The sequence below is a fragment of the Mytilus edulis genome, chromosome 7 (genome assembly GCF_963676685.1).
Source record: "Mytilus edulis chromosome 7, xbMytEdul2.2, whole genome shotgun sequence".
Lineage (NCBI taxonomy): Eukaryota > Metazoa > Mollusca > Bivalvia > Mytilida > Mytilidae > Mytilus > Mytilus edulis.
The window spans coordinates 80,873,808-81,017,986 of record NC_092350.1 but is presented as its reverse complement, the minus strand read 5'-3'; the positions used below and the strand labels follow the sequence as shown (position 1 = coordinate 81,017,986).

Sequence of the window (144,179 nt, the reverse complement as noted above, 5' to 3'; positions counted from 1 at the left end):
TTGACTGCTCCATAGGCTTACATGCTAAACACCTGATCTTTGAAAATAAAAAAATAACAAATGCTACATAGAAAAAATATTTCATGTTCATATCATGTATGTACTAATGTGAAATTGTGATTTAATCGAAAGAAAAGGGGTCTTGCCACGAAGAATAAAAAGTTACGCAATCCTGAAGTCAAAACATTTTTTTTCTACTTTCTGTTTGCTATTTTTACTAGGCCGCACCACTTCCAGTAAACATGATATCCTTCCACTTTCCTGGATTGATATCCCCAAAAGATGCAAGATTTTTTTTAAAGTCTATATATATGTTTCAATTCAGCATAAACCTATAATCAATCATAAAAAATTGAGTTCAGAAAAAAATTCAGAAAAAAATGCACTATTTTGTTTCCCTCCATGTTTTGACATGCACCGGAAATTGGAATTGTAATACAAGACTGGTACCTATAACATTAATGAAATGTCTTAAAAAAAATAATTCATTTACTTAGTTTCATTAAGTAGCATATTTGAACATAAAAAATGCCATTATTAGAACTGTTTGGCTGAATTAATAAAAATAACCCCACTATTAAAGCAGTACCCCTTTCTGAAAACAGGCAAAATTTGGAAATCAATCATGTCTACTAAAAGAGGGACGAAAGATACCAAAGGGACAGTCAAACTCATAAATCTAAAACAAATTGACAACGCCATGGCTAAAAATTAAAAAGACAAACAGAAAAACAATAGTACACATGACACAACATAGAAAACTAAAGAAAAAACAACACGAACATAAATGATCTGTGAATCTCATTCTAGTCTATCTTCATGAATGTTTTTCTATTATTTGGATACTGTGGAGCTAGAAGAGTATTCTGATCTTTTATTTTAATTTTTTTCCTCCTGTTTAAATGAACCACATTCAAAAGTTTACCCCTCCCCCTTTTTTCAATGAAATCTACACAAGTGGGCCTCTTGTTTAAGTCAATATTGAAAAACTACCCAAAACTTTTTCATATTGAAGAATTTGCTACAATACAACTATCTGGACACAAGAAAGATCATACCTTTCTCTTGTTTGACTATACTGGTCGTTATACATGCCTACTATATCATGGTTTTTAGACTGTACTTGACCCACCAATGCATATAAAATTTGAAATAAAATTCAAGAAAAAACAAAATGAATACTCAAGTTCGTGTTTTTGGTAAGAATATTGATTACTTGTCACACCTAATCACAAAAATCCATGTCATGATGGATAGTTTTAGAAAAATTCTACTTTTTTAACAAATTTTTAACCCAAATATGGTAATTTCAAATAACCATGCAGTGTCGCAGACAGGAAAAGAAGTATAGACTCATGAAAAATGAACATTTTGTAAAAAAAATTTCACCAAAAGTTCATTTTATACATATTATACCTAAATGTCAACAATTGAGCCATGAAAATAATAACCCTAAAGAAAAAACAGTACTTTTGTATGTAGCTGTCTCTTCAACTTTGCTCTTATTTTCAATAAAACTGTGCAACTAAAAATTGCATCATAAGAAGAAGATTTCATTGAGAATAAAATCTTTCTATGTTCTTTTTTATTGAAAATCATGTATGTAATACCATCAAAATCTCAATTTCCCTCAAACTATTACATAATTTCAGTTTTTTCAGTGTAGCTTGATAGCCCATGATTTTTTTCTCTTAAAAAGTTCTTAAATCATGATGTTTTATCATTCTGGGCACACATAAGTCCACATGAGCTACTTCCTTGCAGTGTACATATGAAAAAATTACCCTATGTAGGTTGCAGTCTTGTAATTGACTGCTCCATAGGCTTACATGCTAAACACCTGATCTTTGAAAATAAAAAAATAACAAATGCTACATAGAAAAAATATTTCATGTTCATATCATGTATGTACTAATGTGAAATTGTGATTTAATCGAAAGAAAAGGGGTCTTGCCACGAAGAATAAAAAGTTACGCAATCCTGAAGTCAAAACATTTTTTTCTACTTTCTGTTTGCTATTTTTACTAGGCCGCACCACTTCCAGTAAACATGATATCCTTCCACTTTCCTGGATTGATATCCTAAAAAGATGCAAGATTTTTTTTAAAGTCTATATATATGTTTCAATTCAGCATAAACCTATAATCAAAGAAAAAAAATTGAGTTCAGAAAAAAATTCAGAAAAAATGCACTATTTTGTTTCCCTCCATGTTTTGACATGCACCGGAAATTGCAATTGTAATACAAGACTGGTACCTACATAACATTAAAACTATTAATTTTTGTCATATGCCAATATCTGTTTGTTTTCTGAAGTGTTGAGAAATTATGCACTTGACAAGGGATGCATAAAACATTTGTTAAAATATCATTAATTAACATACTAGTCAGTATAATGTGATGTATCACTTTCCAGTCTTTTTAAACCAGTAAGATCGAAACAATACACGAAAAAAGAGGCAATTCCTTTCAGTTCAGTTTCTTGATTAAGACAAAGATACCAATAGGAAATTCAAACTCATATGTCAAATATAAACTGACAACGTCATGACTAAAAAGGAAATAGACATACTGGCAAAAAACAGTATACAAAACACTACATTGAAAAGTAAAGACTATGCAACAATAATCCCATCAAAACATGGGAGATAGCAGGTGCTCCTGAAGATCAGTTTGCTAAGCAGAAAACATGCAACACCTGTGGCACTCGTCGTACTGCTTATGATGGTAAAAACCCGGTGATAAGTCTAAACCGGTAGGTCACGTTCGAGGAAAAGGGGACGGGATTGTTTTATTTTTGAAAGTTTAAACATATCCGTTGTCATCTTTTAAACAGATATTTTAATATCAATTTTACTGCATTTCGGTTTGTCGTGAAGTTTTGTTTTCAAGTGACTCAAACGCATCAAACGAAAGGAAAATAGCTGTCACAAATGTTTTTTACTTTCTTATGCAGAAAAATGTAGAATTAATCCTGATATTTTAGCTATATTTCATGCTTTAATGATAGTCTTTAAAAAATCCATTTTATCGGAAAACAAACATGTAATAGGTAAAAATATCTATCGGAGAACAGCAGTCAACTTCAACCTAAAGAGTGGAACGAATCAAAACTTTTTTTTATTTTTAAAACTGTTTGAAAATCGTATTTTACTTGCTATTGTTTTTTTTGTTAAAAACCTATAAATCATTATGTTTTATGAATATTGTCGAAATTTGAGGCCATTCTTAAATAAATTTGTTCACCATCGATTGGTTTTAACAGGTTATGTTCATAACACATGTTACATCGTTGTGTATATTTCCCTGCCAGATGTGAGGCCGTTGTACAGGGTGACTTGTTCAAATATTAAAATCTAATAAATACAATTAATAACACAATAAACAACGATTCAAAATACTTTTTTTTTCTAGATTATAGTATAAAGACACCAATAGTGTATTGACTTGACATATCAACGATATAAGGATTCGGTCCGAAGCGGGAAAAAGCTCACCAGAGCCTCGCATTTCCCTGTTTCTAACCCTCATTCTTTATATCGGTGATATGTCAAGACAGTACACTTTTATTGTCTATATAACTTTTTCAACAAAGATAATAATTCCATCAAAATCTTTGAATTTTTAACACTTTACCACCATTCCCAATATGAAACTGAAAAATCGCCCTAAAGAAAAAAATCACATGATAATTAGTTATCAAAGGTACCAGGATTATAATTTAGTACGCCAGACGCGCGTTTCGTCTACATAAGACTCACCAATGACGCTCATATCAAAATATTTATAAAGCCAAACAAGTACAAAGTTGAAGAGCATTGATGATCCAAAATTCCAAAAAGTTTTGCCAAATACGGCGAAAATAACCGATGCCTGGGATAAAAAAATCCTTTTTTTTTTTTTTAAATTCAAAGTTTTGTTAACTGGAAATTTATACAAATGACCACATAATTCTATTTGAGAAAATTTTTTTTTTTCATGTATTTCAGTGAAAATCTACTTTTCCCGTAAATTAGCAAACCCCGAACATCCTTTTGTGATGCGGTTCCTTGTGGTTAAATATCCCCTTTTTAACACAATAAGTTCATTGAAAATTCAATACTTTGAACACATTCAATAGCTCCATAGTTTTTACACATTTATTCTATGTTCCTCTACTTTCCTTATCATCACAAATAATTAAGTTCAGTCATTTGTTAAAAATAGAAACATGTCCAATATCACTACACAGAGCTTTACACGTGACTTTTAAGTTCCTCATTTCGAGGCGCATTAGGGATGGTGTCCCATGTGCGTGCATCTGTTCGTTGTTCGTCCGTTCGTCCGTTGGTTCGTCCATCCGCTCGTCTGTCCCGCTTCAGGTTAAAGTTTTAGGTAGTTCTTGATGAAGTTGGAGTCAAAACAAATCAAAACTTAGTACACAGCTTCCCTATAATATGATCTTTCTAATTTTAATTCCAAATTAGAGATTTTCACGGTCCACTGAACATAGAAAATGATAGTGCGGATGGGGTATCCGTGTACTGGGGACACACTCTTGTTTCACTTAAACTGTTTCAGATTCTTGAGAATTTGTTTATTAAATCTTATATTGACCACATACAATGTTTAAAAAGGAAAAAATGTTTAAAAGCTATGTTTTCACAGATGGCTGTATTTTGGGCAGCTATATGAGTTGTTATGATTTGCTGATTGGTAAAAAGTAAGCATAATTATAGGAAATAGTTGATGTCAAAAACTTCTTTGATAGCTATTACTGGGTGATTATATATTCATACTCTTTTGAAAATAAGACGACTCCGAATTTTGAACAACCTTCATTTCTTTTAAATAACATTAACTGTCCTATGAAATATTTTGCAACCGTGTGAAGGATTTGTTTTAATTATTAGTATGATATAAAGAGGCTTTTTATAACTTGCGTTGTAAATGGAAATTTCCAAATATTTCTGTATCCATTATAATTTTAAAATCTTTTAAAAAAATCACTGATATTCTGAAGTGTTATCCCCATTTCTTGTATTTACTGAATATTTCAAAGATTCAATGACAATTTATTTCTTTTCCAATCCGTTTAAAATTAAGTTTTGTCTTGAGAGTTTAAAAACATAATTGTAGACCCACAAAAGTCATCGTAATTGTATACCCTGAGACCTGATAATCATTAGTAATGTATAAGGACTTTCCGAAATTTCCGTAGAACTAGATGTGTCTACAATCGCCGATCAGTAGACAAAACAGAAATTATGATTTTGTAGAGACATATGAGAATGTAGAATTTGTCCATTAATTAAACAACACAATTGTGTGTCCACACTTACACTTGTTATCAACTATATTAACTAAAACGTACTTACAATTGATTATTTTGTTTTTTTAATCAAGACATTTGTAAGTTGAAACAGGTTGGAAAAAAACTACATAAAATCACTTAACCAAGGTATGTATTTATAGACAGCAATTCCTTTTTTTTAATGTGTTCACCGAATTTGTGTGATACAGACGTACTGAAGGAAGCAAGCAATATGCACACACAAATGATTGTATATTTTATGTTCTTCATTTTTGAAATTTCTGCAGGTAAGACATTCAGTATATCTTAAGTATATCTAAAATGTACCACGTGCACTGATGTAATGTTATATTTTACTAAAAAGATGCTTAACATGACAAGTTTAATATCGAGCATTTGGTTTATTGATAATCCAAGTAAGATTGTGAAATTAAGGTGGTATGGGTGTTTTCTTCCGTCTCGGATTGTAAAACAACGGGAAACAAAGGTACAGATTTTCTATCAAGTTAGAAAAATTTGATGCAGGAATGCAGATATTTAAAGTGAATTTTCATTTAAAAGAACCAATTTATAAGAATATAACTTATAAATATAAATATTTTTGCAAACTATCGTTAGTTTTGGTTGTTTATAAAAAAACCTATTGGCATTTTAAGGGGAGGTAACTCTAAAACAGTGCATTTTCTTAAAGATTCTACATGGAATTTTCCAATTATGTATTTTAGCCGGAAAAACGTAAGGTGACCCTATATTTTCTTTTGATATTCTCAAAGAATTGTCTGAAAGCTTTCTTTTGCTTAAGCATTTAACGATTCTATCATTTTGTTTAGTTTCTAATCACAAAATGGTGTTTTTCCTGTATAAACCATACAAAATGTGTCATTTTGTCACGTCCTGGAGCTTGAGAAAATGCGCGGTGACCTATCATTTTTATTCTCTTTTTCAACGTATATCAATAAATACTACGTTTTGGCAAAGTATGAACAAATTCTATCATTTTTATTTTAGACTCCCATTCCATCTTAAAGGCGATAGATATAGTTCAAAATCCATTTAACCTATCCCAGTACTACCTTATGAAAGGATGGTATGAATATTACAATGTACGTTTGAATGAAATATCTAAGCCATTTGTTGAATGGAAATTTAAATCAAATAATGTGTATTAAAGTTTTGTTGTTGGGTATTTCAGTTATAGCATAGGTTCTTGCATTGACAGGCTTATTTATGTCAGATGATGCTCTTATTCATACTTTAAAAAACAATTATGGTTCAAGCTTTTAGGCAAATTTGACCGTAGAAAAAATTGACTATTATTTCAAGATTTAGTGTTGTCAAAACCATTCCGACGTACATTTACATCTGTCAAATGTATACTGGCCTCTGTCAGTCTTGTACTATTTTTAGTTTTAGTTTCTTGTGTACAATTTGGAGTTTAGTATAACGGGGAGATTTAGTAACTACATTAGATTTTTTTATGTTGAGTGTTATACATTTAACATTTATCAGTCGTTGATCACATTTTATATTGAAAGTCTAATATAGTATTCTTATGGGATGTGCTAGCATATTTGAGGTTGAAAGCTTTTCCTATGTTCATTTATCTCATTATTTTTGATTTATTTACTTTATATTTCAGGTGTGACAGAATTTCCCTGCAAATTTCCGTGTCCATGGCGAAACAAAACATTTAAGATATACGACAAGGACGGAAACAGTGACTTTGAATTCAGTTTTAGTGGTGATGGTCAAACAAATAATTACAGTCTGTCTGCATTTAGTCTCGTACTTCACCAGAATCGGTGTTATCAAATAACAGAACGCTTTATTATTACCAGGTAAGTAAATTATTCATGGTATGCGTTCCTTGCATTTGACGCTTGGGTTAAATTTAGTCATCTAGACTCTGAATTTGAATGAGAGTCTGTAATGCGAGTTGCCCAATTGGAAATCAAAACTTATGTCCTATTTTCTTATTGTTTTTAAACTGAATTGAGAACGTAATTGAATAGGAGTTATTTATTTGTAACTTGGATTATTGTCTTTATATTTTTTCAAATAATATTTGACCGTAGGCATAGTTGTAAACAAAGTCCGAAACAAAACAAATCCTTCCATTTAGTTTTTACCCAAATTGATAATTTTGTTGTACACATCCTGCTTACACCTACTGTGTATGCCAAAGGCTCATATTTCAATTTAAAAGCAAAAATAAAACAATGAACTATTGAGGCAGATGTATATTAAATGAAGAACATTTGATATCCAGAAGCTAATTGTGAAGACTTCATTTAAATTTCGATGAATTATAATTAATGAGAGTATAGTCATTTGGGGAGCTGATAGTTTTCAATTGATGTATAATTTTTTTTATCCCTAACTTCATTATCGAATATTTCTGTTGACAAAACACAAAAGATACAAGATTAAAAGACAAAAGTAGACAGTTCATAAAATATTTCGAAGAATATGTCATTATGTTTGCAATTTTTTAATAGATTAAAATAATTTATTGCCTCTAGGTGTACATGTATTTTCTAATGCTATGCTTGTACATGTTCACACTATACGGACTTCAGGTACAGGAGTTTATCTCATGTTAGCAGTTGTTCTTAATTTTATTTACATCTATACTTTTCATATAAGCGGTGTAAATGATAACAATTTATTATGTTAGTTGATATACATGAATTCAAGACAAAAAATGAAGAATATTGATTATCTGTCGTTTTAAAATTGATGAAAATATAACAAATCTGTAATAGAATCTATTTAATATATTATTAACATTAAGACCAAGAAAAATAAAGATATTTTACAATTTTCAGAGTTAAGGATACTGACGATTTTCAATGTTTTGGGATCTTTTATGATATTGATAGTCCTCTGAAGTTTCAATATCAAACCGCAAGTATGTTGATATATTATAAGATTCTAATAGACTTGGATTACATGTAACATAGGGGTTCTATATATTCAAAACAACAGTGATATGATAATAATGTTTGTGTTTGTTTTCTGTCATATCAACATAATCATTACGAAGATATTTCGGTACAGTCATTACCCTATGTAGACAATGTTGGATTAAACCTAGTTTTAAAGCTAGCGACATCTCTCACTTGTATGTCACATATATTGGATATTATGAGCATTACAAAACAAAACAACATACATCTCATTAAATAAGTCTTTATTCTGGTTCTTGCTAGAACAAACCAAATGTCCAATACACGTTTTATTTGAATGTGATAATTCTGTTTTCTCTCTTATAAAACAGACATACATATATAATTTTTCTGTGTTTTATGTTCAATAGCACCCCGAATTAAAACACTAAGCTGAAATAACCCAAGGGGAACCAATACACTTTTTTTGTATAAGATGTATGAAGCACAAAATTACAAATTCATAAAATGATAATTTCAAGTGAGGACCAATGTCAACACATAATGTATCAGGGACGTCCGAAAATGATACCTTACCTACTTATCTAACATATTTATGATTACATATATATCCTTTTTTATTTTCTCCTCTGAAACTACTGGGCCAAAATTACCCCAACCTTTTCCAAAATAATCATAGGGGTATCTAGTTTAAATGGTGTGCCCGATGACCCGTCCAACCAACCAAGATGGCCGGCATGGCAAAAAGTAGAACATAAGGTTAAAATGTAGATTTTGGCTAACATCTATGAAACAAAAGCATTTAGAGCATAACTGTTATGTGGCAAAATTGTTCATCAGGTCAAGATATATCTGTCATTTTCAGACGAATCAGACAACCAGTGTTTTGGTTTCTGCCCCTGAATTAATGATTTTAAGGACATTTTGTTGTTTTTAAATTATTCTTAGATAGAGATAAACTGTAAAAAGCAATAATGTTCAGTAAATTAAGATTTACAAATAAGTGAAATGCTAAAAATGGTCAATTTACCTCATAAAGAGTTATTACCCTTTAAAGGAAAAATTCACAATTTTTCGTCAATTTTGTCAAATTAAAGTGTGAGGTTTGGCATGCCACAAAACCAGGTTCAACCCACCATTTTTATTCCCCTTTAAAAATGTCCTGTACCAAGTCAGGAAGATGGCCATTGTTATATTATTGTTCGTTTCTGTGTGTGTTGCATTTTAATGTTGTGTCGTTTGTTTTCTCTTATTTTTGAGATATTAAGATAAGACGTGGCACGGTACTTGTTTATCCCAAATACATATAAATATTTGGTTTAGATGTTATCTGTATTATTCTCGTGGGATTTTGTCTGATGCTTGGTCCGTTTCTGTGTGTGTTGCGTTTCGGTGCTGTGTCATTGTTCTCCTCTTACATTTAATGCGTTTCCCTTGGTTTTAGTTTGTTACCCCGATTTTGTTTTTTGTCCATGGATTTATGAGTTTTGAACAGCGGTATAGTACTGTTGCCTTTATTTGGTTATCTTTTAAAAAAGTCTTCTCCTGAATCCTCGGAGACAAAAATAAGTAACCTTGGCGACAAATAGATGTTAGGGCATTTAGTTTTAAAAAATGTGTCTGATGACCCTGCTTGCCAACCAACATGGCCTACATGGACTTCATGGCTTAATATAGAACATACGGGTAAAACGAAGTGTTTGACTTGTGTCTTTACAATTAAAGCAAAAGTATAACGGTTGCATTATTTCATGCATCAATTGTAAATAAAAATATCATGGAAGCAACACAGGCTAATTGGAGCCTCTATTTTTGAATTGTTAAGATTTTTTTACTTAACTGGTGTCATTCCTATTTGAACCATAACCCTTTACCAATTACAGATTCAGTATACGTCAGATACCTGCGGCGTGATCTATTGGTGATGAAACTGTAATGTTAAATGTCCTGACATCTCTATTTGGTGAATGATACCCTTTAAGAACTGACAATACATAATGTTAGTTATAGGGGGGAAAAAACGAAAAAAACTCTTATAATACATGATTTCGTTGATTCAATGTGTATTTAGTGTTCATTTACACAAAGATAGTTTGTTTTAAATGGTGTTTACAAAGTATTTATACTCTTCCAGAATTAAATTCATTCGACAACTCGACAGAAGAATTGACAGATATACAACTATGTGATATTTGTCCCGGCAAACTTGGTGAGATATACGAAGCTGTAGGTATGAACAAACATTGTTTAATTTCTTAAAAGTTTAATCGAATAAGATTAAAGAGACGAAGAAAGAAGATACAAGGTAATAACAGGCCGACCGAAAGCATTTTTGTTTTATATAAAGACTGACACAGATATGACCAATTATAGTATTTTTGTAGCATAAATTAAGGCAACAGTAGTAAACCGCCGTTCGAAAGTCAAAAATCGATTGAGAGAAAACAAATTCGGGTTACAAACTAAAACTGAGGTAAACACATCAACATGTCTTCTTATTTTTAAATGATATGATTGAGCCCTTCATGAAACAAGATTAGATTATATTTGCTAGCTATGTTTTTTTTTAAAGAAACAAAATTGTACTTATTCTTTCAATGTTTCATTCATTTAATAACAAGGAAAGGTAGAAATAAAGGCTAGATGATTCTAATGCTTTAGTTATTGAATCACATAGAGTCGTCTACGTCTGTTCACCAAAGAAATGTTCATGTATTGCGTCTTTTGAAAAATAAGAGTTCTGTAAGGTAAAGTAAGTGACTGTCGATTTTTAACAGTCAGCATAAACCTTATGGTTTTCATTAAAATGACACGCCATTTTATGTATGTGCGACGGCAATGTTCAAAACTGTTAATGGTTATTTGTCCCGGTTATGAACGTTTTACAACCAAAGCAATATATCGAAGCTCATACCTACCCGTGTACTGCCCATTTAATATTGTTTATATAAATTTTGTTTTCATATTTACTTAATCATGACAAACAGCCAATGACGGATCTGTTATTTGTAATGATTCACTCTAGTGTCACTGCTTGTTATTCTTATTGTTGTTCCTTTGAAACGAATTTTGTTAGGTGTATGCTTCTAAGTTTTCTGTAAGACGTTTTGTAGAATTATTTTTCTTTTTTTGAATGCCATGAACATATACCTACCTTTTTGTTGAGTATAACCTGTTTACGTGAATCAAGAAGGCACTGCCGTTCTATAACATTATTGTTTGTTAATCCTAAAAACTGAACACACACGGACATATCTTTTTATTTTTAATGACGTCACAAAAAGAATTTAGAAAATTAAATGTATCCTTTTTGCCTTAAAGGGAAACTTCGCAAAAAAATCAAAAATTGATATATATGTTTATTCTGTATAAAAATGCTCAAATTCATAGATATTAAAGTTTTATTCTGCTAGATAAGAGATCACCATCGATTTTAAATTAAGAGTATCAATTCTCTCCGGTCAGACATTTTGTCACCTTCTCCGATCTGCAGTCAAGATATGTCTAAGGACCAAAACTACAGTAACCCGATGTAGTCGTAATTGCGTGTCGATATCTCGTCAATCGTACGGTTGTTTTATCCGACTAGTTAACTAGTTAACTAACTTGATACGGAAAATTTTCTTCTTTTTTTTTTAAAAATAACCATGATCTGTTATTTTTAGACTGAGAATAGAGGAATTAGTGAAAAAGTCAAATCATAAATAAGTCTTCCGTGAAACTTGAATTGTTTTCGGAAATCTAATAAGTATGTAATAAACTTTATTCAAATAAATTAGGATCTTCGCTCCACTGATCACCTGCATGGCTAAAGGTATTACTCCTAAAGGTATTGTAGGGGGTGTGAGGTGACGCGTCCAGGTATTCAAGCGATTTCCTGTCGAGTTTGCAAGTTCATGCATCGTTTCACTTCTTAGTGTACACGGCCAATAACTTATAACTTTCCATTTTGAACTATTAGGTGTATAATATACATCTCTATCTTGCGTGTCCGAAAGTGATATTACTAAACTCATACGCTTGTTTATGAATAACATTTCTGGTGAAAAGAAAATTATTTATAAAAATATAAATAATACCAAAAAAAAACCAAACAGATTTGATGAAATAAAAATCTATTTACGTATTTTTCCCCAGGGTAAATTTGGTAAAATGAAATATATACTCGATGTCAATGGTGAAGGCCAGAAATATTGATTTAAAAAAATGTACGCACTTGTCGACCATTTGTATATAAGTTACGGAACTATAGCGCAAATTAAAATATATACATGTATACATAATACATAAGAAAGAAACATACATTTTGCGTAAATTGGGGTAAAAGTTTTGTAAAATGACAAGTCCACGTATGCCAACAGTATGTAATCATCAAATGTCGATAGACTATTGTATACCAAAAGAAGAAGAAGAAGAGATTTAAATACAGGTCGATATATAACTTTATTTGGCTCATCGAAGTTATGGATATTTATATATCAATTAGATTGTTCTCGAAAAAAGGAAGAAATTCGCCATCATCACAATTGTTCCGACATGCATGTAATATATACGCAACTGGACGTACACTAATACCGAGGGATGTGAATATTTTCCAGGAAAACTATAGAGTATCAAAGTTTCAAATCAATTTCTGGATTTATTTTCTCTCTTGATATTCAATGACAGCAATTTAAAGAATAAACTACTTGTCCGCTTTAGTGGTATTCTTGCCAGTTGAAACAGACTTATAATTACATTAAAAAATAGGGAAAGATGACATTTAATTCGTTCATTTTTTTAATACATCGTTGGTCAAATAGCTAAAGTATTATATATAGTTACGGTGTGAGACGAAGAGTATTTTAAGAAGGACATTCCCGATTATGTATAAATTTTGTTGATGTTTTTCACACTTGAAAAGCATATTTGTTCGTAATTTGTTGATTCCATTCCAATTAGATCCTTTAATATCCTGTCAATTTTTTAAAACATCTTTTTCGAATTTCTGAAGTATTCATGTGTTGTGAGATTTGAAATATTTTGATGAGCACATTAATTCCTAAATAGGTAATTAAAGATCACTTTGGATGGACTAAAATATATAATTGCAATTGTTAATGATCTGTTTGAAATATTTAAGGCTGCCGATCCTAATTTGATATAGTACAATTTTTAGTTCATAAACTCGTGTTAAGAAGGCTATTTTTATTTGTAAATACTTCAATTAAAATAATTCAGTATTTTATCGTTACTTAAGTTATCAAAAGTCATAATTCATTAAAAGTGATCTTATGCAAATTATAAAAATATACAACAGTTATCCAGTTATTTTGCGATCTTATTATTCCCGTTAATTAATTTTAATTTATTTTTTTACATTCATGTGTCTGAAACTTTGTCTGACTCCCGTTTACAATTGATACGAAATATTTTTCACATCTAAAATGCCAGTGAACCGTGACGCCTAGATTTCACTGAATGAAGATCAAAAGATTAGAATTACATAATACTAATCTTTTAATTACCTTGAGTTAAACTACGCATTCCACATTCTTTAGGTGTCACAAAATAATACACATTTTATTGTTTCCACCGTACAAGCAAGTGAAAATGATTGCTAGAATGACCCTTACCGAAAAAATCAGCCTCCTGCAAATAGTTGCTGCAGGTCTGCTGCGAACCTGCTGCAGACTTGCAGCGAACACAGAGTCTGTGTTTGCAGCGTGTTTGCTGCAAATACGCTGCAGGTCTGCTGCAAACAATTTACCATGTAAATGAGTGTTTGCTGCAGACCTGCTGCAAACATTTATATGCAAATGAGTGTTTGCGGCAGACCTGCTGCAAACATTTTTATGCTAATTAATCTTTCTACTGCGTGTTTGCAGCAGACCTGCTGCAAACATTTTTATGCAAATTAATCTTTCTCCTGCGTGTTTGCAGCAGACCTGCTGCGTGTTTGCTGCAGACCTGCTGCAAACATTTATATTCAAATTAATTTTTCTCCTGCGTGTTTGCTGCAAACTTGCAGGAACTACATAAATGATTATACAATATTAACCAATTATATATATATAAGTCATGTTGTGTATACACATCACATTATCTTTATTACACAGTAAATTCTGAAAAGTATGGTTACATACATACATACAATAATTCGAATAATTTATCATTTGCATAATTATCATAGAAAGGTTTATTCCTTTAAAAAATAATTTAAAGATTTCTTGTTGTTCAAGTAAGTGCTAAAATGAATTGCATGCGCGCATATCTAAAATACGAAAAAAGGTTTATTTGAAATTTATTTTGTGCATATATACTGCTTTTTAATTTTTATTTTTGCATACATACTGCTTTTTAATTAATATTTTCACATAATTCAACTTGAATTATAACAACACAATATTTTAAAATAAGTTATAATCTCCAAACATTCTTGAGTGTACTGTATAGTTGTTACATGTTTGAAAATGTTTTTCAAAACTTCATGCAGGTATTTATTGAGGGGACGAATTTCATATATTTACACGTCTATGAAGAATCAATACTTACAACAAATGTCTTTGAAAACTTTTCTTTTAATTTCCAACCTAAAATACTCCCTGAATACTAATACATTGTATGATAACATGACTCAAACACCTTCAACATTTTCAAATTTCAAATCTGTATTTTCCAGGAAGTTACCAATGGGCATGCTCGTTCTTTTTATGTAATTCTTGCAATGCTCTTGCAAACATATAGAATTGTCAAAGATTCCTGCAATCTAGCTGCGAACATCCCTTAAATTCTAGAGTTTCCTGCAATCTTACTGCAAACATGAAAGTTTCTGCAAACTTGCCGCAAGCTTGCAGCAAAAAGCTGCAATGTTTGCAGGAGGTTCGCAGCTAGCTGCAAACTTCTGCAAACATTATTCAAAGCTTTCCTGCAAGCTTTTTGTTTGCAGCAGACCTGCAGCAAGTATGCTGCAGACCTGCTGCAAACATTTCAGTTCTGTAAGGGGAAGCAAAAAGGTCAGAATACAAACATGTATTTATAATACACTATCGATCATGTCTGTTTCATATGTTTGTTTAAAGTATTTTTTAGAAAAAAAAATCATAAAAATGTTCTAATGTATGATTTACTTTTATTATTAGAATTCGTTTAAAAAAATCCACACGATCTAATTTTAAAAGTTCATGGCAATCACTTATTTTTCGTTGGTTAATAGCTACACCAAAAGTCGTCGATGCGCTTTAAACCGCGTTATTAGATGGTTAACGAACAAGACTTAAATGAGATATTTTCACTCCCGGTATGCATCAAAGACTTAAACTACGTCACATAAGTCAGGAAGATTCAAAAAATAAAATTAATAATTCCCAATTTTCTTCTTTATTAGATTTCATATCAAAATAAAACTTGGTGAATATGTTTTTTATGGTATTATGAACAAAATAAGATGAAAAGTGAAAAATCGCGAATTATCCCTTTAAGATAATTGATCTGATTTCGTTTGCAGCATTAGGAGCAGAACCAACAAGTAAGTGGATTGGTCGTTTAAATAGAAAAACATATTAATTTTATTTTCATCATCCATCTCATAATTGTTCTTAATCAACAGGTTAAATACATTTGATATTTATACATTCATAATTTATGTATTTATTATGCTTTCATAGAAATTTTTTTCTGGAAAGCTGTTGTGGCTTCTATTCCCTACTGGGTCAATCCTACGATTTTTAATTTTGTTGTTGCTACATTTGGGTTGTAAGAAACGTAAATACCCAAAGCGATCGGTCTCAGATACATTTAAACTGCTGAATAGAAGCAAAAAGATACATAGAAATGTACATGTATAATACATATCTTTTTCTTTTTCGTTTATAAATCACTGATCAAGTTATTAATACAACTTTTTATTGAATAATGTCACTGTAGAATCTCGTATGATTATACACATGCATGTTCCAATACAAAATTATTACCTGTTTTATTTGTCTATTTATCATCCTTTCAGCACCTCCCGTAACATCTGTTGCTTGTAATCTACCATCAACATGTACCTCTGGAACTAGTACACTTTGTAATATGAATGATATCATACCACGAGGCTGCGCAGAGGCAACGACTGAAAGCCCGACTACCACAACAGAACAAACAACAACCGTAACTGAGACAACAACTATTAAATTACCAACGAAACCTACTACTAAAAGTCACTGTAGAAGGAAAAAACACCCACATACCAAATGAGCCGTGCAACATTATAATATTGAGACCAATTAACTTTCTTATAAATTTTTAAGGGTATTTTGAAATTGTTTCACTTGTTTCGTTTTTTATTGCGTTTGATATTGTTTTATGGACCTCCATTTTTGAATTTGCCTTAGGGTTTGGTATTTTTGTTTTACTTTCGTCAATGATGTGAATATTTATAATAAATAGTGATCGTTATCTATATGTTATTCTATTTCTTTACCTAAAAATATGTGTAATTTGATGCTGATGATAGTGTAAAAGCACGTGTATTTCTTAAATGCACTTGACGAAATTATATGTGGATGGTTTAATATTCAAGATAAATCTAGTTGTTTTGTGCAACCACACATGAGGATTGTTTAATGTATATAGTAAATATATATGGATGAGTGTGCCAAAGTGAGGTTTGCTATGTATATTTAACAAAAGTTAACCAGTGAATGTATACACTCTTTGTGATGAAGAATGTTGCTGAATGATGCTTATATAGATAGAATCGATTACCAGGTTTAAAAATTATTTTAAACGGACTTTTCTTTTTTCACGGCGTCATTGTACTCCTTTTACTAGTTGAAAAAGTAAAAAATAAAATAAAATGGATGTAATCGATAAGAGGCCACCGTATGGTCTTCAATGATGAGAAAAACAATACTGCAAGGTCGACTACGAAAATATGAAACCACTTAATTGAGAAAACTAACGTCCTAATGTATAACAAAACGGTGTATGACTTATACTTTGGATAGGCACATAAATAATAAATATGACTATCGGGGATAACGTGTTTGTGAGAGCTCAACCCTTCCCTAACCTGGGACAGAGGTGTAACAGCAGGGGTCGAAATTGGCGCTGGTCCAGTGGTCCGGGACCAGTAGAATTTGAGTCGGACCAGTATATTTTCTCACCTGAAAGTCCGGCGGACCAGTATATTTTCTCACCTGAAAGTCCGGCGGACCAGTAGAAATTTGTCGATAAAAATCCCTGATTGAATCGCAATTTCGTTTTTTATACTAAACAATTTACCTGCGAACTCAATAAGACAGTACTGGAGGTACTAAGTATTACAATTGATTGAGTTTTTATCAATATCGATGTTGAGCGTCCTTCACAACAAATGCAATTGTTTCACTTATTTCGTTTTTGATTGCGTTTGATTTTGTTTTATGGACCGCCTTTTTTAAACTTGCCTTAGAGTTGGTATTTTTGTTTTACTTTCTTCAATGATTATGATGTGGTTATTTATAATAAATAGTGATCGTTATCCATATGTTATTCTATTTCTTTACCAAAATAATATACGTACATTTGATGCCGATGATAGTGTAAATGCACGTGGTTTTGTTAAATGCACTTGACGAAATTATATGTGAATGTTTTAGTATTCAAGATAAATCTAGTTGTTTTGTGCAACCAAACATGATGTTTGAGCAATGTATATAGTAAATATATATTGATGAGTGCCGAAGTGAGGTTTGCTATGTATATTTAACAAAAGTTAACCAGTTATAGTACTGCAACCAGAGTTCATTTTTTAAAACTTTAATGGTCCGGAAGAACACACACCTAAATTATATATCGATGGAAAGACGAAAACGTGTACAATAAGAAAAAGTTGGGTCGTAAAAATCCAGAGTGGTCACAATTTTGTGAAATTGAGGTCAAAGGTTAGACCTAAAAATATCAATATTTCAACCACAAGAACAAACAAGAAATATTCTGATATTTATTCAATAGAATGCTACAAAAACGATTAAATCATAAGCATATGCTATACACGATGTTAAAACGACAAATTTGACTACTTATATGAAATCTGCCATTACAAAATGGCGTTGATTTGGAACGTTCTGATTTTTTCCATTTAAGACATAGCAAAAGAAGAAGTGGCCTTGACCTTTTCACATCCATAAATTTTTATATTTTGTAAAGTGTCTCACTATAGTACATGTAGTATATTACAGAATTATTTTCTAAACTATAAAACACCAGTTTATCAAATTATTTCAATATTTTTTCTATCTGTGACAAAAAAAAAAATTCAAGCGCTGAAACTGTTTTAAATTTTGCATCTTAAAGGTTGTTAATTTTGTGAAAATTAATATCTAGTTATAGATATATATTTATATTGTGTATTTGCAAAGTCTGGACGGAGCAGTTATAACACAAAATAAACTATAGTCACCCGAGGCGAATGCGAGGTTTAAAAAAAGTGTAAAACAAAGTCAGTTTGGTGCATGGACATTTTTTAAGTGGGATAATCCTGGTAAAAACGTTAACTCATTATTTTTTTTAAGGGAAGGATGAAAAATTAAACAATGCAATGCCAATTTTCTAATGCTGTAATTCAAAATCAGTCATGATCCTTATATTACTTTTAAAAGCGACACACAATAGCTCAAATAATCATTATATAGGGACATGAATCAATCTCTTAGTCATCATATATGCGGATTCAGTACGCGTATTAGCATTACAAGACACCTTTTTTTGATAAGAACAAGTTCGGCGCATGACAGAGTTTGTTCACAGCAAACACAGTTTTTTGAGTACACATGCTATCTGGAGCGAAAATACCGTCATAATTCGGTCAAACTCGTCAGATAAAGTCTTAATACCCTTTGCATAGGAAACACAAAAGCAATATGAGTACAAAGTTTCGATCAATGTTCGTGACCCATATTTCCATATGCATATGCATGATATATCTGCACTGCCAATCCCAAATATAACGGGGCGAATGTTGCTTCAGAAACGATTGATTTTGTAAAAGCCATACATTTCCGAATGCTTGTTATCTTTAGGGATAATATACGGTTCAGAAGCGCTTTTGTGTTATTTTTCATCAAATAACTAACAAATAAACTTTTGAGCCTAGGCTCCGTGTTGAAAACCGGACCGTGACCTATAATGGTTTACTTTTATAAATTGTGACTTGAATGGTGTGTTATATCATTGGGCACTCATACCACATCTTCCTACATATATTAAGAAGCTATGCGGGCATCATTTCCATAGAAATACAAAAACGAGGACATAGGTCATAAGAGCACTGGTGGCAGGGTTGAGTAATTGTTCTTCTTTTAATGTATCCTTGATATTTTCAGTCACAACTTGGTGTTATTCTGAAAGTCTTAACATATACTTCAATTTTCCTGCAGCAGATATAGCATCCCATATATTGAGTTCCGAGCTAAACTATATATTAACATATTCCTTGGCCCCACTGTGTCTGAATTGTAAGGTGTCACAATATCTAGTTAGTTCTGGAGTTTGGCAGTTTGGTAAGCATCAGAGACAATATTGGGTAAAAGGGATCGGCATATGTATAGAATGTGCTACATGAGAAAGGCTTTTTCTTATGGAAGAACAAATCACATCACTAACAATCGTTATAAATGAACTGACAGCAAGTTCAAATTCGATTTTACTTAATTGCAGAGGTGTTGACTTCAATAAGTACTTGGTTATACATGAATAAATGATTACTCACATTAATAAGCGCAACTTATAAGACTGTCAACACGTATAGAGGAGTCAGTTTTGTGTAGTTTTCTGGGGTTTTTTTTAAAGCTTTTCTTTTATACAAAAACCCTGTTTTCATATCCAAACTACAAGGAAGAAAATCGAGACGCGAGATAATATAAAAGTGTCAGGTTGTGAGGATACATGTCGATCAGTTTGGTCAAATATATGAATTTTTGTAGTTTCTAATTTAAAGTTCGCCAAGGGTGACTGGGGAAACGAAATATGGTCACTTGGTCTTCTCCCGACCGGCAGTAAAACGTAGTGAGGCGTCCGTTTGGCTGTGCGGGATGTATCAAGTTCGCAGTCACGTCCAGTCAGAATGGGGACGTTAATTCGATGCCTCGCGTAAAGGGAGTGCCACGTTCTTTGCACGTCAAAACCCTTGCAACAACTCTTTGAGGGGTCCGTAGGTGGCCTGTATCAATGGAAAATTTCTGTCTTAATCCAATATACCATCATTTTCCAGTGGCAGTCTAAATTTTCCCGACCATCATCCCGAATGGCCCCTATTATGACAAAACCTACCTATTGTTTTTATTGTTAACTTGTTCTCGTCCTGAACATGCATGAAATATTTGCCACTTGACGTTAAGCAATCAACAATCAATCAATCAATCTAATTTAAAGACGCACTAGTTTTGCCTTCTGGTGCAAGTCTCATAACATCACTGATGATTCGCCCAAGGAAAGCAGAATATAAAGAGAAGTTGGTTTTAGCATCACCATGCCACACACCAAATATCTGCGAAACTTCAATAGTAATTTCCCCCGACCACTTGAATGCATATCAATTGCTCTGAGGTTTAACATTGACATACAATGTATTTTCACACAATACCAACTATAGTCATTATCCGGAAAAAAATCTTATCCGAAGGATTTGGTTAACTTTTATAAAAATCAAAATTTTATTAACAAAAATATAACTTATTTACAGAAAATACACGAAAGAACTACTTTATATATATTCAAATCACTCAAAAATAAATTAATTCTCCCACAAAATCTACATAATCACAACGAAACTATCAAATTGATTGTGAAGGAAAAAATAAATGGTGGAGCTGATTGACGGATAGGAAATTTCCGTAATTAAAAAAAGGTACAAATGATGTTTTTGTTTTTGAGTTTTTGACAAAAAAGCTTGGAATTTGCCCAACAAAATTTGCATGCAGTTTCGCAATAATATGTTTTGTCCTCTCAAATGTTAAATACTGTTTTTGAATCATATGTTTTCTCGTTTTCAACGAAAAATGCGTTAAATTTTTATCTAAAACAACAGCCTTTTTAAGTTTGAAAGTTTTACTTGGAAATGGTATTATATTTATGTCTTCATCATTCCAATGATCCTTGATGATATGTGCATAGAAAATATTTACGAAAATAGCGGGAAATTCAACCAAAAAAAATATTTTTGCATTTTAAGATAACTACCCAAAACCCCCATTAAAGGGATAAAATACAAAAATGTGACCATAGAAAATTTTTACGACCCGACGGAAATTAAAATATAGATATTATTCTATCATTTAAAACAATTTTCAGCCGTGTTTTATTCCGGACCATTAAACTCGTTAACTAAGCTTCTTTTTCGATGTCAGTTGCAGTACTATTAACGTATAAATTCTTTGTGATGAAGAATGTTGCTGAGTGGCGCTTATGTAGATAAAATCGATTACCAGGTTTAAAAACTATTCTTAACGGACTTTTCTGTTTTCATGGCGTCATTGTACCCCTTTTACTAGTTTAAAAAGAAGACCAATTGCTACATCAAATTAAAAAAAAACAGTCTGCACATTGGAAAAAATGCATCTATATAAAAAAAAGATATATGTTTTGATCACCAATAAGAGAACTATCCACCAAGGTTCAAATAAAATGTATGTAATCGAGAAGAGACAACCGTAAGGCCTTCAATGATGAGAAAAAAACAATACTGTATGGTCGTCTACGAAAATATGACACTATTCAATTGAGAGAACTAACGGCCTAATGTATAACAAAACAGTTTATGACTTATACTTTGGATATGCACATAAATAATTAATGTGACTATCGGGATTCAACGTGATTGCGAGAGCTCAACCCTTCCCTAACATGGGACAGTGGTGTAACAGTAGAACATAAGAACAAACTATAAAAATCAGTTGAAATGGCTTAATTCATCAGATTTATACAAATAGAAAAAAATCTTACAAAACCACAAAGTAGACGTGGCCTTGTACTTATACACCCGCCTAAAAAAGTCATTATATATATATAAGTACGTCTGAGTCAGTGACAACCCTACAACAGATGTATCCATCGGATCGCCATCAATGATGGTGATACATGGCTGTGTACATAATGTATATACAACTCGTCTAAACATCAACCCAACAATGTTAGATCTGTAAATTTGCTTTCGCAAATTTTTAGTTCTTCCCTCGCCGGGATTCGAACCCATGCTACTGTGATATCGTGACACCAAATCGCCTGCACTGCAGCCGTCCCGCTAGACCACACGACCACCTGGGCTCTCATATGTTACCTTTCCACGTCTAGATTAAAATTGACGTGGAAAGGTAACATATGGCCACCGAAAGCTCTTTTTAATGAGAGCCCAGGTGGTCGTGTGGTCTAGCGGGACGGCTGCAGTGCAGGCGATTTGGTGTCACGATATCACAGTAGCATGGGTTCGAATCCCGGCGAGGGAAGAACCAAAAATTTGCGAAAGCAAATTTACAGATCTAACATTGTTTGGTTGATGTTTAGACGAGTTGTATATGTATAAATATATATATATATATATAAGTACAGGTATGAGAGTTCTCATAGCTACTGCCACCTAATAACAAAATTAAGTATCTAAGACTAAAATGTCAATCAGTACTAATTAAACATCCAATGAATTTAGTATTAAGACGTCATTAACAGTCAAAGAAAAAAAAACTCGTGCAATGCCAAACTATAGGTATCGACATATTATAGTACTGTTAATGGGAATATGTGTAATATTTAGAATAATTTTGTTTATTGTTGCATCAATAAATACAATATTCAAAGATTTAATTACAGTGTAAAAAGGTAACCTTTTAGAATAAGTTGATTTTAGAGTATAGATAAGTTCACCCGGATTATATCTAATTCCTCCACCAATAAAAAAAACATGACTGCCACGAAAAAGCCTAAATGCGGTGCTTAAAAGTTGCGTTAAAACACGAAAAATCAAAATCAAATAAACATCAAGATAAGGTGTTGTTGAATTGATCAATTAGACGGAATTTAGACTGTTCTTTACTTCGTTTGGCAATAAACCGTGATTCATAATAGTAAAGTGACAAGTCTGCTATTATAATCCTTTTTCAAGCGGATAATCTCTTAAAGTCATTATGTGTGTATACATAATTCAGCTTTACTTTCAAATCCTATTTCAATTGTCTACTACAGTAACATCAGAACCATTCAAATGAAAAAATACTTTGAAGAACTCCATCTTGTTAGTTTATACAAACTTTATATAAAGGCCTTGACATCACGAAAAATAGTGACGACATCTATGAAGTCAGTCACATCGTGGTTTGTCAGAAACCTATACTCAAGAATATTGAAAGGATCAGTTGTCATCTGCAATAAAGGGAAATGGCTTCCACATTCAGACAATAATTTTTATAATGCAGATTTATAAATTTTAATTGTCATCAGATGATCATTTACATTTTGTATTTTTGTATAAATGGACATGTAAACTTGACCAAATAATCATAATACATATATACATGATATTGTTGCAAATCCAAATGGTATTTAACCTCTATATTTATAATATATACATAGCATCTGTTACTAGTATTGATTGTAATATACAGCATCTTTCAATGACAGAATCCTTCTAGGAAACATTCAATTTCTTTACTTTTACTTAATCACAATTTAACATATTCAATCATATATAGTTTTAACTTAATTCAGAAAAATGACCAATAGCAGATGCAGTCCTCCGACAAGCGGAACCAATTCACATTTTATCCATATTATACCAAACCTCTGTATTTTTACATTTGTAGATTAATTTTTTTTTCAGATAAGACGTTACATAACGAAAGCCCAATAACGCGTATTCATACATGTACAATTCCCGTGGTTCTTAAACATGTTTTGAATTACAGCTTACAAGTAAATAAAAAGGTTTATCTTCACCTGTGCAACGCTTCAATCCAAATCTATTCGTTGTAATTAAACAGATATAACATGTTATGGAGGATTATTTGCAAAAAATACCAGTCTTTGGACCGAATTTCCCTCGCCTTGCGGCCCGGGAAATTTCACAGTCCCTTGACTGGTATTTTTTGCAAATACCCCTCCATAACATGATATATCTGTTCAATATTCTATGTTTATTTTATGTCTAAAAAATGATTAAGTCATGCATTGTTTATTCACATGGTACTACATTTGCAAATGTTTTTGCTGGATAAAAACACTACGCTCTGCATTTATCCATTAAAATAGTGTATTAAATAATATATGCTATACATGCACATAAAAGAATCTTTACCTCATATTTTTAGTGATCCGAAACAGCAAAATTTCTGCCGTTATCCTGCAGCAATATCAAATTTAAGCCCCTCTTCAGGATGTAGACAGCATGATACTTAAAACATTAATTCAGCTTAGAATTATTATAAGGGGTTAGGATCTGAAACTACCATTTGTAACTGATTTTGAAAATTCATTCAAAAAGAGGTGGATGATAAGTCAGTGAGACATCACTTTAATAATACCATAAATACAACAATATCTAAAATACCTAGAGGTTAAGATATGGTAATGGTGGTTTCAAATATTTACATCATATGTCAGCAAAAGCTTTATATAGAAGATGTGGTGTGAGTGCCAATCTCCATCCAAGTAACAATTTGTGAAATTTAACTATAATAGGTTAAAGTATAGTCTTCATTATCACTGAACTAGTAAACATATTTGTTTAGGGGTCAGCTGAAGGGTGCGTGAGTTTCTCGCTACATTAAAGACCCATTGGTGGCCTTCGGCTGTTGTCTGCTCTATTGTCGGATTGTTGTCGCTTTGACACATTCCCCATTTCCATCTCAATTTTATTCAACATAGAGCCTTTGCTCACACTGAATACGAAGCTACGAAGGGGCCCCAAAAAGACTTGTGTAAGATCATTTAAACAGGAAAATCAACAATCTTTATATCTATATAAAAATGAGAAACACGTATGAACCAGTCCTAATAATCCAAAGACAACCACTGAACATCAGGTTCCTGATTTAGAACAGATGGAAACAAATGCAGTAAATTTAAACGTTTTAATATGTACTTGCTATACTGATAGTATTATTAATTAGACTTTTTCTAAGATTCGCCAAAACTGGGGATATTTTTCAGTGCTCCGGAAGGATAAACATATCATGCTCTACAATTATTTAAATCTCTTAAAGCAAACCATCAGACTAATTTGACCATATACAGTTAATCTTATACATGTAGTAGTAATTTATTTTTATTGAACTACACTTGTGTTAAACTTTAATTTATAAGAATTGCAAATGTTTATGGTTCATTAGGATAATTTACACTATACATCTCAAGTATTTGTTCTAGAAATATAATATGTATAAAATGGAAAATGAAGAAAGGGAAAAATTATGTATAAACATCTGGTCGATCTAAACCATCTATATTTAACCGTGTCATCAGATCGAGTGTACATCTGCGTACTTTCAAACAGAAAGAACGCATTTATTGAAGGAAATAGAGCAAATGAAAAAAATATCTGTCACGTGTTTGTACCTGCTGTTTACAAACATTGCTACATCATACAATATTGATCCGATTCAAATGAATAGTGAAGGAACATTTACTAAATCAACTTAAAGAAAGGTTAAGCGGCTGTTGTGTTAAAACAAAAACATATTTGTTCTTCATTTTTTAGGTATGATATACAGTGATCCCGAATTGTACAACCGTATGTCTCTTAAACATATGTTGTGAAAGAAATGCTTTTAAGGTGAAAGATTTTAAAGATATCTTTCTGTAACGAGTCTTACCTTTGTTATTGATATTGTTCAGTTTATAATAATCAGACATTTAGTAAAGTAAACCCTCGAAATTTATTTTTTGCTGCAAACTAGTTTAGAAACGGAATTACGGATATACATCTATCATGTCAATATCTTGCATTTGCCTTGTCTAGTTGATCAACTATGTAAATTGGATAGGCAAAGGCGATCATCCTTTAAAAAACTTAATAATTTAACATGATAGTACTTCAGATTGAGTGCCTTTATATTCAATCGTAGTCCAAATGACATGATGAAATTTCTTAAAGTTCAACATCACATTTCTTTGTCAATTCATTGAACTATTATTAGCCTAGGATCAAAGAGATATGAAACGCAGTTGATATTAAAACCCTTGTAATTGACACAAAAACATATTAATGTACATATTTGTTGATAACTGATTGTTTGATCATTTCATAATAATTTGTTTTCATTGTTTCGTGGAATGGTATTCTTTTTTTCTTTCAATTTTTGGTTGATGAAACCGAAGTCTCCGGAGAAAAACCCAGATCATTAAGAAAACTGTCAATTAAGAATAGAGTCGAGTGCACCCACGGGGTTCGAACTCACTTAGTAACCACTTAGACCACGGGGTCATCGAGGCCCTCAATGGTATTTGACAGCTGAAAAAACTTATCTTATTTCACGTTTCAGCGTGCACATGCGGTCCTTGTCAAAATCATGAACCGTCTTAAATTGAAAGGCATCAAGTTAATAACCTGATATATTTAAAATATTTGATGAATTAAAAAACATAGTTAAAACAACATTATATTATAAACTTCCTTAATCAATCTTTTAACCTACTAAGGAAATAAAGAATACCACCGTACAAGCAGTCAACTCATTGTAAATGGCCAATACTCCATAAGTATTAACAAAAACTTCTAACACAATATGCCGAATGGTATCCAAAGGCAATATATTTATTACGTGTGCTACCATGTTATACTAAAATGCATTGTCAATTTTTCAATTTCACATGGGGAATGTGGAAAAGTGTTGAAAATTCAAAGATTTTATGGAATTAATATCTTTGTTGAAAAAATTAAATAGACAATAATGGTGTATTCACTTGACATATCACCGATATAAGGATGAGGTTTAAAAAACGGGAAAAATTCGAGCTTCTGCTGATTTTTTTCCGGTTTCGGATCGAATCCTTGTATCATTGATATGTGAAGTCAATATTTACTTTAATCTGCATTTTGCATCGTTGTTTATTGTTTTATTGTTTGTATTTATTAGATTAAAATATAGGGAAAAAATCCCCCTGTACAAAGGACCTCACAACTGGTGGAGAAATTTACAACACAATGTAACATGTTTTCTGAATATAACCTGTTAAAACGAATCGATGGTGAACGAATTTGTTTGACGTGGACCAAAAAATCGACAATCAGCATAAAACATGATTTATAGGTTTTACACAAAATACATTAAAAAAGAGAAAAAAAAGTTTGAGTCGTTCCACGCTATAGGTTGAAGTTGACTGCTGTTCTCCGATAGACATTTCCCCCTTATACATGTTTGTTTTCCGATAAAATGTTTTTTTACGACTATGATATATGCGAGAAATTAAGCTAAAATAATATCAGTCGTAATCCTCAATTTTTTATCATAAGAAAATGCATGTACCAAGTTAAAAATATGACAGCTGTTTCCCTTTCGGTTGATGCGTTTGAGTCAGTTTAAAACAGAACTTTACGACAAAAACAGATACAATAAAATTGATATTGAAACATCTGTTTAACAGATGACAACGGATATGTTAACGATTTCCTAAAAACAATCCCGTCCCCTTTTCTCAGAACGTGGCCTAACGTGATCTACCGGTTTAGACTGATCGCCAGGTTTTTACCAAAATGGGCAGTACGACGAGTACCACATGAAGCTCAGGGTATGCTTAACCTACTAAACACCTGATATTGTCCCATGTTGAACTGGGGTTATTTTTGCATAGTCTTTACTTTTCTATGTACTGTTTTGTAAACTGTTGTTTACCTGTTTGTCTGTTTACTTTTTAGCCAAGAAGTTGACAGTTTATGTTTGACATATGAGTTGGAAAGCTCTTTGATGTCTTTTCTCTCATTTTAGAAACTGAACTTGCAGAAATTTCCTGTTATTTTCATATAATTGTTCCGATCTTACTGGTTTAAAAAGACGGGGAAGTGATAAATTTACAAATTATACTGCCTAGTATGTTAATTCATGATATTTGAACAAATGTATTTATCCATCCCTTGCCAAGTGCATCATTTCTCAACACTTAAGAAAGCAAGCAAACATTGGCAACAGACAAAAATGAATAGTTTTAATGTTATGTAACCATAGTAGATGTTGAAGATGTGAGATGCCTGAAAGGGTCACCAAAGCTCCCGGAGGCTGACCAAGGTCTGGAAAAAATGGCATTAATGGTTGTCTAATGACTACGCTCGGGTCATGAACAAATGTTAAATAAACTTAAACGTGTAATTGACAAAAAAACATAATATCATCTTAATGTACATAGTTATCAAGGGTACCTGGATTCGATTTCACAAAAAAACTTACGATTAAGATTTATCGTAAGTATACTGATTTGTTCATGACCAATCTTAGTCGTAAGGTTTTTTGTGAAATCGACTCCAGGATTATAATTTTATACGCCAAACGCACGTTTCGTCTAAATAAGACTCATCAGTGACGCTCAGATCAAAACAGGTGTAAATCCAAACAAAGATAAAGTTGAAGAGCAATGAGGACTCAAAATTACAAAAAAGTTTTGTCAAATACAACTAAGGTCATCTATTCCTGTGATAAGAAAATCCTCGTTTTTATTTGTTACATTTGTTAATAGCTGATTGTTTTTTCATTGTTTCGTGGAATGGTATTTTTTTTCAATTTTGGGGGAGGAAACCGGATTGCCCGTAGAAAAACCCCGACCTTTGATAGGAAAGGGACAATCCTAGTCAATGAAGATTGATGTCGGGTGCACCTGCACAAGCGGGTTTCGAACTCACAACATCAGTGTTAACAAGCTAGTGATTACAGTAGTAACTACTGAGACCACTCGTGATAAGCTTATCTTATTTCATGTATCAGCTAGCACCTCCGGTCCTTGTCAAAATCATGAACCGTCTTATCTTTAAAGGCAAAGAACATTGATTGGTTAAATATTTCTCAGTGTTTTTGAATTTGTTTGTTAGCCTTTTGGTCATGAATGTTTGTCTCTAATATTTAATTAACTGTGCATTTGTATTCAGATATCGCAGATCAAATTTATTCGTTCATTGTGTAATCATACGTTTTTTGATTGAGTTAAGTCTGCCAATTGATGTTTTATCGTATGTTTTTCTATGTTGTGATGTTATGCTATTGTTTCAGAAAAAGGGAGAAGGTTTGGGCCCATTAAAACGTTTAATCCCGCTGCAAATGTTTGCACCTGTCCTAAGTCAGGAATCTGATGTACAGTAGTTGTCGTTTGTTTATGTAATATATACGTGTTTCTCGTTTCTCGTTTTGTTTATATAGATTAGACCGTTGGTTTTCCCGTTTGAATGGTTTTACACTAGTAATTTTGGGGCCCTTTATAGCTTGTTGTTCGGTGTGAGCCAATGCTCCGTGTTGAAGGCCGTACTTTAACCTATAATGGTTTAATTTTTAAATTGTTATTTGGATGGAGAGTTGTCTCATTGGCACTCACACCACATCTTCCTATTCTATATAAAGTTAATAACCTGATATATTTAAAATATTTCATGAATTAAACAAAATATAGTTATAAACAACATTTAAAATATTTGATGAATTAAACAAAATATAGTTAAAAACAACATTATATATTAAACTTTCTTAATCAATCTTTTGACCTACTTGGAAGTTACGATATACCATCGTACAAGCAGTCAACTCATTGTTTATACCTAATATTCAATGAATACTAACAAAAAATTCTAACACAATATGCCGTATGGTATCCAAAGGCAATATATTTATTACGTGTGCTACCATGTTATATTAAAATGTATTTCTGATTCTTTCTTTAGGGCGATTTTCAATTTCACAGGGGGAATGGTGGTAAAGTGTTGAAAAATCAAAGATTTTGATGGAATTAATATCTTTGTTGAAAAAGTTATATAGACAATAATAGTGTAGTGACCTGACATATCAACGATATAAGGAATGAAGCTTAGATAAGAGGAAAAACAAGGCTCTGCTCAATTGTTTTCCCGTTTCGGATCGAATCTTTGTATCGTTGATATGTCAAGTTAATACACTAGTGATGTCTTTATACTGTAATCGAGAAAAAACGAATTTTCCATCGTTGTTTATTATGTGATTGTTTGTATTTATAAGTTTTAAATATTGGAAAACATCCCCCTATACAAAGGCCTCACATCTGGCGGGGAAATTAACAACACAATGTAACATGTGTTATGTACATAACCTGTTGAATCAATCGATGGTGATCGAATTTATTTAAGTATGGACTAAAATATCGACAATAAGCATCAAAAATAATGATTTATAGGTTTTAAACAAAAAAATAATAGCAAGTGAAATATGTTTTTCAGACAATTGTAAAAGAAAGAGTATGAGTCGTTCCACGCTTTAAGTTGAAGTGGTCGTCATGCATATTTAAATTAGGTACTGAATGTACCATTTATATATTTACTGGGAAGAGTGTATCGTGCCAGTGACTGTATATGACATAGAAATATAGAGTAACGTATTTTGACTGTTTCGAATAGAACGATTTCAGTATAAGATATGATTATAACACAAGTTGACAGCTGTTCTCCGATATACTTTTTTTTACCTATTACATGTTTGTTTTTCGATAAAATGAATTGTTTTGCGATTATAATATAAGTGAAAAATTTAGCTAAAATATCAGCCTTAATCCACTTTCTACATAAGAAAATACATGTTCCAAGTTAAAAATATTACAGCGGTTTTCTTTTCGTTTGATGCGTTTGAGTGGGTTGAAAACAAAACTTTACGACAAAAACAGACGATTTCAGTTTCTTACTTGTGTTTCAGTTTCTATGAAGCAGCTCTCCAGCAGCCCGTGCATACAGAGTTTTTATCTCTTAGTTGGTGCAATATTTTAGTGCTTGTAATTTCACTCATGATTTCCTTGGTGAAGGCTGCTTTTAAACTAAGAGTTCTAAATAGTTACCAGGATTAAAATATAGTAAACTTCGTAAATTTTAGAGGCGTAGTCACGCGTTGGTTAATAATATCTGTATAACAAATGACAACAGGTATGTTTAAGGTGGCACGGTAGTATTTCCTGGCCCATAAGGGATAATGATAGCCTTTTTAGAATTTTCACCACTTTCTAACACTGCAAAAAATTCTACATTCACAGTTAACTGAAGTACTTTCATTTTACTATTCAGAAAAGAATTTGAATATGTATCATGACCGTTTACTTTTTTTGCTATTTTTAAAAACCTAAGGCCACTAGTACTTTTAGGTCTTTTATGGTGCAGTGAATACAAAATTTAAAAAAATTCTCAAAAATTCATTTTCATCTGTATGTAAAATTATTTCATATTTTTCGACACCTGATTCATCACTCAGTTTTAGAAAGTATGTTCAGTTGATACTGTAATTTTTGTCCAATCACACTGTTTAGATACATTTACCTAAGTAGGGTACACAAAAGAGCAACCTAAATTCTGGAAAGCAAATACTACCGTGCCACCTTAACCAAGACATAACAAACTTGAAACTAGTCATGACACCTATGATGCATAGACTTCTTACTTTGGAACATATTACAATAAAGAATACTAGTCTGCACTCATTTCTTACCCCAAAAAAATGAAACATTACATCCCTACCCCATCTGGCAGATTTTCACTTTTTTTTCATCCTACCATTTTTACTTAAGGAGTGAACAAAACCCAAATATATGATGTTTCCAATCAACACAGAAGTCAAACATGGTGATTCAGGAGGAAATCTTGGATTGCCAACTCTGTTTATGGTTAATCTGACTGAAAGAAACAGTTTAAGCACCAAATCATGAAAACTGATATTAAAGTCCATTCCACATTTTACAGCATACCTTATATTACTTTAAACATTTCCAGATTATGAGGGTAATACAACAAGAGTCTTTAGATTGCAGTTAACTATTATTCCAAAATCTGTTTGACAATACATGTACTAGAATACATCTCTAAGTTGACTGTTTGTCTATTTCTCATGTATGCATTAAGTTAAATTATGTCCCCTTACATAATCAATTTGCCTTTATTGTGCTTTTCATTGTCAGAAAATCTTAACAAATAATGGTATTTTCATGGAAAATGAATAAACCATTTAATCTTGCTGATATAACATCATAAATACATTCTTTGTCAAAAATAATGTCTAGTCAATGTAAAGAAACCCCTATTTCTATCTCTATTTCAGACCAATATGAGAGCTAAATGAATAAGTAAGGACCCCTTAACCACTTACTGTTTCCCCAAAAGCTCCTACTGGTGTCATGTTACATCAGAACTACAAATTAAACCTCAAGAAAACTAGTATAGCTGTACTTGTGTTGAAAAAAATAAGAAATTATGCAATTTATTTATTACGGTGAAAATAATAGGATGTACATGCAACCGAAGAATGTCGCGTCTCAAATTTCAGTGGTTGCACATGTGTCAGACACTGCGAAAAGTCAAAGCGAGCATTTATAATTAAAAATGTATTGCAAGTTACATAAAAATAATGAAGTTCTACTTTCTAGGTAAATTTTTACATTATCACCTACAGATCAGGCAAAATTTGCTGAATCAGCAATTTTTACTCTCAGGGGTGGAATTTAAGGCTTGTTTTTATCATAGTTGCCCTTAATCAACTTTATATTGATAAACTTACAAATTGCATAGGTAAAAAAGTTCCTTAATTGATTTAGTGTTAAAATATATATCCCCCTTAAGGTGGCACGGTAGTATTTCCTGGCCCATAAGGGATAATGATAGCCTTTTTAGAATTTTCACCACTTTCTAACACTGCAAAAAATTCTACATTCACAGTTAACTGAAGTACTTTCATTTTACTATTCAGAAAAGAATTTGAATATGTATCATGACCGTTTACTTTTTTTGCTATTTTTAAAAACCTAAGGCCACTAGTACTTTTAGGTCTTTTATGGTGCAGTGAATACAAAATTTAAAAAAATTCTCAAAAATTCATTTTCATCTGTATGTAAAATTATTTCATATTTTTCTACACCTGATTCATCACTCAGTTTTAGAAAGTATGTTCAGTTGATACTGTAATTTTTGTCCAATCACACTGTTTAGATACATTTACCTAAGTAGGGTACACAAAAGAGCAACCTAAATTCTGGAAAGCAAATACTACCGTGCCACCTTAAGGTAGATTCATGGTATACCACCATCTTGGATTGTACAATGACAGTAAAAAAACGATCAAGTTATTTACCCGAATCTGCAAATTTGGAGACAGATTTACAATTTAATGGTTAGACTGTTTATTCAAGATATTTAAACAAATATCACTTTTTTTTTTTTTTTTTTAGAATTTTTTTTCTTCAAATGAGCCATTTAAGGGGAGATAACCCTTTTAGTAAAATAAAATACACAGGACTAAGAGGGATTTTTTTTAACCTGTAGCAAGAAAACAAGTTCGGTGACACCATTTTTTATTTTCATTTCCTAAAACATAATTAAACATCTCTTCTAACAATTTATTTCAAAATTCTATCTCTATTTTTTGCACACAAATGTGTTCTTTCACATTTTCATTTACAATCTAACCAAATTTAGGCAATTTTCAACTACTCATAGCTTGAAAAATAGCACGGTGACCCATAATTGTTATGATATCTTACAAAAAAACATAGAAAAATATTCATTCTGGCAAATTATAAGAAAATTCTGTTTCAAAAAGTCTTTACTTATTATCTACCTTATAATTTCATACAAATAAATTCCGTCCCCTTTTCCTTGAACTTGACCTATCAGTTTAGACTTTTCACGGGTTTTTACCAGCATGAGCAGTACGACGAGTGCCACATTTGGCTCATGATCTGCTTATCCTACTGATCTTCAAGAACACCTGCTATCACCACATGTTTGGTGGGGTTTTTGTTGCATAGTCTTCACTTTTCAATGTAGTGTTTTTTATACTTCTGTTTTCCTGTTTGTATGTTTCCTTTTTAGCCATGAAGTTGTCAGTTTATGTTCGATATATGAGTTTGAAAGCCCATTTGGTATAGTTTATCTCATTATAGAAACTGAACTGGAAGGAATTTCCTAATTTCCTTATATAATTGTTCCAATCTTACTGGTTTAAAAAGACGGGAAAGTGGTACATCACAATTATTTCAAATAAATTCCTCATGTGAGCTATTCTGAAAAATTCGGACCTTTATAGTTGACAATACGGTTCACGTTTTGAACACTTTTGAAGGCCCTGCAGTGACCTATAAGTGTTAGCTTCTATATCATTTTAATCTCTAATCGAGAGTTTTCGCGTGGCCATCATACCACAACGCTTTTTTTTAGATATTATATTATGCAAATCCATGAAAAAATACACAATAAGTTGACAAACACAAAACACGCAAACAAACACTATAAAACTAGAGGTTGAACACAAACCAAACTCAAAGTAACTGCAATGTTATCAGTTTAAGCAGGTTTTGCTACGCTTATGAGAGAGACTCATCTTGTTAAATAACGTTTACTTAGACCTCTTTATCAACTATAAAATATGGTAACGATATTGATTTAATCTTTAGCCATATAAATATATGTATAAGACAAAGTAAATGGCTGTTCGACATGTTTTTTTTCCAAATACGCATTAATACGTTTTATGAAATTTTACCATGATAAATAAATTGAGATGGACTGATTTGTTTATTTTGCTGTAGAATAGAGATAAATATAGTGTATATTATAATAAGCCTACGTAATCCGGTTGTTTGATGTCGAATATTGAGAATAAATGGTAGAGTATAAATAAATTGGTCGTAATGCGGAACAGCCGTTGATGTGTTTACTGCGTTTGCGCTAAAGGTAGATATATTGTGATTATACTGGTTGACGATAATAGGTCGTCTTATTATAATTGTTCATAAGATTATAGATAAAACATAAGAATAAATATATTAAACCCAACAAAACAAGCTACAAATCAAACTTGACATTTTAAAGTCGTAGTCTTATCATGTATTTGAAATTATAGGAATGGTGCAATACAACATCATAAATGGGATTTTAAAATGAAAAAAGTACGCATAGTACACAAATTATATTTGGAAATACGATTTGAATAAATGAGATTTAACCTAGAAGGAATTTGAATTTACACAAACTACAATAGAAACACAATATATGAGTTTGGTCAATTGATTCTCAAAATGTTGAATGGATGCACCAAAACAATAAACCATGCTGATTGAGACGACAATAGTTTATCTATTGCAAACTGTCAATATCATGATTTAAGAGAATCGAAACACTTTTAATCAACTTTTGTTTATAAATCTAAAGCTAAAACATGTATGTGTTCGTACCGGCAGACAAGGCAGCAAATAATGTAGTGGTGGTGTGACGCATATACTACTCGAAAGTTCTTCAAAACGACATTATCAATTCCTCTACATTCAGGTCAGTGCACACCACAGAGAGTTAAATCGTTAACAAGCATACCACTACTACTACCCAGCTTAAAGCATCTTCCGAACATTTGAAAGTCCCTACCATGTACTGGTTACCGAAATTACACAAAAACATATTTAAATTCCGTTTCATCTCAACTTCGAGTAAGTGTTTTACTACTAATCTATCAGTGCTTCTAACTACCTCCCTTACTACTATCAAAGAACTGGTTATTAACTTTTGTAATAAAGCTTATGAAAATAATGGTATTAATTATTTTTGGAGTGTTAAAAATTCTTTGGAGGTTTTAGATAAAATACATGCTTTCAATGGTCCTTACAATTCTGTTGACAGTTATGATTTTTCTACTCTGTACACTACACTTCCACACAATCTTATAAAGAAAAAGTTTTTGTATTTGATAAAATGGTCTTTCGAAAAATCTCATTGTAATTTTTTTTGCTGTAACTCGTTTAAGGCCTTTTCTGTAACGAAAAAGGAAAGTATGCTAGATACACTTACTGGAAATGTGAGGATATGATTGAAGCTTTAAACTTTCTGCTATATAACATTTATGTACGTTTCGGCGATAAAGTGTATCGTCAGGTAGTAGGTATTCCTATGGACACCAACTGTGCGCCTTTAATAGCAGATTTATTTCTATATTGCTATGAATCTCAGTTTATGACCAAACTCAGTAAAGACCCATCATTGTTATATTTGGTTGATACATTCAAAAATACCTACCGTTATCTGGATAATATTTTTTCGTTGAATAATCTAAAGTTCTCTAAATATACTTCAGAAATTTACCCAAACGAACTTACTTTATCTAAATCTAACATAAACAGCAGCAGTCGTCCTTTTCTAGATTTAGACATTTCAATTTCAAACGGGAAACTTCACACTAAAATTTACGACAAAAGAGACGATTTTTCATTTCCTATTGTTAATTTTCCTTTTTTAGACGGCGATGTGCCTTTGGCTCCATCATACGGTGTTTATATATCGCAACTCGTTAGGTTTGCCCGTGTGTGTTCAAATTTCATAGATTTTAACGAACGTAATCAATGCATCACTGGTAAATTGTTGTGTCAGGGTTTTCGATACCATAAATTACTTAAAACTTTTACTAAATTCTTTCATAGATACAAAGATTTGATTAGAAAATTTGGCTATACCTGTAGAAAGCTTATTAAAAATGGTTTTTCACATCCTAAATTTTATGGTAATATTGTACTTAAAGCGAGGAAATCACTATGTGATCCTTGTAAAATCATCGAACCTTTAAACAAACTTATAAGTAAGGGTTACCATACCAAAATTGTAATTAGATCTCTGAATATAGTTCACATTGGCACTAATATTGATTTTGTCATTAGCAAATTAAAACATAACTAAATTTCATTATCTTTTGAGGAGAGATGAAAAGAGACACAGACACGTGAATTTTTATTTCTATAGAAGTCGCTCTTCACTATCCTACTACCTGTCGATACATTTATTTTTGGCATTGCACAAGTCATGTCTTCTTTGACTATTAATGACGTTAAAATACTAAATCCCTGGGATGTGTTTTAGTTGATTTTAGTCTCTGATGCATGATTTTTTATTATTAATTGGTTTTGGCTTTAACTAGCTGTCAGTAACTGCGAGTACTCTCAAATCGTATTTTCTTGTTAATTCGACCTGTTGATACTGTTTATAATGCTTTTTTGTTATTTTTTATTTATATGGATCTTGTCTGTACACTAGCTTTAATTATTTGTAATATCTTCAATTTTTCACTTATTTTTACTACAATTGTATAAACTTCAAGATTATAATTTTTTTTTAAACCGGTTTTTTTCTGAAGTGAATATTGATTGGTTAAAAATTTCTCAGTGATGTCCTGCCATGGCTTTTGTTTGAATTTGTTTGTTAGCTTTTTGGTTATGAATGTTTGTCTCTAATATTTAATTAACTGTGCATTTGTATTCAGATATCGCAGATCAAATTTATTCGTTCATTGTTTAATCATACGTTTTTGATTGAGTTAAGTCTGCCAATTGATATTTTATTGTGTGTTTTTCTATGTTGTGATGTTATGCTATTGTTTCAGAAAAAGGGAGAAGGTTTGGATCCATTAAAACGTTTTATCCCGCTGCAAATGTTTGCACCTGTCCTAGGTCAGGAATCTGATGTACAGTAGTTGTCGTTTGTTTATGTAATATACACGTGTTTCTCGTTTCTCGTTTCTTGCTTTGTTTATATAGATTAGACCGTTGGTTTTCCCGTTTGAATGGTTTTACATTAGTAATTTTGGGGCCCTTTATAGCTTGTTGTTCGGTGTGAGCCAAGGCTTCGTGTTGAAGCCCGTACTTTAACCTATAATGGTTTACTTTAATTTTAAATTGTTATTTGGATGGAGAGTTGTCTCATTGGCAATCACACCACATCTTCCTATATATATGTGTATGTGTACTACTGAAAAAATAACTCCTCAAAAAGGTCATTCGTGTACGATAATCGTGAAAAAGCGATTATTTCAGCCTATAAAACAGGGATTTGGTTAGAAACAGGCATACTATATACAGGTGTTGATGTAAAACATGTAAAATCGTTTTTAATAATACCTAATATTTAATAATATCAACAAAACATCAGCCAGAACAAATAAAACAGACTGTACATAACATGATAAAAGCGCAAACAAACAAATTATATATCATGTAAAAAAAATATTATCATAAAATAATGAAATCATCACGAAACAGGTATATTAACATAACATGGCACTTTGCAAACGTGCGAAATCATATAAATGGTGCAATACTACTTAAATCTGTTTTATCTTTAAATTAGTAAAATTCTCATATTTACTTAACATTGTTTAACCGGAAGGCAAATTAATGTTATAATTCATATTCTTTTTGGGGTAAATATTGATGGTAAACCTGTTGCTTGAAAGCATCACTCGAAATTATTCAAAAAGTCTTAAGTACTGCATTATCAAAACAGTAAGCTATGCTGAATTACGGGGGAAATAGTTAATCTTAGTTTTAACTGTCAATATCATGTGTAAGTGATCGAAACACATGTTAATCAATCATTATTTTAAATTTATAACTAATAAATGCATGTTCTTTACTCTATAAAATTATAAATAACATGAAAACATTTCATGAATTGTTGCATATGCATATAAATAACTTAATATAGATCACAATGTTCACAGTACCGTAGGTAAATCCCCATATATCAACATGTATGATTATAGAGACTCCAAAGAAGGATTTAACAAGATTTCTAAGTAGCCACTGTCAATTTATGGAAAACAATTACATTCATAATTAAGCAATCTCATTAATAGGAAACATAATATAATCATTGTTTCGTCACGGTTTTAATTTACCACTTGTTATATTGTAAATCTTATATTATATAAAGTAAAAATTAAGAATACTCAAAAACTTTTTAAACGTTCAGAAAATTTTCTCAATACATTGACATCTTCTCCATACATTTATTTAATATACATTCAAAGTTCATCTCAACAGATTATAAATCAGTTCTTGTTTAATCTATAGTTTAATAACAAGGATTATATCTCTCTTTTGAAAAGCACTGGTTTCTTGTCCTGTGTTGATTATACTCTTTGGCTTTTGTTTCGGTCTTATCTGCTCTGCTGCGTTTGTTTAAGATTTTTGATTATCTATTAAATTAGTTTCGAGCTCGTAAATCACTGAAAAAATAATAAATGCAGAACAGACATAAATGTTGCAGTAGAATTTTCAATATGACACATACAAATTTAGAGCTTACTTACCACAACAAATACAGTTTAAGACGTCTTAACAAAAATTTCCAACAACAACTGCCAAATTTCTGAACGACCATTATCAAAAGCCATTTGTATAGGTGTCTGTCCATGATTGTCACATATATTATAATCTGCTCCTTTATCTAACAATAGTCTTACTACTTCTGTTTGACCAGTTTTGCAAGCCATAAGTATTGGTGTCTGCCCAAGATTGTCACGTGTATTAAAATCTGCTCCTTTATCTAACAACATTCTTACCACTTCTGTTTGACCAGTTTTACAAGCCACAAGTATTGGTGTCTGCCCAACATGGTCACTTGTAAAATAATCTGCTCCTTTTTCCAACAACATTCTAACTATATCTATATGACCACGTCTACAGATTTCTGTTCGAACAGTTCTGCTAGCCAACATTATAGGTGACTGGCCCCACATGTCAAAATAATAAACATTTTCTGCGCCCCTGTTTATCAGCATTCTAACTATATCTGAATGACCATGTCTACATGCCTTCATTAAAGGTGACTGGTTGTTGTCGTCACATTTAACATAATCTACTCCTTTCTTTAACAATATTCTCACTATATCTATATGTCCATGTCGACAGGCCAACATTACGGATGACTGACCTCGTAGGTCACATTTATCATAATCTGCTCCCTTGTCTAACAACATTTTTACAATATCTCTACAACCATGTCTACAACCAAACATTAGTGATGACTGGCCTCTTGAGTCACATTTATCTTGATCTGCTCCTTTGTCTAACAACATTCTTACTATTTCTGTTTTACCATAGAAACAAGCAAGAATTAATGGTGAACGATCCAAATCGCCACCTTTATTATAATCTACGCCTTTTTCTAACAACAGTCTTACTATTTCTCTTTGATCAAATCTACAAGCAATCACAAGAGCTGACTGCCCCAAATAGTCACATTTCTCGTAATCTACTCCGTTCTCTAATAATCGATTTGCTATTTCTGTATGACCATGCATACAAGCAAATATTAAAGATGACTGACCTCTTTTGTCACATTTATTATAATCTGCTCCAATGTCTAACAACATCATTACTATTTGTGTATGACCATACATACAAGCCATCATTATTGGTGACTGTTCATCATTGTCACATTTATTATAATCTACTTCCTTCACAAATAACATTCTTATTATTTGTGTATGACCATATATACAAGCCATCATTACTGGTGACTTTCCATCATTGTCACATTTATCATAATTTGCTTCCTTCTCTAACAGCATTCTTACTATATTTGTATAACCATGTTTACAGGCCACCAATAAAGGAAACTGACCCTGTATGTCACATTTATTTTGATCTGCTCCATTGTATAACAACATTTTGACTATGTCTGTATGGCCATTTTTACATGCCATCATGACAAGTAAATCAGCAATATTGTCGGATTTGCTATCATTTGCTTCTTTCTCTAACACCATCTTTAATATTTGTAAATTTCCATTTGTGCACATTATAAGTATAGGCGATAGATGACCTGTCAAGTCATATTTTTTTGTAATTTGCTTCTCTGTCTAGCAACATTGTAACTATGTCTGTATGGTCATGTTTACAAGCCATAAACAGCGGTGACTGATGAAGATTGTCACATTTACTGTAATCTGCGCCGTTGTCCATTAGTATCCTTACAATGGTTGTATGACCATATATAGAAGCCATAAGTGTAGGTGACTGACCAATCTCGTCACATTTATTACAATCGGCTGCTTTGTTTAACAACATTCTTACTATGTCTGTATGACCATATCTACAAGCAACCATCAGAGGTGACTGACCACAAATTCCACTTTTGTTTACATCAACACCTTGCTTGCAACACCACTGGATCATTTGCATGTCTCCAATCGAACAGCAATGTAGCATAACGGTGTCACAAATATCATCCCTGTAGTATAACATATCTCGTTTACACTTTTTATCATTAGTATCACGGGTAAGTACCAATTGCTTTTGGTAAACTACATCTAAGGTATTCAAATAAAACAGAAATCTTTGTCTGAATTGATGTATTTTCATGTTTTTGTTATTAAATACGTCTTGAAGTTTTCCTTTTGACCAGTCTTCAGTCATTCTCTGCATGTAGAGTTTGTGGTACTGACAGGGCACAATAGTGATAAACTGATCCGTGGCGTCTCTTCTTTCCAGTAAAAATGTCTCCCATATCAAGCAGCTGTCAGCATTCTTGATCAGACAATCGATGATTTTCTGTCCAAAGTAATTGACTAGATAGTGGAATATTTTATCATGAATAGTTGTGTAGAAGGTTTTGGTTTTTAATATAAGTTTATTGTTTTCTGTTGTTGGATATGATTTGTCTTGTTTTATTAATAACGTATTTAAAAGGGATTCCATTTCATCTTTCAAAAAAAGTCTTGATGTTCCTCTGTCTAGTTTACACGTTTCACACGTGTTTTCAATGATGGTTTTTATTTCTTCATCAGTCTTTTTCGTTAACATATCTTCGTTCAGTTTGTTATTGAACATGACACATAAAACCAAAGCACAGTATTTACCAAAACATCTCTTTTGAAGCTGGTCAACCTGTGCTTCATAAACTGAATAAGGATGCTGGAAAAAATGTTTTATGTCTTGTGTAGGATTATTATAATACAATTGACATAAAAGTGGAAAACAATCGTATAACCCATAATAATCTGAAATCTCAATAGCTTTTGTTTCGAGGTATACTTCAGCTATTGATTGTTTTTCATTTTTTGTCAGACACATATCAAGTGACAATAAATTACACACAGATGAATTAAAAATTGATAATATGTCAAAGTTGTTATCTTGGTACACTTGCAATCTACATGTTACCATTATTTTTGTTTGATTATCTTCAATTATCTCTTTTATATGCCCACTAATGGACTCCCAAAGTTTGATATCATTCTGGCTCAATGAAAAACCCCCGAATAAATCATCTATAACAAACAATGTTTTCTGGTTTGGATTGTAATATTGGATAATGTCACGTGGATCTGTCACTAAAAATATGTCGTATCCATTTGCATCCATTTGTAAAGCCACGTGTTGCAGGATTGCAGTCTTCCCTACCCCAGAACTAGCAGTTATGGTAACACAGCTATTGTCTTGTAAAAGTTTCAGGACGTGTTTGGCAGCTCTTGTGCTTACAAACATCTTATCATTGTTTTTCCATTTTTTATAGATTTTGTTGATTTGGGCTACAAGGAAATTAAATACAAACTTTAAAATGCTTTATTATTATCTATATAAATAACAATTTATTAGATGGACTTATAAAATATATGAGAAATAAATGATTCCAATTGTTTCTAAAATTTCAATTTTGTACTTGTTTGGCTTTATAAATAGTTTGATATGAGCGTCACTGACGAGTCTTATGTAGACGAAACGCACGTCCGGCGTACTAAATTATAATCATGGTACCTTTGATAACTAATTACACCCAAATGAATTATTCAATCCACTCTGTGGATAATTTTGATTTGTCCACTAATGCTGCTATAGAAATACTTTACACCTTGATTTAACACTTTAGTGTTGACATAAATATCAATTATATAATGATTTTTATAAATTTACTGTTTGCAAAATTATGAATTATTCGAAATACTATGGATTGTCTTATCCCAGGAAAAGATTACCTAAACCATATTTTGTACCAATTTTGGAATTTTTGGTTTTCAATGCTCTTCGACCTTATACTTGTTTGACTGGTGTTTTTTTTAACAATTTTGATCTGCGCGTCAATGATTATTCTTTTGCAGACGAAACGCGCGTCTGGCGTATCAAATTATAAGCCTGTAGCTTCGATAACTATCAATAAACAACATATTCACCTTAATGTGAACAGTTTAACCTTACATCGAATTTTCGTCTCTTAAATATAAAATATATAAACCGAAATACCGTTATAAGGCTAATAAACTTAAGTCTATACAAACTTACTGTTTTGCAATGTACGGTTTTATCTTCGATACATTTTCAAAAACAGAAAATACCTGGCAAATCCATTTGTTTATACGGAGGTTTGTGATGTTAACGTTTCAAGTAATACAAAAAAGGTTCAATATACCATCGTTTATAATTATATTTTGCCAGAAACAATAATTTTAATCTAATCTTAAAATATTCTGTTGCAAAAATTTATCAAAACTTTACCATGTGTTTACATCATAACTCATTTAACCTTTTGGTTCTTTTGGAGGTTTGTTTGAATATTTTGAGTTGTGTAGCACATCTTTATATGAATGTTTAAATTACTTTCGTTCATGGATCACAATTTCGGTAACAATAAAACAAATTAAGTTTGTTTGGCTTGCCTACACATTTTTATAACTTAAAACAACTATAAACAGCTGTCATAAAATTTGAAGGTATAGGTAGTAATAAAACTAGGTTTAACCCACCATTTTGGAATTATCGATACCAAGTCGGGAATATGACCGTTGTGTTTCAGTCGTTCCAATGGAAGATAAATTTGTGCGTTTATGTTGAGAGGATTTGTGAATTTCTCCCTTTTCGAATTTACCCTTGATTATATATATATATAAAAAGTTAAGTATGACCTCCCATAATTGATTATTTTTCTATGTTTAATGATTTACGTTTCAAAAGTTTACCTCTTACATTCCATGGTACTGTATCCTGCTGAGATTTTGCAAGTTTTTGTTGGAGCGATGCATAGGAATTTTTTATTTCTTCATGATCTTCTTGAAGCAATGAAAAGCGTTTAGTTCCTTCTTCGTAATTTCCTTGCAGTAGTTCGTGTGATTTCTGAAGTTTTAAATGAGACGATTTAAATTCTTCCAATGATTCTTTTATTTCTTTAATTTCATCCTCAGAATGCTTGATATTCATTACTATTTCTTGGTTGGAATAATCTAAACATTTTGTTTTCAACTGATAACATTCCTGTTCCATTGTGTGTCCTCCTAGTCTAGCAATGGCCTGTAACATAAATGATAGTACTCGAAAATGCAAATGATACACAAAGTGTTAGATGTGTATGATTTAAAATGTTAAGGTTATAAGTTTAGAGAGTCGTCTATGCATGTTCGGGTACAATACATAAAACAACAAAAAAATGTTTTGGTGAGGCTCGTGTTGCTTAGTCTTTAGTTTTCTATGTTGAGTTTTGAGTACTATTGTTTGTTTGTTGGTCCTTTCCTTTTAAAGCCATGACGTTGTCATTCTATTTTAGACTTGAGAGTTTGAATGTGCATCTAGTATGTTTCACCTCCCATTTAAAGCACACTTCCATATTATTAATAAATCCATTTTTTTTATGAATGAACTACACATCCCTTTAACAAATCGCACGTGGTAAATGATCACTCGACCAGAAATTTAATGTAATCGAAATTAACATAACAAAAGACTTGATGTACGATAAAATTGAAACTGCTTAATAAATACAGGTAGCCTTTGTGAGAAATAAATAAGATAAAAAACAAACTTTATTCAAATAATTATATATGGTGAGATGTATAGATATATAGATCGATATTGATTGCAGGTACATGTACATTTGTACAAGGATAGATAATATTTATAAAGGTTGATATTAATAATTTATAGTGGTAGTTTTTCTTCTCATTTGCTTTTCCCCGACAAATGAGACTGTAAAAATCGGGGCCCCCTTAGTTGCTTCCCTGGGCAACTGAGGGTTGATGTAATAGGTGATTGTTAATAAAATATGTTTAATATTAAAAAAAAAAAAAAAAAAAAAAAAAATAAGTAAATAGTCTAATTCGGTAGGTCACATTCGTGAAAAGGGAAGGGGATTCTAGTTACGACATAACGAACATATCCGATTTCATCTATGAAACGGTGATTCCATAACGGTCAACCAACTCGTGATGTCGTCCGTAAAATTTACGAAAGGATTATTTCAACATTTGGAACTATCGGTTTAATAGCTTCCTTGTGGGAAGCGACCCGATATCAAAGAAAACATGAAAGGAAATCAAGCCCAGGAATATAAGTTTGTCTATACCCAGATATAGTTTCTGATGAAAGCCGTAACGTAACATCTCAAAATGATGCCATGTTTGATCGCTATTGGCCTACTGGTAGTAGAGAATAAAGTGTAAAAAAAACCACAACTTATGAAAAACAGGCAACGAAGTGTTCACAATTAACTAATCATAGATACCAGGGTTCACAAAAGATCGTTGCAGCTTTCTTTTTTTCAAATCGATAACGTATATATAGATTTTCTAGAAAACTGATTAGAAATACATACATCAGTGATATCAGTCAAGGCAGTATTGAAGAAGGAAGTGTCTATTTTTCCATCATCCAGGTGAGCCAAGCAGTTCCTGTAATATTTGATTCTCGCCAAATCCGCACCTTGTGTAACTTCTACTGTGTGTGGTAAACAATCATATCCACCAGCAGGAGGAGTCATGGGAGTTAGGTGTCGAAGTAATGTTATCATCAACGTGACATCAAACCTTTTTGAATCAGGAACTCCTGCAAACATAATAACATATGCCTGCAAGATAATCACTCATACTAAGTCATTCGTTTTTGGTTTTGGTTTTGAAAAAAGTAACAACAGTTAATATTCTTTCAAGACCACGTTAAAAAAATCCTCTGAAGCTAGATCTGTTTATCTATCTGGCGAACATGATATCAACCATTTTGAAGAGGTTCGTGCTGCTCAGTCTTTAGTTTTCTATGTTGTGTTTTGTGTACTGTAACTCGTATTTAGTCGTATGTCACATCGTTTTTGACCAAAAAGTTTTAGAATAAATTCCGAAGTTTTTATTCCACACTAATATGACCATAATCATTCACTGTGAGCTTAAATCTCAACCATTTAAAACAGAGCCCAGGTGGTCGTGTGGTCTAGCGGGACGGCTGCAGTGCAGGCGATTTGGTGTCACGATATCACAGTAGCATGGTTCGAATCCCGGCGAGGGAAGAACCAAAAATTTGCGAAAGCAAATTTACAGATCTAACATTGTTGGGTTGATGTTTAGACGAGTTGTATATACATTATGTACACAGCCATGTATCACCATCATTGATGGCGATCCGATGGATACATCTGTTGTAGGGTTGTCACTGACTCAGACGTACTTATATATATATATATATATATATATATACATTGATGCGTTTTTTAAAAGACCAAATATTATATTTTTTCTATAGCAGACATTGATTGTAACCTTCTATAATAGCAAAGTGTAGCCATATTTAGCTGATATTAAAGAAACGGGTTCAACATTAAGACAGGAAATTAATCACTTTTAGATTGATTGAGTAACTGTTGACATTATTTTATACTTTTGCTTATACATTTGTATCTATCTTATTTAACAATCATAAAGATACGTGCGTTTATTTTATCATTTTATTTGTATGCTGTTTTATCACTGGGGTAAAGCTGATGACCGTAACTGCATTCACGGTCATCCCAAGATGTCGGATGGAAAATTAGGTCAGTATTTGTATTGTCTGTTTAAGTGTTTCTAAATCATTTTCTTTACAAAACACATTGGTACGATGTAAATTTATAAAAGATTCACACGGAAATCACAAATTACTACCGAGAAATGTGTATTTAACGGGAAATAGGATTTGCAAAAATTGCTAAGATGACAGCAAAGTTTCATTATAACAATAACAAAAAAATCAACCTTAAATTATTCCAAAACTACAGCATAAATAAGCAAACCTTTACCAGATTTAGGGTTCAGATGCTATATGATGTATGGGAATAACATAACTGCATGTGTACTGTCATTTTATAAGTATCTAATGGATGCATTCATGGCAAAATATGGTGCGCATTAAAATTGTCAATCTCTCTACAGGATGTTTGATGTCGAAATATTTTAAGGCCAAAAGCTCAATACAAAAGTTGTGAACATGATTAAAACGAAAAGTTCAAAAGTTCAAAAGTGAAATTAAACCAGAACTAGTTTAAATAATAAATTTCTTTTGATTCTCTATGATGTTATGTTGCTGCCTTATTGATATATCCATATATATTTTTATTCAAACTCATCTCGAAACCTACCACAATATCCGGGGAACAGAGAAGTCAATAAATTGTTTTTAGAATAAAACATGCTTCTTGACACTCAATATGGTATATTGGGGCCAGGAAAGTTAACTTCTTCTATAATAAACCAGACATCTTTCAACTTACCAGCTTGTTACTGAGGACATCCAGCAAAAATAGATTTTTTATGTAGAAATAAACACAAATCATGTTTCTAAACAGCCTGAGTGTATCATAGGAACATAAGATACCACTGTTATTAGAATAGAACATGACTCTCTCGACTTACCAGCCTGATCATATCTTGGAATCGGTAGATTCCAATATTTCTATGATAAATTTGGCAAATCTGTACTTACAAGGATATATTTTGGAACAGGAAAGTTCATCGTACTAAAAAAGAAACTAATCAACTATCCCAGGCGTTTTGTCTAAATACGTATCATTGTTAGCGCTCAACTTAAAATAGTTTGTAGGTCAAATCAAATACAAAGTTGAGGAGCATTAAAACCAAGAAATACGAATGAGCAGTCCTAAAAACATGCATCTTTTAATTTATCAGCTTCGAGATATGAGGCATTTAAGAAGTTCTGATGTTTTGAGGGATGTCTTGTAAACATGAGATGCCGCTTATGCTGAATAAAACATTATATCTCTCTGTTTGTACCTATTTGGATATCTCGGCAAAAAGAGAGTCCGCTAAGAATGGAATAAAACATAGATGTACGGATTTACCATGATATCTTGAAATCAAAAGACTTCACTTATAATAGAATACGACATGCATCTCTGTATAAAGCTAATCTTCGGATGAGGATGATCGACTGGTACTTAAATAAAGTATGTATAGCTGTACTTCACAAGAAATATTGGGAACATGAGATTCTGCCCTTATTAGAACCTGGGTTATAAAAGTTCGTTATATGTCCTTAATTGCATATTATAAGAAAGGAAAGGAAGATTCCACTGTCACGTATATATAATATGCATTACTGTACATAACTGCTATTTAGCGAACAGTAGATTTAACTGTTCCTGAAATAAATCTTGTAAAATTGTACTTGGCAGGTATTTTGAGATTAGGAAATTCAACTGAGTCTGGAATAAAACTGGAAACAGGTGTTTTTGCTATATTCGAAAACTGGGATATTTAAAATAACTAAAACGATTTTACCATTTTTTCTTTTAAAAATGTCCTGTACCAAGTCAGGAATATGGCCATTGTTATATAACAGTTCGTTTCTGTGTGTGTTACATTTTAACGTTGCGTCGTTTGTTTTCTCATTTTTTTTAGTGTAAATTCACATTGCGATAACACGTGTCACGGTACTTGTCTATCCCAAATTCATGTATTTGGTTTTGATGTTATATTTGTTATTCTCGTGGGATTTTTTCTGATGATTGGTCCGTTTCTGTGTGTGTTACATTGTAGTGTTGTGTCGTTGTTCTCCTCTTATATTTAATACGTTTCCCTCAGTTTTAGTTTATTACCCCGATTTTGTTTCTTGTCCATGGATTTATGAGTTTGAACAGCGGTATACTACTGTTGCCTTTATTTATATATACAAAAATATATGATGTTACTGGCAATAAGATTTATATACATTCTAAGAAATCCATGGAGTAGGAGATCTAACTTTTAACAGAAAACAAATGGTCCTCTGTATTTACCATGTTTACCTTGTTATAATAAGAACAGATGGTTACATTGTTACTTGAGTTAACTTGAAAAATCTTTGAGTTTATTAAGATATCTAAAGAACAGAAAATTTTAATGTTATGAAAATTAAATTTGGATCTTTTAACTTACCGGAATTTTTTGGGAACAAAAGGTTCCACTGATATTGATTTATTACGCGTTTCAATTGAAGGTCTTTCAGTATGTTATACTCTTTCTACATTGAGGCATTCGGGCATGATGGAGCAAATTCACGATCAAACAAAGCTCTTACTCCACGTGGAGAAATCCCAGTCAGCAACAAGCTCATCCTTACATAATTTTCCTCCTCTTGTGACAAAGAAACAGCTGCCATGCTGATGTTGATTTGTAAAATTAGAGTACTATTTTAGTATTTTGTGTATTATTCTCTATTACTTGCGTTTATGCAAGGGATAGCTTTGATTTTGGTTAGATACTTTGATCTTAGATTGCCTGTTATGTCATGTTTTCATTTCGGTTGAATGATTTTGCTCTTTAACATTTCTATAGTAATATCCAGATTTTGTGCATTTCCTGAAGAAAAAAAAATTAAAAAGGATACCAATATATGAATAATAATTTTCGAAGCATTATGTTAAAATTATCATTGAATAAGTATTACATACTCAAATGTGTTCCATTATGCCTCAAAGGTTTTCTTTGGTATAACAGGGGTAGTTCCTAATATTTAGTAAATTGTGATGTTTTCTTTTTGTTCCGATATCAATCTAAATATAATCAATGACGATAAATTTTCTTTTCCGGTAGTTTAATAGTGTTATTACATACATAGTTAAAAACATTTTATTTAAAGTGAATACCGTGTACAATATGCGAGTATTTATATTATATCATTTATGCATATCAATGACAAAACTGATAAACATTGATAATAAGAGATCAGATACAGATTACAACTCTTGCACATGTCTAAACACTAGTCTTTCTAGAAATACTGAGGCATACTTACCCTAATTACAACTGAACTTTGAACCTATCTTTTCTAAATAAAACTAATTTCATTACGCTTTAAAACAGCAATGTTGAAACATTTGAAATAAATTGTTCCTTGTATTTGGTGAATTGTGATTTCCTCTTTCCGTTTCGATATCGATCTAAATATATATAATCAATTCAATTCAAATATTTATTGTCATATAAACTCTGAACAATAAGTTTGTGACAAAATCAATGACGAAAAGTTTTCTTTCCTGTATTTTAACTGTTATGACATACATATAGATATATGTTTTAAATACAAAGTCGGTTGATATGATCAGTTATGCATTTATAGCTAAAATGTATTAAACGTAGCGTGGTAGACTTATATTAACGATGAAGGTTCATAAAGGGTGTGAATGTAATACAGTACATTAGAACGTAGGGAGGTCATATAAGATCAGACAAAAGGAGTCTGACAAAAACCAACTTTCTTTCAAACTGATGGATAGAGTTGAAACCGTTTTCTTTTAATAATTACAAACTGATACAGAGAATTCTATGGATATTATATAAGTACTTTAGTTCCACGTCACTTGCTGCAACTCCTGCATACGAAGAGATTCCATATTACAAATTTCTACGTCAAACAATCCATTTACACAAATACGGATCAATTGATGCACATCCATTAATGAATGACCACTTTTAATCCAGAAAATTAAATTTTTACTAATACAGTTTATATGCATAGGTCATAGTTAACAACAGTTTCTGAAGGGTGATGTAGTTTTGCGTAATAAATTTCGTTTTTAAGCTTTCCATTTCTCTTAAACATGATTGCAGAGGAAGCATTGGTGTCCTTGGGCTGTTTTCTGCTCTTTGGTAGAAATCTCTATTAATAAATGTGGAAATTCAGTTTAACATTTGTGCTGTACCTGTGAAACAGGATACAGTCAGATGCAATTCTTACGGTTTATTTGTAAACTTTAAAATCCGATGAATAATAAAATTCTATAAGGTTTGTAAAATGTTTTTGGTCTTTATTGGAACACATCATGAGTTATTTTATTTTTTAATGAATTTTAACATATGAATAAGTAACGTTTTACATGTCAAATATGATGCATGAACAGTCCTACATTCTTTTTGGCAGTGTACAATGTGATGATTTTCTAATACATTGTACTTGTACGTTATGACGTCTATAAATAAACTAAATCCTGTTGGATGTGTACTGATTGATGTTTTAGTATTTAATTTGTAATTGGCTTTGAACTGACTTTATGTAATTGCGAGTTCTATTTTTATTGGTACTTTAGAGTAGGTGTTTTTGTTAGCTGTTTTCTAGTATTTCCTTTCGAATAGTTATCAAAGGTACCAGGATTGTAATTTAGTACGCCAGACGCACGTTTCGTCTACATAAGACTCATCAGTGACGCTCATATCAAAATATTTATAAAGCCAAAAGTACAAAGTGAGTCACACCTTCCAACTGTTTTGTACAAGTCATTTTTATATTGTGTTGTTACATTATCATAGTTATCAAAGGTACAAGGATTATAATTTAGTAAGCCAGACGCGCGTTTCGTCTAAATAAGACTCATCAGTGACGCTCATATCAAAATATTATAAAGCCAAACAAGTACAAAGTTGAAGAGCATTGAGGATTCAAAATTCCAAAAAGTTGTGCCAAATACGTCTAAGGTTATCTATGCCTGAATAAAAAAATCCTTAGTTTTTCGAAAAATTCAAATTTTTGTAAACAAAAAATTTATAAAATTGACCACATTATTGATATTCATGTCAACACCGAAGTGGTGACTACTGGGCTGGTGATACCCTCGGGGATCATGTCAGGTTAATCGGAGGGTTAAGAGCTCAACACACTAGTCGGAAGAGACCTATAAGAGGTTCCAAAAGACCAAAACATTCAGGAAGTGCCTGTCACAAGTCATGAGTCTGTAATTCATTATTTGACATTGATTGCTGTGTGTCAAAAATCAGACAATCAGTTTTCTTGTATGAAACAAATGAAATTCCATCGTGACGAATCCTTTCTAAGGTAGTATACAGTATTTATTTTGTTCATTGTTGAAATTGTGTACATGTTTGTTTACCAATATCTGCTTATATTAGAAATACACAACTTATATTACTTTGTGTACTTATACCTTCATCTATTATTTTTGCATTACAATTGTAGCTAATTGATTGGCATGTGACGTCTTAAAATGTTATAAAAAGAAACAACCTTTAAATAATCAGAGCCTCTTTAAGGATCTATAGTTTTCTTCTGACAAAAAAAGGCAAATTTTGTAGAAACACTTTTCAAATAAAACGAAATTGAAGTGTGTTATATCGCCCAACGAGCAGCTTACGTGATTTCGGTCCTTTAAACAGGGCATTTAAAATATTCCTGTATCTTTAACTCTCAGCATTTGAACAGCTAGAGTCGACACCCTTATAAGACTGTATACATATTAGATTAGCGGAACTATACGTCTTTACAAGTCCTTTTGATACAGCAAAAACAAAGAATTTGTGGTCAATCAACGAACTTCATTTATGTACCTTTAAATGGTAGTACCTTTGCCTCTTTTAGCTTTTTATGAATCAGATGATAAAATGTGGAATACATTCTACACTGAGGGGTCCTTCAGGCACTGATTTCTATCTATTTTTACATATCGATATGGTCTTAAACTGGGCTTATAAACATCTTAATTTTGAGATTGTTTCTGGTAGCAAACAAAACAGTTTTTGGGGTTCCCAGTATACGAATATTTTGCAGGATGCAGATTCCATTCAATTATCCACACAAGATTTTAACCTCGAAAAATGCTTTTTCTAATATGAACTAAGAGAAACACCTGCAACATGTCCCAAAAGTAGAAAACAGTCAAGGAGAGAGTGTCCTTCCTACGCGGCTTGTTGGTTGTTATAAACCCCTACTGTTGCAATCGAAATACACCTAATTACCCTGAACAAAGTGTGTTGGCCAGAGAATTCATAACTGCTTTCTACTCAAACCAATTCATTCATTTCAAGCTTCTATTCTGAAAGTTTAATTAATTCTTAGTGCATTTTCCCCAATTCAAAGTCTGTCCAAAACGACATTGAGTGTGGGTCAACTTGCTCCCTTAAACATATTCTTTTTCAGCTGCAATCATTGAAAAGTAACACATATTTTACATGTATTTAATGAAAAAGGTTCGTCTCAGAGAGGTTGTTGAAGAGAAGAGGAAATGAGTACAGACGCGTGTAAGAGGCTGTGCCCTTCCTAGATGACAGAAGTCCCACAAGAAGTTTTGCTGGAACTACCAGTTTTCCATTCATTGTTTAAAAGACTTTCTGCATATGATATCAATCTTTCTGCAGATGGAACTGTACCCAAAGATAATAAAAACATTAAGAAAGAATCACATAAAGTTGTTGATATCATTATCAATCCTAGATCCACCGTGACCAAATTTGACTGGCCAATTGTTATAGAAACAGGTTAATTCCATGAAAATATATACAGGAAATTGATGGCTTTCAAAATAACCACTATAAATTCTGTTGAAGTAATTCCAAAAGGAGAAGCCGTTAATCCTGGTATAAAATCATTGGAATTTCCTAAACATTTGAATTTGTTGATCCTTTAAGTAAAGACTTATGGTCAAATGTCCTTTTATTTTGAAGATCAGCATACATTGGTGTTAGGTTAAAATTGATATCTGATCCAAAAGTTTATATTCTATGGCATGGTTTCTAATAAGCTTTCTATACCTTTTAAGATATTTAACATGTTTACAGGACTGATTATTTTTGTCTCTCTGATACCAAACCTTTTGGGAAGAGAAACAAAATAAGGATGAAGTACTTCTTGGACTATATACACATGATACATTAAACACCAAAAGCTGAAGCTTTTACATATCTTTGAACATGAAACCCTTTCTTGGTTTAGTCCTTAATACTTGGCCCTTTCTCTGATTGGTTTGTTACCTTTCTTCTGATACAAAAGTTTAAAAACTATACTTTTTTTCTAAGATTTAAAATCATTTAAAAAAGTTTCATCTTACTGTACATGTATCATCATAATTAAATTGTGAAAACAGTGTACAAAATTTAAGTCTGGTAGCTACAATGAACAATGGTTTATGATGATGTATATGATGAGAATTGCTCATTGTTGAAGGCTGTACACCTTTCATGTTAATTTCTGTGCCATTTGATCTCTTTAGAAAGAATTGTTGTCTCATTGGCAATTATACCACATCATATTTTTTTATATCATTTGACATCACAGTTTTGGAACTTTTTGGCATATCAATACAAAAGTTCAACAATGCCCACAATAATTGTCAAATCTAACTGATAGTGTTGTTTCTCACAAGATGAAAAAAAATCTAAACCAAATAAAGAAAAAAATATTTTTTTATTACAACTATATGTACATTTGTATTGACATATTACAAATTGCGTTTTAACGTACTGGATTTACCATTTTTCTTGGCATAGCATGTTTGATCCATGTGCTTGTTTGCAAAAATGAATAAAAAAAAATGAATAATAAAATGGTCCTCAGTTTGCTTTCAACAATGATACAGAGTGACAAAATATGCACTGGTCCCCCGTCCAAAATCTTCTTCACTTTTCTAATGGAGCATAGTTCAATAGTTTTTCAATCAGATCGACGTGAGCCAACAACATTCTCCTGCAGCAGTATCTCTTCAGTCCTAAAGCATCTAAAGCATCACTGAAATATAGAAAAATGTATATATATAAAAGTACATGTATATACCATGTAATACAAGTAATAATATATGTAGCACACACTATTACATTTCAGTCTCAGTGAACTAAAAAATTTCAATAAAATCACAAATGAAATACATGTGAACTAAACAAATTTTAACACTTCCTTACAACATGTACACAGTGACAACCTGAGAAATAAATTTTTGGAGCAGTTCATCAACTGAAATTAGACCAGATGCTCCGCAGGGCGCAGCTTTATACAACTGCAGAGGTCAAACCCTGAACAGTTGGGGCAAGTATGGACGCAACATTTAAGCTTGATACAGCTCTGAATTTGGATTGTGATTAAATAGTTGACACAACATAGGTTTCTGACACAGAATGAATGTGGTCTAAGAACTTAAACATGAAAACTTAAAAATTTTAAATTGGACATTTACCTTTTACATGTTTTATGGTCCAATATTCAAAATTTAAATACATGGTTAGATTCAGCATATCATAAAACTCCAAGAATTCAATGTTTGATGAAATCAAATAATGTTCAATTTTAGACCCTTTAGACCTCAATGTGGACCAATTTGATAACCGGGCCCAAATATTAAAAATATAAATACATGGTTAGATTCAGCATATTGAACATGTTGAAGAACCCCATATATTAAATTTTTGTTGAAATCAAACAAAGTTTAATTTTGCCCTTTTGGTCCCTAGTTTCTAGACTGTTGGGAACAAAACTCCCAAAATCAATCCCAACCTTCCTTTTGTGGTCATAAACCTTGTGTTAAAATTTCATAGATTTCTATTTACTTATAATAAAGTTATTGTGCAAAAACCAAGAAAAATGCTTATTTGGGACCTTTTTCTGGCCCCTAATTCCAAAACTACCAAAATCAATCACAACCTTCTTTTTATGGTCATAAACCTTGCGTTTAAATTTCATGGATTTCTATTTACTTATACTAAAGTTATAGTGTGAAAACCAAATGTATTCGGACGACGACGACAACGTCATACCAATATACATTTGTACAACCAAAATTTTTTCAAGTTTTGCAGTCTTATAAATATGAAGTTGTGCGAACAGAGCACACCTGATATGCAGTCAAAATTACTCTTGCTGAGTGAATGCTATGAATCAAGGTAATTGCTGGTGATACACTTGTAACACTCTGATTAACAACCATCAAGATCATGTGATATTCTTTCTATTGTAGATCAAAAAGAGAATTATTTCAATCTGGAATAATTTGGAATTCTGGAAAATTGATGAGAAATTTATGATGAAACAACATAATGATAACTGTGTGGTGAACTCCAGTTGACTTTTAGATTTTTTGCATTGTCAAGTCGCTGTCTCATTCATATCCAACATATTCCCTTATAATATTGGTGTGTACAAATATTTCGCTAATTCTTCATTAATGTTCTTCCTCAATTTATACTTTTTCTGACCTGTTGATTTTTTTCATTTAATGAATGTGTGGTTCTTTTAATTTTGATCCCAATTTGCCATTCAATGATTGGTCAAAATTCAATTATAACATCTACATTTTCTTGCTATTCTCTGATATTCCCATTGTGATGTCATGAAAAAAGACCTTGACCTCTAATGGTTTACTTTTATAAATTTTTACTTGGGTGGAGAGTTGTCTCATTGGCACTCATACCACATCTTCCTATATCTACCATGCCTGCTATCGCCACATTGAAAGAACACATCTTTTTTGCAGATCATGTGAAACGAGGATTACATCATAAAATGGTGTAATTGACACAAATAAATCCAAGTTGAAAAGGATAAGCAGAAACATAAATATTTTTTCTAAGTCTTACTCACCCTTCTGTATATTCCACTTGCAGCAGTCCTAAGTAAGCTTCCCACTTGTTTCCAATTACTTTACCACAGGTAAAACAACGGACAGGTATTATCATTTTCAGAGGTTAACCTAAAATGTACATGTATGAATCAATTATACTGTGATTATTATCATGATTATATACAAAGAACATACATGTATTAATATCATGAGGATCATAGATGATAGATATTTAATTAATAAATTTATCAGAACTTCATTTTGGTCTACACAAATAAATAAATACAGTTGGAATGATGCATATAAAATGTAGACAAAGGCTTTATATTGGCTTATCATAAAAAAAACAACATAAAAATGTATGAACATGATGAATATTATGAAAAAGCTTTTTTTGAAAGAAGGAGATATAAGATATTATTTCTTGAGAAGATTTTAAAACATTGCATTCAAAAAGGCTGCCAAATATGTAGCCCCTTGTCCTTTGACTGTGGTAGGGACATGCATGCGTCTGTGGCCCTCATAAAGAGATACATGTAACAGCCTTCCTACAGTGTAGCTTATCATAATTATTTGGACTAGGTCAAGGGGTACGAAATTAGGATCTGGGGAAAAAGCAAAAATAATAAGAGAGGGTGGTAATGAGGGTACCTTTATGACTAACAATGGGAAAAAAATTGCTGACTGATGTTAACAGTAATTTTTGGTGCATGGCAATAAAATGTACACTTTCTTTTAGAGGGTAAAACAATTGACTGATTTTTTTCTCAAAAATGACAGTCACGATAATTATTTGAGACCTCTGGTGAATCACTGTAAGGATATTTTCACGAATCACGGTAAAATTCTAACCAATTTGACCCTTACATGCCTTATGGTAACCAAAAATAACCAGTTGACGCCTGACAGGAAAGGATATTACTACCCTCATAAAATGATAAAACTGGGAAAAATTTACCAAAAAAAACCCACCCCAGTATGTGGGTAAAGAACACTTCAAGTCCCCCCTCAATATAAGTACTAAAGCAACATTCTAATCCAATTAACAATGTTCAGGCAGTAGAGCCACCAGGGCTTTCCAAAGAACTGTTAAAATATGGAAAAATAAAGGTTGGCAGGTAGGTGAAACTTGCATAAATGAAGAGATAAATGAAAAATGAACAGATTGATGCCCGATTTATATAATTCCAAGGCGGTCAGTCAGCATCAGAAGCGAGGAAGCAGCGCATCTATTTTGGGTGGGCAAATATCCACTTTTTGATATGGGATGAGCTCTGACGTCCCACGGCTCCAGCTTGTCTGGCAAAACAGCAGTTGGACGTCAGAGTAATCTCGGACTAATCGACGGCTGAAAAACACAGTTGGCTTCAGCCTTCAAGTGCTGGATACTTCACTATCAAAAATATAAATTCAAAAAGAAGAAAAAAATTGTTTGAAAAATTATGTACAGGTAGTTGAGAGACGTTATTATGGTTATCATCTGATCATATGTCGCAAAGACGCAGTCACGAAAAACAAAGATGAAAAATCAGCTTTAAGCACCAAACGCATGCATATATGTGACAGCCCCCTGTAATTTTAATTTAGCCTACTACTCCAATTTCTAGGAAAAGACCTGCAGCCACAATCGCAGGAAATTATTTTAGATATACTACGTATTTAACACTAACAAATCAAATATTGAAATTTTATAGTATGATTCATTAGTGACTTTTAGGAAACACATATAACGTATGTACTGTATAGTCTTTTGACACATTTTAAATTGAACTATTAACCTTGTTGATTTACAGATCTCAGAGAATAAGAGTTTAACACCTACGAAACCACTTCGCATTAATAAAAAGCGACAATAACAATGCTGCTTCCGGTTTGAGCGAAATGGAGAAGTACAAATTATGTCATGCCAAATTGAAATTGGGATTGGAACTTGTCTAAATGTGACAATAAAATACTTTTTTACTAATAAATTTTTTAATTATTCATATATATTTTTTGCATATGACTGACACATATAAACACTGAAAATAATCTTCATATGATTTTAAAGGGATCGGGGCTTTATTTCCAAAATTTAGCAGTTTATTTTGCAAGGTTCGACCTATAACCGAAATCAAAGAATATCAAATTAACAGTTTTAGCACAATATTTGTCAAATTGGGGACAAATTGGCATAACAAAATGAGAAATCTTCACATCAATGAGATGTCTTTACATTTAAACTCTTTATTATCACAGAAAAACAAGAAAACACTTGAAACTTGGAAAAGTTCAATTCTTTTTAAAACTGGTTTGACAAGTTTGCTTGAGTCTAAAAATAGACACCATGGCACTATTATTAGAAAGGAGGTTCTGTTTATAAGCAAAAGGTAACACACACTGTCACTGACACTGTCAGTCTTTCTTCAGTCTAAATGTTTTGATTTTATTTAATTGCTTGTACAACAATGTACAAATGTTATATATTTTATACATTTTAATACTATTAAAACATGCTAAAACAGAAAACACAACTTTTGTCAGGACATCATTTTTAAGTCACATTGTGAATTCTGAGCGGAATCGCTTAAAACGGAGATAAACAATGTTCCAAGTAAACTTCTTCTTCTTCTTCTTCTTCTTCGGAAGTCCACCCTATTTGCAGGGTCACCGCATTAAAAATATCCTAGTTTTAGGTAAATTTTTAAAAATGCGTAGTTATTTATAAACATTATGATGCTTGAATACCAACATAGAATCGACACATAAAGAGCAAAAACGGAAAATTCATTCCCGATTTTGCAGATCAAAAACGTCATTTTGTTTACGTCTAAATCACGTGATCAAAAACGTCTAGAGGAACTCTCCTGCGTCACTGGCTTCCCGGCTGAAAGACTATTCATTATTGCAGTCAAAGCAAACAAAAACCTAACTAAATGTACATGATGTATAAGTCCTCTAGCATTAAACTTTGAAAATCTTTGAAGGTTCATATAACATGTATAATTAACATTCAACTTTTTTTTCTTGGATTTTATTTTTTTACTATTGATCAATACGTCTTTTCTCAAATCATGTCTTTCACTAGTTCAAATAATTATGACGTCGTGCAAGGCTATTTTGATTTTTTTTCGACACCTTCCTAGCAAGACGTCATAATTACATGTATATGGCCATGGACTATAGTCATGATAGTCTTAAATACATTGTAACATCATTAAACTATGATGAAAACAGTGATTTATTTTCCCTACAATTCACCTGATATTTGACACATTTTTTCCCATTTGCCTAGGGCCCAGGCCACATTTGAAAAAAAGTAAGAAAATCACTGCCTGAAAGTCTTATACATATATCATGTATATAAAAAATATATTAAAATTGAGAAAGGAAATGGGGAATGTGTCAAAGCGACAACAACCCGACCATAGAGCAGACAACAGCCGAAGGCCACCAATGGGTCTTCAATGTAGCGAGAATTCCCCGCACCTGTAGGTGTCCTTCAGCTGGCCCCTAAAAATATGTATACTAGTACAGTGATAACGGATGTCATACTAAACTCCGAATTATTATACATGTATTATAGGACTACAAGGTGTATGCATGTCATTTGTGTAATGGTGGTCACTTTGGGGAAATTGGTTAACTTTAGAATTACTTATAGTTCCGTAACTCTTTCTTCCAAGACCGGCCATGAAATTATCCTTGTCGGGACTTCCTGTTCTGACACGTGCCCGGCCGGGCTCGTTGTCCATAGGAACTATACGTATGACGTCACTCACCGGGTTCTGGGCAGTCTACACTAAGGATTTGAAATGAGCAGACGCTCATACCGTTTGGCTTTCAAATATGGAACTTTAAAAGGACAAGTAGACTAGCCACCACCATATTTTAGTATATTTATTCATGTAATTGTATGTTCAACCATATATGTCTTTAAAATAAACATCTTGTTTATATTTACGTAGTTTTACGTACTTTGTCCGATATCCCAGAACTTGGGTAGACAACGGGAAAACGAAGCCAGTGGAAACTTCCACTCCCGTTACATTGGGGGCTCGTCCGAGGGATATTAGAGGACATCAACTAAAACAAACATTTTGTTTGTCATTATTTCGGCAATATGGTTGGAATAAAAGGGATTTTTGTATCCCAAGGAGTCAAAATCGAACAGTTTATTGTTCGTCTTCTTGTCATTTCAGCTGTTTGTGCCGGTCCGACAATGACCAGTACTGCACTCAATATCGTTTTGTACAACAATACAATTAAAGGTGACTTACCTTCAGAAAATGAAATTAGAAATCTAGATTTTAAATTCCAAATTGGAGCACAAGGTGAACATTTTGTTCACGTTCCAGAGGAAATATACTGTTCTTGCATAAAAGGAAAACAAACACAACATTTTTGTGTACACCACATCAAAATAAAATATTTAGCTGCATTTTATCGTGGTAGAAAGCTTATTATGGCTTTTCAATTTCCAGGAAGTCGGCGATTGTTTACGCCATGTTTACAATTTGACGTCATATTTTCGACGTCAAAGCACCTGCCATCTAAGGAATGTTTGTATGGAGGTACCAATGGGGAATACTCATTGTCGTTCTAACCATGAAAAAGTTGTTTAATTTGTTTATGTTAGTTCTGTTTATTGGTTCGTATTCATATTTATTGTCATAAATGGATTTGGAAAATCAAATAATTTGTTTTGATTATACTTCAAATTGTTTTGGATTAAAAAGTACATTTTGTACTTGCATTTCTGTCATGCAGTATTGTCTGCACATCTCTGTCTTGTCAGTGTGGATGTAATAACAATTATTTACCTTTCTTGCATGGAAAGGAGGAAATAAACAATTCTCAAAACTTCAAAGGTGTACCGTTAGTCATATAGGCTATATGGTGCAGTCATGGATTATACTGGAAATTTGTCCGGTTTATTTTAATCTTGAAAAAAGGATTAAAAGTACAGTATTGTACTCAATAATATTTATAATATAATATCATCTTGATATGTATTTTAACGTTGATCTTTGGAAATAAACTGAATTGTTTCAGTTTGGGGGGATTGTTACGTAGAGGAAATTAATACTGAATCTTTTCAGTTGCTAAGCAATATGGCTTTAGCGGTAAATATAGGTTGCTAAGCAATGTGGCTTAATTTAGCGGTAAATGTAGAAATTGTGGATATAGCGAGGATTTGGATTAAAATGACATTTTTGTCATACAGCTGGAATAGGGTTGTCTGGTACGAGTTATGACTAGAATAAAGATAATAGAAGAACGTACGCTCAATATCTTAGCTGTTGTTGGAAGCTGCTTTCGGCATGTTCGGTGGTGTATACAGAGGCAATTTTGGAAATACCTTAGGTGCTAGATGCGCGAGAATAGGTATATATTTTGCGTATACATTTTTATTGTAATCCTTAATTGGTTCACCATGGGTATGTTGTCCACATGGCTAAGGATATTGTTTGGGGATTACTGGAATACAAGGAATGATTTATTATTACAGTCCAATTGTTTTATATGACTTTCTAATTTTTGAATATATTTAATAAACAAACAATCAGTTTGTATGGATTCCAGTATAGAAATGTGTTTTTATATGGTTATAGTAAAACCATGGGCTATATGCTTTCGGTGACCCGTAAAATTACATATTGGGGCACCTGATCAAGTGGTGCAGTGCTCGTGTATATAGACTTTTATAGACTCTTGGTGAGTCAGGATTTTATAAGAAGAATGTGCTTCTTAATTTATTCCAGTGTCTGACAGAATATAGGTGGTAAAACTGAAATTGTTTCAGTGCGTGGATACCTGGCCACTATGAGGGAACATATTGGATGTTATATTGGCCTGTTTGCCGATAATTTGATAACTTTGAATGTAACTAAACCACACGATGGAATTAAATGTTGGGGAACACTTAAATGGACTACTATATAGATTTGGAAACTCTACTAGACGAATTTTACCTTATTTACCTACCTGGAACCTTGGACAAGATGTGTGCCTGGATGCTCCGAACAAACTTTATAATTGGATTCCTTACTCCGTGATGATGTCTCGTGATGTACATGTATTTGTGACTTTTGAACATTAAGTGAATGACTGAATATCTTGAACTATTTTTCAAATTATTTATTGACATTAACAGTAAATTGATTGATTTGTTGCTAAATATACAGTCTGTATTCCCAATTTTGGTAAGTATACCTCACCGATCTTTGGACTAATGTGTGGGCACTTTATGTCTTAAGAGAGGGGGAGTGTAATGGTGGTCACTTTGTTTACTTGTTTATTCTATCTATTTGGGGAAATTGGTTAACTTTAGAATTACTTATAGTTCCGTAACTCTTTCTTCCAAGACCGGCCATGAAATTATCCTTGTCGGGACTTCCTGTTCTGGCACGTGCCCGGCCAGGCTCGTTGTCCATAGGAACTATACGTATGACGTCACTCACCGGGTTCTGGGCAGTCTACACTAAGGATTTGAAATGAGCAGACGCTCATACCGTTTGGCTTTCAAATATGGAACTTTAAAAGGACAAGTAGACTAGCCACCACCATATTTTAGTATATTTATTCATGTAATTGTATGTTCAACCATATATGTCTTTAAAATAAACATCTTGTTTATATTTACGTAGTTTTACGTACTTTGTCCGATATCCCAGAACTTGGGTAGACAACGGGAAAACGAAGCCAGTGGAAACTTCCACTCCTGTTACATTTGTATTATTATAAGGATGAAAGACGTTATCATCCTTAACATTTTTTCCAGTCAAAACAGTAAATTTGGACAATAAACATGATAAAGCTTACAATTAGAAAGGCTTACAGACATGATAAAAGCAAAGCAAATTAAAAAATGACAGCAGTTCTGGTTCATTTGCATGTTTCAGAGTTAAGTGTGGCTTTCGTTTTGCTGAACTAGTATTATATTATTAAGTATGTATTGTGCAGAATATTCTTGATGGCCTTAAGCTTGCTGTTTTCTGCTCTTTGGTTAGGTTAAAGTTTCTTTGACTCATAATTTTTTCCTTTCTCTATTGTTTGTATATGTTGTAGAAGTTGGGAGACAATAAAACTGTTCTCATATATGTTTATATTTCACTAATTAAAATTGAGTTGGAAATGGTTAATGTGTCAAAGACACAACAACCCGATTAAAGAGCTTAAAACTTCACAAGCCAACCAATTGGTCTTCAACACAGTGAGAAAATCCTGCACCCAGAGGGGGGGTTTAAGCTGCCAACTAAACAGAAATGTGTACTCGTTTGGAACAGTTCCACAAATATGGATTTTTGTTTATATAGATTAGACCGTTGATTTTCCCGTTTGAATGGTTTTACACTAGTAATTTTGGGGCCCTTTATAGCTTGTTGTTCGGTGTGAGCTAAGGCTCCGTGTTGAAGGCCGTACTTTAACCTATAATGGTTTACTTTTTAAATTGTTATTTGTATGGAGAGTTGTCTCATTGGCACTCACACCACATCTTCCTATATCTAGTCACACTGAACATTGCTAAACAGCTAAACAAAATAAAGCACTCATCACACCAGGACCCTTTACAAAGACAGCATATTTATACATCACTGCCAATTGTGCTTTAGTAATTAATCCACATTACTTTTATTCAGGGTTTTGACTGTAATTTATAAAGTATTGGTCAAAGGTTGAGTGGAGTTTGAGAATCCACGACAAGCCTCAGGATGAATGGTATTAAATGTATGAAGACAACCTTTGCAATATGCAATATACTATTCTTTGTAAGTATTTGTTAATGAATCATTGATAGGAAATCGATTTGAATTGAACACATTAAAAAGGAGATCAGAAAATAGCATTTTTTTCTCAAAACAAGGAAATAGTTATATGTACGGTAACAATAACAACAAAAAATCATTTCTATGTGTAAAAACATGACTTACATACATCAAGCTAAATAAAAGAACAAAAGAACTATTTAAAACTTAAGTGTAAGAGTGAGCTAATTAACTTTGAAAAAACATAAGATCAAATCTGATATTTCACAAAAGTAGGGTAATTGTGCTTTGCATTATTAACTATATTGTGATCAAAGGGTAAATTATACACACAAAAAAGTATTCTTATAACAAAAAATGTCTTTTGTGACACTGGCACATTCACCTGATAGCATAGTTGGTAACACATTGGTTGTTTAATTTTGAAGATAAATAGATGCTATTTTTAGAATGAAAATAATAAATACAAGTAAAGGCTTAAAAAATAGACCTGCTTCAAAAAAGGTTCATCATGTTCATAGATTGTAAAAAAGAAATGCACTGATATGTGTGAGTGTGAAAGGGCAGGTAAAGTTGTTAATATATATTTTTTAATCGATTTTAAATGTCATGAATGTTGAAATAATATACTGAGCCAAAAAAGTTTAGCAACACTTTTTTTCAATTTTTTTTTTGTTGTTTCTCGAATTTTTTTTTTAAACATCATTGATATAATCCTTAGTTTTACCTGTAATTTTAAACAGTCTTACTTTTTTCTGGATGATTGATTTCGCGCCATTTCAGCTTTGCACGTGTAATTGATGTTTTACCTTCTGTACCTGAACTTTTAAAACAAAATTCAAATTTTTTTTTCACTTACGTTCAGAAATACACCATTGGTAAGAAAAACACATAAACGTTTGAAAACATTGCATGGGGCGTCAACCAGGCCTCCCCGAAAACGACCGTCAGAAGGTTCTTGGAATGGTTGATGCCAGAATGAGTGTTTCTGATGTCATGGATCGATTTAATGTGTATAAGTCAACAGTTTAGAGACTAACAAACAAATATCGACAAATTACAACGGCACAGGATAGGTCAATATGTCGTAAACCAAAAAAAACTATCGTCAAGGGAGGAGCGCTACTTTCGCTTAACGTCAACACGTGACAAGTTTTTTCCGGCCATAAGAGTAGTGCATTGATTACGAGCAGCTGCTGGTGTGCCTACCAATCCTTCATTGATGCACTTAGAGCATGGCCGAGAAATTGATTATGAATAACACTATACTCATTTTCGCATTTTGACCCTCCCGAGCTCCATACCAAGAAAATCCTAATGAATGTGAGTGATAAACATTCATGTTGCTTCTGACATGTCATAATTTTACTTTTTTATTATTAAAATCATATGTTGTTACAATTTTGTAATAAAATAAAATTTCATGTTTTTGTTGCTAAACTTTTTTGGCTCAGTATATATTCTTGTATATTTTTGTTCATGTTTAATTCTGATTAAAAAAATTATTTTATATTCAAATTAATGAAATAGTTATTTAATATTTCACTTAGATTTATCTTATATTTGCAGATAATGGGCATAGCTGCAATGTGTATTGGGATATATTTGAAAGTGTCAAGATCAGATTTCGTTGAGATCCTACAAAGTAAAGAATTTGAGACATCCTCAGCATTGTTGATATCTGCTGGTATCATTGTAATAGTTGTGGCCCTTGTCGGTTTTATAGGAGCATGGATGAATAACCAGTGCATGCTGGGACTGGTATGTTGAATAATTCACTCTTTCTAAAACTTTTGAAACGAGATGTGAAAGGGGAAATATACTAATAAAGAACATTCAAACTCAAAAGTCAAAACTAAACTGACAACTCATAGCAAAAAAAAAAAAACACAAAAAAACAATATACATAAAACAATAGAAAAAACTAAAGACTGTTCCGAGCAACACAAACCCTAATGGGTGATCTCAGGCACTTTCAAACTTTACACTCTTAGGCCAAATAAAAATATATGTGTGGTTCCAGTAACCCTACCGTCTCTACTTTTTCAGCTTAAAAATAGCCTACCCTAAAGATTTTATTGTCATTTTCCATTAAGCACTGTTAAAGTCAGAATGTTGCTCCCATAGACTCAATGTAAAAAAAAAAACATAAAATAAAAAAAAATCCCTACCTACCTACCCTAACTTTTTTTCAGATGTAACTGGAACCACACATACTTTTTTATTTGGCCTTAACCACTGGTGGACCAGACAAACTGGCTTAAAAATAGTTACAATTTGGTCTTTATTAAAGAAATAAAAAAAATCATGTTTAAGTAAACAAATTGAACTTTGTATATACCGGTATGTATCAGTATCCAGAAATGATCTAAATTTTTGACATAAGCTTGGTTTATACATTTTTTGTTCTAGATGATCTTACCCGAAACCATATAATATATGATCTCAAAACTATCATGGACTTGGTCCTGGTTTTGCAAGTTTACTTGATGTTATTTTCAACAAGCAAAACAGTCATATGAATGGTGTATATGAATAAAAGAAAAACCTATGAAACAACAAAACTATGTATACAACAACAAAAATAAAAAGACTGTTATGTATATGGCATGTCAGATCAAATCTTCATAAATTTTGCTTCATATTAATTTTTACTGTCAATCTACTTGTTAGTTATTTTTGTGTAAAGTTTTTTAAATTTTAATGAATATATATCACATTTCATATTTAAATACATTAATCAAATTATCCGTATGGAAATTAAACATGTTAAATAAAGTAAAAAAGTCACTCACCAAGGATAGACACAAAAAAATTACAAAAAGATGCATGGCCTATGGGAGATAACTATAACAAGAAATTTCAAATTTGTGGAAAATTGGAATGATAAAATTGAATTGGAAACTAAAAGTTTAAACTGATACTAATGTTGTGAGTATTAAATTATTTGCAGATTTTAACTTTGTTTATTTTCTCCTTTCAGTATTTTATTTTCGTAATCGTTATTTTTGCCATGGAATTAGCCGCAGGAATAATAGCTTTCATATACAGAAAAGATGTAAGTTTGGAATAGCTAATCAGGTTAAGTATATCTTTCTAATACATAGCAAGTTTTATTCATGTCTTATTTATAACATATTATTATCCAGAATAAAATTGAAATATTTCCTGCTTGAAGTTAAGCAGAAACCTATTAGTCTGTCTGTAACACATGTTATACTGAGTATTGTTTTAAAGAAGTCGGAAAATAACACAATTTGTGTAGTATATCATTGAGCTAATAATCGGTAAAGTGACCTATAGCTGTAAATTTCTGTGTCATTTGGTGTCTTGTGGAGAGTTGTTTCATTGGCAATCATACCACATATTCTTTTTTTATATAAACTAGGGAATCTTATAGATTGATAAGTTTACCACCAATTGTTAACCTGATATGGACCTGATTCATTTTTATGCCCCACCTACGATAGTAGAGTCCGTTCGTTCATCCGTTCGTTCGTCTGTCTGTCCCGCTTCAAGTTAAAGTTTTTGGTCAAGGCAGTTTTGATGAAATTGAAGTTCAATCAACTTGAACTTTGTATGCATGTTCCTTATACAATGTAGTATGATCTTTCTAGTTTTAATGCCAAATTAGATTTTTTACCCAATATCATGGTCCATTTAACATGGAAGATGATAGTGTGAGTGGGGCATCCAAGTACTTTGGACACATTCTTGTTAAAGGATATATTGAAAGTGAGAAGTAGTATATGTAGTTCTGCAACAAAAACAAGTATTAAGTCACTTTTCATCAACACATAATATCTTTTATACTTACATGACTTAGTTTCTAAAGTAATACATTTTATTTTGTGAAAATCTTTATACTGTAAATGTGAAATTTAACCATTGACAGACATTTTTTAGCATTTGTCACATCAATGATTAAAGGGAAAATTCACGATTTTTTACTTATGGTTTAAATATGTTCATTATGACATAATATATATATTCACAAAGTTTTATCGCTATATGTGCAGTAATAAAGGAGAAATTCAATAATTAATGAAAAAATATCAACTACTTCCTGTAGGTCGTGACGTTTTCTCCTGATTTTTGCATGCCGGGATTTAAAATACAATCATTAAAAGTCTTGGTTTTTAATCATATTTTAACGTAACCGTAAGCGCGCCGATGACTTATGCTTTATCTAATAACCATCCGATAATAAGAAGATAAAACGCACAGACGTTCAATTGTACTCATTCGTGAGATAAATTATCTATGTTAAACGTATATATTCGAATTATTTTTGTAGACAACACAAAAAGTTATAAATTTATTTTTAATACATGCATTTTCGGACTGATAAGGTGAACAAATTAAAGTACAATAATCTGTAAAGACAAAATGTTGGTGTACTATTATTGACCTTTTACTATCTCTGCTATGGCTAGGTTTATACGATGTGTGTATTCTGTGGCAATACTCGTAGATGGCTTGTTGAAAGGTAAATTGTTATTTGCACTTCGGTATTTAACCATGCCTCTAGGGCACACCTTGCCAGGTGTGACTGTCTATTCGGATCAGTGGTAGCATTTAATACACACATTAAAAATACATATTCAAGTTGGTGACAAATAAAAATTGGTCACCGTGGAATTATTTAATTATATTTGGTGCTATTATTTATTTGAATTCAAATAAGTTAATTTACTAAGAAATACACAATTTTCGGTTAAAGACGGGAAACTTAATTCATATGTCAGAATGAAATGATATACAAGTCTTGTCCTTGATTTATGTCTCATAAAAAAGGGGGACTTAGAAATTAGAAATAGCTTTACTAAATCATTTTTATTTGTCTTTATTAGGCGAAAAAATGTACGAGAACACTTACATTTAGACTTTTGAAAGCCATGTATTAATTAATATATGAAACTATCTGAAGATAACTCTACCGAAGCGGAATATAATATGTACGAATAAAGAAAAAAATATTTTTGTAATGGAATCGAAAAATTACGAATAGATATTCTTTTCAAGTGTGATAAACGTCAACCAAATTTATTCATAATGGGGAACGTCCTTATTAAAATCTGAGACAACTATAATAATCGTCGTCTCCCAACGTATATATATACTTAAATAACTATTTGATCAACGATGTTTAAAATTAAAAGACAACGAATTTAATGTTATCTTTCCCTTTTTTTGAATGTTATTATAAGTCTGTTCAACTTGCAAGAATATCCCTAAAGCGGACAAATATCCGACAAGCAGTTTATTCTTTAAATTGCTGTCATTGAATATCAAGAAAGAAAATAAATCCCGAAATTGATACTCAATAGTTTTCCTAGAAAATATTCACATTCCTTGGGGATTATTAGTGTACATCCAGTTGCATATATTTTACATGAATGTTGGAACAATTGTGATGATGACGAATTTCGTCCTTTATTCGAGAACAATTTAATTGATATATAAATCTGTGAGTTTACTATGTTCTTAACTTCGATGAACCAAAGCAAGTTATAAATTGACCTGTATTTAAATCAAATTGTTTCTTTTTTTTCTTCTTCTTTTGGTATACAATAGTCTATCGATTTCGTTGATTACATACTGTTGGCATACGGTAAACGGACAGAAAGTCACAGGACAAAAAGTCACAGGACAAAAAGTCACAAATTTGATAGGACAAAAAGTCACAGGACAAAAAGTCACAAATAATTTTTTGACAATTGTTGGAATATATAAGAGAAATATCTTGAAAATATTTACTTTTTAATACATATATTCATATTAAAGTTAATGGAATTTATCATTCTACTTGAAAAATGAAGATTTATTTTATTTTAATCATGCAAAGGACATATTTCTTGGCACCATGAAGCCTTTTGAGTGCCAATCTACTTTGACATTTTGTTTTCTTAACAATTATTTGATCATCTTTGATAAATTTTGCTTACAAAGTTAGTTAATATACAATACATAAAAAAAAACACAAAAATATTTTTGTAAAAATAAGCATTTTTTATTCAAAGAAAATAATCAGAAAAAATTAATCGTGACTTTTTGTCCTGTGACTTTTTGTCCGTGACTTTTTGTCTGTGACTTTTTGTCCTGTGACTTTCTGTCCTACATTCCTGGCATACATGGACTAGTCTATTTACAAAACTTTTACCACAATTTACACAAAATGTATGTTTCTTTCTTATGTTCAATGTATACATGTATACATATTTTAAATTGCGCTACTGACTATAGTTCCGTAACTTTCTACCAGGCGTATTTTGAACGAATTAGATTTTCGAAAACAATTTCCACGGAACACTTATTTATCATTTTATGATTTGAACTTTGACTTTTTAACTAATTACAATATTATCAGTTTAAAAATAACAGACTATATGGTTATTTAAAAATATAAGACCATTTTCCGTATCAAGTTAGTCAGCCAGATAAAACAACCGTACGATTGACAAGATATCGACACGCAATTACGACTACATCGTTTACTGTAGTTTTGTTCCTTTGTGGTTTATTGACATATCGGGATTTTTCATCGGAGAAGGTGACAAGATGGCGGAGAGTAGAGAACTGATACTCAAAATTTAAAATCGATGGTGATCTCTTATTTAGCGGAATAAAACTTTAATATCTATAAATTTGAGCATTTTTATACAGAATGGACATAATATCAATTTTTGATTTTTTTGCGAAGTTTCCCTTTAATATCATTATTCAGAGTAAAATGAAGTGCATATCTTTTGTAGATTGAAGTAGTTATTAGGAGAGAGTTATTAGAAGGTGTGAAGAAAGATGAAACTAGAAGTGCATGGGACAAATTACAAGAAAAGGTAATGTATGGTATTGTCAGGCAACAAATGACAACATTTGCATAAGTGCTTTAGAGGAATAACTAAAATAAATAGATAATTCCTTGTGTGCAAGTTCTTTTTTATGCTCTATCGTAGAGTAGAGGGGCATTATATTTTTCAGTCTGTGTGTCTGTTTGTTCGTCCATCTGTTCATTTGTCTCTCCTTTCGTTCGATCATCTGTCTGTACCATCCTCGTTTGTTTGTCTGTCTGTCTGTTTGTTCATTCATTCATACGTTCATCTGTCTTGCTTCAGGTTAAAGTTGTTGATGAAGTTGAAACCCAATCACCTTGAAACTTAGTACACATGTTCTCTTTCTAATTTTAATGCCAAATAGGAGTTTTGACCCTAATTCCAGGATGCACTGAACTTAGAAAATGATACTCCGAGTGGGGATCAGTGTTCTATGGACACATTCCTGTTTTAACATTATTTTGTTCTTGTATGATAAAACTGAAACCAACAAATATTTGTCAGCACTTTCTATCGTTATACAGCCGAATGCCCAAGCATGTACATGTATTAAAAAGAGAAGAATAAAGGAATTTGTTTTTGTCATTTGGGAGGTTTTTGAACAAAGCACACATTTAAAGATCTTGATATGGATAATTGTTTTTCTCCTCTGTTGATAATTGAAAGTTTTAAAATTATGCAACACTTGTTTTTAGTTCAGTACTATTTCAAGTACTCTTTAATTGTAAAAGAGGACAAGGCTTGTACTTTTTTTTTTGCACATTCAGAGTTTGGAGTCTGTATTACCAACTACACAGTATACATACTAACACCTAATCTTATTATCTATTTATATTTGTAGTACTTATGTTGTGGAGTAAACAATTACACTGACTGGTATGGAGTATATGATATCCATAATTACAATACTTTACCAGACTCGTGTTGTGGTTACACAGGATGTGGACAGTCTGGTGGTGTGGTGGCATATCGTATTGTAAGTACTGCTGTTATTCTTCACCTAATTTACTGTGAGTTCATTATCATTACTGGGCTACCAGTTTTCTTCAATTTCATTGGTAAAGTTGAAGTATGAATTTCAATGTTAGACTAAGTATAAATTTTCTATAGGAATAAGATTTTGGCAAAACCATAAATCAACATCTAGAAAAATATAATTTTGTCTCAATCTATGAAAATGGTACCACGAGTATAAATGAATCCTCAAATGTGGGAATTATCAAACAAATTTAAATTCTGTCAAGTTTTTCAATTAACACTGGAGGTTAAGCGAACAACAAATCAATCTTGATTTGAACAAAAAACATTAAAAAAAAATAGGGAATTACGTTTGCATGTTTTTGTCAGGACACCAAACATTCCTTGGGCAAATCCTTTACAACCTGGCAACCATGGTCTGCTCACCTCTACCAGCTCAAATAGAAGATATTTTATAAGTACTGAAACTTTAGAAGCTTGAATATCTTTTCCTTTGTAAAGTAGGTTTATTTCTTCTGATGATATAAAAATTGTCAGATTGAAGATGACCAAATTGAAATAGACACGTGGTAAATTTCTAGAATTTTGTCCATTCTGTGGCAACTCCTATGATGAAAATGTGTGAATGACAATCACATTCAAATGAGCTGTGTTAAATGTGATTTCAATGGTTTATTTTTCAGAGTTGTTATGAAGATGCAAAAGAATGGATTATAGACAATTTCTACCTGATCGGAGCTGCAGGAGTAGCTATAGGTGTACTACAGGTAATGAAGGAGCTAAATGTAATAATATTATAAATTAGTAAAGATTACCTCTCCTGCAAGTTTATTTTAAATTATGTGCATTCAAAAACTGTAAAATCCTTGATCTTTTATAATGGAAAAATAATCCAAATAACTAGTAGAATTAATAGATGTTTATTATTTCATTTTTTTTTTACCAAGGATGGATCAAATCTTTAAACAAGCAAGTATTGTCTTTTGTCCTCGTGACTACCAATAGTTGCCATTGCCAAATGTTTTTAGAATTTATTGGAACTATATTTCTCTAATTTTTGTGCTATTTTCACATTTCTCGATCGGTGTGAAGAAAAATATTTCTCCTCACTAGTGAAAAATCTGTTCTCGGCAAATGATTAGTCGAAATTTGATTATGACGTCTAAATGTTTTGTTTTCTTCTGAATTTTCCTATTGTGACGTCATGAAAAAAGGCGACTATGCCTGATGACGTCGCATATAAAGAACACCAGTTTCTGGAAACTTTGAAAAAGGAGGATAAAAAGCATTAGAGAAACAGATTCCGACACTATAACTCGTGTATTACGATATTTCTCCACTCTCGACAGTTAAATTTTATTATTTAAAGAGCTCGGCAAGCCTCGCGCTTTAAATAATAAAATTTAACTGTCTCGAGTGGAGAAATATCGTAATACACTTGTTACAGTGTAGGAATCTATATTGATACCTACATGTGAGAGATTGTTATAATATTTTTTTTTTCAATTAATGTTTCCTTATAAAACATTATGCTTTATTACATGTATAACAAGAATACAAGTATTTTTTTTCCTGGAACGGCAACCAAGTCTACTTTACGATTTCATAAAAGGAATTTCACCTTTATTGAATTTAACAAAAACTGGACATGTATAAAAGCAATAAAATAAATATGATTTTTTTTTTTTAAACATTGTTCTCTTATTCTTAGTTATAACTTTTTTCATTTTAATTGTCTCCCATTACCTCATTAGTTTTTATCTTATAAAAACCAAATTGTGAAAAATTATCTCCCTTGTTTTATGGATTTTTTTTGGGTATATTGCTTATAATGATAATTGTCACCCTTGGCATGTTTTGTTTTATCTCCAACATCTTTTTTTTTTAAATGTTCAGTTATTGCTGATAATTATCCCCCATTACTTGATGTTCTTTAATCTTAAACATTTTATTTTTTTTATTTTCAGTTATTACTAGTGATTGTCTCCCTTGCCCTTATTTGCTTTATTCGAAAGGAAAAGAGTTACAAGGATTACAGAAGACGTTCTGCTGGGAACTTTGGTAGTGGAATTCAAAAGTTGTGAGATTGGAACTGTGTAGCAATACTCGTGTACTCTATATTACAGTGTGTAAATTTTGATTGTAAAGTGCATGTGATAGATGTAACAAATGGTAGAAACAAAAAAACAGTGAATTATCAAACAGAAATGTGATGTTAATATCATTGCAGAAGGATACTCCTATACAAATGTAAACTTAGACATTTTTGTGTACATTTATTTTAGAGAACCTTCAAAATGGAGAAAAATGCAAGTTTGAATATGAGTATTGGTATTTTATGAAATGCTTAACTTACAGTTACATGTATTAAATTCAGAATTTAAAATGCAAGTTTTTGTTGGTACGAAATTTGTCATGTGGAAAATTCTGAACAATATCCAAAAAATATGAATTAACCGTAATCATGGTAATTAAAACTTAATTTAAGTCAACCTTTCTATGGTTCTTTTCAAGAACCTGCAATAAGCAATATACATGCTATATGAATTCTTAATTTATAGGAGTTATCTACGGCATGCTTCCTGTTCAAAACATGCTTACATTATACAGTTTTTCATTTTCAGCCTGTCTTTATCCTCCCCATTTACCAAATTAAAGAAACATTCAAATAGATGTTTAGAATAAAAGGTGTTTTTTGACATGTTATGCATGCACGGGAAATGGTTAATGATATCAAATTTCTCTCATTGACAATATGCCTTACTTCTCTAAATGAGATAGAAAAAAATGATATGGTAAAGAATTTTTGAGTTTGAATAAAAGAAATGCTACACTTGCCATCATAAGTTCAAATTTGCCATAATGCTTGTTGAACGCTATCTGCATGATCTGGTTATGTTATTCTGAGAAATATAACACAGCTTCATTGAATTGATTTGAGATTTTTGTGGCAATTTAAAATTAATTTTAAGCCATTTTTGAACATGATGCTTCAAGACTTAAAGACAAGAATAATAATCGACCATAAAATGGGTTAACATGGACAAATTACTATGAATTCATTTATTTTCGTGGATTGAGGAAAACTTGCATGTTTGTGGTTATTTGATTTCGTGGTTTTGTATAAATTTGTATTTCGTTGATTACTTAATTTCGTGGTTCATCTGAATCCAGGAAATCCACATTTGTATCTCATCTGGTACGAATCAAATTTTGTGAGGCACTTAAAATTCAACACCTACTACAAAAGGTCCGGTACTGACATGTTAAAAGTGTATTTATTCTTTATGTGAAAATTGTGATATTTATATATTTTTGTATTATATTTTTTCCAAATATCATACTAATTTGTACATGTATTTTGATTTTATATAAAAATAAAACTATATATAAAAATTATACAAACTTGATTTTTAAAAAGTAAAAAAAAGATTAAAAAAATATGAATTTGTCATGTTTTTTTATTGTTATGCCCCTTTACAAATGGGAATATTGCTGAATTATCAGTTTCCGCTCTCTTACTTCAATTTTTCTCAACCAAATGTTATGAATCTTATACACATTGCTTTTTACCATAAAACACAGATAAAATATAAATTTGGGTAGCTTCACTTTTAACTGTTCTTGAGTTATGTCCCTGTTTTACGTTATATGCAAACAGGGGAATTATCTGTGTCCCTTGGACTCATTCCTTATTTTTTCAAGGGATAGAATGTGCCATCCCTTTTATTCTCTTCAATGAATTTATATGAACTACTGCAGTACTGGTTTTTTAACTCCATAATTGTAAAAGAAAAGATATGTTGTATTAATCTTTGAGATAGTCTCTACATGCAATTGTCAAAATTTACAGCATAAACTGCTGAACCATGTTTCATAAATAAGGCCCTCAGTGTTCTCGTTTAAATTATTTTACATTGTCATTTTTGGGCCTTTTATGGCCGACTATGCGGTATGGGTTTTGCTTAATTTGAAAGTCTGTACAGTGATCTATAGTTGTTCATTTCTGTGTCATTTTGTCTCTTCTGGGGAGTTTTCTCATTGGCAGTCATACAATGTCTTCTTTTTTATATTCAAAGTTACATCAAGACTTTCGATATTTCAACTATTCCACACTTCATTTCCAGTCAAATTTCCATATATTTAAATGTTCAGTATAGACCATAATTACCATTTGTTTAAGAAATAATCTAACCAACCCAACCATTAGAGTGTCTGATCCATTTCTGTATCTCTTTTTGCAGAGATAAAAGTTTTGATGTCTTATGTTTAAACCTTTATAATTGTGATTTTGACAGAGTCAAATACACACAGTCTATATAAATATGTGAACTGCAACTTCTTGAAAAGGACTGATGGGAATATGGATGAAATAATTGCCATCAAATAGATGTGAAGAAAACAACAACTATAGTCATGGATCAAATTGAATGTGGCATTTGTGGCTTAAAATACATTACCACCTTTACTTTTGGTTGGTTAGTTGGTGTTCCACGTCTTTTTCAGCACTATTATACTAATTTATGGCAACCATTTTTATTAGCGGCATTAACCACCTATACCTTCAGTAGGAAAACTGATGATCCTTGTCAATTTAAGATGGGAGTTGAGCCCTCCTGCCATGTGTTGGATTCCCACTTGCAACTGTTGACAGGCTAGTTATACAGTAGTTCGACTTATTAGACTACTGACTTTTGAGATGTAATTTTATACTCTATTAATATGATCTCATTGGCACTTATACCACATCTTCTTATATTGAACAAAGATTCAAATAAAGGTAAAAGTAGTATACCAGTTCAATAGTCATAAATCAATTTAACTGAAACAAATATCGGGCCACAAACCAAAACTGAGGAAAACAACAGAATAACAGAAACAATGAACTGCTTCGAAAACTTACGCCAATAAACATAGAAATGGACTAATGGATATCAGCTGCCATATTCCTAACTTGATACAGGACATTTTAAGAAAAAATTGTGGGTTAAACCTGTACTCATGTTCTTTGGTCTGTTGTGAATATATGTCTAATTGTCAATCATACACCATCTTTTTATATTTTATATAAAGAAATGTAGGAATAATGAAATTAGATTAAAAGATTAATAACCCACACAATGATTAATTATTCAAGTTATATGTGAGAAGACTCCAAAGGGACAAGAAAGAAGGTCTCACTTTTTGTGTTTTATTTATATTTTTGTACATACATGACATAAATCAGCTTAAAATGAGGTACAGGTATAAGTTTTGCTCATTGAAGAAGCCTGTACAATTATTTATATTTGTAAACTTCTATGCCATTTGATCTCTGGTGGAGGTTTGTATTTTGGCAATCATACCACATCTTCTTATTTTTATATAGACAACATTATAGCAGAAAAACACTACACATTATGTGACATAAAACTAAAGATTGAAAAACAAGGTGTAATAAAACTGATACATGTCTTAATTATGTTTATATTGAAACCAATAACATGCATTCAGTCAATCTATAATGAAGGAGTAAAACATTCTTTTAACAGGCATGACCAGATTCAGCAAAAAATATGTCAACATATAAATCCCAAATATACCAATTCATATAAGTATCTACAACAAAATCTACTCTCACAAGGGCACAATGGTTTATAATTATATTTCAATTGTACATAGCAAAAATATCTTGGTACATGGTATAGAAAATGCCTAGCAATTTTTTTCTTGACTTTTGTTCTCTTTAATATATGCTCAGAAACACTAAATTAGCGAAATAAAACACAATTTTAGGCTTATTTTTCAGAAATGATCGGGCAAGCCATCAAAGTGCAAAACATCAACTTATTTTCTAATACATGTGTACTAAGAAGCTTTAATTAAAAATTACACAAGGACATGCAGGGAAACAAGAAATAAATTCCAAAGGAGTAGGTCCGGTAAGACCCCTTTTTGGCCCCAAAATATAGCAGTTTTACAAAATTGTTAAAATGTAAACTTTTATTTATTTATTGAACAGTAGAATGCTTCTGTTACATAAATATGGGCTGTTTTTGACAATACAATGCACATATATCGGGTAAAAGCACCATTAAGTCATGCTAAATCACTGAAATCTTCACAATTCTAGCATTTTAGTTAAATTTTAGACGGTTTTCGTGTAAAACGAAAGTGGCCGCATTCGTGTTCATCCTTAATATTAAATTGTAAGTTGTATTTTATGATAATACATAACATATATAAAGGTTGAGGATGAACACGGATGCGGCCACTTTCATTTTTGACAAAAACCATCTGAAAAGTGGCATTTTTTTGGCATATTTGGTAGATTTTTCATATTTGAGCTTGAATCGGATCGTTTTTAATGACAAAATCAGTTAAAATTTTTCACATAAACTAATTGAATCAAATAAAATAGACACTTAAGTGTTTAAAAAGTGGTCAAAATCTTTCGTCAGATGAACCTGAAATTTGAGGCCAAAATCAGTCCTTACCGGACCTACTCCTTTGTATAATTACGACATGCATCCATAGGACTTTATTTTGTCATGTAATAATAAAATGCCAGATTGCTAATGGATAACTTTATAAAATAAAACACTTATTTTAACTGTTGGTTCTGCATAACTCAAGTTTACAGTTCACTGATTACAAGCGCAATAATCAATTAACCAACATACCAAAATATATGGAAAAGCTCATCCCTAAATATTCTGTTAATGAGTTCCTGACATAATACTATAAATATAGTTTTCATGGTCGTGGTTGGGTGATGTTATTTCAACCCACAGATTATTTAAATTAACTGCTTGAAACAGCCGAGGTTCTTACAAGTGCTTCTAACAGACTATGAAATTTTTCATCATAATTCTGCAATGAATTTAGTATGTGCTGAGCACCTATGTTGACAATGGAAATGTCTTTAAAAATGTAATTTCCTGTAAAAGTAAATGTATCACTTTGTTTTGTCGCGATAAGAACTACCACATGGAGTGTCACTTCATCTATGATGTCTTTAAAGACTGACAATGTTCGGTTCATTGTAATTCCAGTGTGTGAGGATCCTGTTGCAACTTGTACTAAAAATAGCATCCCTCTATTTTTAGATTTCTTTGATGGTGGACTGCTACTGGATTCATCACTACTTTCAGAATCAGACATAGAAGGCTGAGTGTATAGAAAATAATCAAAGCCCATAAAGTTTGTGACACTAGGATAAATAATGACGGACTGATCATTACAGTTTTCTATTTCTCTTTTCACATAAACTGCAGCTCTGCACACATTTTCTAAATGACCTTTATATTTCTCCTGTATAATTGTATCTTTTAAAACTTCACTTTTTGGTCTTAAGCAGTACAACTTTCTGGGCTTCATGACGCTATCACACAGAATATTCTCATGTGAACCTAAATCTTCTGAACTAATTGTATCAAAAAATTTAGGCTGATCTGGAATTATAACAAAATTATTTTTCACTTGACAATTTACAAGACAATCCTTGAACATATTTCTCAAACTACCATTTTGTAGACTAAAATCTAAAATTCTATTTGCATCTTCACGGTTAAATACCTCTTCTAACTTGAAAGGGAACTTTTCTATCCAATGTCGACTAATAAAGGGCACTAAATGGCTGATAGTTACATATCGATCCCCTTCTTCCAGCTCAAGCTCGTAAAATTTGCAATTATCCTCAAAATCGTGCTTGGTTACTTCAAGCATTCTAACGTCAAATATATTAATAGCTACCTTAAAATCAGAAAACTGAGAAAGTGTACAAACAATGCTTTTACCCTGCCCATCTAGGCAGTCCAAAAGTAGTTTAGTATCAAGTAAAAAAGTTTCGCAATAAGTCGTTTTCAATTCATCTTTAAACATTGCAATCTCTTCTCTTAATTTTATTTCTGCACAGTACGAAATTTCATGAATTTTTTTACCAAATATGAACATTTCATCAAATGTGTCTTGTAATAATCTTGGTGTAACTATGAATTTATCCTTCAACTCATGATATACCTTATCACCTAATTTGAGTAAACAGTCAAGTAATTCATGCCGACTTGGGAAATCTGTACGTTTAACTGACAACATTCCGTTCCAAATCTTTTCAAAGTCATTTAGATCTAGTTGAAAGTCCTTATTGAAGTCAAGGTTAGTTGTACGAACACATGCAGTGTTTCCAGATTCTATTACTATTATTTTTACAAAAGATGCGAGTTCTTCAATTTTTTCGACTAACTTTCCGTTAAATAAAGTCACATGATCAATGACCAAACAATCACCATTTTTAACACTGGCAATATATTGAGAGAACTTTTCTAAATTCTTATCCCTCTTTTGAATAACACTCAAGTCAACATAATGAATGCCTCCATCTCCATTTTTTCTACAACTAAGAATGTAATACATCAAAGATGAAGATTTTCCAATGCCTGATATCCCTACAATTCTTTCTTTTTGAAAACCACCTTTTCTTACAGCTTTTAAAACTTCCAAAAAATGATTATGGAATTTGGTTTTGATAAAACATTTGTCTTTTAAATTCCTTGCATATGTTTTATACGTCAGAAAATGTTCATCTGTCTCTGCAATTCTCAGAATCTCTTCCTCAAATCTGTCCTCTATGTCTGGTTCCTGAAAACAGAAAAAAATGCTCAGAAAATTATTGACCAAGAAAACTATTTGGTTGTTTAAGGTTCAGCAGCAAATATTCAGTGAGAAAATATAAATGAGATATAAAATGTGCCCTACTTTGTGCTAGACTAAAACAATGAGACATTTTAAGCATCCCAACTAACAATATCATGAATATTGTAACAATAATCACAGGTCCCATACACATCACATCGACTCTAATTAGCATGTTCAGCAAATATTTTGCTATTAACCAGTCTTTGCTTTTCTGTAAACTCAGAAATTATTGTGATGTTTTTATTATTGCAAAAAATATGACAGGGTTATAATCGCAATAATTTAAACTCGCATTTTGATTTTTTCATATGAATTAAACAGGATTTTTCACAATATTGCAAAATTAAAATCGCATTTTAGTCTTAAAATAACAAAATTGTAATGATAAATGCATACAATAATTTCTAAATTTATAATATTCCTAAATGTCATGAATGTTGCATGTAATATAGCACAGAAATAGCAAATACAAGTCTTAAAGTTGTTGTTAGTTTATAGCAGGGGATCATCCCAGGTGCTAGTCTGCACCAATAGAAGACTATTTTTTCTTATCTGGTTATAAAATAAAGTTTAATAGTCTTATTGCTGATTTTTTTTTAAAATCATGCAACAGCTTCATAGTGCTCCAGGTGTTGAACCTACCGTTTCAAAATGGCTTGATCTGCACAGGAGTGTGAATAAAAGTCTAGGGCCTGGGACTAGTGGGTAATGGAGCAGACAAACATGTAGCATTCCAAACAATTATTGCAGTCCTATAGCCTGAGTGACTTTGTCTTTCATATGATAACCAGTGATAATATATAACAGCTCACTGTCATCACTGTAGGTTTTTTAAGCAGTAAAGTGACAAAGCTGTATACTCTTAGCCTATTTTATATAACCTGTAGCTACAAGATGGTCACCTCAACTTTATTTAGACTTACCATGCTGTGATTTAGTAGCTGTGTTTATACTTTCAGTCAATATCTGTAAAAGAAAAGAAAAAATACAGATACGAAATACCAAACAGGGGCGGATCCAGCCAATACATATGAAATACCAATCAGGGGCGGATCCAGCCAATACATACTAAATACCAATCAGGGGCGGATTCCAGCCAATACATATGAAATACCAATTAGGGGCGGATCCAGCCAATACATACAAAATACCAATCAGGGGCGGATTCCAGCCAATACATACGAAATACCAATCAGGGGCGGATTCCAGCCAATACATAAAAAAAATACCAATCAGGGGCGGATTCCAGCCAATACATACGAAATACCAATCAGGGGCGGATTCCAGCCAATACATATGAAATACCAATCAGGGGCGGTTCCAGCCAATACATATGAAATACCAATCAGGGGCGGATCCAGCCAATACATATGAAATACCAATCAGGGGCGGATCCAGCCAATACATACGAAATACATGTACCAATCAGGGGCGGATCCAGCCAATACGTACGAAATACATGTACCAATCAGGGGCAGATCCAGCCAATACATACGAAATACATGTACCAATCAGGGGCGGATCCAGCTAATACATACGAAATACATGTACCAATCAGGGGCAGATCCAGCCTAAACATACGAAATACATGTACCAATCAGGGGCGGATGCAGCCAATACATAGGAAATACATGTACCAATCAGGGGTGGATCCAGCCAATACATACGAAATACATGTACCAATGAGGGGCGGATCCAGCCAATACATATTACTGTGGATCAGGTTATTATTTGTTGGATACCAAATTTTAAGTTCTAGCTGTGGTTACAACATGGTCAACGAAAGGTAAGTTTCCCTTAATCCACAAATTAATTATTAGCCTGAAGCAAGAAGAAAGTTTATCTGATATGAAAATAGTACATACAGTACTAGTACAGTTCATAATTTGTAAAAAAAAAATGCTGATCAATTACTGTTAATTATTTCCTGTTTTATGAAATTTCAAACTCTGTTACATTCAGCAGTAATCATGGTAATCAGCACTTCATACCTACTCTCACCGACTCTTGAAACGAACTTTTAGAAAAATTGTTCAAAATTATTTGAATTATTACACCTATTTTGAAATTTTAACCTATATCAGGCAGAAACCATTTACAATGTAACTTCAAAAGGGTGGTGGGGTGGTGTTATGTTTTTTAGACTAGGTCAGGGAAAAAAAGATGATCAATCTTATATAGTTTTTAAACATTATCAATCAAATTATTTTTTTCAATATTTAACACTACAAACATGATAATTAAAGTTTAAAGTATGGGGAAAATATGGATTAAGAATATATTTTATTTGTCAACTGTTGACCAGAATATTATTTTTTTTAGAAAAGACAATAAAGAAAAGATAATCCTAAGGCCCCTCATTTTTTAAAATAAAATGGTTGTTCCCTTCTAAAAATATGTTTGTTTGTTTTGAACACATGTATATATCAGTTACTTAGTGGAAGATAGGTATTGACATACAGGTTTTACTAACAATTATAATCCTTTACAGGATTTAATATACAGGTGGCACTCGGTGGCGGATCCAAGGTGGGGGGTTCCAGGTTGGAACCTCCCCTTTTATTTGGACATTAAACGCATTTGAATGGAGACATACAGTTGGAAACCCCCTTTATCCTGGGTTGGGAACACCCCTGTTCTAATGGCTAGATCTCCCCCTGGCATAGTAGTATTATTTACATTCTGGAATTAACGTTGATATTTTGTGCACCCTATACTTATGTCAATGAATCTGAACAGTGTGATTGGACAAAAATAAAGTCACCTACATGTATCTACTGAACATACTATCCCAAACTGAGAGATGAATTAGGTGCAGAAAAAACGAAATAATTTTACAAACAAGTGAAATGAATTTTTGAGATTTTTTTTTTATTTAATATTCAATGACAGACTTCCCGGTGTCCTACACGCTCCCTTGGGCGGTGTTGGGTGAGGATTGTTCTGGTGGTGGGATAATATTGTAAAGGACACATCTCCATTAATCCTTAGGGAGTGTACATGGATCCGCTGTACCCTTGCAGTCAATCAAGGGGTGCGTCTAAATTGGCGGAATCTCGAGTACATACAATGACACATACTGCACATGCTGCATGATAAAAAAACAATAAAATATATATTCAAATTTATTTCTGAATATTATAAATAATATAAAAAGTACTAACTACTGCACTTTATTTTTTTTTTTTTTTTGAATCAAACTGTGAAACAGGATTTTTCTGAATATATTGCAAAAATTAAAATTGTATTTTAGTCTAAAATGACATAATCGCAATAATAAATAATTTCTGAAGTTACAGTACTCTAGTACTTTAGATAACTTTTGTAACTATGTGGAATTTTGGGCAGTGTTAGAAAGTGGTGACTATCATGACTATTCTAAAAAGGTTGTCATTAGCCCTATGGGCCTGGAGATACTTCCATGCAACTGCCACCTACAGATGTAAACATGTGAGGATTAGTAAAGTTTGGTGCTGCGTCCAGTGTTATTTGGAGTTTTGGACTAGTGGTATGCTGGTATGTTTCAATCAGGGGGAAGGGGGGGGGGGCTGATATCTGATATATTTTCCTTGTGTTGTAACTACAATTCTATTTCCTTTCCACGAATGTGACCTACCTAATTAGTTTTTTTACCTGGTTTGTAATATCATGATGAACTCGACGGATGCCAGGATTAGTCCAAATAATTATGGCATTTTTCAATGTTAGGAAGTTGTCATAGAAAAAAAAATTAAGCCTTGCAAGACATCATTATATATTTGGACTAGAGCAAGATCTACATTTGTTGTACTTACTCGAGCACATGAGATCACCCCCAGTTTAACTTTTTTTGGTGGGGTTCGTGTTGCTTAGTTTTTAATTTTCTATGTTGTGTCTTATTAACTTTTGTTTGTCTGTCTTTTTCTTTTATATCCATGACATTGATGTGTCAGTTAGTCCTATAACATATGACTTCGCATTCTTATTCAATTTTTAACGTTTTTATACATGTATAGAGTGGGGTGCGCATATTCGCCGAGGACACAATTTCGCCGTTTTATAATTTTGAGTTGTAAATACTTCAAAAGATTGCTGAAATGGAAGAAATATGCCGGTAACTAAGATTTTTATAACAAATATGATTTTATTTTAAACTACGAGTCCTACGAGCAATATCAACCCCAGATTTTTTCCATCTTAAATATGTTTCTTTCTTTGTTTAGCTGTTTTATTTGGTTAGGGTTAGGGTTATTTGCTAGCTGTTTTATTTGGTTTATTCACTGAGGAGCAATTGTAGGTTTAATTTGTGTTCTGTTTCAAACCTTCTGCAAGTTTTATATTTTCTCATATAAACTGTAAAAAACGGATATATGTATTCACAGGCACTCGTCTTATACCTTTACAATGCTTTATATAATAAATTCTGAGACCATGCAGTGCCTGCGTGTGTATTCATTAATTAACCGTAAAATGAAAAAAATAGTATATAAACTCTAATTATACTTGAATGTTTTTGTTTTATTCCAATTTTCATAAATCTGGGTTTAGTTGTCTACATGTTGTATTATTAGAACTTTTGGTTTCTGATGCTTTTTCATGTCATAATTGATTTGGCCTTTCACTTTTCAACTGATTTCATTTTTAAATAATTACATTAAATGTATGTTTCATTATAATACTTTATTCTGATTGGCTAACTGCACATCATGTGTTATTCCGTAAGCAGTTGCATTGCTCAATACAACTTTTCATTCGTGATAACACGTGGTCCAACAATAAAGTGCACAGGTGAATTAAATTAAAAAATATGTAAAATTCGTGTTTTCATGATCATAGCTAAAAAATGAAGTTATAAGTATTGAATGCTTCTTTTTGTAACTTTATAGGGTTGTAAAAGCGTTGACCGAGCGCACATTTTTAGAATGAAGCGCTTCTGCGCTTCATACAAAATGTACTTCAGTCAACGCTTTTACACCCCAATAAATTTACAAAAAGAAGCATTCAATTCTTAAGGAAACCCTGTTTTTATTAGCAATGTTCTCGTTAAGGTACGCACACACGCCCGTGTGTTCGATGGACGCTTCCTAAAAACACTGGCTGAGTCTTGTTATCATCATAACTTTCCGTCAGCTTTTCTAAAGAAGCAGAAAACATGCTTCTATTCAATATTTTACCGGACATTCACTTTCGTTTTAATTCAATGTATGTTTTGATAAATCCTGAGCAATGCGAAAAAAATATGACTTCATGACACACGCTAATTGGATAAACGCCGAGAAGATCGAAATGTTTTCAAAAACATGTGTACCTATTGAGCAACGGAAAACTCTAACAGGGACCCATTTAAGCTACACGATGCAAGGATCTATTTTTAGAACGAAAGAAATTTCCAATTATAAATATTATAAAAATCATTTACGCGACGACTGTAAACAGATAACAGGATAAGGGTAAATAACGCAAATTGTAGCCAATAAAAGGGTTGAGAACTCATGGTTTGGAATATAATTGGGTGTTCCTTTGAATTAATTGGGTTATTGAACCCTGCAATGGGCAATTGCATTGGGTTTTTTATTATTTGTATTGCGTGATCACGCAAATACGCAGCTTATCTGGAGCTCTGACTCTGGTAACTTTCGCCCCTCTTTTGAAGTTTTGTCCTCATTCCGCAAATTCAACTTAAACGGGGACAGTCCATTCTGTGTAAGTAAAGAAATTCCCTGACTTTACACATAGATTTTCAATCATCCAAACATTAATACTTAAGCTATTAAAGTACCTGTACGGTAAGTTGCCACAAAATTTACTAACATTCATCAAAGGGAGATCACTGCATAAACAAATATTCCGGGAAAAAACCGACATCTTATGAAGTAATCACGGCTCGCCACAATCGCTTAATCGCCCCAACTCCCCAAATCGTAATGGCAAAGTTCCACTATTTTTGTATTCTGTGTTTGTTAGTCTAGATCAAGTTTTATGCCGTTGTTTGCATCATAGAACTCTTGTACATTGTTAACCAGTACATCGAAGGAATATCCAGTTCTTTGTTTAACTTTTTAAAAAAGGGGGCAAGAAATATTCTGATCCCAAATTTGACGACAAAAAATATTGTGGTCAAGCCGATGACAAAATCAAATATTCTGAATCCAGATTTCCCCCATATCATTTATTGCTAAATTTTGAAGAAAGAAATGAATAATTTTTTTATGCTGCTCAGTGCTTCAGTGATGCTTCTTTTAGCTGAATGCACATGTATGCATATACCGTGTAGTATCTATATAGAGGGGGGATAGGACCTTTATCGGGACTCCGGGATCGGGTGTTTTTAAGCTCGGGATTTCGGGATTGACCCTTTCGGGATCCGGGAATCCCTTTTTTCGGGTTTCGGGATGTTGGGATTTGCTTTATTTAAATTCGGGACCTCGGGATTTCGTTTTTTCAAGTCCGGGATTTCTGGATCAAGACCCCTCCTACCCCCCCCTCTATATAAGTTCAGTCAGGAACTACATATGATTGACATTATGTTCCCAGCCGGGTTCACCTTGCCTATAACTGTTCCATGTGTTCAGGACATTGACAATGTGTTTTTTTTTAAAGTTATGTCGTGTTTTAAATTATGCTTATAAATATCAGTATATATAGTGTATATTTATTGTTTAAATCATTTAATGTATATATAATCGCGGATATATAAAAGTTGAACGAACTTATATATGTTTTTGTTTTGTGACATGCCGTCTTTAAATAAAACTTTTGATTTGTTTTGATTTGATTTGAGAGACATGTAATCAAGTTTTAACTGAGACATATGCCGCTGATCATGTAGGATTGTCCCTTTGGTGAGTGTTTTCTGAGTTAAGCATATGTCGGATTTCCAAGTGCATTAATTGTCAATAAGATAAGATATTGTTATTCCAATCAAAGGGTCCATGAAGAGCAAAGCAATTTATTACAATGATTTTTATGCCCCACCTAGATAGTAGAGGGGCATTATGTTTTCTGGTCTCTGGCTCTGTTCGTCCGTCCGTCCGTCTGTGGTTCCGTTCGTCCGTCCAGGTTAAATTTTTTTGGTCAAGGTAGTTTTTGATGAAGCTGAAGTCCAATCAACTTGAAACTTAGTACATTTGTTGCTTATGAGATGATCTTTCTAATTTTTAAGCCAAATTAGACTTTTGACCCCAATTTCACGGTCCACTGAACATAGAAAATGAAAGTGGGAGTTTCAGGTTAAAGTTTTTGGTCAAGGTAGTTTTTGATGAAGCTGAAGTCCAATCAACTTGAAACTTAGTACACTTGTTGCTTATGATATGATCTTTTTAATTTAATGCAAAATTAGATAATTATCCAATTTCACGGTCCATGGAACATGGAAAAGGATAGTGCGAGTGGGGCATCCGTACGTCACATTCTTGTTATAATGGTTACAATAATGAAACAATAATGACACAAATCATAAACATGAATTTAACTATTGTCAATACGTATACCTCACTTCCTTTACTTAGAAATTCATGTTATGTGATTTAAAAACAAAACAATGTTCGATGACAATGTATATTTTGAAGATTTTTTCTTCAAGTTATTATTGCCCGAAAAATGATTGGTTTTGTAGAAAGTCGAAACATATCAGTTTGTCCAGGCCAGAGAAGACATAGTTACCAACCAAGGATGTTGCAATAAAGGACTACACGGTATAATTTAAGACAACGACAGGAGTTGGACCAGTTTACTATAATTCTAAAGAGCCGGTGTCGTTCACTTAGGTATATTTTGAAGGTTGAATCTTCAACAATGGACACTGTGTAACATTATTGCGTGAGTACAATAGCATCCATGGTGAACATCTCTAATTTTCTGATTTTGTATTGCTAATGATTTTTTAAAAAGATTCTCTATATCTATTATAGTTTTCAATATTGCACTTTTTACGATTACGTTAAAAACGTAACCATAAGAAAAAAGTTAGTGTTAAGTTGGACACTAATTGTAGGAATTTTTTTTTATAAATACCTCAACAATTTAACATTATTACAGATTATATAGTTCATTTACAATGGCAACTTCTGCAAATCCAGTATGTGCTGCAGCTGGTGGGTGCATGTTTTATTGAGTCTGACGCAATTTGGAGGAACCTCTCAAGTCAAGGCACCCATCACAAACTGTTCACTAATTGCAAAAATCAGCACGTTGTTTTAGAACACTAATCTATATCACTCGGTGCCTGTCCCAAGTCAGGAGCCGTTATTCAGTGGTTGTCGTTTGTTAGGTTCTTTCAACCTTTGCCAACATTTTGAAATGAATGTATGAAATTGTATGAAAAATTAATGTTGACATAGGTTGAAATATTTTTTATAGATTAAGTGTGAAGTATAAAAAATTTAATTGATTAGGGGATAATCAATTTACAACCAGTTTAATCCTAGCGTAAATATGAAAATATATGACAAAAAAAAATGATTTTATATAAAATAGATTCCTTAATACAAATACAATGACATACAACATTATGGAAACTCATGTATTTCATATATGCTGACTCATGTAAAATATCTATTTTAAATGTTCGCTTTTCATGCTTTTAGTTCCAACACATACATAGAATAAGACAAATTTCCGGTAGTAAAATCTGTCCGCCAGACTTTTTTGCCTAAATCTAACCATGTTGTTGGATTTTGGATATCAGACTGCCAAACTAGACAAATCAAATGTCTTATTACAAATTTTTACTTAGTAGATCTTTGACTACATTTGTTTCAGAAATCTATTATATTATTTATAGATAATAAATTATGCAAAAAAAAAAAACTGATCTCAATCCAAAATCAGACAGTATCAAGCTTGAATATTGTGTCCTAACTTGCCCTAACTGGTTCGACCTCTGTGTTCGTATCAGGCTGCGCATTTTATTATAGTGGTCCGACTTGTCTCCGGGCCGAGTTGGCTCGCAATGGGACCGCCCCTCCCCCTTTTCCTTCTTTTTTTTTCCTGAAACAAAGACAAAATTTATTTCCGCAAACACATATACTTTAAATGGGTTTGGTACCACATGGGCACTGTAATAAAACAAGTCATGTAATGTTTTTTTCTTTTCAAATATTCCGCAATAAAAAGTTTAACATGTCAAAGTTCCGGTTTCTTAGACTAATTTTGATTGGTCTACTGTGTATAGAATGACTAATCAAATCAATCTTCTCATTTCATCCTTATCAGGAGTGACTGATTAATTTCCGGTTGCAGACAAAAAAAAAAAGGGAAAACTATCTCACATTCGAAATGACTGATTTTTTGTGGGCAGTGAAGAATGGCGACCTTGGCGCGGTACAGAGTTTTGTACAAGAGGTAAAGGCAGCCATTATATACGCCTTTTACTTCAAATCTTGACTGAAATTAACTCAGTGAAGTGAAGATAGGATATGGATAATTTTTCACTCCTACTTCAGTATAATTTTGTTGTTGCACAGGGTTAAAGCTTGAGCTAACTTGTACGACTAAGGCATGTATTTCATGTGGTTTTAAGGGAGATTCCCCCTTCCCTTCCGGACAGAGAAAGGGAGAGAGTATGAAGTTGTTACTATCGTGATGGAGTAAAATAAAAACAAGAAATCAATTCAGAGCTCCAGATAAGCTGCATATGGACCATAATTTGCTATTGGGCTCGTTTTCTATAACGATAGAAAAGTGATAAAAATGTGTATTTCTGTAAGAAAAGTTGTAACTACATCTAAAGATGCCTTTATTTTTATCAACATACAAGTGTATGCTACTCTTCCCTAGAAAAAAAATTGAAATTAACAAATTTCAAAGATTATACGACCATATTTTTGTGTCGTTTCTCGCGTTACTTTTCGCTTCCGAAGTGCATAATGCTGACTGATTTATAGATAATTGTCACCGGCAAATTCGTAACTTTTCCTTTCAAATAATAAAGAACATCGACCAATAACAGTCAGGGGACTTACTTAAATAAGTGATTTTCTAAATCACTGATTCAAGTATCATTATTTCCATAAAGGTTGGAAGTTAGAGTTGTCTTTCTTTAATAATCACCTATTTAAGTAGTACAAATTAATCACTAGAAGAAGTGATTAAGTTTTATTGTAGCTTTAAATATAGAATACTAATGATCCAGGGACTAATTATGATTCTAAACTTATCAGAACCAACATCTGTGTTGTCTAGGATGACCAGGTTATTTCAGGTGATGACCTTGTACTGAATCTAGGATAATGACATAAAAATCACTTGTTTAAGTATGATACTATCAGACCTCAATTTCCTTCCCAAAAATCACTTCTTTAAGTATCATTCTTTTAATAACTCCCACTAATTTCAACACCCCCGAACTGTGAAATTTTTATTGCGGACAGTAGAATTTTATTACATAATCTGAAAGATGAAACCTTGAACTTCACAGGAAAAATACTCCCACTGCTGGGAAAAATCTTTGAAGAAAGTATCAGTTCATTATGTAAAGCCATTATTATAGCATTTTTTCAACTAAAATAGTATTTTCAGCTAAATGATAGCATCAAAGGCATAAACCTTGCTACTTAAAAGAAGCAAAAAGTTCATTTTTTTAAATTTTACTAATTAAAAGATATTATTTTTAAAAACCTATGTGTTTAAAATTTTGAAAAAACTACTTAATCCCAATTTGTGACAAAACCTCGAATTTGCTACTCAAATAGGTGATTTAAAAATCACTTATTTCAGTAAGTCCCCTGACTGAATAAGAATAGTCAGAAGAAAATGCTGAGAACTATAAGTATTTCTGTATCAGGTGTAAGAACACTGGCGTTACTTTCGTTTCCGATTTCGTAACGCAAATTTTAGATGATGTAATCTGCTTCTGTTGTAACAGAATTCTTTATATCAATCTGCAAATATGAACTCTCGCGAGATGTTCAAACAGGTTAATCAGAGATGATTTACATTCTAGTTTTGTTCTTCGTAATAATTAAGTTAGAAAATGACGTTATTGTTATGCGTTACATTTCACACGAAACAGAAGTCCAGTTATTTCCTTTTTTTATTAAAATTGTTTTTGTCGTTAAGTTCTAATCATTTCCGGTCATACGTGAAACATGTGACTAACATGTGATCACACCCTTACGGCCGGATATACAAAATACTAGGTCTAAACATTGTTTTTGTTTCCAACGGGATGTTAGCAAACATCATCTGTAGACTTGTTTCGTCTTGTTACAAAAAGGAAAATACAATTTTCCAAGAGATTGCGCCGGGGGTCTTTTATTTTTCCTACGTGCATAATGTTACATACGATCTTGTGTGAAAATAAATGCCCAATGACTTGACAAAATCGATTTCAGATTTGACGATGTTATAACACACTTCGTTTCCGGATAACGATGTAAAGGGTCCTAGGAAAATTCAATCGAAATTACGTCTCTTATCATTGTACCGATGCTCGTTGGATTGATTTTGCTTCAGCAGTAAATATTACTGGATATTTTAGGTGAATTAAGATAATTTAATAAAAAATTCATGTAAATATACTGTTACACTTGGAATGTACAAATTTGGTATCTTTGTCATGTTTGCCACAATTTTTAATTATTTTTTTTTATTCATGTTCTGCAAACACTTTTCAGAAATGCAATAAACTTGTCAAAGGAGAAGTAAACTTTTACCATGCATGACTTGAAAGGAAGGACTTTATTGATTTTAGCCCACTAAAGTAGGTTAAAATGTGGAAACCATGTAGATGGTGTACAGGTCACAAATATCACATGGTGCCTATTTTAAAGATTTTAATTCCAAGTTCAAAGTTTTTTTCTTTACTGGATTTAAAGAATTTTACATTGCCAATGATTTGGAATAAATTGTATATAACTGGAATTTCAAAACCAAATATAAAGGAAATTAGTATGGCGTTCATTATCACTGGACTAGTATATATTTGTTTAGGGGCCAGCTGAAGGACGCCTCCGGGTGCGGGAATTTCTCGCTACATTGAAGACCTGTTGGTGACCCTCTGCTGTTGTTTTTATTTGGTCAGGTTGTTGTCTCTTTGACACATTCCCCATTTCCATTCTCAATTTTATAAATAAATTTTTTTGGCTAAAACATCAAGATACAACGATTATGGTATCCTGTATCAATGAAGAAAATATGGAAATTTCTGAATAAATTGTACTAATTGTTCTCAAAACAAGCACATATTTAGGAGTTTTATAATACTGTTACATTTAAGATGGATTTTAAGAAAAAGTATACTGTTCAGATTATTTTAAGCAGATTTTGCAATAAAATAAAACTAAAAAAATGCTTTCGCTTTCTTATGGTTTCCTGTCGCGTTTAAAAAAAACTTTAATCTAACATCGAAAATAGATTTTAAATATAAACATGAAGCAAGTAACACTAGTAATGGTGTTCATTTATGTCTTTTGAAATATATTGTGCAAAATAAAGAAAATAAAGATTGATTTCCTGTTTGGTTTCCTGTCACGTAAACGGTGAATCAAAATGTATTAATTTTTTCTTGAAAAACTCAATTGTTCCATTAATACTATTCTAACACCAACACAACCCACAGAATAAAAGTTAAAGTTTTAGAATTTATAAAAAAGGATACAAAAAGAAACCAAAGACCGAATACCAAATTATGGTCCATATTTGTTAGTCCAAGGCAAGACCACACGAACAACGAAATGACACTTTTAAAATTTAAAATACGGTAAAATTTGACAGACCCGAATTTCCAGATAATGTAAATCGAACGTTCATGAAATTCTGATCAATTAAAATTTACCGATTTAAAAAAATCATTTTAATATTTTATATTCAACGGAAGTGATGTTTCGTTGGTAATTGTGGGACATCATTTCCAAACAAAATAAATATTTCCCCACTTGAACATTGTTGAAATGGAATCCTATCTTATTTAATCCTTTCTTTTGGATATTTCTGGAAATATTTTACATCAATAAGCACAAAAAAGGTAGGACTTTGTAACTACATAAAATTTCTAACCGGCAATGAAAATTTCTTGTCAAAATTAGGTGTCAAAGTTCCCCCCAAAATGTGCTCTCAAACTCCAGAGTCCAGACTTAAAAAATGTCTTCAGCGTTATGACGTCGTAAGAAGGCGTCCCAGAAAGCAGAAAAATAGCCTTGCCAGACGTCATAATTATTTGGACTACATATTTGTGTGACCACGCAACAAAATAATTAAAAACCCATTTCAATTGCCCATTGCAGCGTTCAAAAACTCAATTCATGCAAAGGAAACCCAATTATACAGTACATGTCAAAACCATATGTTGTTTACTCTTTTAGACGCATCATGACAATGTATCCAGTTCTGCCATCTTTTCATGAAGCAAATGCTCGAGATTTGGCCATAAAAGCATGAACATTCACGAGTCTCACGCAAATGCGTTAGACTTGGCAGCCCTGATGTATCTACATTACATTGTAGTTGTGTAAATCTTTTTATGTAATACATGCATACATGTAATATTTATAATTTGAAACGCCCTTTCGTTCTAAAGATAGAGGGTTAAATCAAGCAGTTGAAATAGGTCCCTGTTGGAACATTCCATTGCTCAACACACATGATGGAGAAAACAGATTTCTATCTGCTCTGCGTTTATTCAAGTAGCGTAAGTTATGTGAACATGATTATTTTTGTTAATACTTGAGATTTATCATTTCACATCATGCACATGTATAGCAGTGCTATCATGGATATAAAAAAAAAAGTAAATTTCTGGTAAAAATATTGAATAGAAGCTTGTTTTCAGCTCCTATTTGATAGATGACAATGAATGAGGGATATTTATGATGATAACAAGACTACATGTAGCTAGTGTTATCAGCAGAGTCTTCAAACTCACGGGTCCATTCAATCAATTTCAATGGTGACTCCATGGCGTGTTTGTCTGGCATTATGAGAACATTATTTCAACGATAAACATGGGTTTTATCAAGAACTAAATCAGTTAGAACAATGAACATGATTAAAGGCCAAATCAATTATGTAGCTGAAAAGCATCAGAAAGAATTTCTCATTTAAATTTATTTTGTAGAAGAGAATATATTTTTTTTCATTTTTGTTGATGATTGAACACACAATATGTTTTGACCTATATGTAGCAGCTTGACACTTTCTTTCCTTTTCAAGGTCTACATTCAATTGTTCTGTATGCTTAAAATAATTGTCTTATTTGCAAGTGCAGTACAATTTCCAAATAACGATCTCAAAATATATTTTTATCTGGCTTTATACCGAAAATCGTGAACAAGTAATTTGTAAATCTGAGTGAAATCGTATCTGACTGACAAAATCATCATTGAAAAACAATGGATACCATTTAAACCGGAAATGTATATAAATGATTATGTTCATAATTTGTAACATACAAATTAAGCCACACCTACCATGCCTACCCCAAATAAACTGAAGGGTAATCATATGTGCTCTAGAAAGACAATTAGTTACTGTCCCAGTAGTGACACCAGTTTATATTTATAACATGTACATGATGTATAAAATATGAAAAAAAAGTATTTTCTTGCGTCCGAAGTGCTTTTCTGGATTTACCTTCATCAGGAAGTAAGTTGTGAGAAAATACAAAACTGGCAGAACAGTTGAAATCGGACACACATTTAAAACTGACATGCAATGTACAGTGAATAAACCAAATAAAACAGCTACATGTATCATATATACAATGAAAGAAACATAGGTAAGATGGGTGAGCATCTATGCTTCATATTATGTCATTTGTTATAACATGCCTAAATTCAATATGTTGTAATTATGTTGATGAAAAAACCCAATACATGAAGGAGCTTGGTGGTGAAAAACCCAATTTGATATTGGTTTGAAAGGATTATTTTGTTCAGCTTCCATGTCATTCATGTCTGTCTGAAAGATTTATTTTGCAACTATTTGTTTGTTTATTTCAGGGAGTCAATTTGAATGAAGAAATAGAAGGAAGAACACCATTACATTATGCTGCAGATTATGGACATTCAGAGGTCATAGGATTTCTGGTAGATAAGGGAGGACAAGTTGATGTAAGTTCAAAGACAATATAGGATATCTGTTGGATAAGGGAGGGAACCAATGTTTATGTTCTATAAGGGTTGAACAACGTATGTCAAAAGACAATGCAACTTGTTGGTGCACTGTCAGGTCAAAACAGGTCATCTCTTAGATATAAACTTAAAATCTTTGATAAATTACAGAAACAACAATGAAAAAATTACGAATGGAAATGGGAAATCACCCCCGGGAATGTGTCAAAGAGACAACAGCCTGACCATTGTATATGTATAGTTCATTGTACATGGACATGATGAATAATACAAAAAAATCATTGAAAAAAGATAAGGAATATTAGTTAGTACAACAGACCATACAAACAAGCAATATATATCATATAACAAACATTATAACACTTGAAATCACAAACATACAACCATTGATTATCAAACAACAACCAGCACATGGTCAGCATTGCTTGAATTGGTACATTTTTGTACATAAAATATTGGAGGAGACAAATAACGTGAATTTAAATAGTCGCGAATATGTATAACTCGAACCTTTTCTTTTTTCATGACATTACAAATGTATTTGAAAAAACTGAAAAAGTTAAAAACTGAAGAAGGCCAATGGCCGAAACGTCTTGAAAAATTGGTTTATTTATACAATTATATGAATTGGTACATGCACACAACATGCGCACAAATTGAAAACTGTTATGATTTGAAGGAAATTTTCAAAGAAGGCAACTACATTCATGACATTACAAATGTATTTGTTAATTATAAATTACATGAGGATGATAGACAATGACAGATAGCTGATGTCAACTGTTTTATGTACAGTGGCAAATTAAATGCAGGTGATTCGGGATAAGAAAATGATAACTTGATTTGAATATAAACACTACTTTGTACTAGACCAAAGTGCGGAGGCAGATTATTAACATGAACAATTAGAAGGAAGTCTTTTCACTGAAATTCACTCTACCTGGACATGTTATGATATTTTACATGTAGCTCAAAGTCATCCAGTCTTCGGTAAGGTAAAACCAGATTTGACAATTGGTATTTATTGCTGATTAGATACAAATGGTCATGTCTGGTTTTAACATGACAGGAATACAAATCTATATCATATGGCATCCCCCACTTGAGTCTAGCAAGCTATCATGAGACCACCATTATGGTATAGAATATATAGATAGTTCTTTAAAGTTTATATATTTCGCGAGGAGACAAATAACGCGAATTTTAATAGTCTTGAATATGTATAACTCGAAGCTTTTCTTATCTAACTACATGTACCTCAAGTCAATTAGATAATCATGAAATTTAATCGCCGCGAAGTGGATTAGAAAGGGCTATACGCCAAATAAAGTATCCACGAAAATAAGTTGGTTTACAGTATTCTAAAAAGAAAAAAAATGGTTCCACAATATTTCAAACCTTGTGCCAATGGTTTTTTTATAATGTCATGTACATCTGTACATGAATGTTACGTTACAAAATAAAGATGAAATATAATTACTGTAAATTGAAAAATTAATACAATGTACCAGGCTTTGGCCAATGCGAATAATGCGACTTGGTAAGTACATGTAGTGCAATAATAAGAACTTGCATTCAGATATGCACATTTTTTTTGGAAATTGCAGATAATTGAACTCTACATTTTTGTCAATTCTTGAAAAATCGCAATAATAAAAGCACACAATAATTTCTGACTTTACAGTACCATATATACAATGATATAATTTTATGATTTGTTTAATATTTTCAGATTAAAGATAAACATGGAATAACTCCTATTCTAGCAGCCATATGGGAAGGACATACAAATAGTGTTAAAATTCTTTTACAAAAGGTAAGTTAGATGACAAAAGAGTTTAAGATAATTGTTATACAATAAATATAGGAAGATGTGGTATGAGTGCCAATGAGACAACTGTCCATCCAAACAACAATTTATAAAAGTAAACCATTATAGGTCAATGTATGGCCTTCAAAACGGAGCCTTGACTCACACCGAACAACAGGCTGTAAAGGGCCCCAAAATTACTAGTGTAAATCTATTCAAAAGGGAAAACCATCGGTCTAATCTATATAAAAAAACAAGAAATGAGAAACACGTATAAATTACATAAACAAACGACAACTACTGTTCATCAGATTGCAATGTACATTGATGTACGTTTCAAAGGAAATAAAGGATTTGGTGTATTCACTTGGGGAAAAAAGTTTCTACAGGCACATGAAAAAATCTACGTTAAAACAGGATTAATGCTGTTCTTCATCTCAAATCCATATCACTAAAGCCTTCAATAAAGAGCAAAGTCTAACACCTCCTCACTGCAAGTTTATTTTGAACCTTATCACTGAAGTTTTAGTTCTTCAAAATCTTCCAATTACATATGTATGTGACACAAGAAAAATCCTAGGAGCTACTTGTAGCCTTCTGAAAAATGCATATATGTTTATTGATTAATGTCTTTATGATGTTGTAAACTGAATTTATATAACTCCCAATAAAAGTAGATGTTTACTGAGAGGATATTATACCACAAACAAATTTGAGATTGGCTGAAAAATCAATTGGGTGACAGACCAGAAACTTACAATGTAACACAGAATCCCCAATGCATGGACCTCAAATCAAAACCAATTGATGCTTCACATTTGGCACTTTAAATGTAATCCATAGTGAAAAAAATAGTAATAATAAAGGAGAAGTTTGGACATGGGGAAAACACTTCACCCTTTCTTGTTGTTAGTTTCCGTAAACGGAAGTGGGAATTTAAGGAAGTATTAGAATGAATTTGAGATTCAGAAAAATTGAAGGTTTTTCCAAGAAAATTTCAAGAATGGGGTAAAAAATTTAAAGAGGAGCTTAAGCTTTAAGATATTTAGGGTCAACTAAAGCCTGATGAAGTGTTAGAATATTTGGTGTTAAGATTATGTTTATTATTTTATGATATTATTTATTGTCAATATTTACATATACAATGTATATAGTTTATTATTGTGTTCAGATAACTTTTAATTGAAATAGTTATTTTACAGGGTGCTAGTAAAAAAGGTAGTTCACCTGATGGGATGTCCTATTTAGAATGTGCAGAAAAAGACGAAATTAAGCAGCTATTACAATGACTGAACAAAAACCAATGTTAATTATTTTTATAATAATATTGTGAGAGCTTGAAGCTGTTTTCATAGGTCATAATCAAGGTCATTAAAAATAATTTTGAATCTTCATAAAAAGAAGGTTTGTGATAGAAATGTGTTTGTATACTGCCATCACATTAATGCAATTATTAGAATATCTATTGGAAAACATTACAACAAAATTAAATTAAAGAATTTATATTACTCTGAAATTATGTTTTAAAATATCAGATTGAGGGAAGTAAAAACCATCTTTCATAAGTTTGCAAAGAATCATTTAATAGACATTTGGTCTAGCATGTCTAGATTGAATATACACTATTTGAATCTAAATTTCAAATGACAATCATATTTATACCTAAAAATTCAACTTTTTCAAACAATCTATTTGTTAAAGATCTTGTTGAATTGGTTAACAAGTGTTTTATCGTTGAGAAGCTGTGCTCTATTTTCTCCAGCTTCTTCATAATGTTGAGAGACTGAAAATTATTAGTTATTGCATATTTATTATTCAACATCAACATTGTTTTAATGATTTACTTTATGAACTAAAAGACTTAATTTATATGAGGAATTTTTAAGTGCACAAAATAAAATATACTATAATAACAGCATTCTAATTAATGATGTCATTTTTCGGGAGAGTATCCTTAAAAACACAATTTGTATGGGAAAGTGAACGTTACTTATTTTTTACGAAAAACAAAAATCATTAACTAGATAACAAAAAGTTTGTATGTATAAAAGTATCATGACTAAATTGATATTACCAGAGCACAAGGATAACATTTTTACAGATTTTTTTTATACTTTATAGCTTAACTACCGTTGCACCTATACCTTGTCAAGCTTATGTAATAAAACATGTGAAACCTTTAAGAATGCAATTATTGAGTGCTACATAAAACTAAGTATGGGATATGCAATATTTGTTTCCTTTCATCTTGACTTGCATGAGTTTGAATGAAGAGAAGCAAAAGGTTCGTCTGTGCATGTATTCGGATGTTTACACATATGATAATTCATGTGTAGTTTTCAGTATTATGTTCAATGTTTTATAAAAATTTGGCAGTTGCCTCCCTTTGATTGCTTGGATGATCATAATGTTGTAATTTTAAAAATGAACAAAACTTGATATTTTACCTTTTTCTGTATAACTGGTATTTATTGCAATAGTTTATGTAATAAAATAGTTTATATAAATCCTTCACATCAAAAAATTTCTGTTGAACAAAGTAGTGGTTATCTTAGAATGACGTTATATTTAACGGTAAAGTCTATTTGAATTGTTGAGGTATAGCTCCAATATAGAATGAGTATGTATTGTGTTATTTTTGTTGGATTATTTAGGACAAAATGGGTGATAAAAAATAGAGGTCTAACAAAATCATCTCTATACCAATTTAATAAAAAATTATACCAATTTAATAAAAAAAATGGAAGTTTTTTTTTATTTTACAGTTTTTAGAATATCATTTATATTTTGAAGGGGAAATGTTGTGGGATTTTTTTCTTCTTATCATTATAGTTAAATACAAGAACACTATTTTAAAACTTAAATGTCTATGAGTTTTGTGACTTAATAATACATATAGAATTTAAAATAATATCATGTAACCTGTTTTCTTACAATACAAAGTAAATTCTTAATGAATGACGAATGACTCATCCATGTGTTAAACTGCAAGTTAAATAATGCCAATGGCCTTTTCTCTTGACCTTATGTATTGATAGATAAACAGACATATATGTAAGAAAAATATTTAATTCTAATTATGATTTGTTGTAAAAGCTTTGTTCCAACTCGGTAAAGACAAATTTGAGAGAGAAGTTGGGGTATTTTCTTTTCATTATTATTTTTCACCATATTAATTAAACTACACAGTTCGGTGGGTTTGAAAGTACTGCAAATGGTTTCAGAGGTGATGGATACACAGTCCATATTTTTTGTTTGTGCTTGTTAAATGTAAAAGAGGCACTGGAAAGGATTATTAGTTCACTATTACTGGCATCAAAAAATGAGACAGACTGCAAAAGTTATGGATGTAGAACATAAATTGACTTTCTAATTTAGAACACAATTAGTCACATCTTCCAAATCAATGGTAATCTGTTAATATTAAAAACAATGTAAAATTTTATAACCATTTGGACCTAGACTGTTTTCACTATCACTGTCTTTAATTTGGTGAACACACATTTATTTGTAAAGGAGATAGAATCTACCCAAACTGAAAAAGTTACGCCATTGTTAAACTTTATTCAAAATTCATTAAAATGTCTTTCTGGTAAAGCTTTTATTATTTTTCCTACTTTGTTGTCAAGGATATTTGTTGAAAACAAATGTATGTCCTACTTTTAATTATAAGAACAGCATTATCTAAACAATGAAATATTAACCCTTTCTAGGGCCTCTAGTTTTTTGGTGCATATGTACTTGTCAGGTACAAAATTGTTATTGAATCACTAACCTTATCATATGCTTCACAAATGTCAGTATTTATAATAAATTTTATAAAATATTATTTGTCTATTGAAATTGTCATTTTATATATATTTATTAGTCTCAGTCAAGCTAAAATAGTTCTGAGATGTCAGTTTTGAAACCATGAAAAATACAGATGATATTAGTGGAGAAAAAGTTCAAAATATCATACTCTTCTTAGTTTCTATTTTTACAAAAAATTAGAAACACTAAAGGGTGTTAATTGCCCTTCTATGCTATGTCTGGCATTTCTTTTGTTGCATTGATTATTATAATAGAAATAAACTTCATGCAGCACACATGACATGTTATAAACTTTTTTAACATGTAATCGTAGGAATATTTTGATGTAATTGATGAATGATCTAGGAAAATTTAAGATTGATTAATTTGATTTATGGAAAGGCTACACCATAAAAAAATGAGTTTTTGCAATGTGTATAAAAAGAGGGACTAAAGATTATAGATTGAAAATAAACTGACAATGCCATGGCTAAAGTAAAAAGACAAATAGATAAATAATAGTACAAATGACACAACAAAGAAAACTAACGACTAAGCAACACGAACCCCACCAAAAACGTTGGGCGATCTCGTGTTCTGAAGGATAAGCAGATCCTGCACCACCTGTGGCACCCGTCGTTTTGCTCATGTTATTACAAATCCCGGTAAATAGTCGATTCGCTAGGTCACATTTGTGAAAAGGGAACGTGATTGTAGTTATAACCGATATCATCTGTGAAATGGATATTACTTAACAGTCAAGCAACTCGTGAATGCGTTTGTAAACTTTACAAAGGGATGATTTCAACTTCACCATTTTGAACTCTTGGATTAATAGCTTCCTTGTGAGCAGCAACCCTGTATCAAGGAACTGATGATATGAAATACGGGAATATCGGATCAATTGGGAGATATATAATCCATATGAAGGTGCTGCTGGAATGTTGCTACATAAATTTTACAATTGGGAAGCTGCAATTTTCTCTGTTGTCTAATGTTTTGTTTTCAACCGACCTTCATTGTCAATTTCTTCAGTGTAAAGTGAAGATATAACTTTGGATAGTAGTTATTGCTTTGGAATGGTTGCATCACAGATGAAATACACAACAATCTCTTAAAAAAGTAAAAACTGGTTCCTAGATTGATAAAAAGTACCTTTTACCCAAACATCGTCTTATACGCATGCTACATTTAAATGAACGTTAAATACTAAATTACAAAATACTTTATTAGGGAAACAATCCATCAATTTAAGAATTTATTTTTAGAACAAATTTGCCGTCTTGTGTAACATATATTCCATAACGGTCAACCAACTCGTGATGGCGTCCATAAAATTTACGAAGGGATAATTTCAACTTCACAACTTGGAACACACATTGTTAAGAAATAATATTATGTTATACAAAAATTTCGGGCTATCCATTATAGACTTGATTAGAAACTGTAACATGTTCTAGCATTCAGGACAAAATAAGTTATTATATGCGTGGCTGGGGATTTTACCAACAGTTAAACAGTTAATAATATTTTGTTTTTTATTTGAATACTATGAATACAAATGTAGATATTATATTTATAGAGAAAAATATACTCTGTATGATTAAAGAATGCTAGTCAATTCGTTCCAAGTCCGATTCGTTCCAAACCAGTTCGTTCCAGTTTTAGACAATTCGTACCAAGTCAATTGTCAATTATACCCTATAATTTCTTAATATTTAAAGGCAACTTACATGTTTTATTATCTAAATGGCTTTTTGCAATGGTTAATTAATTGCCTTTTTTATCTGTATTTTTTATCATTTGTCAGACAATTTTTACTTAATTTATTTCACTTGACTGGGCGGGGTTTAAGAAGCTCGGTTTTTAAGACCAGTCCATCTATAGATATGGGTTTTGGGAGAAACTCATCAATGAAGTGTCTAGTTATTCGTCCCAAATAATACACTCAGTTCTTTTGTATATGTGTTTGGTGACACTAATAGGTAATTAGAATTCAATAATAATTATAATGGCAATCATCCTTATCACACACATCTTGAAATAGACTGTCCTTATGCAAATTAAAACATAAGCTCCGCCCGATCAGTTGAAATAAAATTGGTAATAAATAATTGTAGATTTTTTAAAAACTAAATCTATTTATAACTAAAGTCGGACCATAATAAGGAAAACCCAGTTATAAAAATAAACAATTACAAGGATATATATTAAGAAATAAACCGTTCACAGGAACAAGACAGAAAAGAAAATAATACGAGTTGGGTGGCATATAAAGATCCTTCTGGAATCCAGATTGAAATGTAATATCAACAAAAGACAAGGCCAAAAAGAAAGGTAAGCCCTTTTTACCTAGTTTGTTTTGTGATGATTAATCAATTTACCAGTACTTCAAAAGAGGGACGAAAGATACCAGAGGGACAGTCAAACTCATAAATCGAAATAAACTAACAACACCATGGCTAAAAATGAAAAGGACAAACAGACAAACGATAGTACACATGATCTAACATAGAAAACTAAAGTTTTGGGGTTCGTGTCGTTTTTTCTTTTAATTTTTTTATGTTGTGTCATGTGTACTATTGTTTGTCTGTTTGTCCTTTTCATTTTTAGCCATGGCGTTGTCAGTTTTTTTTTTTCGATTTATGAGTTTGACTGTCCCTCTGGTATCTTTCGTTCCTCTTTTATTGCAGATCCACGAGTTTTGCAGCTTTAGAAAATAAAAAAATAAATTCAACGAATTATAGAATTTGAAGCATTAAATTGTAAACTTAATTTGAATTTAAGTATTTTTCTAGGAAAAAAACCTTTCAAAACTACTGCTTTTAGCAACCAATTTCTTCAGAAAACTGTTGTGAAAGATCACGAAATAACATGATTCGATTTTTTTTTACTTTTTAACCCATCGGGAAAATTACAGTTGTTATCAATTAGTCTATTTCAATGCATGTTGGCTTTTGAAAAGCAGTTCAGTATTTGTGTGTTGTTTTCCACTCAAAATTAATGTATTTATTTGTTTTGGTTTGTGATCTAGATTTGACTCAGTTAAATCAATTTATGACTACTGAACAGTGGTATACTACTATTGCCTACTTTAAATATGAAAAAACCAATAAAGAAGATATCCCAAAAATACAGCAAACTCAGCAACCAAGGGTTCGACGCAACAACAAAAAATCACGAAAATAAGTTAGTTTTCATAACATTCTTCAATTTCAGCTGAGACATTTAGTTAAGAAATATCACCATGGTTGGTTTTTCATATTGGTTTAAGCTTATATACACTATATTTATTTTGTTGTTTGTTTTATTAGTTTATTCGATAAGGGATTGGTGCAGTCTATCGATTTCATTCTCTCATAATGAAAGTATGCCTTCACATATGAAGTAGTGACATTTGTCACGCATGGAATAGCAGTATTGTAGATGAACAGTTGTCGTAAATTGTAAATGAAGTTCGGTATTTTTTTTATTTATTTTTTTTACTTTTTATTTAATTTAATTTTCCGACATTCTTACTAGCTGCTATTGAATGGATTTGATTGTTACCCCTTGTCAACGCGTCAATTTACTTGTAGTTACAAAACTATTTGATATTTTGATTTATTAAAAGAATCGCTGGTAGGTGTTTTTGTTACCCAGAAGTTGAAACTTCATCACGAAGTGTCGGACAAAGAAGCGCACTTATGAGCCTATAATCTATGATAGCCCTTGGCAGAAACATTAAACTTATCTTATTTTAAAGAATGTACTGCAACTGTTTTTTTTTTTTTTTTTTTTTTTTCTTATAATTTTACTTTTAATTATTCCAATGTCAGCTGAAGATTTCAACTGTATGTCCTCACTTATTAACATCGACTCATATAACACATATAACACATATACAACGAAGTGAACTTAGAACCTACTTTTGAAAAGTTTAAATACCATTTTATCAAAGCTATATTGACGAAACTTTATATTAAATAGACATTACTAGGATCTATTTTCAGTCGTATGATTAAGTTAGCTGTTTTGTTAATCATGTATAGGGTTGCAAGATATAATCTCATGCTTATAATATCTGTGTACGCTTCTTACATTAACATTTCAATTAGGTTTAACGTCTGCAATACCTTATAAAATAACAATTAATTGAAAGCTAGATGACTTCAATAGCAAGCATGAACTTCTTGTAATAAAAGATACCGCATATATAGTTATATGTGTTTTCTAATTTCACTTCTGATGACTTACGCAGGACTATTCATTAGTAAATTTATTCATCGGTTTCTTTTTAAGCAAAATGTTTCGAAATCAAACAATCAACTAACTACTAGAATATGTTGTTCAATATATATCATCACACATGATCATACATATATGTTTACTGCTAAACAGTAAGTGAGATAATTGATATCTGGTTTTTATACCAGACAACGTGTAATACACGACTCTTTTTGTTCAGATTCAAAACTAAATATCATAGCATTCATCAGTAATTGTTAACCCTAAAATATATTGATTTGCTGCATTTAAATAATAAACTATATTGTGAACCTGCACCAAGCAGAGTCGTATAAAGACCTATGTTGCCTGGTATAAAATAAGCTCATAGTAGATAGCAGGATTGAAACTTAAGTATTTGCGCCAGACGCGCGTTTCGTCAACAAAGGATTCATCACTGACGCTCGAATCTAAATGTGTAATACCACCATTGATTTCCCCTATTAGTCTTTGTTAAATTTGCACTTTTCCAAAAATGGTGCAGAATTTATATTTGTTTCAAATAAAGAAATAGTTGGCATGAGTAAAGTTTAATCCTGTCAAGTACTACTTAAAAATAAAATCACATAACATTGCATATCATATAAGAAAATAACCATTACTGGAAGTTAACCAATCAAATGTTCCCCTTTTTTGACCTATGTACAAGCGTTAGTAACTATGTAACCTGAAATTTCCAAAATATTCTATAGAAACCCCAAATAAAAAAAGCGCATTGAAATGCCCAAGATATATGTTGATGAACCTATTCTCGTTTGCAACCGGATGTGATGTACTATTAATTGGTTGTATTACACCTAAAAAAGGCCAAATAAGATACAAAGTTGAAAGGCATTGAAAATGTAATGACAAATAAATTTGATAACTCTTTCGGAAACATTTTTTTTTAAGGAAGTGTATTTTTATTTTTCATTTTGTAAACACTTATCATATACATTTCAAATGCCATTACTTATTATTACAACAATGTTTAACAACACGTATATATTAGTGTACTTACAATTGAATACCTACATTTTAATACTAGCAGTTTAAACACTGTTTGTTTTGTAACAAGAAATATGAAAAAGCTTGATTTAAATGTACCACTAGACATGAGAAAGATCTTTTTAGGAATAGGACTACGGTATGTATGGAACAATATGATTAGATAAGTCGTTTTGGCGTTCATAGACAAGTATTGGTTTTCAACCTATAATTCAAACAATTTTATTCATAAAAGAAAATATAAATTTAGTTATGTTTTAATCTGCTAAGTACAAAATCAATAGTAGTGCCAGTTAAACTATATTCCGATATCTAATTACAACATTGGTACGATAACCCTTACTAATAAGTTTGTTTAAAGGTTTGATTGGTTTTTTTTTTGTTTTGTTTTATTTTCTTAAAGTTTTTTCTTGTAATAACACATGAATTTTCAGCTAAATTATATAAAATAGCAGTTAGTTTTTTTGTTTCTTCATCAACACCTCTTGGATCATTACTGATTAGAGTTTTGCATTTCAAAGTTTAAAATATTGTTGAAAACAGTTTCATCTGATAAATTGTCAAGCCAATTTAGTTTTGATTTTTGTAAATCCCACTTATATGATTCAGAGCTGGACCAATTCGAATTTTCAAAGATATCAAAATTATATTCACTTTGTATATATTTCAAGAAAAGCTCAATTTTTAAATGATCTGATAAATAATTAAACTCATGAGTTTTAAAATATTCAACCAAGGAAAGGAGACTTTCACTTACAATAGCATAGTTTTAACTCTACAATACTTGAACCATTGCTTGTCATACAAGTGAATTCCCCCATTATATCACCAATATATCTACTATTTAGTATACGTAGGCTTGACGATGTAGATAAATCTACTAGTAAATTGATAAACCTAAATTTTAACAGTTTAGATACCGTTTTTTTTTTTGTAACAAGATATATGAAAAGGCTAGATTTAAATGTACCACTAGACATGAGAAAGATCTATTTTTAGGAATATGACTACAATATGTACGGAACAATATGATTAGATATTTCGTTTTGGCATTCATAGACAAGTATTGGCTGTCAACCTATAATTCAAACTTGTATTTATTCCATATTGTCAACTCATGATGCAATAACATTGTAAACACTAATTAAATTAAATGTCTGTAGGAACTATAGTACATCACACATTGTATGAGGTTGACTAACCAGATTTTAAACGACTAACTGTTTTGATATTGTTTGCAATAAGGCACAACATTTATATGTTTACTTTATAGGTATGTATCTCCTGATCGATGACTTAAAATTATGACGAATAAAGAAGATTAAAAAATATCAGCACTGAGAAATACAATTTATACAGACTAACATATGCAGTGAGAAATATAGTGCACATTTTTATGATATAATCATTGATAATAGAGATAAACAATGATAAAATAATGCCAATAACGATACTGCTCAAAAGTTTTTTCTCTAAATACAATGATACATTTCAAATGCAGAGAGTGGGTTTTAACGACATTCACTACAGTAACTTATTATGGTCTTTCACGATCAGCTATATTTACATTTAAAAGATATTATTTGTTTAACTGTATTTTATAGAAAAATACATTCAAATACACGATGTTTTATGTTCAATATTTATCGAAATAACTGCGTTTAAATGCTTGTGATATTAAAATATAAAATATTTTAAATCTCTGCTGCATATTGATAAAAAAAACTTCATGTATATACAAAATATAAAGATGTATCGAGTCACCAATTGACAAAGCGTTCAACAAAGTCATTAAGGTGGTATTGGTGTCTTTTGCCACCTTGGATTGTAAAAAAAGAGAACAAGATTTTCAATCAAGTACTAAGCAAAATTTGATGCAGGAATGCAGATAACTAATTTGAATTTCTAATTTATAACTTATAAATATTGATATTTTTACAAGTGTAGATTATTTGATGTTGATTTTAAATGTTTTTAACTAAGCATTTTAAGGGGATGTAACTCTAACAGGATATTGTCTGAAGGAATGCACATGGAATTTGCCTGTTTTGTATTTTAGCAGGACAAACGTATGGTGACCCTATGTGTCTTTTGATTTTCTCAAAGCATTTTCGTATATTATTTTTCAATTATATTATTAAGGTTGGATTCTAATCACATAATGATGTTTTTTTCCTGTATAATCCATACAACATGTGTCATTTTGTCAGACCTGTAGCTTGAGAAAATGTGCGGTGCAATTGTTCGAGACTGACTAAATACACTTTATCTTAAGCTCAGCTTTAACTGATTTTGCTCAATTTATTTCATTTCAGATATGGCTTTGTCGACATTGGCTAAAGAGCAGGAAAACTTCTTGAGATACGCAATTCTGATAGTTGATCATACGAAAGAGGCATTACAAGATCTAATTGAACTCAATCTAAAAAACAAACATCTTACATTCGAAGAATTCCTCAACAAGAACAAGCATGAAATCTACCATTTATGTTATGACTTTCGATGTTGTCAATGTCAAACGCCACCAACAAAAAGGAAACGAATAATAATTCCTCCTCAGTTGGAGTTATTGTTTGATAAATACAACAAGCTACCTTCGCACAAAGGAACGGGCCGTAACGACTTCTGCTGCAGTTATGCGAAAGTTGGTATCACTTCGCAAGTGTTAGATCTTTCACTTGCACGATGTTTGTTGGTGAATTGTTGTTTGGATGTGTTTTGGTTCACCTGTTTAACCTCGCAGGATCAAACATTAGAACAATTTCTCAATTCAAACAAGCATATCATTTACCATCTCTGGAAAAATAACCAAAACTGTTGTCAGTGTCCATCTGGATTCATTTTTCCATGTGATAGATCTATAATCACTGAACATGAATGGAAGAGTATGTTCAGCTCCCGATTGTCGCCCTGTGAAAATGATAGAAAAAGAATGTCAACAGGATCGTCAAGTGTTTGTTCCGTTGGAGCTACACCTGGTATTGCTACACAAAACATTAATCTAGAAATTCAGCGATTTATCCTTCAGAAGTGCAGCCATATTAGTAAAGCTGTACATTTCCTAGTTGAACAACGAAGTTTGCGATTTGCTCATGCACCAGAGGCAAAGATATCAGATAGTGACTTTAGACTGTTTTTAAAGGATATTGAACCCCATCTTCTTGGAATATCTCGTGTTTGTGGAAAGGAAACTCACGTGAAAAATATTTTGAGAGATCTTCACTTGAAACCATTATCTTTGAACATGTTAAGAAAATATGAAAAACTACTTCATAAAAACATGGAAGCAATCAACAAGGTATAGTTTATTTCAATGTTCGAGCGTTGAAGCAGTAAATACAATGTCAAGATCAATAAATGTTTCAGATGTTGTCGTCAACGTCATCGACATTATTTATCATTATCAATAACCAAGATATCAATAATTTTACTATATAGAAAATATATAGATAATGATAAGTTTTTTTCTTATAGTTATTAAAAAAAGATGTTATTGTTGAAATCGTGACTTAATCGTATATTGAAAATGTATTACCGTATGCATGTGTTCTCATAATTAAGGTAGTCTGCATTCATGTATCATTTTCTCTTTAAGTTGTAGTATCGACGATACCGACTTCTTAATTGTAGTTGTTTGTGCTCAGTTGTTTATGAAGACTTATGCTTTAAATATTGTAAAATGGCCGATATGGATTCGATATGAACAATATGAATTTCAATATGATTTTTCTTTTTCTGTGGTTTCGATATCGTCATTTAACTTTTCCCTCATAACTTGATGTTTGAATGGGGTTATATCATTGTGCTATTGTCAACGTATCATCGATAATCACCACAAAGGTGCAATATCGACAAATCAAGTTCACTTATGTCTATATGATATAAATTCTGATATCGTTATTTCTTTTTATCTGATTAATTTTCTTATCAAAGTTATTGTTTCGATATTCTATATGGTGTGTCTTGATTGACAAATCAATAAAATTGAGAATGGAAATTGGAAATGTGTCAAAGAGACAACAACCCCACCATAGAGCAATGGGTCTTCAATGCAGCAAGGAACTCTCGCACCTGGAGGAGTCCTTTAGCTGCCCCCTACACAAAATGTATATTAGTTCAGTGATAATGGGCGTCATTCTAAACTGCAAATTATACACAAGAAACTATAATTAAAAATGATACAAGAATATCAAAGGCTTGAGGCTTCCAACTGGGGATAGGCGCAAAAATGCGGCGAGGTTAAACATGTTTTGAGATGTCAGCCTACCCCTATACCTCTAGCCAATGTTGAAAAAGTTCACTCATGTTTATATGATATAAATTCTGATATCGTTATTTCTTTTCATCTGATTAATTTTCTTATCAACGTTATTGTTCCGATATTCTATATGGGTTGTCTATATTGAAATAATCAACCAAAACTGAATCGTATTCAAAATTGAGATGTGTTTCGATTTTAATTCGCCTTATGCTTTCAGCAATTAACTGTCAAATGCATTTTCACCGAATCGACTCATAACGGAATCGGACTTTAGGTTGTCATAAAAAATGTATATATTTAACAAATTACAAAAAGTATAAAAGAAGCAATAGGTAATACACGAACTTAATAATATGTATCATTGTTCGTGTTTATTTTTATATGAACGTTAATTTAACTTGAGGGAAACATACGCAGTACTTTGCATTTCGTTATCCGATGATTTGTTTTGTATTTTTGGTTAAAGAACTGTTAAAACCTTAAACTTTAAATGTTAAAATATGCTATAACTGTTTTATCAGAAATCGTTAACTGGAAACTTGTTAAATGTGATCATTTTATGTCAAAACACCATTCCCTAGTAGAGATTTAACCTGTTAGATCAGAATTATAAACATAACGCACAAGATTCCAAGCAAATATTCAACTGACTTATAACTGCATTACCATCCGTTGAACAGATGAACATATGATAATTTTAACTTTCAATTTTCCCATTTGGGTTAATAGGTTTAAGACATCCTTGTTTTTTCAAATGCTTTCGGTTGAGTCTTCGTAATAAGGTATATCTAACTAAGCACTTTGGACGCACGACATAAACAAATAAAAAAATATTTCAATTTGGACTAAAATCATGATTTTAAGAATTCTTCAAATATATATTTACATTATTTCGATTTAACTTTTAGAATGTGAATCTCCAACACAGAACCACTAGACAATCCATTCCAAGACTTGTAGACAAATCAAGCAAGATAAGAAGGATTGAAGAACGAGTAGATGCACTAGAGACTTCAGTAGCTGCAATCACAGAGGAGGTAAAGGACCTAAGTAAAATTATCAAAGGTAGGAATATTTTTTATATTTTTTTCTTACCATACTAATCTTTTATACTCACTATTTAAGTATCAAGAAGACTACGCTTCTTTCTAGCTATTTTTTTTTCAGTTGTTTTAATTTTTATTATTTGTTCATTTTTGTCTAACATGTCTAATGCAAATCAATTATGAATTTTGGATATATACTTGACACTGGGTAATTGTAGAAAATCGTATCTTCGTATATATATTTTGTTTTGTTTCTTTCCCATCAATTCATTGTATCTCTTTTTATTCAATATTTAACATGTTTAACGAAGTGTTAAATTCTGTAAAAGCGTTGTATTTTATCAACTTAAATGGATATATTGTTATTCGAAGGGTATTACTACACCAAGTAACGCTTCTGGTAAACTGAACATTCATACAGTAATGAGTAATATTCCAAAATTCTGTTAAAGGATATGCATTTTGTTTTAAATTTTAAACCCATTGAGTTATATTATATGCAACTGGTAGCCATATTATCAAATATGCGAATGCATATATAACAAACTGCTTTATTGCAAAACATCAATGCCCCTCACATTAATGTATCCTGGAATTCGATGTCTTATCAAACAATAACAGCCAAACAGCCTGCATGTGTAGATTATACAAATATCACTGTAAAGCTACGTCCGCAGCCGGTCTACTTTTGTATATTGCTTTTTATTATTGCTGTATAAACTTTCATGACCTCACAAAGTATATTGCAGTCGCATTCCAATGACGTATTAATTAACGTTATGTGAACAGATAAATTAACGTTCTGTTTTCAAGCGGTTTTATTTTGAATGAAAATATTTTTGATAGCAGAATTGATTTTTTCCTACGGCGTCATTCTTCAAGTTCAAAATTTGAGTGTGTAAGACACCAAATCAACCATGCAACTCATGTCATTATCAGAGAATATCATAGTGAATTTGCAATTCTAAAGCGTAGGAAAAATCATACATGTTTGTCTCAAATCGGACAATGTGGTTTTTTTTTTTGTTATCAGTCAGTGTTGCTTTATGATAATATTAGTTTGAATATGTATCTATTGATAGTTTGCCTATATGTTTTATATTATATGTCAGTTATCTAAATATAGCAATTCTTTCTTTTGCTTTGCTTGTAGACCGATCAAAAAGACAAAGACTTATAGGTAAGTTTATTATATGCATATGACATTTATTTATAAATAGAAAATTTAAGGTCTGGTAATTAAGTGGATTATGAGTTATGAACGGAAAGCGCTAACAGAAACAATGCCCGATTTAAATGTGATTTTTTTATATATATAAGAACAAGTTAAGTAAAGTCCATAGCTGGTAACATACAAGAAAATTATTAAAAGATAATAACGGTTTCAATACATCTTTTTTTACTAGTACTTTCACTGCTTTCGCAGATCTTCAGGTAATGTGACTTGGAGAAAACCATTTTGATGATTGACCATATACAATGGAAATATTTGAAATCTTCCATTAGAACAACGATGGAAATAGTCCTTTGACCTGATGAGTGTTAAATCTTCATGGTTGGTTTGCTGTCTATGTAAAGTCATTCTAGTCCGCAGATCATTTTTCGTCTCTCCAACATCGAATTCTACACAATTTGAACAAATGAGAGAATAGATGACGTTTACAAGACATATTTTGCTTAACAGTAAAGTGCTTCCCATTTTTGAAATAAATTGAACTTTCTTCTATTATATTTGGACAAGTCATACATCGTTTATCGTTACATTTTTTTACAATTGGCACAGATTCATTAAAGTCAAATTTCGAAGATGTTAAATGTCGTTTCAGACTTTTCGACTGTCTTTTGCTGTTGATAATTTTCTTTTTTTGTAAGACTTTGTCCATTCTTACACTTTTGTGTAAATTTGTTTCAATTTGTAGCATGAAACTAAACATGTAATAATCTCGCGGATTATAACAAACGGAATAATTTTGTTTAAATTGTTCGATGATTCCTCGGTAGTTTCGGATTGCCGTGATTTTGTAACATTTGGTACTTTTGAATTTCGTAATTTATTACTTGTTCCGGGTATTGTTGCTTCTTAAAATACGCTTTTAATTCTTCCAGTTTTTTATTAGGTAATATGTTTGTACTTGTAATAGTAATTATTCTTGGCGCTAGATTAAAAGGTATAATAATTTTACATGTTTTGGATGGTTTGAATAAAATTTTAAATACATATGTGTATCAGTGTCTTTAGAGAAGATATCTGTGACAATTTCATTGTCTTCCGTTATAATTACTAACATATCCAAAATCGGCATTCATTTTTTTACATAAATAAGGCCGTTAGTTTTCTCGTTTGAATTGTTTTACATTGTCTTATCGGGGCCTTTTATAGCTCACTATGCGGTATGGGCTTTGCTCATTGTTAAAGGCCGTACGGTGACCTTTAGTTGTTAATGTCTGTGTCATTTTAGTCTTTTGTGGATAGTTGTCTCATTGGCAATCATACCATATCTTTGTTTTTATATTTCCCTGATATTTCTGTTAATAGTGAAATGAATACGTGGATTTAAAGAATTGAAATCAGAATGAAAATCTGAGACAGATATATCCAAATTCCAGCTTAGAAAACAAGCGTCAAGAAATCGTTTCCAGTTTTGACGTAAGGAAATGGCAAATTCATTTCCGTATGACTCATTTTTTCGTATAATAATTGTTCCAAATATCCAAGTACCAAGTGGCATATAAAGGCGCCATTTTAGTACCCATAGCTGGGTTTTTTTCTGAAATGTGCCGTTAAAGTTAAAAAAAAAATCTTTCCAGTATACAAAGATGCAAGGATAAATTATTTTGTTAATCTGTTTTCAATAACGTTTTCCGTATTTTCTAAACAATATTTTACAGCTGTAATTCCTAATTCATGAGGGATATTTGTGTATAGGCTGACAATATCAAAAGTAATGAGTTCTGATTTCGGGTTTACAGTGTTTGGTAGATGATTTAAAAATTCCAAATCGTCTCGTATAAAACTTGGAACTTCACGACAAAAAAGCTTTCTGAAAATGTAGAATTTGAAATGTTATCTAACTCTTCTTCAAAACATTCCGTCTTATGTTTCTTTAGTAATTTTGATATCATTGTACTTGTTTGTCGGTCCAATTTTTTCTCTGTCACCTCATAAGACATTTCATCTTGTAACATGTTTAAAATATTATCTGTGTAATACTCACGATCCATGATTACAACTACATAAACTTTATCCTGTTCTTTTCTTATTATTGATTTATCTGATTTTAAATTCTGCAAAGCTGTTTTATTCTCGTAGTTTAAATTGTCCTTGACATTTTTATTGCTTGTAGGTGAATTTGTTTTTAATGTTTTAATTGTTTCTTCAAAATCTTTATCTTTTGTTGGTTTTTGAATCCAGTCTGATTTATTTTTACCAGTGGTTTATTTTCTTATTCTTCGTTTTCTCCATTATCCTCACAAAAAATATAATTTATCCTCAATCTTCTGCCAAGTTCATCAATGTCGGCTCCAAGTTGTGTTTTATCGTCATTATAAGTTGGTTTAAATTTAAATCCTCTTTTTAAAAGATTTATTTCCCTTAATTGTAATTTTCTTTGCGACAGGTTTATGATTCTAGGGAGATTTTTCCGTGTTTGTTAGGCTATTTCCTTCGGGAACGTCTCCTCATAAGTCGTGTTACCTGATGATTGAATTTGGTTCCGTAAACTGCGGTCTGTTGTCCCTCCCCTTTGTTGTTCATCCTGCATTGTCCTAAAAAATTATTCTGTTTGTTTTTTTCCTATGTATGTAGTACCATTATCATTTACAACATTTTGTTGTCTTTTATCTGGTGCAGGATTTCTTCGTAATCTCAAATTATAGTTATTCTGATTCACATTTGTAGTTTGTTTAGAATAATGCTTTTGATTTTGTTGATATTTTGGTTTATTTCGGGGCTGGAAATTTGTGCGCGGATTATGTGATACTACTACTTGGTTTGTTAGGTTATTGTCGGTATTGTGTGAAGTTCCGGGATAATTTCTTTGTACTTTCATTGCTTTCCGTGGAAAGGTTTTCTTTCTATATGCGTTATCAAACTGTGTGTTTTCTTCAGTAACGAATAAATCACCGAAATAATCTTCGTATTCTTCAAGCCATCGCTGTATCTGTTCTCAGATTTGTACAGATTAAATTTCTACTTTTTCACAATCAGATCTTTACAAATTTTAAATACTTTCTGTGATTTCGGCGTTAAATTTTGCAACAACAGTTTCGTACATTTCTTCATCTATTTTTTTATGTTCATATCTGTTTGCTTAATATAGTTTAATTTCAACCTCAAAATTACGAATAAACATTCTCGCGGCGAATAGTAATGTCATCAGTGTGTTCTCTGTGCTCATGGTTCTCTGGCAATGGTTTTTGTCTAAACTTTCTTGGAATTATTGGCATTTCTTTTTCCAACCATGTTTCGTAAATGATTACAGTATTTTGACTTTTGAGAAAGTTCCAGAAATTTTGTTGTCTCTCATTTGATTTTCGTTTCCACAATGAGATAATGGATTTTCTTACATTGTAAATATCCTGGGAAGAGTTTATCAAAAGTTCTTGTGAGTTGACGGCTTGCTGCTAATCCATAATATTGAAAGATATTTTCAGTTCTCGTTTAAGAGTTTCAATAATTTTAGATTCATCAATGTTTTAAGTCTTTGAAATATTTATCAGCTCTTCATGAATTAATATCAACTTACTTGATAATTCTTTAAATGCTGTAGTCTCCATATTAATAATAATCATCAATTGTTCGAATCCCTAGTATCATGCCAATACATACGTATTTAGATAAGATAACAGTTAAGTAAAGTCCGTATGCTGGTAACATATAAGAAAATTTTAAAAGATAATGACGGTTTCAATGCATCACTTTTTTACTAGTAAAATTGGTTAACCGCATGAAAATTCTAGTGATTGAACAGAACATTCAGTGGAGTGATGCCCAGCGACAGGTTCGAGAAAGCTTTGGATAAGGGAACTAAATGTGCGTCATCAAAATGGCATCAATAAGAAAAACTAACATGCAGCTTTGTTTTCACTCATTTTTATACGACCGCAAAAATTATTTTGGTCGTATATTGGTATCACGTTTTGGTTTCCGCACTATAACTTTAGTTTAAGTTAATAGAAATCTATGAAATTTAAACACAAGGTTTATGACCACAAAAGGAAGGTTGTGATTGATTTTGGGAGTTTTGGTTCCAACTGTTTAGGAATAAGGGGCTAAAAAAGAGCCCAATTAAGCATTATCTTGGTTTTGGCACCATAACTTAAGTATAAGTACATAGAAATCAATGAAATTTAATCACAAGGTTTATGACCATAAAAGGAAGTTTTGGATTGATTTTGAAAGTTTTGGTCCCAACAGTTTAGGAATAAGGGGCCCAAATTTGTATTTAATTTCAAATTGGTCTACATAAGGGTCAAAGGGTCCAAAATTAAACTTAGTTTGATTTTAACAAAAATTGAATCCTTGGAGTTCTTTGATGTGCTGAATCTAAAAATATACTTAGATATTTTATTATTGGCCCAGTTTTCAAGTTGGTCCAAATCAGGATCCAAAATTATTATATTAAGTATTGTGCAATAGCAAGAAATTTTCAATTGCACAGTATTCAGCAATAGCAAGAAATCTTCAATTGCACAGTATTGTGCAATAGCAAGAAATTTTCATTTGCACAGTATTGCGCAATAGCAAGAAATCTTCAATTGCACAGTATTGTGCAATAGGAAGTATTTTCAATTGCACAGTATTGCGCAATAGCAAGAAATATCTAATTGCACAATATTGTGCAATAGCAAGAAATTTTTCTCGTTCCAGATCTCATAAATAAAAAGAAAATTTCTTCAAATATTTTTTTGAAAGGATTAATATTCAACAGCATTGTGAATTGCTCAAAGGCAAAAAACAAAATTTAAGTTTATTAGACCACATTCATTCTGTGTCAGAAACCTATGCTGTGTCAACTATTTAATCACAATCCAAATTTAGAGCTGAATCCAGCTTGAATGTTGTGTCCATACTTGCCCCAACCGTTCATGGTCCCTCTGTGGTCGTATAAAGCTGCGCCCTGCAGAGCATCTGGTTTAATGTTAATATACACAGTCACGTGTATTGAATTATAGTGTTTTGTTTATATTATGAGATTCAAGATTTTGGATTACAATCATTTGACCAAAACTTATCTGTATGACTGATCTATTTTTACACCTAATATCATTATTGTTAAAACTTTTGTAGCCTTTTCATCTGGTACTGGCTGTTATCAAAGGGAGACAATTCAATCTCAATTTCAATGTGTTTAAATCCCAGGAGAGATAAATCTTGTTACACTACAAACTGCTCAGAGTCTGAATGGACCCGTTTTTGTGCTCGGCCAGTAAAATCGAGCACATATTTGACTCGACAAGTCTCGAAATTGTCTCGACTGTACTTAACTGTACTTAAGTGTATTCGACTAGGTCATAACTTTAAATCAGTACTTGATTATCTTAGTGTAGTCTAAAATGGTCTTAACCTAGGCTCGACCTGTCTTGACTAGTCTCGACCTGTCTCGACTAGACTCGACTCAGTCTCGACCTGTCTTGACTTGTCTTGACCTTCAAATTTAGTTTTGACTTGTGTAAATCTGAGCCCATCTAAACAAATTCAATATTGATTTTACAAAATTCATGCTTATTAAGTAATTTCATTTATTGCTGTGAAATGAAAGAATTTAATTTTACAATAGGTAAAAATAAAAATTCTTATATAAATTCAGATCGGCATCTTTAATTTTTTTTTTTATAACTTTTTCAAATCAACTTGGATTTTCATCAAACTATGCAGACTATCCTGTTGGTATCATCCGCTTCTCTGATAAAAACCTGAACTGGCATTCTTGTCTTATTTGTAGATTTTGTCTTACTGGTTACATTTGTAGGGCTCTAAAGTGCGATGGTACTCTTAAGTGCGGTGGTCACGCTAAAGTGCGATGGTGTACGCTAACGTACGTTTGTGTCTCACGCTAAAGTGCGATGGTTGTTTGTTTGCTAAAGTACGATGGCATATCACGCTAAAGTGAGATGGACCAATAGGTTCGAGGGCTTTATAAAACGCGTTAAAGAACACTTAATGTAAAAATAGTATTTTTGTATAATCTAGTATTATAAGGTATACCATATGTGAAAGTCATTATAATTTAACCGTAGTCTTAAGTGATTCTAAAAGACCGACCACGTAATAATTGCTAAAACGTAATTTGGATGTCACAGAATACTATATGTCTTGTTAATGAATTTTTGAAAATTCGGGCGTATTAAATATTGTGATAATGTGTGTAGCTTAACGTTCACACGTTGTAGTCTATCACTAATGGGAACACAACCCCTTACAATCGTTTTTTTACATTACAGTTACAATATTCGATAATTGTCGGAATATGTAACATTATTTGTTTGATTTAAATGAGAGAGAAAAGCGATGTTTGCCGAGCTTAATTTACCCCTTTGTTGTAGCGACTATACATCCATGTTATATTTTCCTGCAATGTACAACTAACGTTTCATCCGACAATCAATAATATTTACGCAATGTCTTCCGGCGTGTTCATTTTATAGTTTGTATAAACGACTGTTAACGTCACAATCCATCTACGTTTCATATGTCTATACTTTCGCAGACCATCGGACTTTAGCGTATGGAGAAATCGCACTTTAGCGTAGACCACCGCACTTTAGCGTGACCATCGCACTTTAGAGTCCCCATCGCATTTTAGAGTCCCCATCGCACTTTAGAGTCCTACATATTTATCATTTAAATTTTCTCCTTATTTATAAGATGTGCAGTTTATGTTTTATCAAGTTTACATTAAAGAGTTAAAAGGTCACGGCACCAGTTTTCACAGTGCAATTGGCAATTTCGTAGCATTTTGCAACAAAGCATAAATCATACGGTAGAAAAAACAAGATTGAAGAACATTTAGTTGGTTTTCAAAAATGTCACAACGTTTTATATAATTCAGTTTAAATCTTATATACATTTTATTGTTGTACATGTTGTATCTTCCCTTTCTGTTACTGTAGAGGAAGATATTGCATATACATGTATGGTTTAAAATGGTAAATTTGAAATCATCCCTTTATAAATTTTTATGGACGGCATCACGAGTTGGTTGACCGTTAAAGAATACACGTTTCACAGATGATATCGGAAATGTTCCCTATGTCGAAACTACAACTCTGTTCCCTTTTCCCGAATATGACCTACCGCGAATTAAACTATTTACTGGCTATGTAGTTACATTAGCAACACGACTGTTGACACATGTGGAGCAGGATGTGCTTACCTTTCCGGACCACCTGAGGTCACTCCCGTTTTTTGGTGATGTTCGTGTTGCTTAGTGCTTTAGTTTTCTATGTTGTGAATTGTGTATTATTATTTTTCAGTTTGTGTCTTTTTTTCCAAGAGCACCTGAGATCACCCCCGTTTTTGGTGATGTTCGTGTTGCTTAGTGCTTAGTTTTCTATGTTGTGTATTGTGTACTATTATTTTTCAGTTTTGTTTTGTTTTTTTCATTTTTAGTCATGGAGTTGTCAGTTTGTTTTAGATCTATGAGTTTGAATGTCCCTCTGATATATTTCCCCTCTGTTACAGAACCAAAATGCTAACACTAGCAAAAAAAAAAAAAAAAAAAAAAACAACAACAGGAAAACGTGTGGTGATTCTTAGAAATACTGTTATAAAAGAAATCAAAATTAATATTCATGCAGAAGATATAGTATGGTTAATCTGCACATTTTTATAAACTTTTTAAACATGTTAAAGGATTTCATGAATCCAAATGTATTTTACTAGATTTTCTTTTACAAAGTATCGCTAATTGTATTAATAAATTGATTTTCTTTACTTGAAGTGCATCAGTGAAAATAATGAATAAAAATACATGCAGTACAATCATACAACACTTGTTTTTGATTATGTCTAACATTGATAGGATCCTCCTTAAATGTTTGTACGATTTAGAATACTCCTAGCATAATATCCGAACTTCTGACAGTAGATTGGAATTCTTATTTGTACTGGATTCTGATTAATATAGATAGGATATGATAAGTTTTGTCCTGACGAGGGAAGCGCTTCATTACCGGAAGAAAAACACGGAATGCTGTTTACTTTATGAATTTGTTTTAAGATATGCTAGATTTCTACATTAAATTAAGATGATGCTAAATCGACGAGAATGTTAAAAAGTTATAATCTTTCGATGTCTAGGTCAACTAAATTATCTATATAATATTATGACAATCTGTCGTTTATATATTAACTTTCATATTGCGTTGTTTCTAAAAAGTGTCCTCTATTTGAACAATTATCCAATAGGTATGCATTGAATCCCAATTGGAAATAAATCCTGCTCTTCATTTCTTAAGACTTGTTGGGTGTTCGACCCAAACAAGTTAAATTGAAGAGAAGATTCATAACATGTAATTGGCAATGATCAAATTATATGATCTTAAACATATAATACCATCAAGATTGTGAAACTAGTTTACTAATTCGAGAAACGTAATACAATAATTAATGATTGAGTCAGATATAACCTCCTGTTCTATATCGTCGAAATCATATCGTGCATCATTACACGTCTTACTTGTATATACACTAGAACACACCCGCGAAATCGCGGGCATATACAGCTTTTGAACTGCTGTAGGGTGATTTTTTCTAAAAGATATTATGTATGGAGAATTTCATAAAAGGTATCAAAAGCCCTCTCCCTTTTTCCAAAGTCCGATATTTGTTTCCTTTCTGTTGAATTCAATTATTATTTCGTGTTTCGTGCCTTAGACCACAATTATTATTCTTCTTTGCTACAATGCATCTTTTGGTAAAAATCAAATTAAATTAAAAATTTAAACCGCTTCAAACATGAAATAAATGTAACTGTTTATATATAGACCATTATTAGTCTAATAAAATATGCTTCTAGGACAATCCATAAGTGCTTTTTCTTTTGAGAGCCTTATTAACATGCCAATGGTAGGATATGAATCTTGTATAAATGACTAAGACCGACTAAGGCCAATTTGAGGGTGGTCGGAGGGGTCCTGATCCCGAAATCCCGGGTTTAAAAACATGAAATCCCGAGATGCAGAATTTAAAGAAATTCATATCCCGAAATCGAAAAATATATTCCCGGATCCCGTAAGGAGTAATCCCGAAATCCCGGGCTTACAAACACACGACCCAGACGTCCCGAAAAAGGTCCTGCCTCCCTCTAATCTCTACCCCTCTTTCCTTTTTGCCAAATCACTACTTTAACTTTCAACAATAAACTTTCACTTCCAACAATAAGTTTTTATGACCCATTTATGGGCATTATGTTTTCTAGTTTGTGCATCCGTTCGTTCGTTCGTCCGTCTATACCGCTTCAGGTTAAAGTTTTGGGTCGACGAGGTTTTTGATAATGAAAAATTACACTATATTAAATGTGACGTTCTTTATTTAGATCAAACTTCTGCTGAAATTGAGATCCACGAAAAAGACGTCCCATACGTAGAGATAGAAGCACTTAGACACTGTATCAAGTTATTAGAAAGCAGAAATGTTGTGGTATTGACTGGCAGAGAAGGCAGTGGTAAAAGTAGAAATGGGTTAGAAATACTGCGACAGTTCAAGGAAAGACACAAAGACTCTGATGTGTTTAAATTGATAGGACTTAATTATGTATCTGACATTGTTAAATGTAATGTGACAAGTATTGTCCTTTTTGATGATGCTTTTGATAAAACCTGTGAACAATTTGCTAACGATAAACATATTCTTGATCACTTATACTCTTACATTACACTTAATAAGGTCAAGTTAATTTTCACAATGAGAAACACTGTGAGACATGCATGCAATAGGTTATTGTCAACTCACAGACTATTTCATGATTTGCTTGATATTAACCTAAATTCAGAAAAATTTAAGCTGACTAAGGTAGAAAAAGAAAAAATTCTTACAAATTATTGCGACATAAACAAAATTAAAATATTTGAGAGGGTTGGGGACAAAACGAATCAGTCGGTGTTCCATGAGGCTGGAATTGATAATAAAGAGACTATTCAGACGGTTTCCGATCAAGTTTCTGTATTTGTCAACAGAGAAATGATAGATGAAATCATACAAACAGACCCTTTTCTTGGATTCCCAGAATGCTGTCGACTATTTACCGAGCATAGAAACAATACTACGTTAGATGCCACTATCTTTAAATGGCCGTCTCATACTTTAGTTAAAGATATTGAGAAATGGAGAATTGAAGGTAAACATGATTCTGTCAATGGACTTAAGTACGTAGCATTGATTTGTATATTATCAATGGGGAAATCCCATGATATTGACGAATATTACCTGGGTTTCAATTTCAAAACTGTTTATTTGTTACATGAAAAGAATATTGATGTAAAAGTTTGTAATGAAATTTTTCAAGAATGTTGCAACAAAAACTCAGAAGTTTATGAGCATGAAATAAAAGATGCTTTAGACGAACTAGTGGTAAGTTGTTATCTGGTTAAGAAAGATGGAACTTACAACTTTCAACACTCTGCTGTAAAGGATGCCGTCCTAGTTTCGTATGGTAAGATAAACACAAAATCAATTATACCATTGCTGAGTTTCGACCAGATGATGGATTTAGTTAAACTACAAAATTACATTGAACAAGAAAATGAGATATTTATAAGAATAAAAAAAAAGGATTATTATGATCTTGCTATACACTTCATTTCAATAATATGTCATCCACATTGTTCTAGTCTATTCGAATGCAGCACATTTGTAAAAAACGATATAGACTTTATAAACCAATTGCTTCTTTGTTTTAATGATAAAAGTGAGACTTCACTGATGCTTAAATCATGTGATAATGAGGTAGCACATTACTTTCCTTTATGTTTACTACAAAACATAGGAGAACTTGATGACAATAAGTTGACTGCAAATCATACTAAAGATCAATTGTTAATATCAATGGCCATTGAAGGCCAAACCATTACCTTTGTCGTAGACCCATCTGAATCTCTTGGCTGTGCATTTGAGGATAAAAATGAAAGAATCATTATTTGGTTGGCAAAAAATACCGACCATTCCTTACTCAAATTGGAGATTTTGTTGTATGAATACATTCTTGATACTAGTTTCGGATCTATACCGTTACTATTACAGAATTTTGATCATGATCAGTTTGATATGACGGATTTACTCTTGCACGTATGCATAGATTGTTTCAATAAAGCAAATCATATAATAGATTGGATGATGGACAATATCAATAATTCTTTAATAAATTATGATACCATGTTTAAAAACGAACTGTTTTTTGAAATTTTTGATTCAGAGAAATACTTTAACTTGATCCTATATATCCGAAATAAGGTAAACAGAAAATTGTTTGACGTCAGCAAAGCAGTACAAATGTGGTACACTTACAGGGGGATAGAGATAGTTCAACGGGTGATGCAGGATGATAATAAAATATTGGATGAAGAAGAACTAATCGACATACTGATTGATTATAATGAACAGGAGAGATACATATACATGCATGGAGAACATGAAGAAAATAATGAACAAATTGTGGAACAATTGTTACAGACAACTGGGATAAAATATCACGATTTAAACCAACTTGTATGTGTGGCCTCTGAGAGAGGATGGCTTAATGTTTTAGATTTATTGTTTAAACATGACGTTGACAAATCGTTTCATAAAGATAAAGTAAGGGAACATATATTGAAACTATTGGGCAATGGTATGCATTGTGAGAAAACTATTCGACATATAATGAAATACTATCTAGATTATATTAATATTAATATTCTGATGGAGAAAGTAATGGATTTTGGATATCAGAGTGTTGTAGAAGAATTATTGTTGAAAACAGTGGACAATATTTCATATCATCTTGATACGACATTGAATAAGTTGATGTCTCATCAAACCTGTTATTTTACAAGATACAGTGAGAAAATTGTCGAACAATTATTACTGGCAACTGGGGTAGGATATAGCAATTTGAGCAAATTTGTAGGTGTGGCCTTTAGGAGAGGTTGGTTTAATGTTTTAGAATTATTGTTTAAACAGGACATCGACAAATCATTTTTTACAGATAAAGTAATAAAAGATGCATTACAACAACTGGGCAATGGTGCGCATTGCGAGAAAACTATTCAACTTATAATGAAATACTATGTAGATTATATCGATGTTAACATTCTGATGGAGAAAGCAGTTGATGTTGGATGTCATAGTGTTGTCGAAGAACTATTGTTAAAAAAAGTGGACAATATTTCTTATCTTCTTGATATTACCTTAGATAAATTGCGGCATCAACAGCTTAGTCATGGTTTTAAAATATTTGAAAGCGACCATGGAAAGATACTTTTGTTACTTTTACAAAAGAATAACACAAAACTCATTGATTTAAACAGTATTATGAATGATGTATGTCATATTGGTCATTCACCAGCAATTCAGTGGTTACTTGAAAATAAATCTTCATTTTCCTTCAATATTAGAAAAGTTATGAACAATGCCTGCTTTCGTGGAGATCTTGAACTTGTCGATTACCTTTTTCAAAAATACAGAGCAGCAAATTTCGATTATAAAACGGCAATGATAAAGGCTTGTCGCCATGCACAGTGCAACACATTAGATGTTTGTAAATGGTTATTGAGAAACGTAGACCGTAGTATGTTCGATATGAAGGCAGCCCTAAATAATGCAAGTAAATACGACAATACTAAAATTGTGAAATGGATCCTTACAGATGTTGACACGGAATTGTATGATATTGATGCTGCAGTGTTCAGTGCTTCTGAACATGGAAACGGAGATACATTACAGTTGTTATTGAATCAATCTGGTGTAAACATGCTTGATATTCAATCTGCATTAACTCTTTCGTGCCGGAATGATCACAGTTGTTTACGCAATGCAAAACTGTTATACAATCGTGCGAATAAATCAAATTTAGATATGAATGCCGTATTATTAGAAGCATGTAAATACTATAGGACTGATTTTATACAATGGATAATTGAAACGTGTGATAAAAATATAACTGTTTTTGAAACAAGCGACGGACACACGCATTTCATTAAACGTTTTGACAAAAACCGTGTCGACATGGACCAGGCGGTCACCTGTATACTTGATATGGATGACCCTGCGCAGAAAAAAGACCATGTAAATAGAACTAAAAAACAGCTTTTAATGTTGATCATCAAACAATCCCATCCAAGTATAATTCATATATACACACTCTTAGAAGAAACATGTAAAAATGACTGGATAGAAATTTTCCAATTAATATTTGAAAAGGTAGACCATGCTCGGCTTAATATTGGTGAAATCATAAATGTCGCTTGTCGATTTGGAGCTTTTAAAATCATAAAGTGGTCAATAGAAAATATTGATATGCAGCTTGTAGATGCTGATAATGTTATGGTTGAATCATGTGGATTTGGGTGGCTTGAATGTATGGTCCTAATTTGGAAGCACTGTGGCCAATACAAACTGCAAGAAGCAATGACAGAAGCTTGTATATACGGTCAACTACATATAGCTGAGTGGCTCCTACAAAACGTTCATTACCAACATTTTAATATTCCAATGCTGTTACAGGAGGCAGGTCGGAATGGATGGGTTAACATTTTTGGCTTGCTTCTTCAAAACTTTCATTTTGATAAATCTGACATGCATATTGCAACACTCCATGCGCTAGAAAATGGTCACCTTGAGATAGCTGAGCTGGGTATAACAAAAATTGGGACAGACGATTTTGATTTTTCCTCGCTTTCGGAGAACACATATGTCGGCGCAAATAAAGAAGGTGTGGTTAACTTTTTATTGCACAATATTGATCACAGGAGCATAGATATAGCCACAATTATGACAAATGCATGTTTATTTGGCTGGAAAGACGTAGCAATTTTTATTGTAGATAATGACTTAACCAGTTTGTGTGATCTATCTCTTGCATTTAATACAGCTTGTGACAATGGAGAACTAGAAATCGCGCAACTTTTGTTGGATCAAGCTGACCCTCATATTCTCACCACTGTTTACAAAGCAATGCATTCTGTTGCTGTTAAAGGATGGGACGAAATAGCTATATTGCTATTAGATAAAGTCGAACACACACGGTTAGATATCGGGAACGCCCTTATTGAGGCGTGTCGCCATGGAGAAATAGATGTTGTTCAAGCAATACTGCGGATGGTAGACGATAACATGCTAAACGTCAAAGCCGCTCTAAACATAGGATGTGAAAATCATATGAATGAAGAACTTGTCTTGTGGGTTTTACATAATATAGACCAAGAACAAGTTGATTTAAAAACTGTCAAGAAACAGGCAGTTCGATATAAATGGTGGAAGGTTCAATTTTCATTGACTAAGGTAGACATTGAAGATCTGAATCAAGTCGAGGAAGAGACTGCAAATGATAACATCGTTATCTTAGAATAGCCATGTAAAATGATAACATCATTTTCTTAGAATAGTGAAGCTAAATGAATAAAAAAAACGAACTAAATATACATGATATATTAGACGGCAGAAAACTTTATTGGCCATTTACCGAGGCAAAATTAAAGTTAACAAACTTTCGACGAAGTATTCGCCGTTTTGTTATCAGTGAATGCCTTTCTCAAACGCCATGATGTCTTTTTCAGTTTCTAGATTTCTAACTTTCTTTAACCATCTCTTAACATTTCATACATACTTTGTTTTATTTTTGTATTTATATCTATACATCTTTTTTTTTTTATCATTTATCTACAGTTGTTTCTATTCTAATGCATATAAAATATTTAAAAAAAATAACAAAAACAACAAAGAAATGCTCAATAAAACTAAAATTTGAATAAAATTTCTCGAAATTTCATGAATGATTTGGCGAATTTAAGTCTTGGCAAAACACGACGTCATACAAACCAAAACTTTCAAGGGAATGATTATATCGTTACTTGTACGCTTCAAATTTGCTATATTACTCAATAAAATGAAGTTTTGGACGTAGATTCTATTCCATTTCAAATTCCGTTGCATTTATCGAACATTTATTGAATTTAGAAAGTCAATATGGCGGCTAAATCCTTAGCTACGAATTGTGCATTTGATGGGAAATATAGTAACCTTTACACTAAAAAATGTTAATAAAAATCTTGAATATTTGGTTTTAAAAATTATAACGATTAAACACATTTTTTTTGCTAGGGGTTATTGATGTGTAAACCGGGTCTCTTACCCACAAATGTTTTAAATGAAAGTCCTTTGGAGTTTCATTCAGTTTGTGAGTTAATCGGCCCGGTTTACACACCAATAACCTATAGAAAAGGTGTGTTAAATCATACAATGAAATTAAAAACATGTACAAATACATTAAACGGTGATACAAGCATCGTTTAATCAATGTGCGGAATCATTCAGTGTATTCTATATATTCTTAGTAGTGTCAACAGGAGTGGAAAACACATTTTGTCTTAGCACGTTTAAACACTCCGTATAAGAACGTAAAAACACTCTCAGCATGTCGTTTCATTAACAAAGCGAAAGCAGATAAAACAAGTCGTGAAATGTATGTGTTATCTGCCACAGAATATGTCCCCCATCAACCTTTTGCAAAATTACTCTAAAAAAAATGCGCAAATGCATTTAAATAAAATGTACATTTTAAGCAAATTATTGGTTAAGATACATAAGACATAAGATAAAAAAAAATCAATTTCATAAATTTGGTTCAAATATCTTAGCCACAATGCTATTTGGACTAACCGTGGGAAACAGAGTCGCATTAGGGGGCAGACACATATTGAAAAGGGGACCCATTTTATTAGACTTCGCTTATGGTTAATGCATATACAATTTTCATGTTTCATTCCTATATAACATTGCCTAGTTTGCCCCTTTTCAAAATCCAGAAACGTAACTATGTGGTAAATGTTTAGGTTTATATACTTTTATCCGTTTTGTGTTTTTGCATGTTTTGTCCGGAGGTTGAGCTATGTTTGTATAATTTCTTTTAAAGTTTTGGAATTGAAGTCTTTTTTAAATGTTTTTCTTTTTTTTTTTGTTTTTTTTTTTTCTTGTTGCTAAAACACGACACACATGAATATATATGAATTTATTTATAATTTGCGATTTGTTTCCAATGAAAGGTTCATTGTTGTCCCTTGTTTTCATTATTTCTGATTATTATCATTGGTTATTCCTCGTGTAAATATTTGAATATAAAGACAGAAATAGTTTTTAATCACTTAAAAAATTGAAAACAACACGTTTTATTAATTTATTGCGTCCGAAGCGCTTTTTTGGATCTACCTTCATCAAGAACGCTCAAAGACAAACATCTGAAATCCGAAGATGTATAAGTACCGAAACCGTTGAAAAGTTATATTTCAAAACTACCAAAAATAAATAGCCAAATTCATCTTAAGCCAACTTTGCCTGAGGTAGTTGAAACCTTAGTTTCTTAATAATTTCAAATTTATAAACGGACAATTTCAGTAAAGTTTGTTAAATCATGTCAGTACCGAAGTAGTGACTACTGAGCTTATGATACCCTCGAGGATTGATAGTCTACCAGCAGAGGTATCGACCCAGTGATTTTAAAAAATAAAAAAATAAAACACGTTATGATAATTTCTTGCGTCCGAAGCGCTTTTCTGGATTTACCTAACTGAGAGTAGCTTACATATATCATGGCTGCTCTCTTGTATTTTATATATAATTAAACATTATTTAATTTCATCACAGTTATAAGTATACTTTAAATTCCCTTCATGAAGAGAATTCAAGAGCTATGCACATTTTGATCATTTGACAAAAAATGACATGTCACTCATCGTATATATTTTAACTGCGAAATCGAATATTTTTGATACTTTTATGTTATAAATAAATGTCCTTTCTGTTTTCCCCCTTAAAGGTGTTTAAATATGATTTACCTTGAATGCATCACTGTGGTATGCATGTTAATGTACTTTAGCTATATGCAAAATGTTCGATATCGAATTGTAAATATTTGAATAAATATTGTGACCCTTTTTTTTAAACATACTTATAAAATTGTTATTTATGATGTTGTCATATTTTTTTCCAAAACATATGTATATAAGACTTCATTATATCAATATGGGCGGTTGAAACTCGAAGCCAAAAAAGCACTTTTTGTTTGAGACTTACTTTTGTGGGCATTTGTTTATGGGGAGGGCACACATTTTGCATTTAAGTTCTTGTTTATGCGAGGTTAATACCCTTTTTTTTTTGTAAAAACATCATATTAGAAAGCATATTCCATTTCCGATATTATCATATGTATTTCTATTATTTAAATTTATCATATGTTTAGTAGTAAATACAGTAGTTTTGCATATGTGATAAATAGCCTGCTGTTTAATCCATATCGCGCAACTTTGATGCGCACCCTTTATCGCATACCCTTTATCACACCCCTACCCTTTATCTCATACCCTTTATCACACCCCTACCCTTTATCACACCCCTACTTTTTTTTTATTTTATTTTTTTACATTAAGTCAGTTTTGGTTTTTTTTTTGCTTAAGAAAAATTTTCCTCAAAATAGGTGAATTTTTTGAATGACGTCATTGTTTGGTATGTGACGTCAGGAACGTCGAGTTTTCACATTGTATGTGACGTCACGAACGTCAAGTTTTCATATTTTTTGGCACACTAAATGCAACTATGAAAAATACAAAACACACAAATTAATACAATAATAAACAAAATATTTTTTAAAACAACAGCACGCAAATTGTAAGGTAACCCAGGTGCTTCGGATAAGTAATTGAGCAGTTCTTTTAAGGCCTTTGAAACAAGACAAAAGAAGAACTGAAGGTAACCCTTTGCTATGGATCAGAAAACAGTTCATATAATATAATACTCTTCTGTTGAAATATATGATAAAGTGTATAATACATGGCAAAATCCGTATCACATGCCGTATCACCCTCGACCAATATCATCCCTCGGGCCTAAAGGCCCTTGGGCTGATATTGATGTCACGGGATGATACGACATATGATACGGATTTTGCCATGTATTATTCTCTATGTAATATATGTCTCTTCTTTTTCTTCCTCTAAATGTGTATATAAATGATCGACATTAAATACATATTTGTGTTATGTATATTTATGTACTTCATCATTATTCAAAATGTAAGATATCGAATTGTAAATATTTTCAATAAACCTTGGTTCTTATTTTGTATTGTTAAACCAGTGTTTCCTGTTACGGAGTAGTTTGAGCATAAACATGTGAATTATTTAGTACGCTAATCCCAACCAAGTAATTTGTTGGTAGAAAATCAAATAAGGCCATCGTTGTTCTTTTTGGGATGTTTAACACATTTTGTTATACCGAGCGCAAAGCAGGTAAATATTTGTGTTTGCGCATGTCCTAAGTCAGGAATCTGTTGTTAAGTAGTTGTCGTTTGTTTATGTAATTTATACATGTTTCTCGTTTCTCGGTTTTTTTTATATAGATTAGACCGTTGGTTTTCCCGTTTGAATGGTTTTACACTAGTAATTTTGGGGCCCTTTATAGCTTATTGTTCGGTGAGATGAAAAAAGACAATTCAAAGTGTACCTGTAATTAGCCCAACTGTAAAACGCCTGGTTTAGGTTTACTTTTAATTGAATGACTGCAAAATTAAAAGGAACTATGTTTATAAAAATTACAAATTAGGCAATTGACATTTAACTGTTTGACTGTTCCTTTGGTATCTTTCGTCCCTCTTTTAATACTTTCATTTCACAAAATCGAGCATGAAGTATTATAAAATGAAATATAGGGTAAACACCAATAAGACGATCATTACGACAAAAATAACGAGAACAGAACCTTGATAGCAATATACCGTCGGTTTAGAGCAAGAGATAGGTGCCTATGAATTAGTTATGGTATAAATCATTGTATTCAGTAAACATTGGTTACAACAAGAGATTATCAAAGATCTCCCACAAACCCTTAACGACGACAAATACTAAAATGACATAAGAAATCAACATTCAAACGACGACAAATACTAAAATGACATTAGAAATCTACAGAGACAAAATTCCCTACTCGAGTGGGCACATTAAAATATGACGGATTTAAACTCTTCCGCCGCGTTCCCCGAAGGAATAAAACTAAGGTTTGAGTATGCTACATAGGCCAAGAATAATCAAAATTCCCTTATTCCACGAACGAAACAAAGTGGAAATAAACTCAACATAGATACCAGGACTATATTAGTATATACGCCAGACGCGCGTTTCGTCTACAAAAGACTCATCAGTGACGCTCGAATCCAAAAAAGTTAAAGCGGCCAAATAAAGTACGAAGTTGAAGGGCATTGAGGACCAAAATGCCTAAAAGTTTTGCCAAATACAGAGCATACTGATGAAATATTTAAAACATATATGTCAAATAAAAACTAACTACGCCATTGCAAACTACAAAAAAAGAAGACGAAAAAGAAAAATAACACCACAAATCACATCATATAAAAACTAAAGCCTAAGCATCACGAACCTGATGAGAAACGAGCGCTTAACGAAGTTGCTCTAGAAGGGTAATCATAACCTTTTCCAAATGTGGCCCCTCAGTGTTACTCATGCAAGCGCAAATCGGGTGACAAGTCTCATTCTGTGACGTCAATATCAAGAATAAGCGGACTGGAGAGTGTTTAGAGCAATTGATCATCTGTTGTACATATATTCAATACCGATTAACGAATTAGTAACGGTGTTCGTAAACATTCGAATGGATGACCCTCAATCTAACCAAATAGACACTTTTGTTCAATAGCTTTCTTTTAGCTGCTATCCGCTATAACTGGAGTTGTGTGTCCACACATAGATTCATTTTCATATACAGGCTCTTCTAAAAAGCTGCTTCTTAGAAATGAAAATTTCATAATTTGTTTATCGTGAAGTTTTGTTTCCAACCCATAGTGTCAATTTCTAAATGGAAGACAAAACATAAAGCAGACTTAATTGCGGTATCTTTAAAAAGAAGTTTAATTGGTTTATTGTATGAAAACAGAAGATGTTGTGTGATTGCCAATACGAAAAGTCTTTACAAGAGACCAAATAACACAGAAATTAGGTCACCGTACGGTCGTCAACAAGAAACAAAGCCCATACCGCATATTCAACTGTAATAGGTTCCGACATGAAATATTTTAAATAATGCAAAAGAGGACAATTACTACCCAATTAGTTTGATGTACAAAAATATGAACGAAAAATGAATATGTAACACAGCAACCAACAACAAGCACTGGATAACATGCTCCTGACTTGGGACAGGCATACACAGAATGTGGATGGATTTAAACAAATTAGTGGCATCCAACCCATTTTCTTACCTGGGAAAGTGGTGTAACATTACAACATTAGTACGAACTGTAAAATCAGTTGAGAAAAGCTTAAACAGCTTAAGACAAAAGGCATTATCTCTATAGCAATACGTGACGAAAAAACATAATGCTAGCATCATTGTTTACCCGGCGGAGATCCTATATGACTAATAAAGGAACAAGTCGACAAGAATTGCACAGTAGGTTTATATAGGAATGTCGATTGTTCACGAAAAAAAATGTCCTCTACAAGTAAAAATTTGTTATTAAGATGTAAACACATTTTTAAATGACAACCAGTCATTTCACTCATGTATCAGAAGTCTTGCATCCAGTTTGATTTCATTGTTTCACAATAGTTTCCTATACCTCCTTAAAATCAAATCAATAACATTATATTGCAAAAAAAGGACGAAAGATACTAGAGGGACAGTCAATACCACAATACTACAAATCAAACTAAGTATGAAGGCTTTCCAGCAAATCATTTCGGTTAGTAACCTTTTTAGGTGGGCATATATGGATGACTGTCCTATGGCAAATATATAAAAAGCACGACTTTCTGCACCCGAGGTGAGCCTCTACAACTGATTCAACTGGATGTTGAATCATAATTGTATTGAAAAAAATAGGGGGCATATGGTCGAAGTCATATAATAATTTTTAGAACAAAACTGAGTTAACTGCATATGATAGCCAAGAAGCTTATCACGTATAAAGGTTTTCTGTCAAACTATCTCAGATAAGTGCATTCTCGTTGTGTTACAATGATCTATAAATATGAAAATAAAAAGATGTTGTCGAACTGCAAATCAGACAAATTGACATAGAAGTGTGTATATGTGTGTTAAAGTTCGATAAATCCTGTGTAAATCAAATTAAAAAAACGATTCCGTATTCTCAAATTACCAACAATTCTACAAGAATTGGTCTTTGAGAATGTGTATGCATAGTGTGTCTTCATAGTTCTATCCTTCCATAATACAAACATATGCATCACGGTAACAAAATCTTTTTCATAATCCTAACAATTCACTCTGAGCAATTTCAAATTATACAAAACTCGCTTTTTTGTCGAAATCAAATAATCATAGCTAAATGAGAGATTTTTTTCAGTAGATTGCTACTTATTATGAAAGATTTCTGGAAAATTGCCACAGATGGGTTACGTTTACAAGACGTTTTTGTGGTACAATAGAAATAAACGGTCTCATAGCTTTCGTAAAAGTAAAATCCAAATTTAAAGTATGATCTAGAAAATATAATAAAAATAATTCTAGCAAGTTTGAAAGGTGTCTGTTCAGCGGTTTCGGACAAAGGTCTGTCGAGAACTATTGCTACCGATTCGTTTATCCGCAGCTAGACAAAAGAGTGAAAAAGACACCAAGTGGCAACTAAAACTAAAAATAAACAATTAAAGGTCTACAAAACTCTAACAAAAAGACTGGAGATAAGCTGTCAGCACAAACCCTTGAAGACGTGCTCTTAAAATCTTTCGGGTTGTTTATGACAAGTTGTTTTCATCAACAGAGTGGTAATTTGTGAAAGATTGAAGTAGCAACCATCTTATAAAAGAGAACCATGTAGACGAACAAGTAGATTCATAAAATAGTTAAGATTTTTTTCTTTCAATTTGTACTTTGAAATTAAAAAGCGGCCAGGACTAATATGAAAAAAGTAGATGTGATATGATTGCCAATGAGACAACTCTCCACAAGAGACCAACCTAACACATACATTAACAGCTATATGTCACTGTGACAATGAGCAAAGCCCATACCGCATTGTTAAATATAAAAGGCTCCAAAATGACAATGTAAAACAATTCGAACGAGAAAACTAACGGGCTAATTTATGTAAAAAAATTGAAGGAAACACAAAGATGTATCACATTGAAAAAAAAACCCACTGAAAAACAGGCTTCTATCTTGGGACAGGCAAATACATACAAAGTATGGCGGGGTTAAACATATCAGCTGGATCTCAATCCTCCTCCTAACCTGGGACAGTGGTACAACAGTATAACATAATACAAACTATAACAAATCAGTTGAAAAAAGGTTAAATTCATCAGATGAACAAAATCTCAGGTAGACGTGAACTGGTACTTAAATTTGAGAATGGAAATGGGAAATGTGAGACAACAACCCGACAATAGAAAAACAACAGCAGAAGGTCACCAACAGGTCTTCAATGTAGCGAGAAAATCCCACATCCGGAGGCGTCCTTCAGCTGGCTCCTCAACAAATATATACTAGTTCAGTGATAACTTGTACATACATACAACACCAGAAATAACTAGGTTAAATTTGTTGGGTTGCAACTTTTTTTTTAAAGTATCAACCTTTTTATCTGTTAAACACCATATTGAAAATGGCAGCAAAAAGATTGCAGCAGCTCAACAAATTTTTGAAACACATATTGTGTCAAGCTTTGCATGACTATACAATTGTTTTATTAGTTGAAGTTAACTGCTGGAAATGAATTTTCTTGTGGAGAGTTGTCTCATTTACAATCATATGAAATCTTCTTTTGTTTTATATATATATATATCAAAGGCAAGCATAGATTTGTCATCACATGTACTCATAAGGTGCCAACACGTTTGTATTTTGTGTCAAGCAAAAAAGTAAAATAACAACATTATAAAAAAGAACTCCGGGGAAAATTCAAATGTGTAAAAAGTTGCGATCATATTCTTTGATAAAGTGCTTACACCATGGACACAACAGTTTTATTTTTATCGACAATATAGGTAATTTGTTTGGCAAAATTACATAATGGTACACTGAATTAAACTTGACTGTTTACAAAATTTGTCTTGCGGATGTTCCTTATGCCAAACTATATTGTTGACACCAATCATACCTAAAATAGCAAGGTGCTATTGAGCTTTGTATTAATGCCATTTTATTTTCTTTGTTCAAATCATTGTTTGTTTTTATAATCATTAAGTTTAACTCAATGATGACAGCTGTATCCCCATTTCTAAAATTTTTGCGTTTGAATATCCTTTTAGTATGCATAACCTCTCTTTTACGCAACCCTTTGTTTTTCTTTTGTGTACGGTTCTTTGTCTTTCGGTCCTTTTAAAATATTGTCATGGCTTTGTCACTTTTGTTTTACTAAAGAATGTGTCTTTGGAATCTTTTCCCTCCCTTTTATGTTTCATCTAGATGTGAGATTATGTAAATATCGTTCTGTTCATTGGTATCAATAAAGATTGATGAAGTAGACTAAATTATCTAACACAATGTTCCGATTGAAAAGTTAACTGATGTGTTTTTCCACTAGATTGCATCGTCAACCAGTATATTCACAGTATATCTACCTTTCGCGAAAATGCATTTATACACAAAATCGGCTGCTCCATGTTACGCCCCCTTTTAACGACATACTTTCTTTTTTGTTACAAAAAAAATGAAACTAATTTGGATAAAAATATTGCAAAATGATAAATAAGTTCAAACTTAATTTTGGATTTCGTTATATTTGGTATATATGTACAAATCGTCTGTTGCATGTGAAAGAAACAACATAATCAGCTTGAAATGAGTAACAACAATAATTTATACTGCAAATAGTTGTGTTTATTCTCTAAATATAGTAACACCAATATTTTGTGCAATGTACGATTTAAAGTAATTGCAGCTATCTGTAACGACTCAATTCCTGCAATTATTATCATTCTTAGTTGAATTTATAACTGAAACTTGTTACATTCGTATTACGTTTTCATAACATTTAAAATATCGCCCCTTTAAATATTTTATTTTAACAGCCTTATAACATACATTCATATTTATAACCAGTATTGTACATTTATTTTTATTTGGTTTTTAAGTAGTTAAAGTTTAAATGACCTTGTTCAGAGTTAAAATGATACGTTACTTTCCTCATTGATCGTGTGAATGTTGTAAAAATTATTGAACCGTGTATTGTTACGGCCAGAAATCGCCTTTAAATTGTAGCCAACAAAAGACACAAATCAATAATAAAATTTAACAATATTTAATATACAAAAGTTTACAAAAGGTATTGCACAAATATTACTGTTAACTTAACTGTCAAAATATGAGTCCAATCAGTTATCTTTATCTGTATCCGGAAATCTTTCGGAATCCAATTTGAATATTACGTTCACTACTAATGTCACAATCCAGTATGATGTTGTTTGTAGAATAAAAGTGTCAATCCAAATGCTGTGAATACTAATGTCTATCAATGTCTATGTCCAAGTTTTAATTATGAGAGTTTAACTTTAGTGTCTGTATATATAGTGTTGTCAATGGAAAATTCTAGAACACTCTATAATGGAACATTGTGGAAAATTCTGGAAAGTTACAACGGAAGTTTCTGGAATAACGTAGAAGTTTAAATTACGCATCTTTTATAAGGATCATTCTAGAAAGTTCCAATCATTCTGTGATTGTTCCAGTGATTCCTAAACTGCACAATTATAAGATTATTTGGTAAACAACTATCAGGCCATACAACACAAATTAGGCCAACATAAATCAACATAATAATTACAATATCATAACAGTATCACTTATAATTGCACTGATAATTAAGAGATAATTCATGGCAACCTTAGATTTGTTTCATTGTAACATAGGTTGGGTATTTTATTTGATCATCTCATCCTAAGCGTAAGCGAGGGGGTTGGTGTTGGGTCGGGGGGTTAAGTTACGAATACATATGCCCAACTTATAGTCAAAGAAAATCATATCTACGGCTGTCAGGAATTAATTCAATTCTAATATAATATGACAATTACGGTACTTTTGTCAACAGTGAAAGCAATATACACACGATACTGTCCGGCTTATCCCCCGAATTCAACAACAGAATTTCATTATTTTTTTCTTGCATATTATAAGAGTGTGTACATTCATCTGATTTTTGTTATGTTCGATTGTCTAGTTTCATAATGTTTATTATTTGTACAGAGTATGTCACACTTTGTTGAAAAGTTGGCCGAATATGTGTTTTGCTGCAACAAAATAATTGAGTAAAATATTAAAAATAAAATATATTTATCTTTAATGATATTTGTTATTAATTTTAGTCAGTCAACTTATATAGTAAAATAGTAGATGAATTCTTCTTTGAATTGTTTTTTATTGTCATTTCGTGGACTTTTAATGCATACAATGCGGTATGGGCTTTGCTTATTATTGAAGGTCAAACGGTGATCTATAATTATTAATATCTGTTTCATTTTGGTATCTTGTGGAGATTTGTCTCATTAACAATCATACCACATTTTCTTTTTTTTATATTATAAATTCTTTTCATGTTTTACAATACGTTCGAATACAACATAAGGTCAACTTGTTTTTTATATGAGACTGTGACACTTAGAAAGTTTTCAGTAGCAGATACAGGGAGAGAGTTCCTGGGGATGGATCCCTCTTTTTACAACTAATGTATTTGAATGGGGACATATCAATGGAACTCCCTTTGTATTCTGGGTTGAGAACCTCTTTTTGAAAATGGCTGGATACGACCCTGGGTTTACAGAGTCGTTCCCAAGTTTTGCGCCAAATACAAAAAAGTTATCTTTTAAAGACATTGACCTAAAACGGTTTTGATACTGCAACTTAAATCAATGCATTGGTACCTATTTAAATTGTAACAAATTTTGCAAACTAATCTTTATCCTGGATAGTTATGAATTTTTTTATCCTGATTTTTTTTCTAAGGGTTGATTTTTTTATTGGCAATTATATAAGATTTCCTTATTTTCATACTCCTACTTAAACTAGTACATGTACATCATATATGAAGCAATACAATCATGTAATAAGTTTTCAAAAACTGTAAACAACACATTATAAATTTCATGCATCCGAAGCTTTTTTTACCTTTAACAGAAACGTTAAAGACGAATATTTGAAAGCAAAGGATGTAAAAGAACCTAACAAATTGAATAGCTATATTATCAAAAGGGCTAAATACATGGCCAAATCCATCGAATCCCCAATATATGTATCACAAAGCACAATCAATCGCTGCTTCAAATGTGACACTCTTTCGTGTTCACAGTGAAAAAAGAAGCATCAAAAGAGAGGTTTTGAAAATGGAAACACTTTACCACTTCTTGTTACTCTTTTTCATAAAATATGTATGTTGACAAAAACAAAAGTTTTTCCAGAGAATATTTAAATAATGCATTACAAAATTATGTCATGAGAATATTTTGTCCTAGTTTATTTGAGCCAAGATAAAGCTTGGTGAAGTTTTATAATACTAGTATTTGGAAATAATACTCGCTTATCATTCTAGAATAATAGCTGTTGACAGAACATTCTTTTCTTTAATATTTAATGTACATATACATTTTAATTTAAATGACTCTTTTACCGGGTAAATAAGGTTGTTAACCATACATATAATGTCGTATTTAGAATGTGACTAACGATCTTTAGTCGGATATCCATCAGGGTTTTATTAAAACTGCAACCTGGAGACCCATTGGATTATAAAACAATAGCCTTAGGGTTAATTAATTATGATTGCTAACAAAAACTGCAGCGGCTAGAAAAAAAACGAAAATAAATTTGTACAATGGCGGGGATTTTTTTACGGTGGCGCATGATATTTGAGCGATGGCGGGCTGCCATCCTAAAATAGGTCATGGAGATCCCTGATTGATGTTCCTTTAAGGGTTGATTGGACGTGTGTGAAAAGAAAATGCAACTTGTTTGTGCTCCTTCAGGTCAAACACAGTTTGCTGATTGTTACGTATATGGTCATCCGTCGGATATAAACTCAAAAGTGTTGATGGGAACAGAAACCATGATGAATAATACAAATTTAATAAAATCTTCGAAAAAGGACAAGGAACATCAGATAGTACAACACACAATATACTAACAACCAAAACCTATAATATAACGAATATACAACCATTGATTATCAACAACAATCAACACATTGATGCTATTATTATATCATTGACACATAAGGGCACCCAAGGCGCAGCTAAGGGCACATAGGGGCTGGCCACGGCGCCATTCTAATTTGGACATTTCAGACCACAATTTGTGTATTAGATATAGTTCCCTAAAGTCATAAATTTTAATGTTCAAATTTAAAACAGTTCAGCTGTTGTATAGGCTTGTATGCAAACTTTGGCAAAACCAGATAAAAAAAATCAAATATCCATGAAGTAACAAGTTTTCTTCAATGAACCGAAATCGGTATGTATTCCAAAAAAAAAAAAGGGGTTACACATGTTTACTATTTCAAACCTTGTGCAAATGATTTCTTTTGTTATGTTACAAAAAAAGATGAAGATTTATTTACTGTAAATTGAAAATTAATGCCAGGCTTTGATCAATGCAAATAATGCTACTGAGTTAGTAGTGCAACAATAAGAACGTGCATGCTGATGATAGCTGCAACATAGATATGTATGCAATTTTTTGGAAATCCCAATAATTAAACTCCGCATTTTTGTTCATTCTTGAGAAATCGCAATAAGAAAAGCATACAAACAATTTTGAGTTAACAGTACCATATAATGTTCATGATTTGATTAATATTTTCAGATTAAAGATATCATCGAATTACCCCATTATTAGCAGCAATATAGGAAGGTCATTCAAATAGTGTTAAAATTCTTTTACAAAATGTATGTTAGATGACAAAAGAGTTTAAAAAAATTGTTATACAATATTCGTTTCAAAGGAAATAAAGGATTTGGTGTATTCACTTGGAGAAAAAGGTTTCTACAGGCACATGCAAAAATCAAAGTTAAAACAGGATTAATGCTGCTCTTCATCTCAAATTCATAACACTTAAGCAAAAGTAGAGCAAAGTCTGACCCTCACTACAAGATTAGTTTGAACTTCATCACTGAAGTTTCAGTTTGTCAAGGTCTTTAAATTTCACATGTTTGTGGCACAAGAACAATCCTAGCAGCCTATATGAGTCTTCAGAACCACCATTTTCTAAACAATATAAAGGAGAAGAAGGGGTATGATTGCCAATGAGACAACTCTCCACAAGAGACCAAATGACACAGAAATTAGTAACTATAGGTCACTGTACTTCTGTTAACAATGAGCAAAGTCCATACTGCATAGTCAGCTGTTTATTAATTAATGCCTTTATGACGTTGTAAACTGAATTCTTTAACTGTAAATAAAAGTAGATATTTACTGGGAGGATATTATACCACAAACAAATTTGAGATTGGTCGAAACAATCAATTGGGTCACAGACCAGAAACTTACAATGCAACACAAAATCCTGAATGCATGGACCTCAAATCAAAATTAATTGATGCTTCACATTTGGCACTTTAAATGCAGTTCATAGTGAAACAAATAGTTATAATAAAGAAGAAGTTAGGACATCGGGAAAACACTTCACCCTTTCTTGTTGTTAGTTTCCGTCAACGGAAGTGGGAATTTAAGGGCGTATCAGAATAATTTTAAGTATAAGACAAAAATCAAGAATGGGATAAAAAAAAATTGAAAAGGAGCTTAAGCATTAAGATATTTTAGATCAACTAAAGCCTTATGAAGTGTTAGAATATTTGGTCTTAAGATTATGGTTATTATTTTTATAATATTATTTATTGTCAATATATAAATATATAAATAGTTTAATAATGTGTTCAGATAATTTTTAATTGAGATAATTATTTTACAGGGTGCTAGTAAAAAAAGTAGTTCACCTGACGAGATGTCCTATTTAGAAAAAGACGAATTAAGCAGTTATTACAATGACTAATGTTAATTATAATATTGTGAGAACTTGAAGTGGTTTTCATAGGTCATAATCAGGGTCATAAAAAATATTTTGCATCCTCATAAAAAGAAGGTTTGTGACAGAAATGTGTTTATAGTGTTTGTATACTGCCATAACATTAATGAAATTATTAGAATATCTATTGAAAATATTACAACAAAAATAAAAATGTATTTAACTCTGAAATTATGTTTTAAAATATCAGATTGAGGGAAGTAAAAACCATCTTTCATAAGTTTGCAAAGAATCATTTAATAGACATTTGGTTTAACATGCCTAGATTGATTATACACTATTTGAATCTAAATTTCAAATGACAATCATATTTATACCTAAATATTCAACTTTTTTAAACAATCTATTTGTTAAAGATCTTGTCGAATTGGTTAACAAGTGTTTTATCGTTGAGAAGCTGTGCTCTATTTTCTCCAGCCTTTATAATGTTGAGAGACTGAAAATTATTAGTTATTGCATATTTATTATTCAACATCAACATTGTTTTAATGATTTACTTTATGAACTAAAAGACTTAATTTATATGAGGAATTTTTAAGTGCACAAAATAAAATATACTATAATAACAGCATTCTAATTAATGAAGTCGTTTTTCGGGAGAGTATCCTTAAAAAAACAATTTGTATGGGAAAGTGAACGTTACATATTCTTTTTCGAAAAACAAAAATCTTTAATTAGATAACAAAATGTTTTAAACTAAAGTTTGTATGTATAAAAGTATCATGACTAAATTGATATTACCAGAGCACAAGGATAACATTTTTACAGATTTTTTATACTTTATAGCTTAACTACCGTTGCACCTATACCTTGTCAAGCTTTTGTAATAAAACATGTGAAACCTTTAAGAATGCAATTATTGAGTGCTACATAAAACTAAGTATGGGATATGCAATATTTGTTTCCTTTCATCTTGACTTGCATGAGTTTGAATGAAGAGAAGCAAAAGGTTAGTCTGTGCATGTATTCGGATGTTTACACATGATAATTCATGTGTAGTTTTCAGTATTATGTTCAATGTTTTATAAAAATTTGGCAGTTGCCTCCCTTTGATTGCTTGGATGATCATAATGTTGTAATTTTAAAAATGAACAAAACTTGATATTTTACCTTTTTCTGTATAACTGGTATTTATTGCAATAGTTTATGTAATAAAATAGTTTATATAAATCCTTCACATCAAAAAATTTCTGTTGAACAAAGTAGTGGTTATCTTAGCATGACGTTATATTTAACGGTAAAGTCTATTTGAATTGTTGAGGTATAGCTCCAATATAGAATGAGTCTGTATTGTGTTATTTTTGTTGGATTATTTAGGAAAAAATGGGTAATAAAAAATAGAGGTCTAACAAAATCATCTCTATACCAATTTAATAAAAAATTATACCAATTTTTATTTTACAGTTTTTAGAATATCATTTATATTTTAAGGGGAAATGTTGTGGGATTTTTTTCTTCTTATCACTATAGTTAAATACAAGAACATAATTTTAAAACTTAGATGTCTATTAGTTTTGTGACTTAATAATACATATAGAATTTAAAAGAATATCATGTAACCTGTTTTCTTACAATACAAAATTAATTCTTAATGAATGACGAATGACTCATCCATGTGTTAAACAGCAAGTTAAATAATGCCAATGGCCTTTTCTCTTGACCTTATGTATTGATAGATAAACAGACATATATGTAAGAAAAATATTTAATTCTAATTATGATGTGTTGTAAAAGCTTTGTTCCAACTCGGTAAAGACAAATTTGAGAGAGAAGTTAGGGTATTTTCTTTTTATTATTATTT

The 144,179-nt window shown here is 31.8% G+C and overlaps 6 protein-coding genes across 7 annotated transcripts; 3 read left to right on the top strand and 3 right to left on the bottom strand.

Moving 5' to 3' along the window:
- Positions 1 to 38,246: 38,246 nt before the first annotated feature.
- LOC139482365 (uncharacterized) lies at positions 38,247 to 46,036 on the bottom strand. The gene is made up of 3 exons (XM_071266225.1): positions 45,725 to 46,036; positions 44,100 to 44,427; positions 38,247 to 42,677 (listed from the first exon to the last, which is right to left on the bottom strand). Exons 1-3 carry the CDS (start codon positions 45,962 to 45,964, stop codon positions 40,978 to 40,980), a joined length of 2,268 nt encoding a protein of 755 aa, XP_071122326.1. The 5' UTR covers positions 45,965 to 46,036; the 3' UTR covers positions 38,247 to 40,977.
- On the bottom strand, positions 39,468 to 40,913 carry LOC139483447 (ankyrin repeat domain-containing protein 50-like). The gene has a single exon (XM_071267472.1). The coding sequence runs from the start codon at positions 40,911 to 40,913 to the stop codon at positions 39,468 to 39,470; it is 1,446 nt and encodes a 481-aa protein (XP_071123573.1).
- A 12,922-nt stretch (positions 46,037 to 58,958) lies between the features above and the next one.
- LOC139482364 (tetraspanin-9-like) lies at positions 58,959 to 75,714 on the top strand. 2 transcript variants are annotated; one of them, XM_071266223.1, is made up of 8 exons: positions 58,959 to 59,073; positions 64,327 to 64,455; positions 66,022 to 66,213; positions 67,436 to 67,510; positions 71,208 to 71,291; positions 72,127 to 72,261; positions 72,947 to 73,030; positions 74,231 to 75,714. In XM_071266223.1, exons 2-8 carry the CDS (start codon positions 64,399 to 64,401, stop codon positions 74,345 to 74,347), a joined length of 744 nt encoding a protein of 247 aa, XP_071122324.1. In that variant the 5' UTR covers positions 58,959 to 59,073; positions 64,327 to 64,398; the 3' UTR covers positions 74,348 to 75,714. The 2 variants fall into 2 exon arrangements, with proteins under 2 accessions (XP_071122324.1, XP_071122325.1); XM_071266224.1 differs by having other exon boundaries at positions 59,070 to 59,097.
- A 3,037-nt stretch (positions 75,715 to 78,751) lies between these two features.
- LOC139482363 (uncharacterized) lies at positions 78,752 to 86,781 on the bottom strand. The gene is made up of 3 exons (XM_071266222.1): positions 86,698 to 86,781; positions 81,863 to 81,905; positions 78,752 to 80,882 (listed from the first exon to the last, which is right to left on the bottom strand). Exons 2-3 carry the CDS (start codon positions 81,863 to 81,865, stop codon positions 79,047 to 79,049), a joined length of 1,839 nt encoding a protein of 612 aa, XP_071122323.1. The 5' UTR covers positions 81,866 to 81,905; positions 86,698 to 86,781; the 3' UTR covers positions 78,752 to 79,046.
- A 3,293-nt stretch (positions 86,782 to 90,074) lies between these two features.
- Positions 90,075 to 101,625, top strand: LOC139482362 (myotrophin-like). The gene is made up of 4 exons (XM_071266220.1): positions 90,075 to 90,260; positions 95,855 to 95,965; positions 97,719 to 97,802; positions 98,999 to 101,625. The coding sequence occupies exons 1-4, from the start codon at positions 90,195 to 90,197 to the stop codon at positions 99,083 to 99,085; spliced, it is 348 nt and encodes a 115-aa protein (XP_071122321.1). The 5' UTR covers positions 90,075 to 90,194; the 3' UTR covers positions 99,086 to 101,625.
- A 2,152-nt stretch (positions 101,626 to 103,777) lies between these two features.
- Positions 103,778 to 127,726, top strand: LOC139482386 (uncharacterized). Its single transcript, XM_071266248.1, has 5 exons — positions 103,778 to 103,925; positions 109,157 to 110,139; positions 112,011 to 112,167; positions 113,302 to 113,328; positions 122,687 to 127,726. The coding sequence occupies exons 2-5, from the start codon at positions 109,159 to 109,161 to the stop codon at positions 127,693 to 127,695; spliced, it is 6,174 nt and encodes a 2,057-aa protein (XP_071122349.1). The 5' UTR covers positions 103,778 to 103,925; positions 109,157 to 109,158; the 3' UTR covers positions 127,696 to 127,726.
- The last annotated feature ends 16,453 nt before the right edge of the window (positions 127,727 to 144,179 follow it).

Excerpts from the sequence above, each read along its gene's own strand:
- LOC139483447 (XM_071267472.1), bottom strand. The coding sequence starts at position 40,913 with ATGGTGTTAGAGAAAGAAGCAAATGATAGCAAATCCGACAATATTGCT.
- LOC139482365 (XM_071266225.1), bottom strand. The coding sequence starts at position 45,964 with ATGTTTGCAGGAGTTCCTGATTCAAAAAGGTTTGATGTCACGTTGATG. Across the intron at positions 44,428-45,724 it reads CCTTGACTGATATCACTGAT|GCCATTGCTAGACTAGGAGG; the intron begins GTATGTATTTCT and ends TTTATGTTACAG. Across the intron at positions 42,678-44,099 it reads AGTACCATGGAATGTAAGAG|CCCAAATCAACAAAATCTAT; the intron begins GTAAACTTTTGA and ends ATTTCCTTGTAG.
- LOC139482364 (XM_071266223.1), top strand. The coding sequence starts at position 64,399 with ATGAATGGTATTAAATGTATGAAGACAACCTTTGCAATATGCAATATA. Across the intron at positions 71,292-72,126 it reads GGGACAAATTACAAGAAAAG|TACTTATGTTGTGGAGTAAA; the intron begins GTAATGTATGGT and ends TTATATTTGTAG. Across the intron at positions 72,262-72,946 it reads GTGTGGTGGCATATCGTATT|AGTTGTTATGAAGATGCAAA; the intron begins GTAAGTACTGCT and ends TTTATTTTTCAG.
- LOC139482362 (XM_071266220.1), top strand. The coding sequence starts at position 90,195 with ATGACTGATTTTTTGTGGGCAGTGAAGAATGGCGACCTTGGCGCGGTA. Across the intron at positions 95,966-97,718 it reads ATAAGGGAGGACAAGTTGAT|ATTAAAGATAAACATGGAAT; the intron begins GTAAGTTCAAAG and ends TAATATTTTCAG. Across the intron at positions 97,803-98,998 it reads TTAAAATTCTTTTACAAAAG|GGTGCTAGTAAAAAAGGTAG; the intron begins GTAAGTTAGATG and ends GTTATTTTACAG.
- LOC139482386 (XM_071266248.1), top strand. The coding sequence starts at position 109,159 with ATGGCTTTGTCGACATTGGCTAAAGAGCAGGAAAACTTCTTGAGATAC. Across the intron at positions 110,140-112,010 it reads ACATGGAAGCAATCAACAAG|AATGTGAATCTCCAACACAG; the intron begins GTATAGTTTATT and ends TTTAACTTTTAG. Across the intron at positions 113,329-122,686 it reads AAAAAGACAAAGACTTATAG|ATCAAACTTCTGCTGAAATT; the intron begins GTAAGTTTATTA and ends TTCTTTATTTAG.